The sequence below is a fragment of the Sturnira hondurensis genome, unplaced genomic scaffold (genome assembly GCF_014824575.4).
Source record: "Sturnira hondurensis isolate 20B ecotype Veracruz unplaced genomic scaffold, ASM1482457v3 Scaffold0000648, whole genome shotgun sequence".
Lineage (NCBI taxonomy): Eukaryota > Metazoa > Chordata > Mammalia > Chiroptera > Phyllostomidae > Sturnira > Sturnira hondurensis.
In genome coordinates, this window is record NW_028073279.1 from 2,774,560 (window position 1) to 2,918,738 (window position 144,179).

Sequence of the window (144,179 nt, forward strand, 5' to 3'; positions counted from 1 at the left end):
GTTCAATGTCAGTAATCCTGAAAGAGGCCCTCACTATCTCTGATTTTTAGTGTTCTCATGAATTAAATACTAACAACAACAACAATAATACTATAATCAGCAGTATTATAACACTTTTAAAGATATGTTTGTTTCCCCTCTTTCATGTGATAGAGATTTTCATGATTGAGTGATTGTAATAAGGATAGCAGACAAGGCAAAAGTAAGTTTAAACAGAGTATGCATATTCTACTTTACAGTCAGGAAGGTGTCATCTAGAGCATGGATAAGATAATAGCCAAAGAATAGATGATGTACAAAACCTCTTAGGTGTATGCTGACTAAATAAAGATAGATTTTATTAAAGTAATAAGATTAATTAAACAACAACACTATATAACAACTCAACTGGCTCTCGTAATGCCTACAAATTTTTAATTTTTGTCCCCATTGGTTAAATTCTTCTGTCCCTTTGTAACTTCTCAACTTTTGAAGCCAGTACTGATGAAATTACTAGCTCATTTTCTTTCCCTACACATGTATTGTTTTTATAAATTATAAGCTATGCAATGTTTGAGCTAATTTTCTAGCAATGTAAATTTTCTGAATTCTGTTATACCCAAAGAACAAATGCATGACGTGACACATCTGACAGTAGTCACCTAACAGCTTGGTCAAATCTGCCAGATTTTTACTATTAATTTGGCCGAACGTTATCAAATGCAACGGTCTTAGGAAAATTCAGACAAAGAGCCAAATACTCAGAGGGAGATATGAGCATATGTTTATAATACCCTCATTTCTTTGTTTCTGACCAAGCAATAGGAAATAATTTTTTGGTATTAAGTGTGGAATAATTCATATTTTAAAATTTACAGAACATTACCAATATTGAAGGTATTGGAATAATAACAAAGCCACACACACAAAAAGAACAAATTCCAACAAATTGAAGAACATTATTACATTGAGTGCAGGAGAAACTGTAACAGAATACAAAAAACTCACTAATTTGGCTCTGGCCAGTGTAGCTCAGTTGGTGGAAGCATCGTTCCATAACCAAAAGGTTGCAGGTTCAATTTCCTGTCAGAGCGCATGACTAGATTGCAGATTTGATCCCCAATCCCAGCACCTACAATCCCTGGTTCAGGTGCATGCAGGAGGCAGCCAATCTCTCATCCATATCTCTTTTTCTCTCTCCCTCCCTCTCTCTCTAAGCAATAAAAAAAAAAATGTCCTTACGAGAGGATAAAAAACAAACAACAATGATTACAAAAACCTACTGATTTGTCTGCTTTAGCCCAATAGAAAAAATTTTTAAGGTTATCTTAAATCCAAAATTTTACCTTCAAGATTTTCCAAGGAGAATAACATTCATAAGAAACTGGAGAAACTTTTTAAATATACCCATATTACCAACTGGTTAGATCAGCTTCAAAATAGTTCAGTCATTCTGGTGGTTACAACAGACACACTAGGAACTTTCATATACAGCTGAAGTATATGATATAAATTGGTCTGAGGTTTCGAGGATGTATTTTTAAATATCCATCAAAACTACAAATATGTCTGTCTGTATATATAATAATCTTATAATGATAATTAAGGTTTTGCACAAAGATTTGGCTATGAAAATGTTTATTGAAGTATTGTTTAATAAATGGAATACTGAAAATAAATGTTTATTTATTTATTTTATTTTATTATTATTTTAAATATATTTTATTGATTATACCATTACAGTTGTTCTATTCCCCCCCCTTCAATCCCCTCCACCCACACCCTCCCTCCCCCACCATTCTCCCCCCCCCCTTAGTTTATAACCACATGTCTCAAGTTATTTGGATTCTATATTTCCCCCACTATTCTCGCCCTCCCCCCTATCTATTTTCTACCTACCATCTATGCTATTTTCTGTGCCTTCTCCCCCCTTCTCCCCCTCCCACCCCCCTGTTTCTAACCCTCCATGTGTTCTTCATTTCTATGGTTCCACTCCTGATCTAGCTGTCCTCTTGGTTTGCTTTTGTTTTAGGTGTGGTTGTTAATAACTGTGTGTTTGCTGTTCTTTCACTGTTAATATTTTCATCTTTTTTTTCTTAGATAAGTCCCTTTAGCATTTCATATAATAAGGGCTTGGTGCTTATGAACTCCTTGAACTTGACCTTATCTGAGAAGCACTTTATCTGTCCTTCCATTCTAAATGAAAGTTTTGCTGGATAAAGCAATCTTGGCTGTAGGTCTTTGGATTTCATGACTTGGAATACTTCTTTCCAGCCCCTTCTTGCCTGTAAGGTCTCTTTTGAGAAATCCGCTGACAGTCTGATGGGTACTCCTTTGTAGGTGACTGTCCCCTTATCCCTTGCTGCTTCTAGGATTCTCTCCTTCATTTTAGTCTTGGCTAATGTAATTATGATGTGCCTTGGTGTGTTCCTTCTTGGGTCCAACTTCTTTGGCACTCTCTGAGCTTCCTGGATTTCCTGGAAGTCTATTTCCTTTGCCAGACTGGGGAAGTTCTCCTTTATTATTTGTTCAAATAAGTTTTCCACTCGTGGCTGTTTCTTTCCCCCTTCTGGTACCCCTATAATCCGGATGTTGGAACGTTTAAAGATGTCCTGGAGGTTCCTAAGCCTCTCCTCATTTTTTTGAATTCTCATTTCTTCATTCCTTTCTGGTTGGAGGTTTTGTTCTTCCTTCTGGTCCATTCCATTGATTTGAGTCTCAGTTTCCTTTCCATCACTATTGGTTTCCTGTGCATCTCCCTTCATTTCAATTATTTTAGCCTTCATATGTTTCTCTAATTTGTGACTGTACTCTACCAGTTCTGTGAGCATCCTGATAAATAGTGTTTTAAATTGGGCTTCTGAGAGGCTGGCAATCTGTTGGTCGCTTAGAGTTATTGGCTCTTGGACTTTGAGTTCTTCTTGTGCCATCTTTCGGGTTGTTCGTGCCTGTTCCATAGCAGGATCAGAGCCCTAAAGTGTTCACTAGAACAGGGCAACTAAGTCGCTGGGTTATGACGCTGTAGGTGGGGGCGGGGTCAAAGAGGGACTCTGGCGACCCGTCTGCCGCCTGCCGCCCTGGCCCTCACCGGTGCCGCAGTTGCTGCTGTCACCGGGCCCACGCGTTTCGTCCCACTGCAGGCAAGTGTGCCACCGCCGTCACCCTTCGCCCCCTGGGGCCTGCGTGGTCTGTCTCACTGTGCGCGAATATGCACCTGCGGTCTGCCCCGCACCCCAACTGGTTCCCCTCTGCCTGCGCACCTGGGTCGGGGGCCCTGTCCTGCCTGACCCTGCTCGCTGCTGGCTCCGCCCCTCTTACCGTCCCCATTGAACGGTTAGATGTAGTTGGACTTCCGTATAATTCAATTTTCTGTCCTTTGGTTGTGTCTTTGTTTCTTCAAACCTTTGTTGTATTCAAACTTGGTTGTGGGAGAAGGCACAGTGTTTCCACCTATGCCTCCATCTTGGCGGAAGTCCAAAAATAAATGTTCAAAATCATGCATTTGCTAACTAAATGATAGAACATTCACACAATGAAGCATTTACTAAAGAATAATTCAAATAATGTTGCTAAATCATATCGATTGACATAGGAAAGTTTTCAAAATCTGCAGTTAAATGAAAATAACAACTTACCAAAAAGTATATTAAAAGTATGGTATTTTGGATAAAAGCAGTGTATATTTAAATATTTTACATCTTAAGCAAATAATAGAAAAAGGTAATAGTAATAATAATAACAACAGTTAAGAGCAATAGCCACATTTCTTCTTTTGTCCTCAAAAACAAAATGCTGATCATCATTTTTATTGTGTAGATGAAAAAAGTTAGCCTTAGTTGATCAAGAGCAATGGAGCTCATAAATTGTTGAGCTGGTTTTAAATCCAGATTTCTGTGCCTCCCTACCACAACTATACATTACTCTATAAATCCATCAACATTTTAATAGTGAATATCTTTGGTAGCTGATTGGTATTTCTTTTCTTTTCTTTTGTGCTAATTAGTGCCACCTAATTTTGTTTAGCAGACATATATTACTTATGAGAATATAAACATTTTAAAAAGCAAAGAATAAGTATATTGGTGACTGACAAGAAAATGAACAAAGGATCAAAAGCATTATCATATGTAAATGATAATGGCGATAAATGATGTAAGGTAGAGTTATATTTAGGGGGTGTGTTTGTGTTATATCTAGAAAGAGACATAAGGCTGCCATACATACACACATACCCACATCACATTTGAAATCATTTGACACAAAACAAACCAAATAATCTCACTATGAGCACCACACATTGTAAAAACGTGAATTTTTTTAAATTTTGTATATTTATCTGAGTCTAAAATTGAGCAAACTTTTAGTTTTTCTATAGTTCTTTATGCTTAGGATAATGAAGTTTGAAAATGAATTACCAGAGCACATGATTTGTAATTATTGGGAAACTTAATTTAACATTTGTGAAAATAGTCTTGATTCAAAGGAATTGTATCTATGGTTTTGGTGACTTCTACCACCTTTACAAAAAAGATGGTGACATAGGAATACTCTTTTTAAGCTCAAGTATGCATAGTACATGTGCATACATATGTAGGCACATACCATCTCTGGCTGACGGCTTCAATGAAAAAAATCTGTGTACTTTAAGCTAAAGAAATAATCTAGTGTTTTTAGTTCATCACCTTTATTCTTCAACAGATTCTACATATGCCCTACTAGTAGGGGTTAATTTTCATTTAAAATCATAGTTTTAAAAATGAGCCAGACAAATAATCAGCTTATCTTAAAAACAAGCGATGTTTGCCTTCCCTCTGTTTATAAAAGAGTAAAATGGAGGAAACAATAATTTCCTAAAGTTAAAAAAATATATATATATATATCCTGCTCTGCTTTTAATTGGAAATTAATTTTTGATACATATTTTTTAATTTGATAGACAAAATGGCATTTTTTTCTCATCTCTTATACACAGGTCAGTAACTCTCACTACTTGGCTAAGAGGTTACTGAGAAATAGATAGTGATAACAAAAAACATACCGAGAGGATTTGTCCTGCTTCTCCTCATTCAAGCTAACAATTTGGAGCATTTATCAAGTACTCTCTGGAAGAAAATTAACTATGCAAAAGGTCCAGTAAGTAAAGAGCACAGTTTATTACAATGTCAGATAATATTTTGAGGTAGCTTCATTAATAGGTAGTATGTTACCTTCTGCTAAATATAAACACATATGACCTCATACCTGAGAGTTACCAGATTCTCTAGCTTCAATGAGCATTTAATCAAGCACCTGCTTTTTATAGAAGTTAAAATGTAATCTTTTGTCTTCTTTATGTGGCTAAACATTCAAATAAAAATGTGAGTTTTAAACACTGTACACACAGGGCAATGCACCTTTATACACATGTGTATGTATATTTAAATATATATAATATTAATAATATGTTGTATATTATATTAAGTTAAATGTTTTATATATAGTAGAATTAATCCAAAAGTGTTACTCTGACATGAGCTGATCAATGAAAATAACTTTCATAAAGTATGGCATGCGACCAAAATTCAAAACACTGACAACAGCAAACACTAGCAACTATGTGGAGTAGCGGGAACTCTCACTCATTGCTGGTGGGAATGCAAACTAGGATGTTCACTTTGGGAGACAGATTAGTGGTTCCTTGCAAAGCTAAATGAGTTAGCTTATAATCCAGCAATTGTATCTTTTGGTATTTACCCAAAGGAGTGAAAATTTATGCCACACAAAAACTTGCACATAAGTGTTTATTGCAGCTTTACTAACAATGGACCAAACTTGGGAGAAACCAAGATGTCCTTCAGTAGGTGAATGGATGAAAAAACTCATACTCCCAGCCAATGGACTATTATTCAATGTTTAAAAAAATAAGCCAACAAGCCATGAAAAGAGAAAGAGGAAACTTAAATGCACATTATGAAGTTAAATAAACCAATAATAAGGGTTAAGTACTACATGATTCCAACTATATGGCACAAGAAAAGGCAAAATGATGGAAAAAATGAAAGAACCAAAAGTTGGAGTGGAAGAGGAATAAATAAACTAGTAGGACATAGAGGACTTTTTAGGGCAGTGAAATTAATCTTTATGATACTGCAATGGTGGGTGCATGTCATTATACATTTGTTCAAACCCATAAAATGTACAACATCAAGAGTGAACTCTAATGTAAACTACAAACTTGGGGTGATACTGATGTGTCAATGTAGGCTGCTTGACTGTGAGTAAATATACCATTCTGATGTGAAATTTGATAGCAAAGGAGGCTGTGCATACATGGGGGCAGGTTATATGGCAGTTATTTGTAGTTTCTACTTGATTTTTATGTATAGTATATATGTAGCATGTATATTTTACATGTGTGTAACATGTAAAATATAGGAGCAAGGATAGTATCTCTAACAAATTATGCTGAAACAACTAAACATCCACATGCAATAAATAAATAAATCTAAACATAGACCTTACATCCTTCACAAAAGTAAATTCATGTATATTTTACATGTTACGTTACGTATACTGTATATGTTAAAAATATTTAAAGTATGAAACATGTGACTTGATTTATGTATATTCACATATGCTTGGGTAGTAAACCAATAAGTAAACATGGGGCCTAAAGTATGGAATGTTGAATGTCGATCATAGCTCTTGTGCCTCCCTAAAAAATCCCAAATTATTTCACTATGGTTATCCAGTTTCCAAAACACCACTTCAAAATCTTGACAACACAACTTTTATGAAAAGCAGATAATAAATACAGGGCCCAACAGAAGTAATGCTTGCTTGAGTGTTGTTGGCGGGGTAATAACATGGATGTAATGAATTACAGTTTTAATTTGAACATTTCACCTAAAATATCACATGGTGTGCTTGCGTGGGATTTCATTCTGTTACAGAATTACATGCTTATGATTTTGTAACAAAAGGAAAGTGTTATTTGTGCTGGACCCTGTATGTCAAAAACCCAGCCATTTTAACTCTATCACTAAACCCATTTTAGGACAATTTGCAATTTTGTTTTGTCAGAATATGATAAGCTAAATGACTCCCAGGAAGGTTACTGTTATTAAAATTAGGAAAAAAACTTATTTTTTGGTTGATACTTTTATTTTAGAGAATATAAATTTCTCATTGAGAATTTGCTTTCTAGGGAATGTTGAGGGTCTTTACATCTTTCTTTATTCTTATTTTTTAGAATGCAAAAACAAATAAAAACATTGGCTCAAAGCTTCAAGTATTGATACACAACTCTCCCCTAGGTGGAAATATACATTTTTATTTATTGTTATTTTTTATTTCTTGTTGTTCAAGTACAGTTGTATCCATTTTCCCCCCATCACTCCCCTCCTCCCCATCTTTCCCCACCTCCCACCCTCAATCCTACCCCATTTGGCTTTGTCCATGTATCCTTTATATACAAGTTCCTTAATGACCCTTCCCCTATTTTCCCCTGTTACCACCCTCCCCTTTCCCCTCTGTCAATTTGTTCATTTCAGTGTCTCTGGTTATATTTTGGTTTGTTTGATGGGTCCCTTTCATTAAACTCCCAAAGACCTACTGCAGCTGGTCATCCCTTTTTTTTCCTACCACTCAGAAAACACTCACAAGACATCTTTGCTAATGCTGACCATTCTGCTTTGTGTATTGAGCTCCTAAAGTGTGCTAATTACCCTGGCTGGAATTCAAAATCTGATCTGCTTTGCCAGGAATAAGACAAAGGTCCCTAGGATGCATGGAGAGAAAAAGTTAGTCTTCAGCTTGTTAAGCCACCATGCTGGCCACTTCATCATAGGAGTCTTTATGTCCCTAGAAGCCATGGAAGATTTATGGAACTGTTTACAAATTAAAAGAGATGCTGAATAAGCAAGAGCAATGGCTTCAACTCACGGTGAACAGTGTTCAGAAAATTAGTTGTTTACTGAACTGGGGGGTTGCAAATCCAATTGAGCACAACAAAAATACAATGGTCTATAATGGCCACATATTTACAAGAAGTATGTGTATGTTTGTTTATACATGCATTTATGTAATACATTTTAAACCTTCAAGCTAAAATCATTGTAGTGCACTAAACAATTTTTGAAATAACAGATATTCTTCCAACTGCAAGAAATATATTTTTCAAATTTCTAAATTGCTAGGTTTTAAAGTGGAAATATCATATGCCAAAAATGCTCCAAGGTGCCGGTTCAATCATTTTACAAATCTTTTATTAAATATAAGGAAATATTTTTATCCTAATCTTCTCTCTCATGCACAGGATTAAACAAGTTAATTTACCAAGTTAAAAGTTTTATTTTGTCTTTTTCCTCCAACAGCAAGTCAATAGCCAAATCCTTGTTGCAATTGTCAAAAATTTCAGATTTTAATAAACCTTGCTGCAGGTTTGCATTTACTATAATTTATGTTAACAAATTCAATTAATATTGCAAATGAGCATTTTCCTTGTTATTCCAAAGTACCTCACTAATTTGGCAAAAGGTTTGCCCACATCTGATTTATTTAATACCCTAGTAAATTTAGATAAAATTAAGAGAATTATATATTAGTGAAATGTTTAATTTAGGTCCATGAGGCTGCTGATTCAGTCTTTCCAAGAGAGCTGGCTGCTGGGGTTTGGCCAACGACTCCCATTCACTTCCCTCTTCTTTTCATTATGCTCCAGGATAAAACCTCTCTTCCATCACTCAAAGCTTGGATCTCACCGTGGTTTTCTACATGTTTTTTTCCTTCTGGGCCATTTTTACCCCATTCAGATTTTTTTACAAACAGCTTCAAATAATAATATAAAAATACTTAAGTGCCTACTAATTTGTTAGTACTAATTTATACGGATTTTAGCTGGTGTGTGGGAGGGCTATACATATAAAATAACATGATGAGAATGTATACCCAATTATCAAACCATACAATTTTGCAGGAGAGAAAATATATATGAAAGCAAGCTAATGGCCATACAACAAAGGGCCTATTCAGTTCACTGCTGGACTGTCTCATGCAGTGTGAGAGCTCTCCAAATCCTAGGAAACACTGTCATACACCTACAGCCTAGTGTAGAAGTAGATTTAAAAAACAGATTTATGATTAATGCTAATGGATTTGATATAGAATTTTTTAAACCTGTTAATAATAATCAATTTAATATCAAACTACTCTAATACAATAATTAGAACATAATAGTTTTCAGGGACTTGAAAGTTTCAGAAAGTAGGTATAAACCTACTGAGATAAAACAACACACACACATACATTGCTCCTGGACTGCAAAATTCACAACATTTTAAAAATCTGGGGTGAAGAAAAATTTCCATTGTTTTCCCTTCTCAGAATTTTTTTCATGGCTTTAATTTAAAATATTTTTAGTGTTGTAAGCCTTTCCCGTACTTTCATCATTANGCCAGTTCCCTGCAGGCCAACTCCCAGCAGGGGACGCACGAAAGGCAACCATACATTGATGTTTCTCTCCCTCTCTCCTTCCCTTCCCCTCGAAAGATAAATAAATAAAATATTAAAAAAAAAAAAAAACCACACACACATACATTGCTCCTGGACTGCAAAATTCACAACATTTTAAAAATCTGGGGTGAAGAAAAATTTCTATTGTTTTCCCTTCTCAGAATTTTTTTCATGGCTTTAATTTAAAATATTTTTAGTGTTGTAAGCCTTTCCCGTACTTTCATCATTATTTCATTTTATAATCACAGTTTTGTGAATGAGACAGAGAAATATTTCTAAATATCTCTAATTTTTTCTATAAATTAGGCAAATAAAGCAATGTCTTACTACTTAAGAAGCTTATATTCTACCACTGGGAGCTAGGGCCTGAGGTACTATAATACCGAAAGACTGAGTGGTAAAGACAGGAGGAAGAAGGAGAGACTAAAGGGAAAAACTAGGAAAGCTTGTAACACAGAAGACAATTGTCTAAAGGAAGACATGAGTGTATCAGGGAAGGGCTAGTTAGTTGTGATGATGAAAGGTACAATAGATGGAAAAAAAGAAATGTCCATTAGTTTGTAAGCAGGAACATTGCTGTTGGGCATATTATTCTTTTTAAAGGTGTGGTAGGAGAAAAAGCTAGATTAAGTGTGTTTTGAAGTGAATGAAAATTTTGAAGTGAAAACTACAAGTGTAGAATAATCAAGAAATTATGCTTTGATTCCCCACAACCTCTCCAGCACTTGTTGTTTGTTTCTTTGTTTATGATAGCCATTCTGACTGGTGTTAAGTGGTATCTCATTGTGGTTTTAATTTGCATCTCTCTGATAGCTAGTGATATTGAGCATCTTTTCATGTGTCTCTGTATCCTCTGTATGTCCTCCTTGGAGAAATGTCTGTTCAAGTCCTCTGCCTATTTTTTAATCGGGTTGCTTGTCTTCTTTGAGTGGAGTCGAATGAGTTCTTTGTATATTTTGGAGATTAAACCTTTGTCTGAGGTATCATTGGCAAATATGTTTTCCCGAACAGTTGCTTCTCTTTTTATCTTGATACTGTTTTCCTTAGCCATGCAGAAGCTTTTGATTTTGATGAGATCCCATTTGTTTATTCTTTCCTTTATATCCCTTGCTCTAGGGGATGTGTCAGTAAAAATATTGCTGCGTGGAATATCTGAGATTTTCTTGCCAATGCTCTCCTCTAGGGCTTTAATGGTTTCACGGCTTTGCAACATCATGGATGGAACTGGAAAGCATTATGCTGAGCGAAATAAGCGAGGTGGTGAAAGACAAATATCATATGATCTCACCGTTAACAGGATTCTAAACAAACCAAACAAGCAAGCAAAATACGACCAATGACACTCAAATATGGAACAGGCTGTCAGGCCCCAGAGGGGAGAGAGGAGAGAATCATAGGAGAAAAGGGAATGGACTCACATGAACAAGTATAAAGGACACATGGACAATAACTAAGGGTGGGGGTGGAAAGGGGAGGGACGCGGGGAGCATGGGGTGGGGGCGGGCAGGGTTGGGAATATAAGACAGAAACCTGTACATGAACAAGAATTAAATAAAAATTATATTAAAAAAATAAATAATAAATAAATAAATAAATAAATAAGAAATTATGCTTTGAAGATAAAAAATTTGTGAAATGATATCTGCAGTGGTCTGGTGGAACGAGAGATGCTCTATTTTGAGAGAAAACTGATGACTGAGGAATGAAGGGCTAACAGAGGTGACTTTGTCCTTGAAAGGTGAGAGGTAACAGAATCGGCCTTTGATGGGAACTGGGACATTTCTCTTTCTCTCTCTTTTTAAACAGGAATATAAGACTGTTGATGTTATAAGTTTGTGTCTGATTCTTCTTGCAAGTTATGTGTTGCATAACAATTGATCAACAAATAGTTGTTCAATGAATTACCCAGAAGCATTAAAGTATTTTATATTCACAGCATTAAATTTTTGGTGAGGAGATAACTAATGATTTGGAATTCTAACAAGAATCACTTCTCACTTTTTTATATAATAAATACATTTGAAAACTAGTGTATTTATTATTAAGTATCACATCTATTTTTGTTATTTGTCTCATTGAGGTACAAACTACATAAATACATAAATAAATAAAATGCCCCCATTTTAATTATGAATTTGAGTAAGCTTTGAAAAATAGATACAATTCTGTTATTTAGTTTATCCCTAAAATGTTGTCTTTCATACAAAAATAAATTGTGTGATTTTAAATTTATTTTCAAATTGTTCACTGTTAGTACATAAAAATGCATTTCACTTTTGTACATTAAATATGTATCCTGTAACTTTGACAATTTCACATATTAGTTCCAGTACTTTTTTGTAGATTATGTACGGTATCTGAAATATGCAATAATAACATCTTTACGTAAACACATTTTTATATCTTTCTGTTCATCTTTAAATATATTATGTTTTTCCTTAATAGCAATTGTTATTTCACCATGAATGACTTGAACATCATGTATATTTATTTTTATACATTGTAGTATTTGACTTGCTAATATTGAATTGAGGAATAATACGGACCTGATAAAATGAGTTGGGAAGCGTTCCCTTTAAAAAATTCATATTCCAAGAGAGAATGTACAGAAGTGATATTAATTATTCTTTAAATACTCGGCAAAATTCTTCAGTTACTTTCATTTTTTATAGAAACTTTAAAAGTAAATTTAAAGTTTTTAATGGTAACAGGACTGTTAAGGTTATCTATCTCATCTTGGATGAATTTTGGGAATTTGTAATTTTTAGTGTTTCCTCTAAGTTGTTGAAATTAGAGTATAAGGTCATTAATTGTATTTTCTTATTAACATTATAGGGCTTCTAGATCTGTTGTAATACTCTCTGTTTCATTCCCAATATTACTGCTCTGCATCTTCCCTTTTATTGTCTCTGTCAGTTGTGCTAGAGGTCATCAACTTACTAAAGTTTTAGAAGAATGAGCTTTTTTGTTTTGTTAATTTTGGGTAATGTTTTTCTGTTTCCAATTTTAATGATTTCTGTTCTCTTTTATTTCATCCCTTCTCCTGCTTTGGATACATTTTCATCTTATTTTTCAAGATTTTATGTAGGAATATAGATTATTGATTTGACAATATTTATCTTTTGTAATATAAATATTTAGTGCTATAAATTTTCTCTCAGCATTGCTTAAGTGACATCCCACATATTTTAAAATGCATTATATTTTGATTCAGTTCTGTATATTGTTTTATTCCAATTGAGATTTCTTCTCTGGCTCATAAAAAAACTTTTTAAAACTCCTTGTCTGCTAAAGTCTACCACCTGTATCCTTTTAATATTTATTTTTTTACCTAGTATATTTGACTGACTTTTCTCCTGGTTAATGAGTCACATTTTCCTTCTTTTTTTCACATGACTACTAAATTTTGATTGGATGCTAGATACAGTAAATTTCATATTGTTTAGTGGTATATGTGGTTCCTGTTCAGGGCAAGTATGAAAAGATTCTCAATTTAGGTTATGGCCAATGGATTTTGAAAAGAAAAGATAGAGTCAAGCTACATGTAGAAGATTAAAAAGTCAAAATTTGATTAACCAAGTAAATGGTAGTAGAATGAGGAGCAAACAAATATGGAGATAAGAACAGTGTTATCTAAAAGAATTTTGGATAGAAAGCTCCAGTGGTTCACATACTTTATTTAGGTTTACAGGTGATTGCAGGTGATGAGGGTGGTCCTCATGCACAGAGTTAGTAACAGCACTGGAGTAGAAACATTTACTAGGGTATATACAGTTGGAAAGAGAGAGGGGGAATGCAGAAATGGGGAACAGGATTATTTAAGGGCAAAAAGGAATAAGGAACAAAGAAATTGTTGAGACAGTACAGGCAGAATCAGAAGGAAAATCAGGAGTGGTGTGAGGAGCTGATGAAATAAATTTGAGGAAGTTCAGTAAACTTGAAGAGTGCAAGAGTGTTAGGGAAGAGTAACTTTCACCTTTGGAACCAGCAGTGTCTGACAATGTTAGGGTTCAGGTGAGACTGGAACTGATTTTATGGTAAAATGAAGGGAAAATGTATAAGTAGAAAGTGTAAATCTCTTTTAAAATTTTAAATTTAACTTTAAGAGGGAGTGATGACATAAAGAGATCATATTTAGACTATGTGTGGTTTCAACATGCTTTTCTATTAGAGGGGGAAGTGTGAATAAAGGATATAATTTACAGACAAAATTTTGTAAGGAAATTGGTGAAAAAAAGATATTTTCTTGTTAAGGTTCATGAAATAATTGTTTATTTCCAAATTTACATGCCTATATTTAGGAGAGACTTGTGACCCATATATATAGTGGTATTACCTTCAGCTTTAGAAGTAGTCTGAAAACCAACTATAAAATAAAAAGATAGTGTCTTGGGTACAGCACCATAATATAAACAGTCAGATCTCCCATAAATGTGGTTATTTGAGAAAAATTGCCATTTAGTCATTGAGCAAGAAGCTAGATAACAATAAAAAAAAGTGAGACATTCTGCTATCATGGCATTGACATTTAACATTTTTTAAACACTCTTCAAATAATTTAAAAAGTATTTGAAATTTTTCACACTAAAGTACTTTTATGTGATTTATTTTCTTTAGGTTCATTTTACTTTATTTTTAAAATCCTCACCCAAGGATATGTTTTTATTGACTTGAGATATAGATAGATAGATAGATAGATAGATAGATAGATAGACAGACAGACTTCTATGTGAGATTAACATTGATCAGTTGCCTCCCACATGTGCCCTGACCAAGAATCAAACCCAGCACCAAGGAATGTGCCCAGACTGGAAATCAAATCCATGACCTTTTGGAGTACAAGATGATGCTCCAACTACCTGAGCAACCAGGCCAGGACTAGGTTCTTTTTAAAATAAGTTTATTCACATAGTAAAATATTTTAAAAGGGTAAAAATGATTCTCTTCCATCCCTGTTTCCCACCCACCCACTTCTCTCCTTTCAAGCAATCAGTGCTATTGGTCTTTTTTGTACGAGTTGAGATAATATATGCTCACAAAAGAAAACTATTTACAAACACAGATGTAGGTACACACACAAACATATTACACATACGACTATACATATGCTTACATGTCTTAGCATTTAACATTATATCCAAGAAAATGTTTCATGTAAATATGTAACTAGCTTTTCCAATTTGTACCTGTTTAATGATACTTATTTGAATTATTATTAAAATTTATTTGTAGCTCCACATGAATGGACATTTAGGCTATTTCTAGCCTTAAGTTAATGTGAAGAATGATGCAAAAAAAAGCATATGTAATTGCATTGCCTAATCTTAATTTTTTCATTACTTCCAATTTTATATATATAGTTGATATCATTTTGCTTCAAGATACATACATATATATGTATATATGTTCTATTTTTGGTTAATATCACTTTGGAGATGTTATTTTTAATTTTTTCTTGTTTTAAAATTTTGTTTATTTAATTTATTTTTAGAGAGAGGGAGGGAACAAGACAGGAAGAGAAACGTTGAATGGGGATTGGTTGCCTTTCCCCTTGAACCATCCCATTCTCCCAGATGGGGATCTGGCCTGAAACCCAGGCATGTGCCCTGACTGGATATTGAATTGGCAACTTTTCAGTTTGCAGGCCAACACTCAATCCACTGAGCTGCACCAGCCAGGGCTGGAGATGGTATTTTTTTTTTCCTGCTACCTTATTCTTGCTTGCTTTTGTTTCATTTTCATCCCCCTCATTTAAAAGCTCTTTTATCTCTGTTTTGTACTTCTTTTAATAAACACATTTTATTTATTTATTTATTTATTTAGTTAGTTAGTTAGTTGTTCTTTAAAGAGTTTTAGAGAGAGGGACGGGAGAGGGAAGGAGAGACACATCGATGTGTGCTTGCCTCTCACACGCCCCTTGCCAGGGATGTGGCCTGCAACCAAGGCGAGATGCCCTGACTCGGAATCGAACTGGTAACCCTATGGTTTGCATCCAGTGCTCAATCCACTGAACCACACCAGCCAGGGCTGTTTTATTTTATTCAGTTTAATTCTTGGAAAAATATTTCGTCACCGTTGCATCAGATCTCTATAGCAACAACTTTCTGTTTTCTCATTTGTCATTTGTTTTTCCTTTCTACCATCACTGATGTTGTTTGGTTATATAGATCCACATCTGATTCCTTATTGATAATTTATATTGAATAAAGTACGTTTCTGTTACCCCACCTATATGTTAGTGGGAGTAGCCAGGCCCATACTTGAGGGAATCAGGATATTTTTCAGGTGACTGAGACGGTGTAGGTGAGTTCTTTCAGATTTTACTTCTCTTCATATAGTTTATATCCTATTTGAATATTTGTATTAAATACCTATCTTCTTTCTTTTTCTTTTCATGGTTAACTGCTTCTTGAAAATACAACTATTTTTGTACCTTTTCTCTCACTTGTACTTCCCCTAAATTTCTGAACCATAGTGGGTCTGCCTTCTGATTTCACATTTTTTACCTTATTTTTTCATTGCATAAAATAAGTTTGGATTGAACCTTCAGTGTTTGCTCCTCAACTTGAAATGAATATTATTTAGGCTCCTCTGAGCTCTCCCAGTCTGAGTATTTGCTTTTCTGAAGGTAATGTTTCAAGATAGCTCTCCCATTTTTCTCCTTAATCTTGGGCTATCATTTGACTTTCAATCCCAATCAATTTCAGACATTATACAAAATAATTCATAGTGTCTCAGTTATCCCTTGCAATGTTAGTATTTATATTTTAGAGCAGCAATTTTCAACATTTTTTATCTCATGGCACATGTAAACTAATTATTAAAATTCTGACAAATAAAATAGTTATAATTTTTATTCATTTGCACTGGACAGCTATTGTTCTGTTGGTTATTGTCATTTTTTAATTTGAAAATCTAAGGGAAAAGAAGTCAATAACCCTTACTAAATAGTCAGGTATTGCATGTTTTAAACATTCTTGTCTCACATCTGTTGAAAACTGCTCTTTCACAGAATAAGAAACCAAGTTTTAAAAAATCAGTTAACCACTGTTGCTGAAACAGAGTGGGGTTAGGTTGCCTTCCATCACCACCAAAATGCAAATTCTAAAGACAGAGACTGGTGAGAAAGGAAAACTGTTTTTACTTGAATGTTGTACGTTCTGGGACAGTGGGGACCTCCCATCTCAAAGCTCATCTCCCCTGCAAAGCCCAGACAGAACCCAGCTATGTTCAACAATACCAAACCCAAAGGCAGTGCCCAGAATTTCTACTCCATTTTAGAGTACCACTGTTTGGAATCCAAGGAGGCTAAAGACTCTCCCCTGGAAAATGGGCCACAGACAATGTTACTGAAGTCACGTGGCCCACGGCAAGGACAGACCAGTGAACCATCTGAGTCAAGTCCCAAGCAACAGCCACAAACAAGCAAGATTTATTTGTTCCCCTGGGATTACATTACTTTGGGGCGTGGGATGCACCGGGTGCTTTCTCAGAATGACCCATTAACTCCCTAAACTTGCAAATGCTTTGGGTGTGTCCACCTCCCAATCAATCCCTTTTTCCCTCTGGCTAGACTGACATTCCTGTTTGGTCCAAAACCTCCCCTCAGCTGATATTTTAACTTCTGTTTCCCACAGTACTTTCCCAACCCCACTCTGGTATGGGAACTGAGTAGGAAGGCTTTTTCTCTCTTATCTAATTATCTTGCTAGCCTTCTGTGGGCTCAGTGTAAGGACTTCCTCCTGCCTTCATTTTACCTGGGGGCAGGAAGAATTCATTCAGTTACCTGGGCAACACACCCGCCTGTGGGAGTGCCAGTGAAACTCAAAGTTCTTGCCATGGCCCTAGGCAGCTCGCAAACCCTATTGACTGGCTGCGAGCCTTGCCCTCAGTCCCTTCCCAGTAGTCTGGACAGCCTGTCTATTGGTATCACTCTCAGGGTTATACAAATCATAAATAACTCTGTCATATAGTCAAACCAAATACACGTCTGACTTTACACACCATGCTTTAGCCATAAGCAAAACTGTTAGAGAAATATCCTTATCATAAAATTAAAATTAGCTTTGAGGGGGCAATTTAACCTATATAAAAGGTAAAAACAAAGGTAATAAATATAATAATGTGGTATTTATATTAGAGAAGCATTTACAATTTTTAATCATTGTCAGCTGAGGTTATGCTAATACAGGCTACTTACTTCACAACTTACTTCAAAAGCCTTCGACATTCATGGACTGATTATACTACCCATAGCCACAGCAGCTAGGTACCATTATAAAAGACAATTTTAAAAATAATTTTATTTTTATAAAGACAAATCAACTGGCTAAATTCCTAGTTAAACAAAAAAAGTGAAAATCAGCATACCACCTTAAATGTGACCTAGAAAAAAGTTTCATAACACATCATAATAATAAATCAAAGTTCTTCAAAATCTTGCTAAAGAAATGCTACATTGAACAAAACAATTGCATTAAGGCAAGCAGTACTTTAGGAATTTGAACAAGGTCTCTTTCAAATAAAGCTGTCTTTCTCATCAAGGCCCTGAATTCCAGTGTTATCTGCTGACAAAGTAATAAAATAGGTGATTGACTTAGAGTCTGCTTCACCTAATTGAGAGTAAGAAGGGCACGTTTTTTTTTCTCCCTTATTAGTTCACACATTCAGGTTAGTTTTTGTTGTTGTTGTTATTGTTTAACAAGGATTTGTTTTGGAAGCCTAAAAGGAAATGCTTTCCATTGTAGAAAATGCCTCGAGTTGCTTTGCTGTATGTGTGATAAGGCACTATATAAATCTAAGTTGGTGCTGTTGTAAATGGGATCTATTCTCACAAAACATTATTGTATAAGCTTCCTTTTTGCTGGGGCTTCCTAGACAAGGGGGGAAAGTGGAGATTTTGCTCCTGCTTTAAAAGGAAATAATCAGTCTGCAGGTGGCTGTATAGTGGGATAAGCAAATGGGACTAAGTGTAGTACATGGTTTTCTGCACAGAATAACACCCAACAAAAATGAAACAGATAACAATCTTTTGTACAAACAGTGTTTTGAAGAGGAGCTTCGGGTTCCTAACTCCTCATTTTTATGCAGACAAATCATGGTATGCTTATAATTTGATTTTTCTCCATGGGAACTTCTTACTATCATGTGGAAGAGGAATGGTACAAAATTTTAACATTTCTATTCCTCCAAATCATTTTAACCAATTCTGAGTCTGTGTTAAAATGCAACAGGCCAAAATAAATCCACATTCTGATGCTACACCATCAACTCTATGATCAGAGCCATTTTCTTTCTTATTAAAGAGTTTGTCCAAGGATCAGAGTCAATGTATACTCTTTATTCAGCTCTAAATAAGAAATGAGTTTTAAGAGGTAGACGTAAGCTTAAAGCAGTGTTAGTCACAGAAATCCCTTATTTCAGTTTTTTCATATCCCTTTCTTTATTTAGTTGACTCTGTGCAATGGAAAAATACCTGGTATACCTCCTGAAATCTGCAAAATACGTTGCTTCAAGTTTGAGGTTTTACAATGAAATCAGGATAATCTTCAGCTCCATTTGATCTTCAAAGTTGAGTACTTTCTTGAAAACCACTGCCAGATACCACACCTTGCTGAGGGAGGAGTGAAAAATGCTGAAATTCATTTTAAAATACCCCCTGCCTGTGTTTCAGAAAAGGTATTAGCAACAATAAAGGTGTTCACTGTTGTAAGATGTTCCGCGCTTAGCTTTGGCTTCCGAGAGTGTTCCTGTCACCTACCCTGATATCAGGAGGCAGCTGAGGGGCCTCCAGGATCACCATATTGCAGGACAAAAGAGAGGGGAGGGCGGTGGAGTAATTCCAATTTCAACCCAGTGAGGCCTGGGAGCTGGTGCCAAAGATAACAGAGCAGCATCCAAGGCTGGATGGGACAGCTGTGCTGGCAGGGAGTTCCAGAGGCAGAGAGAGAAGGGAGAGAGGTGGAGAGGCAAACAAAGAAAAGGCACTCTACATCCATGCATTTCAGTGCCCCGCAGGACTCTCAGACGGAAGGAGCAAAGGAGGAGGGAAACAGAAGAGGTGGTAGAGGAAAAGGGTTGCTAATAAAGAGAGAAGAGAGGAAAAGGAAAGAAGTAGAAACAAAGGAAGGCAGGGGCACCTGGAAGAGAGTATTGTGGGAGAGTGACAGAGAACAAGGCTGAGTGACTCATTTAAAGGATTCTAAAAGCAAACAAACAAAAAAGAGCAGCAGGAAGATGGTCATGAATCTAGTTTCCTTTCTAAGCAATTGAAGATTGTGACAAGCAGCTCTGTTGCCAGAACCTCCTTTGGGGCCTTGCTAAATACATCAACTCCCAGGACAACAATTATAAACTAAAGGTGGAATCCTGCTGAAAGCGAATCAATTCTAAATTCGTCAGAGAATTTATAGGAATGTGCAGGGGAGGGATAAGGCAGAGAGTGAGGGACGTGTATATGTGTGTGCTTCTATGTTTCTGTGTTTTGTGGGTGTTTGTGTGTACGTACTCCCTTGCTTCAAAAAGTTGACTGAAACATACTACAGAAACAATCGATTATGAAAGATTAGGTTAGCTAATGGAACGCAAATACTATATAGGTTAGCTGAATTACAGCTGTGATTCTCCCCAGGCATGATTTTTACCACCCCCAGGGGATTTTCAGCAATATCTGGAAACATTTCGATTGTCATGACTGGGGAGCACCACTGGCATCTGGAGGGTGGGGGCCAGGAATTCTGCTAAACGTCCTGCAGTGCCCAGTACAACACAATGAAGAATCATGCCTCCCACACTGCTAATGTGGCACAGAGCAAGGTGAGGAAACCTGATCTGTAGTCAGCAAGACCTGTGTTCACACCGGAGTTCAGTGCTTTGCTAGCTTTGTGATCTTGCATTAGTCTACTTTTTTGTGTTTCACTTTTCTTATTTGTAAAATAATGATAGCAATATTTTCATAGAATTAAGACTTCTAAGAATTAAATGAGATGTCAGTTATTATTGAAAAAATTAGCACTACATCTGACACCAACTACTAGTATTGCATACCAGATGCTGGTATGCAATAGATATTATTTTCCTTTTATTACTTCCCAAGGATGTGGAAATGAAGTAAAATAAAGCAATTTATTTTATTTTTACTACAGTTTATTTTTTTCAGCACTGCATGGCAAGGTCTATAATTCGGACAAAGTGTCATGATTTTTATAGTACATCAGGATGCTGAAAATCCTTGCCCCCAAATACCAAATAATAGAAGTAAATATCCATGAAAATTAAATGAAAATGGAATTTTCTTATCTATATGTCCATGAATAAACTATAACATTTTTACATATTACTACATTTCTTTCCATCTATGACTGTGGAAACAAAGACCACCCAAAGGAGAACAAGCACAGGCTATCTTACCAGAACTTGCTAAAGCAAGGCAGCCAACCACAGTCCCTTGCATTCGCAGAGATTTAAAGGCAGGCAGAAAAGTGAAAAACTTTATAGTAAAAAAAACAATGAAAAGTATCAGGTATACCCTCACTGGGGGTGCTGGCATGGGGAAGCTGGAGGCAAGTTACTTAGAAATAGGACACCAGGTGTGATTGATTAGGGTGGTATATTTGACTTTCTCTAATTGTTTCTAAATTGGAAGTAGGGGTGAAAATTAGAGAACACATCAATTATTTATTGAGTCCCGACTGTTCTGAGCCCAAAGATGCAGAGGTTGTGGCTTGTCTTCTTGGGCTGGTTGCTGCAGGTTGTGAGTTAGAATTTTATTTTAATATACAGTCTGGCTCTTTTCCATTTGTATGTTCATTCATTCAAGCTTTGTGAAGATAAATACTATGTTTGCCTTATTCTATTTCCAAAGCTGAGCTGAGTAAGTTTTTTAAAAAAATAAATAAATAATAAAAGAAATGTCCAATAATAAGTAAAGAGCTTGTATTTCAGTTTCTACCCCTTGCTTTTTTACTCATTTTAGTTATTTTCAATAGAATTAATTGCAATTAAAATAGAAGAATAAAGTAAATGTAAGCCTTCTCATTTATGAATGAATCATGTGGATTCAGAAAATGCATTAATTTTATTCAATGAATATTTTAATAAAAGGACAGTTATAGACTTCTGCTCCTGGTTATGATGACGTGACAAACTAGATTTCTTCTCTTGCCTCACAGGATTAAACAATGGGAAAATATATATCCAGTAACTATATATATAATTTATATATATATATATATATATTATATTTTCCCAGTAATTATATATATATAATTACCGGACAATAGGAAACTTATCACAGTAACCCTCAGAGACGGAAAACAGAATAAGCACTGTAATTGTTCCAGCTTACTGCCTGAAAAAAAGTTTAGGCCACAGACACCGAGGGGGAATCAAAACAGGACCCAGTAATCTTCCTGAGTAAAGGAGACAGAGCTAACACAGAAGGATCCTTCAAGTCTTTAGCCGAGCACTGGTTAGTAAATGTGTTCAAGGAAACTACCTAAAGGTGGGGAAAGAGACACAAGACAGAGAACATGTCAAACTATCATCAGAACTGACATAGTAGTTAGGAATAATTTATGTTCTCACCAGAGTGGTAAGACATCACAATTCATGCAAAATAGCCTGGAATATTCAGAAAGTTTTTCTTAGTAGTTAGAAAAAAAACTCTAAAATAAAAAATTGATATATTAAACTTCATCAAAATTTGAAATTTTATTTCAAATGATACTGTTAAGAAAATAAAAAGCCTCAGACTAGAGAAAATTTTTGTAAAAAAAGTTCTATAAGGAACTTTAGAATATAAAAAAAATTTAAAAATATAATACTGAAACGACAAATATCCTTCCTCATCAATGGGCAAATGATTTGTATACTTCATCAGAGAAAAATATATGGATACCAAATGAACACATATAAAGTTGTTCATCATCATTTGTCATTAGAAAAATGCACACTATACCATAATCAGATACCAGTACTTGTTAGAAGGTCTAGAATTAAAAGGCTGCTCATCCTGTTTGCAAGAATGTGGAGAGTGGAGATCTCATATAGAACGTGAAATGCTACAGCTATTTTGGAAAACATTTTGGCATTTGCTTGAAAATTTTATTATATACCTGTATTATGACCCAGCTATTCCATAGTCTTGTAAGGGAAACAAAAGCATGTGTCCACACAAAAGCTTGTATGCAAATGTTGATGGCTTCTTTACCTGCAAATCAACTCCCATCAACACTGACAGAAAACCAACTTTGTAGTATATCCATGCAACATAAATTCTGCTCAGCAATTGAATGGACCTATCCTTGTTACATGCAGCAAAATGGATGAAACTCAAAATACATAATAGTGGTGATAAAAGTAAGATAAGCAAAAACAGCACCCATATCTATAATTCTATTATAAATTGTTTAAAAAGACAAACGAATGTATTGTGTAAAAGGCACATCAGAGGCTGTTTGGGGATGAGGTAATAGAGGTAAAGAGAAGAGTGGATTACACTAGGTCATGAAAAATCTTATAGAGAAAGATGGATATGTCCACTGTCTGGACTGTGACAATGGTTTCACAGGTGTGTACTTGTGTCGAGACTCACACAATTTTACACATTAAATATGTACAGTTTATTGTACATAAGTTGTTTTGATAAAATTTCTTTTAAAAACATGATGCTTATAAATAAAAAGAATATACAGGAGTTGAGAACACACACACACATACACACACGCACACACACGCACACTCCACAGAACCCCTCACTGTCGTAGGATGAGAGCACAAGCATGTCTATATACCAGAGGAGCTCTAATATATGCCTTTAACGATAAGCAGGGCACAACCTGGTAAAGTAATGAAAGCAATGCTTTGGTGAATGGACCATATACAAGGTCAATGGTAGAATAAACTGTAAAATATATATGGAGACCTGTAATTAGTTGGGTGTGCTAGAGCCTACATTAAAATTAAAAAAAAATTAAACCAAAGATCACATAAACTGGATCCAGATCTTGAGTGCCTATCACTTGAGCAGTAGATATTTTAGAAGATAACATTCAATTGAAGGTCTTTAGATAACAGAAAGACTAATCATATTTCTGTTTAAGAAGGGTCATGGTGGAAACCATGTGGAGTAGTAATATAGGAAGAAGACAGAAGGATTAGGATGACTTCAAGGATGTAAGCCCGATCAGAGAGAAGGAAAGTGACCTTATTTATTATGGATCTGGTAGGGCGAATATGGGGGCTAAAGAAAAGGAAGGAGGCTGGTAAAGAGGAGAAAAGTGGGATACATGAACCCCTAGAAAACACTGTATTACTTTATTTTATATTTCATAGCTTTAATGGTCTCTTTCAGTCCTTGAAGTTCCCTAAATTATTTTTAAAAATTTTAATGACCTGCATACGTGAATATTATTCCATTGGACAGCATTCTTTTTCATTTACTTTTTAAAAAATTCTAACAAAATACTACTTAGCCATAATCAGTTTTTAACTTATACTATTAACTTTTATCAATTAAACTGAGGCAAGTGTTTATGACTTTTTCAGCTCTACATTTTCAAAAAACACCCCTTTACCCAATGTAAATTGTCATTAAATATTTATTAATTATTTTGTAACCACATAGGTCAGTGATTCCCAATCTTTAAGGTCTAGTTACTTTTCTTTTTTTTTCTTTAGGAACAACCTTAGTTCTCTGAGTTCTCTTTGGCTTATAAAATCATTTTTGTACTAAGCTTTTTCATTTCTTTTCTTCTTACAATATGAGGTATTTTTGTCTGTATCCACTCAGTTACTAAAATTAACAAGTTTAGTTAGTATGTTCTGTACTCCAATAATCAGAGACTCTACTACTGAACTTATAACAAGATCCATGATGTTCAAGCTACTTCTGCACATAGTGGTTAGGTGAGTGATTAATTTACCTTGGAGAGCGGGTAATTTAAAGATGTAAGAAGAAAGTTCAATAACCATGAAGAAATAAGCCTGACAAAGAAACATAAATTTAAAATTATACATCAAGTTAAATTTGAGATTTCTAAATGTATTTTAAGAGTTAAATATATGAAGATATTGACTTTATGTAGTGATTACTTTTAGTGTGAATTGGGTTTAACTTGTAGACAATTTCTTACATAACCAATAAAATGTGAATCATCTTATTTGCATATATTTAGTATGTAATTTAAAACACAAAATTTATAAATTTAGTAAAAAAGCAATAGGTTTATATTATTTCATGTCAACTGAAATTTGCAAAGCATTAATCTCATTTGAATCGATCATCATAAGAAGTAGATACTGAAATGCAGGTGGAGTCTTTTCTGATAGCAACATCTGTCTCTGTTTTATTAAAAACAAAAGACATTTTTTATACATCAAAATTTAATTTATCACCCTCTCTCTCTCTCTCTCTCTCTATATATATATATATATATATGTCTATCATGTCATAATCCTGGACAAATTACTCAGATTGTGAAAACAGAAAGCCTTGGCCAAAGGTTACCTAGAAATTTCAGGCAAGAGTGTTTGGTTAGCCGTCAGTGCCCTGGTTTCTACTATCTCCACATTTTTGTGATCAGACTCTGTTTTCAAATGGGGAAGAGCCAATTCTTTGGCCTTATTAAGTAAGGCCTTACTCCTCCCTCTGCTTCAGACACTATAACCTTTTAGTTGCTATGTCTGGATTAATAGCTCTGTTCCAATAACAAAGTCAACATTCTCCAGGCAACTTCAATATACTAAGGAAAACATCGTCCAAGTAGTCTGTTTTCTGACCCTCATTTACACTTGCCCATCCACAGTGATGGGAAAAGTGACACAGTATAGATCTGTAAGTGACAGATTCCCAGCCAGGTCTGTTTCTCCAGCCCCAACATCACTGAGCAACGCACACCAAAGAATTTACTGATGACATCCTCTCTATATAGACACAGACCCAACTTTAAACACAATCTGTGAATATCAAAATAACTCAAATATCCTTAGAATCCATACGTGAGTAGAAAGCCCTTGGAATACAAAAAGGAATAAAGGGAAACTCTCCAAATCACACTCCCTGGTGTGTCCAGCTTGTCCAGCTAAAGAAAATGAATTCTCTTGTAATCAGTCATTGCTCCATTTATTAAAACACGTCCACAAAAACCAAAAAGATGCCAGAAAGAGATATCAAGTGAAATTCATAACAGGAGATAATCAGTGAATTGATAAGAATCAACTAGGCAATTCTGTAACATGGATATGATGGGAGATTGTAAGACAGATATAATAGAGTTAGATGACAATAAATGATTAAAGTAAACAAGCTAATATTTTCAGAATAATTTGTTTAGCAGTGTTACATAAATCTTTGAACTAGAAAAGACAAAGCAGCTTCATAATCTAATTACCTAAAAATTCTATCAACATAATTCAATCGGGTTGTGTGCATGGTATTGTTATTGAAAGCTTCTGTTGCCATGGTGGCAACATCATTAGAGAAAGTATTGTACAGAAAGAAAATATTTTGATTGAATTAAAATGGTTGCTAATATCTTAGTATGAAAAGGAAATGTCTATAAACAATACCGAGACACAAACTTTTAAGTAATTAATTGTTTGATGTTTACAATGGAGTAATACCTATTAAAATTTTATAAGAACCTAAAATGCAAAATATCAAACATTTCCGATGTTTTAGCTTAATCCTAAAGTTAATGTTCTGAAGTGTCTTGCTTCAGAATATGAGCAGTGTCTTACTATGAATATGGATTTAGAATATGGTAAATCTTTATTGAATGAATGCAAGAAAACAATGCCCATTTAAATACCAATAAATCTTAACTTTATGTTTATTTTGTTCTCATTGATATTGAGTGTTGGGTGAGACAAGAGGGAGCAGTGGGGAAAAATTGGGACAACTAAATAGACCAATAAAAAACAAACAAACAATAAGTAGTATAGACAGTAGGTAGAAAATAGACAGGGGGGAGGGCAAGAATAGTATAGGATATATAGAATCTAAAAAACTTGTGACACATGAACATAAACTAAAGGGGGAATGGTGGAGGAGGGGGTGTGCGGGATGAAGGGGAATGAAGGGGGGGAATGGGACAACTGTAATGGCATAATCAATAAAACATATTTAAAAAACAAACAAACAAGTAAATAAAAAGAATACATTTGTGCTATCAGTTTTGTTTCCATACAATCTATCAGAAGTTGAATATAAATTATTATTTGTTATAATAGTTAAATATATTAAAATGTTGCAGTAGATCATTTTTAAAATGAAAAATATGTAAGACATTTAATCAACAATGCTGGCTGGAGTGGCTCTGTTGGTTGGAGCATCATCCTGTAAATTGAAAGGTTGAGGGTTCAAGTCCTCGGTCTAGGTGCATGTGAGAGGGGCTTAATCAATGTTTCTCTCTCACTTTGATGTTTGTTTTCCCTCTCCTTCCTTCCCCCTCTCTCTAAAATCAATAAGCATATCTTTGGGTGAGGATTTAAAAAAAACAACAAAATTTAATCAACATATGATAGATATTAAGTGTTTTATTTAAGGTCTTTAGACATGCAGTCCTGAGTTAAATTTATTTTATTAACTAAAAACAAAATATTAATTAAATCTCCAAGAAGAGCTATAGGGATAGGAATTGTATAATGTTTAGATTAGTTCAATTACTCATAAACCATAAAAGCATAGTTTTTAGAAAAACTTGGTATATAAAAAATTTTAATAAAGAATGAATTATCTTAAACAACCTCAAAAGAAAATTATAAGCAAAGCTTCTATCATACATATTCTGTCCAAAGAAGAGATAATTAACATTTCTGGAGAGCAAAACTTTTGCTAAACAAATTCTAGGTATTTCATATGTGTTAAGTCTTAATTCTTGCAACAATTGTAGGCATTTGTTCCATTTTATAAGGGAGGGGAAAATGTTCTCCATATCTAACCTAAGGCAATCTGACTTCAAGTTCTGTGTAATTTCTCTAAACTGTTCTTAAGTTATTAAAGTTTATGAGGGGCAGGAGAGACATCAATGTCTAAACTTCTTTATTTTGGGCAGAGATTGTTTTTTTAGACATTTTAAACTTTTTGATGAGTAAAAACTAAAAGCTATTTTTTTGCCAATGCATTTTCTGTATAATACCTCCGTATTTCAATATTTCTGTGATGTATATTTTCAGGCATTTTAAAAAGCATTATTAAGTGGTATCACTATAATTCGGTTTGAGGCAGCGGTATTTTTTGTAGCATCTCTGGGAGACATCATGTGCTCATTAGAAGGGAAATATTCTGACATTGATACCTTTAGGCAGTTTGGTAGAGAAAGAAATGCATTTGAATGGAAGTTCCATAATATAGACAATCACAGCTGTGTTGCAGAAAGAGAAACCAGCCCTAACTCGTAATAAAAATAGATATTTGTCAGAAGCTTTAAAAATTCATGTTCATTATAAGCTACAATTTTCAGAAAACTAGAAAAATAATCTGATATAATCCAAATAAAGACTCCTATCTGTCATATAACCTTTAATTATAATATGGCAACTGTAATTTCACCTAATTAGAAAAGGTGAATCCAATTTTGAATTGCAAATTATCCTTGTTATGAAAGCTCAAAGTAAAGTATCATCAGACTGACAGACTTAGTCAGTATGGATCGAGGTGCCGTATAATGCCATATTTTTGATTAAGTGGGGAGTCAGTCCCAAAGGCTCTTACATGAAACCATTCACTGGTTTTAGTGCTAATAAATACAGCCTTACAATGAAGACTTGTAATATAATATGTGAAGGCTGGCACCCTACCCTTTTTCAATCTCCTAAATATCCATTTTCTTATTTGTACATGGGGATAAAAATACCACATTTCTATGAAGTAACAAGGATTCATTGAGGACATACAGGAAAATAAGTGGGTATTTAATGTATTTTAACTGAATTTAATTGCAATTAATTTAGGATCGTACACTTTGAGACATACATGGCTCTACCAAAAGTCTAAACAAATCTTCATTAAAAATAAAAGCTTATATCAAGTTCTAGTTTAGGATCCACAGAGACTGAACTTCTATTTGTTAGTTATATGATTTTGCTCAATAAAAAAATGAGAAAAAAGAAAGTGTTACATTTCTGACATACACAAAATGACCAAATTAATTTTGGTTGAACAAAATTGTGTGTTAAAATATGTATGTAAATAAAGTGCCAGTATTCTATTCAGAGTAGCAAGTACGGATCATTTTCAAAAAAGAATTCCCTATAAATTACATACAGAATTCTATACACTAAAGAAATAGTCCAGGCTTCAGGATTAAGTAACTCCAAAAATCTATCAAAAACTAATGTCATAAAATTAAAATTAGTTACTAAAAATAAGAGTACTGATCAAACTCTGAGTCCGTAACACATAACACAAATCAAGGTATCATAAAAAGAATATAGCAGCATTTTGTCTATAGTCTACCAACATGACAAAAACAAGGTGGGCTATTTTGTCTCTACTAGTTTAGAAATGACTTTAAACATTCTCTGTGTAAAAGCCCTTAGATTTTGATGTGCCTAAACAACACAGAGAAGTGAATCTCACTCATAGTTGTTTTATAATGTATGATGTTTTATGGTTTTGTACTTAGTGAGAATGAGTTATAAAACAAAAGAACAAGGCAGCAAGCAGAGATTGATTCCCAGTTTCCTACTGGTCATCCCAAGAGATAGAGGGCAGAACTAGAGAAAAAGTTTTCTTAAGTAGTTTTAAGTATTGGTCAGAGTCTTTCATCAGGACTCAGTTCAATGTATTATTTTTAATATAATTCCAAGAGAATTACAAAGTCCTCACCACTGATGTCAAAGGCATTTCCCAAGAAAATTTACCAGCACAGACTGTGCAAAGGAAGTTGTGCACCTTTCAATATTCAAGAAATGTTTCAACTTTTAAATTTTCTGTTTTACATGAAATTGGTCAAAGGCTGGAATTTAAACAAATAAAAAATATGTAGTTTATTTATTCTCTAGTGAGAATAGAAAGATTTTATTCAAGACGAATCTTGAGGTGCTACCAAGAGATTCATTGAGCTGTAACAGATACATAAATATTTAACAGGATCCAAATAATCAAAATAATGTTGGAATAAACAGTTCTAAACAAGAATAGAACAATAGTAGTTTTACAAATTATAGTCAACAATTTTAGCTATGTAGGGAAAGAGTTGTAATGTGCAAAGAACTACCTATGCACATGAACTGCTTCTGTTCATTTTAAGTATTTACAGTGACACTTGAAAGTACTAAGTGAAGTCATTCATTACTGAGATTTTATACCTACAACATGATAAGAGTCTAAATAAGATCCAATAGTCAATAGACAAATGAAAATTTTTACATTGGATCAAAACGAGCAAAACCTAACCTTCTCTCAAGGAGCTCCTACCTTTTGCAACATCATGGATGGAACTGGAAAGCATTATGCTGAGTGAAATAAGCCAGGTGTTGAAGGACAAATACCATATGATCTCACCTTTAACAGGAAGCTAAACAACAAAACAAACAAGCAAGGAAAACATAACCAAAGACACTGAAATAGAGAACAGGCTGACAGTGACCAGAGGGGAGAGGGGAAGGAATTTCAGGGGAAATAAGGGAGGGATTTAGAGGAACCTATATAAAGGATACATTGACAACAACTGAGAAGGGTGGAAATGGAAGGGAGGGAGGGAGCACAGTGGGTGGGATGGGATGGGAGTAATAGACAGAAAACTGTACTTGAAAAATAATTAAATAAAAAAAAATTGAAAAAAAAGAGAGAAAAAAAAAAAAACCCTAACCTTCTCTCATCAATACCAGGGCAAAAAAATTAAGTGGAAACATTAAACAATAGTTAACCTATAAATTTGTTTCATCCCATTAAAAATGGCAAAAAAATTGGCTTGATATTTCTAATTATTTGATCATTAACCAATTATTTTAGTATCATAATGATATATAAATACAATTACTCTTAAGTATTTATAGCTTGGAGTTCACAACTTTGGAGAAAATCATGCTTGTTTATAATGGTAAATAGCATGGGTATTCCCATTCTATTTCACAGGGCTAGAAAGTAGGAATCATGTCATGGTACAAACTAATAATCTCAATAATTCTATTTCAGTTCTTATTTAGTCACTATCTCATTTTAATCAACTCTTCTAAAATTACTTGCAGAAGGATTATAAAGTTCTGACAGCTATTTTGAAGAGAACTTGCAGTCAATACACAGACTGCAAAAAAGAAATTGACAGAACTTCCTTGTGAGGGCTGCAAACATTTTTTTTTTTTTACTTGAGAATGATAGGCTTTCTTTCTTTTTTTTTTTTAATATTTTATTTATTTATCTTTAGAGGGGAAGGGAAGGAGAGAGGAAGAGAAACATCAATGTATGGTTGCTTCTTGTGCATCCCCTGCTGGGAACTGGCCCCTGGCAGGAACTGGCCTGCAGCCCAGGCATGTGCCCTGACTGGGAATCGAACCTTGATCCTTTGGTTCCCAGGCCCGCGCTCAATCCACTGAGCTACACCAGCCAGGGCGATAGGCTTTCTATATTATCTATTCTTTGTTCATTTCTCTCTGCATGTATTACATAGCTTACCCTACATAAAAGAAGAATGTACTTACGGAAGCAAAGAACAGGTACATTTTGCCACCTCAGGGCTATCTTAGAGTTTTAATTTTTTTTTTAAGTCAGTGAACAGATCCTGGACTGGTTCTGTTTGACATTCCAAATTGACAGGAAAAATAATTGCATGTTTTGTTTCATCTGTCCATGATCCCATATTAAGCATAAAAAAGTGAAACAGTTAACATGATGAAAAACAGCAACACATCAGAAACATTTTCTGTATCTCTGAGGTTTGCCTTGTTACAGAAGGTTTACATGCAGAGCAGAAGCATTATCAGAGTAACTGAAGAAAGTTTTCTTTAAAAAGAGCTTTCAGCAACCATACACCTTTCTCATAGCCACAAGAACATCACCAGTCTACAAATGGGAGGTGATGAAATCAGAGAATTAGAGGATGTGAAATGAAAATATTTACGATTTCCTCTCTGCTGTGGTGATCAATCATCACGGTAAAATATTTGGCCTGAAATTTTAGCTCAAGTTTGGCAGCTAAGTTAAAGCAGTCTCTAATTTAATTTTATACCTACCTAGAATTCTTTTCAAGTAGCAGTAGTGATCTCACAAAATTCATCTTTAATGTTCAGCCAGTTTATCTCTTGCTGAGACTGAAGCAGTCATATGTAATTTCAAGGAAATAAGTTTCAGTGCAACTTATGAAAACAGCCTCTTAGTCAAAATGGTGTAATGTGACTTATCTAAGTATACTCAGCAGGTTGGGGAAAAAAACAAAAGGAGGTTATGATCTCCAGAAAAAAAATATAGCTAGAGACTATGTATCTATATCTGTATATGTATATATCGAGAGATATATACCTATGTGTATATATACACATACATTTATACATAGCTATAAATTTGACATACCAAACAACCTCACAGTTGGACTGTTTACAAAGTATTATATAATAATTGAGCAGAAAATAAAATGTTGCAAGCCTTTATCTTTATATTTTCTAAAACCCCAAATTGCTAATAGAGGCAATGAATGCCAAAGTTTTGGAATAATCCAACAAATATGAGTATAAGCAAATTTATGGGCACTACAAGGAAATTTGAGACAGTCAGGCTATATCTCAATTGCATTTTTTTTCTTCTTATCATGTATTTTCCTTAAGTCAAATCTTGTGAGTAATCTGGAGTCTGATCCAATACAATTCTGATTTCTAATGTTTAGGACATGAAAGTATGTGTGGTGTCTAGCCTGTATTTTACCCAGACTAATAAAACAAGGGCACTTAACCATGCTTACTCATATTTTCTTGTTCGTTTTTTAAAAGATTGCATCATGTGTTATATTAGAAGCAGTAATTTGAAAAATGTCAGACAATTTTTCCTTGCACTGAAATTTAACAATCAGAAGTTTGAATTACATAAAACTACTTTATTTTTCTTAGACCTTATTTTGTAACTGATTCAACTCTAAAGAAATTGAAAATAATATGAGAATTGAGTAAAGTGGAAATAAACATATATGTATTAGATTAGTCAGGGTGTAGGTAAAAGGCAGAAACCATTCCCGTTGTTTGAACAAATACAGTTTAACACAGATAATTGCTAACGGGAGATTCTAGGGATTGAGGAACTGAAATAGCAAACTAGGAACAACAATGAGGTGTCATGAGACAGCAGCTGCAGGATTCGGCACCAGACATATGGCTGGGAGAACAAAAAGAAGAGTTCAAAATTCTTCAAATTTACAGGCTTAAGGGAAGGCTTCTGTGGAGTTGAAAGTTAAATCTTTGAGAAACAGGACTCTCTGTGGTGTCTCTGAGATGAGAGAGATCATGCTTTGGGGTCTGGACGGCAGACCTCTGACAATGGTTGGTACTGATGTCCCTAGGGGGCTTCACGCCTGGTTTGGTAAGTCTCAAAGGGGAAATGTACACTGGAATCAATTGCCACTGTGAATTAATATTGGTGGGAGTTACTAATGGGAACAGAAAGCTAGTAGGAAGCACCTAATAGGGGCAAAGCCTTCTTCCCACTGTTGTATAGTCTCTTTCCAGGGCCCTTCAGTGGCCCGGCCTACGAGGAAGAACAGTTGGTGCAGAAATAAGCTTTGCCTGTCTTAGATCCAGAGTTACAAAGATGATATTAGAAAGATGAATTTGAAGCTGAGAAGGTAGAGGACATTATGACCACTTTGCCAAGATTCAATTTAGATAAAATGGGACAATTCTTTGAAAAATACAACCGTCAAAGCTTACTGAAAAACAATAAGTAACCCAAATGGCCCTTTATGTACTGAGGAAACTACACCTGTAACATAAAACTTTCCCAGAAATAAAACTCCAGAAGGAGAGGGTTTCACTGATAAATTCTACCAAATTTTTAAAAAATTTTCCTTTACAATCTTTTCCAGAAAATTAAACAGGAGGAAAAATTTTGCCCAACACATTGTATAAGGCCAGCATCATCCTTATACCAAACAAAAAGCATTCAAAAAGAAAATTGCAGGCCAAAAAATTGTCATTAATATAGAAAAAATCATTAACAAAATGTTAGCAGATCAATGACAGCAGTATATTAAAAGGATAAGACATGATAGCCAAGTAGATTTTAACCAAAGTTAGTTTAACATTCAAAAACACCTCAGTGTAATTTACCATATTTACCAACTAAAAAAGAATGACCATAGGATCATTCTCAATGGACAGAGAAAAGTCAACATTAATTCCTGCTAAAACCCCAGCAGATCATGAAAGAAAGGCATCTGATGAAAGACATCTACAAAAAGTCTTGCAGTTAACATCATTCATATTTCATGGTAAGAGATTAAATAATTTTATTCTAAAATTGGAACAAGACAACAATCCCCTTTCACACTACTTTTTAAATATTGTGCTAGAGAATCCAGCCAGTGCTATACATAAAGAAAAAGAAAATAGAAGTGACACAGTTTGAAAAGAAGATGCAAAACATTCTTTTTCACAGATAGCATTTTGTTCCATACTGAAAATTCACTGAGGTATACAAAAGTAAAAGCTATGAAAAGTAATATGTAAGTTTATCACATTGCCAGAATACGAGATATACAAAGTAAATTGCATTTCCATGTTCTAAAAATGTTTAAAATTAAATTTAACAAAGCATTATGTTACATTAGAACAAAATCAAATGAATATGGCCAAAAATTGCAAAACCTGCACCCTATAAGTTATAGAACTCCAAGAGAAATGAAAGAAGACATAAGTAAATGGACATCTATACAGTTGAGCCTTAACAAAATGTGTTTGAACAGTGTTGAGTCTACCTACAGGCAGATTCTTTTCAAATATATATTGTAGAAATTTTTGGAGATTTGTGGCAATTTGGAAAAACTTGCATATAAACCACACAGCCTAAAAATGTCAACAAAAGCTAAGAAAAAGTTAAGTAGGTCATGAATAAATAAAATATATATAGATAGTAGCCTATTTCAATATTTAATAACATAAAATATAAGCAAGTATGTGTTAATTGCCTGTATGCTATCAGAAAGTCTTGCATTCAACAGCAAGGTGGCAGTAGTTAAATTTTTGAAGTGTCAAAAGCTATAGTGAATTTTCAGCCACTCAGGGGTCAGTGTTCTGAACCCTCCACATCATTCCAGAGTCAACTGTAGCTTGTTCACAGCTACGATATGATTAAGACATCCATTCTCTCAAACTGATCTATAACTTCAATATTCTCCAAGCAAAATGCCCATAACCTCTTTTGTAGGAACTGACAAACTGATTCTAAAATTAATGGGGCAATGCCAAAAAACAAATTTAAAGAGAAAAAAGATGACTGCACAACAAAAAAGTTTAAGATTTATTTTAAATCTACATTTACCAACAGCAGGGAATTAGTATCAACATCAACAAATAGATCAAGAGAAAAATAAAAAGTTCAGAAATAGGATTATCTCACAAGCTGACATCTGATTTTTGACAAAAGGGTAAAGGTAATTCAGTGAAAAAAAATCTTTTCAACCAATGGTGTCAAAAGAACTGAATATTCATATGCTAAACAAACAAACTAAAACATTTGTTTCATTCCTCACACTATCAAGAAAAAATAATTCAAAACAAGTCTAAATATAAAACCCAGAACTATAAAACTTCAATTAAAACTTCGTTCTGACTTGTTTTAAAGCAAAAAATATCTTAGATACCACATCAAAACACATTTTTTTAAAAAGCTTGAAAAATTTGACCGCCTACAATAGTAATATTTTGCTCTTTAACGACACTATTGGGAGACTAAAATGAGTCACAGACTCAAAGAAAAATATATGCAAATTATAAATCTGGAAAAGGACTTATATCAAAAATAGGTAAAAAAGTCTTAAAATTTATTAATAAGTAAATGAGCAAACTAATTTTACAAGAATGAAACAAAATGTTTGACAAGTAACTTCACTAAACACACTTGTCTGGAGAACACATACTGACTTAAAAAAACAGTTAAAAAGAAGTATATGTGCATGATTTTGAGGACTACATATTAGGCTCAAAAAATGTGTGAGAAAAATATGAGAAGTACAAACTAGTCAAATGGAAAGTATGTAGGAATAAAAATGGTAAAGATGCTAATGTAGTTGTAATAATTTGAAAAATCACCATGATATGCAATATACAAGCTCAAAGACAGCTTTACCTAGTTTGCAAGTCATCAGAGTGTATACTATTTATATAAGATAAACATTTTATGATGATGATGGCGATTATACTGAGATTGCAGTTCACTTTCAGAAAAAAATAAAATATTCTAATGCTTTCCTTTTGAGTTTTCTGAAAGAATTCTACAACATGTTAAGATGTCTGAGAGATATCTCATGTGTAGTGGATTGTTGATTCTAAATGTTCTGAGTTAATTCTTCTCCACATAATCCGCTATGTCTTGATCAGAATTGCATTGGTGACTACTGAAACTCCAGATTTATGAGTTTCACATAAAAAATCTTCCCCTTATAGCAGGCTATTTACTTTGTTCTGTTTGATGTTCCCATTCACAAGACCTACTAGGGGGGACCCCAAAAAACAGTTTTGGAGTGTTGGCCCTTGGTAGTATAGGCTTCCTCTGCTGGGGAGTGGGGAGTGCTCTAGGAAGCCCCATCTGCATAAGTGTACCAGCTGGTGGTGTGAGATGCTGTGTTCAGCTTCAATGATTTTTTTTTGAAGACTCTTTTAATGTGTTTAATTTATGATGGGTGATTTACTTACAAGTTCACCTGTCCACACTGCACTGAGTGCTCAGTAGTATTTGACCAAAAATGGCATGACCCCCATGCCCCACCCTCTTTATTCAACCAGTCTTGCTCTCAGCAACTTTTTTTGTTTCTCTGGATGAAAAAAGCCCTCAAGGGAAACAAATGGCAGAAACACTAGTGGCTTCAAAATTGACTAGTTCAAACACGGTTTTGAGCAGTGGATAAAATTCCCCGATAGATGTATAACATAACTGCAGAGTACTTTGAAAGCGTTGAAATTTAAATATATATGAATAAATACACAATTTTTATTAATAAATTCTTGGGTTTTTAGGCCCCCCTTTGTATGTCTGCAACACACTGGATCATGTTCGACAAATATGTGCTTATTGACTAGATAAATTCTCCTCTATTTACACTTCCAGACTGTCTTTTCAAGTATTTATTTTTACAATGGGAATTGAATTTGAACAAAATTTATATTTCAGGACATTCTTGTGTGCTCTTATTGAAAGCTAGAGTTTATAGTGGAGGCATATCAGGCTCTAGGAAGAACCTGACTCTAAGGGTCTTAGAAGCTATGTTACCCCATTTTGGATGGCAAGTAAATAATCTACCCAAAGACAACCATAAGAATATGAAAGTTATGACAATAGAGACAGAGTCAAAAAAGCTTGAATATAAAATCTGTTTCCTAATCTGTTAACAATTATTGCTTGTAATTGTTTTCCCAACAAATTTTGACCCTTGTGACCACTTAATGAATACCTAAAATTTTGAAAAATTCTGGATGGTCAGAGACAATCCCAGGAATATGGTGAATTGCAATGAATTACTTAGTCTAGACAACCAACTGCCTACACTTGACGTTCTGAGCATTCTCTAGTTAAAGAGAGATGGGTTACCTGCATGATATATTTATAAATAGGTCATTATATTAGTCACCAGGGCCCCATAGATTCCAAGCTGTGTTATATCAATGCAATGTAAATTAGTTAGATTTTATATAAATGGCACAATAGAGTACTCTTTTCTTTCTGACTTCTTTCAGTTATCACAATTAATAGAAATTCATTTATGCTATTTTGTCATTCAGTGTTTTATTTCTTTTTATTGTTGAGCAGATTTCATGGATATGCCACAATTTCTTTATTAATTTATCTTTTGTTCTATTTTCTAAATTCCAGCAAATACAAAAAAACTGCTGTAAACATTGTATACACATTTTTACTTGAATATATGATTTTTTGTCTTCTGAGTTAAATACCTATGAGTAGAATGGTTGGATCATACAATAGGTTTACTTTTAGCTATATAAAAAAAAGGTCACACTCTATTTGTACAGTAATGTAAGTGGTATATTATATAAATAATTTGACCATTTACGAGGTCTGTCTAAAAGGTATATAGCCGTGTACCATGAAAAAGAGACATGTATTGAAGGAGGTACAAGAACATTGTACATAGAACAATGATGCCTCAGTCACTTTCAAAGTAGGCACCTTGGGATCTCACACAGTTCTCCCAATCACCATCAGCTGACCAGTTGCATTTTCCTGAATCTCATAGAGGGTCTAAAATCTCTTCCCTTTCAAAGGGGATTTTAGTTTTGGGAAAAGCCAGAAGTCACAGGGTGCCAACTCTGGGCTGTAGCAGGCACTGAGTCACCTGAGTGATATGGTGTTTCACCAAAACCTCTACAAGAACAGGTTGTGGGGAAGAAGCTACCAGTCACCAGTTGCCCATAGCTGCATCCTTCTGAATCATCCAAACAGTTTCCACAGAGGAAAGTTCAAACTTAACACAAAGTTTGACGCAGATTTGTTGTGTTATTGACTCAGTCATTTTGAATACGATGGCCACATGCTCACTCGAAAGCATCTACTGGCCCCACTGACTAGTATAGTGAAGTTGTCATTGTTCACTATCCAGTCCATGGTACTTTGTTTCAGCAGCTGAAACTGACTGGTGGTATATGACCCAAACTGGCAATTGGTATAGTCTGTCTTTAGTATCTTCCATTTGAAGAATTGTGTAGTAGAATCTAATTATGATTATCTTTTTAATATATTTTTAAAAGATTTTATTTATTTTTAGAGAGAGAGAAAGGGAGAAAGAGAGGAAGAGAAACATCAATGTGTGGTTGCCTCTCATGTACCGCTCCTGAGGACCTGGCTTGCAATCCAGGCATATGCCCTGACTGGGAATTGAACCTGTGACCCTCTGGTTCACAGTTTGGCACTCAATTGCCTGAGCCACACTAGCCAGATTTTAATTTTCCTTTTCTTAATAATGACTATCTTGAGCATCTTTTGATGTGCCTATTCATATATTTATTTGCTTTAAATTTGAAATGTCATATATATTCACACAAATTTTATTTTATTCCTTGTATGAAAAGAACATAGGCCCATATTATTTAAATTACATGTTTCTTCTTATACAGTGGCACTCACGCACATAAAAAAAGAAGAAACTAGTATAAATACAAGTGATGAGTTCCTTTCCTCACCCCTCCTTTATTCTCCCCAAGCCCATCACATACATGCTAGGCCATACACTTCTTCAATCACTCTGTAACCAGTCTGTCACTTTGAAAGCTCAACATTTCTCCCTTGCTTTGCAATGCTATTCACACCCTGCCTAAGTCAATCAGAGGGAATCATGCAGTCCACCATGCAGTATTCCTTACTTCTGTCAAAGAAGAAGAAGTAAAAACAACTGCACATCTTAGAAAAAACTCAAGTTAAGGTCAAAATCACTTGCACTGCCTTTTATTCAACTCCTTTTTGAACATGCAAAGCCAAGTGGGTCTGAGAGGAAGAAAAGTCTCCTGTTCACTCCCAAACTGTGTCACATTCAGGAGTGGACAAAAATATGTTTCCTTTCTTTTTATGAGCTTGTAGAAAAAGCTTTATGGGTAAGAGGTTCAACACCTCCAAATGAAAAGTTGTTTTAAAAGAACAATACTTAATATTACCTATACCCATTAAGTAAAATAATTACTGACTAAGGCAGACATCTGGTGTTGTCATTTATATGAAAAACAATTTAAAAGATTAGTTACATTCTTGTCAAGAGAACTTAACATGAAATAATGTGGATAGAGAAACACCCAAACAAAATTTTGTAAATTTGATAAAACGAAAAGTTATTATTGCTATTTTTAACCAAACCTGATTTAAATGGTTAAAATAAAAAAAATTCAAAGTAATTTTGAATAGATAGAGCCTAGACAAATCAAGCAGATCCATGTGCTATCTACTTCAGTGTAATTAGTGAGCAATTTTCTTTCAACCTTCTTGTTTCATTTGTATTGCTATAAATTTTTTATTTATATGTCCCAGAGGAAGAGCCTGCCTCCAAGTTTTGCCATCTACATTTGCCAGTCATTGCAAATTCACGGTTTGTAGCTTCTTATAATGGACCTGCAACATGACTACGTTTATGCCTTTATGACTTTAACTAGGTCATTATGGCCAGGATAAAACATTGTAAATACAGCAAAGTCCATAAAATAATGAATTTCATTTTGAATTGAATTACTTGATCTTATAATCTGTTAGATGCTAACCTTTTGTGGGGACAATGCACTGACCTGAATGCCTGATTAATGCTTTGGTTATTCTCTATAAGCAAAATCTATGATCACATATGTGGAATGTTAATTTCAAGGTCTTGCAGAATGGGGCATCCATGGAACAGATTAGTCAGTTCCGGGACTGCAACATCCACATGGGTAAAGTGCGCCCTATAAAAGGGCACCCGCATGTGTATGATGATGGTGAAATGTGTTTGTGTGTCAGGGTGGGCGTGGATAAGACTTAACTCTAGCCTGCACTCAGCTCACCAAATTTTATGAGGGTGAAAATGTTTAGAGTAAAAAATCTAATTTCCAATTTCCACAAAGTCACAGGAAGTGCTCCCCAGTTGCCGTACCTACCTCTATAATCATTGTGTTAACTAGTAAGGTTGTTTCCATTAACGTACATTAATTTAAAACTCTATATTGATCCAAACAATATTTTAGGTAATATAAACAGCTGAGATAGCCAAAGCAGGCATGGCTTTCTTCAGGATCAGTCTCACATTTATTTCAGCCCTGCAAGGTAGATAATAATAAATCTCCATTGGATTAAACTAACAGGTTGTGTGTGTGCGAGTGTATAATGTAATACTAGTAAACTTCAAACCAAAATTATATATCTTTTGTGAATTCTAGCTCTCTTCTTTGTGATACTTGTTATTCCTGTTTAACAACTTAAATGTGTCTTATCATGAATCGAGAGTTCTTTGTACCTTGAATAAATCTATACCATAAGAATTTTCAACCTATGCAATTCAACCTATTTGCCATAAATCCCCAAAACTTTGAAATGATCTATTTGGATTCCTCTCCTTGTTTTCAAAATATTGTAATTAGGATTTTCAATATTATAGTATACAGACTAAGTTTATTCATTTCTACACAAACAAATTTTACCGAGTTCCATTTGAGTAGGTTTGTGAGATACTGGGTAATGAAAATGGAATATGAAAATAGTTACTACTAGGGAAGTTTTGCTTTCACACTATGCAATATAATTGTTCATACATGTCATTCTCTTGCTATTGATATCCCAAGAAAACTTTAGTACAGAACAAAAATTCTGGAACAAACTTTTTAAAATAAAAAATACTATGTAGCTTATTCTTGGCTTATAAAAAATGTCTCAGTAAATTAATTTTACCTAAATATTAAGGGAAATATCAAAAATATATGTTCAAAATGAAATGGAATACAGATAGAAAAATAAAAAATAAAGAGCAACAATAATGGACATAAAATAACTACATTGGAGCTTACTAGAATTGGCACCTACTTTAAAAATCAATATATTAATTGTTTCTATAAAGATACTGTGCTACACGATTTTAGATGATAAATAACATACACAACTGTGGCATTTATTTGTTTTAACTGCTGTTTACACTGCCATCATCCTTCCAATTGCAAATGTTCTTTAAAGTCATTTCCTCAGCCTTCTCTTTATGAATTACTTTTAATAGGGGTTTGGTGGTTTTGCTACCCAGCCTCTATTCACTCTGTGTTCAGTCACATCACTTTAAATATTTTCTGAGAAAATATTTCTTCCCCAATCCACACCCACATGTGCTTTGAGAGGGACTCTTACCGCCCCCCCTCCGGCCACTTCATAAATAAAGTTTATAACCATCATTCATTCTAGCCATGTTTTTTGGTTTAGGGTAACCACATAGCAGTTTATTCCACTAATGCAGTAAGGATACATTTATATATTTTTAACTTGAAATATTTCACTTTAAACAAACAGTTATTCAGCAATGAGCCTATAAGTGACAACTGCATTCCCAAATTATCTGTCTTGCATACTATTCCCCCAAAACACCAACAATTTGTTAAAGATTTTATTGATTTGTTTATTTTAGAGAGATGGAGAGGGAAGGAAGAAGAGAGGAAAACATCGGTATGTGAGAGATACATTGAGAGATACACTGATACAGGGCACACGAACCATCTTATTTCTTTAAAGTGGAGAAGGAAAGAATACTGTAAGTTGATTGAATACATAGTTGTTCTGTAGTGAATTGATAATAGTAACATCCCCAATTTGTTAATACCTTGCTGTAACCTCACTGACTCTGAGCTTGGCCATGTGAAGTTCTTCAGTCAATGGGACAGTGACAAATATGATAAAAGCATACTTAAAGTGTTTGTACATTGGGGCTTACTCCCTTGCTGCACTTGGAAACCTGCCCATACGACCGTAAATGGGTCAGCCTGTTATAACAAGTCATCACAAATGTATTGGTTTAAAATGATAGAAATGTGCTATGTTATAAATTTTGGAGGTCAGAAGTCCCAAACCCAGTTTTCCTGGTCTGAAATCCGGGTGTCAGCAAGGCCACAGTCCTGTGACTCGAGGGAGAATCTGTGTCTTGATTCTCCTAACCTAGTGGTGACATCACTCCAGTCTCTGCCTCTGCACCCACATTGTCTCCACCTCTCTGGTGGGACATTTCCTTACGTCCTCAAAGATTTACGTTTCTACTTAAGGCTCACCCACATCATCCAGGACAGACTCCCCCCCGCAAGGTTTTTTTGTTCTTTGTTTTTTAACAATCACACATGTGAAATGTTTGATATATAAGATAATATTCACAGGATGCAGGGTCTAAGGTGTGGACATTGGGAGGTTTACGTTAGAGTTTACCTCAGTATCCTTCTCTCTTTATCAGCCTCAAGAAAAATACAGCTTTCATACCATTTGTATAACATTTGTTATATATTTATATGTATATGTCCACATATACATATATGTATATATGTATATATACACATATAAAATATCAATTTTATAATAATTATAAGGTTTCCTTCTATTCCTAGCCTGCAAAAAGTTGTTGTCTGAATGGACTTTGAATTTTATTAAATAATTTCCCCTTCTATTTAGACAATCACTTGATTTTTCTCTTTCAATCTATTTTTGTTCTAAATAGCATTGATTGAGTTTCTAATATTAAGCCCCCCAAGCGTTCATGGGAAAATACCAATAATACAAGATGTATTTTTATATATTTCTAGATTTCACTTGCTACTATTTTATGTTGGAGTTCTTAATTATTTTATGTGAAAGATGAGGTCATAATTTTCCTTTCTTGTAATGTTTGGGAACTTTTTTTACCAAGGTCTTGACGATCATATTTAAAGGATTGGGAAGTGTTTTCACTTTTTCTTTTGGAAGAATTTGTGAGAATTTGGCATGATTGCTTATATTTGTAAGATCATATGTAAAACCAATAGGGAGAATTTTTCTCTGTGAAAATCACTTGGGATAAGCAATACCAGTAATTGGCAAATAATTTTTAAATATTCAAAATTTTTATTACTTTTTGTTTTTATGAATCCAAATAAATTTTCAAAAAAGAATTTTTTATCTAAAATGTCAAGTTTAACAGCATATATTTATCATAAGATGGTATAATGATCCTCTGAATTATATGTATATGTATATATATATATATATATAAGCAGTTTTTGTGTTTCTTTCTTGTCAAATAACCAACTTTAGCTATATAGATTTTAAAATATGTTCTATTATTTTGATTTTACTCTCATTTTATTTTTCTAAAGATTTTATTTATTTTTAGATAGAGGGGAAAGTAGGGAGAAAGTGGGGGAGAGAAGCATTAACATGCAGTTGCCTCTCACATGCGCCCTACTGGGGACCTGGCCCACAGCCCAGGCATGTGCCCTGACTGGGAATCAAACCTGTGACATTCTGGCATGCAGAGTGACGCTCAATCCATTGGGCCACACCAGCCAGGGAAACTCTTACTTTAATTACTTAATTACTTCTATCTTCTTTGGAATAAGTCTGCATATTTTTTATCACAGTGAGCTAAAACCTTAGGTCCTTTAATTTAAACACATTTTTCTAATGCATGTATTTAAAGCTAAACATTTCCCTCAAAGCATTGGCTTCATCCTGTAAGTCCAAGGTGACATTATTTACATCATTCAGTTCAGAGTATTTTCTAATGTATATTGTGAATTGTTTTTTGCCCAGTTGTTTTGTTTTTACATCACTGATTTTAGCTTATCTTATTTGGACAATTAATCCATTCATATTTCTTATAAATACATAGTTTTTACACACCATTTTATTTGTTTAAAAAACTGTTCTATGTTTTATCTTTTTATTTGTTACATTATTTTGGATTTTCCAAATAGTTTTTAAAATTATTTTCCTTTCTCTAGCAAATATTCCACATTCTATCACTTTTAATGGTTATAATAGAGATGGAAACTTACATCCTCAATGTATTGCATCTTAGTAAAAATATTTTTAATCAGTGTTCAGATAATATCAGACATTTAGTTGACCTTATATCTATTTTTTTTCTGTCTTCTGCTATATTCATGATGTGATTTTTAAAATATTCATTCTATATGTTAAAACTCCATAAAAAATGTTATTATTTATTTATATTCAACATCTGAATTTATATCCAAATTTGTACTCTTCATCTGAAATTTCACAGTTCCTTTTAGAATCATTATCATCCTGAACTTTAAGCATTTCTCTAGTTCTGCTGTGTTAACAGTAATTTTGTGTATGTTTTAAAAATATATCTTCATTTAGTCTTCTTTTCTTAATTATTTTTATGTAAATAATTCTGTTTTGCAATTCCCCTCCTCCAGTGGCAGTTTGACACCATCCCATTCTTTAGTGCTGTTCATGACTGCTGTTGAAATGTTAAGTATAATTGTTATCACTGTTACACAAATATAACATCTCTTTCTTTTTTGACTGCTTTTAAGATACAGCTTTATCTTTGGGTTTTATCAATTTTGCTGTAAGATATGAAAATATATCTGTTCCATTTGCATTGTTTTTATTCTGCTTTTGTTTGATTAAATTTTAATAGTGAGTTGATTGATATCTTTCACCCATTTTGATATTTCATATAACAATCTTCAAATATCAATTCAGCCTCACTCTCCCTCTTCTTTTCTTCTGGAACTAAATCACACATACTAATAATTTTCAAATGTCTTTCACATGACCCTTTTATTCTTCTCTAATTTAATTTTTTCTGGATTTTAGTTGAAAATATGGAACAACATTATAAAATATAATTACCTTGAATAATGCAAATCAAATGAGAGTGAATGCCTGTAATTCCAACCTGTATTTAGAATTCCAAACTCTCACTTTTAATACACGTATTTATTTCCTATCATATTTAAGGCATTTTATTTAAATAAGGCATTATCCCTTCAAACAATTAAAATTATTAATTATTTTCTTTTAGAGATTTATAAAGTCCAGGCCAAGTCAGATTTAATGCTGACATAAAGCATACAGATAAATGTTTAGTCAGAGGGAAGATTTTAGGTCAGCAGTGAGGAAAGGGAGTCAGCAGGACTCTGTAAACCTCTGTAGATTAAGGCAAACATTTAAATGTGAGTTGCCATTATGGGATTTTAAAGTTCGAAAGTCCCCCTCGGCTGGTGTGGTTCAGTAGTTGAGTGCTGGCCTGAGAATCAGAGGGCTGTCAGTTCCATTTCCGGTATAGGGCTTATATACCTGGCTTTCATCTCAAGGCAGGTTCCCAGCAGGGGGCGCTCGAGAGGCAGCCACGCATTGATATTTCCCTCTCTTTACCTTTTCTCTCTAAAATAATAAATAAATAAAGTCAGAAAATCTTCCTACTTCTAACAAATACTGAGAATAAGAATGATATTTGTAGCAGGTTGTACTATTTTCCTACAATTAGGAAAAGACTACACCAAGGTTATTTTAGTATACATTTTTCTGACATTGACATTGAAACGATATATGCATATAATATACTCAGATGTACATACTCTGTTGCGGATACTATTGTGGATGAATTTTCCAGGCACACTGCTAAACTCTGCCCCTCTATTTGCTCCCCGTATACCAACCCATCTCACCCGTTCCAGAAATTGTCAGTCCTTTGTTCTGCAAATCTCCCTGTTTTCTCTCCCCCTCTCATAATGTATCATCAGAGCACATGTACTCTGTATGCTATATTATTCCAAACCACAAAAAACATGCAGCAATAGGTTATATTACAAATAAATATTCACTACCTTGACTTAATTTTTCCAAATAATTTCTATTTAAAATAAGAACAGATGAAGAGTTGTCTGGAGTTAAACATGGGAGAAGGTACTGTATTGTAATAATAATGGTTTTACAAATCTATATTACACTAAAATTCATAGAGTGTACACTAAATATTATTTTACTGTGCATTTATATAAAACATAAAATAAATATTTTAATCAGTAATAGCATTATGTCGGTCATTAACGTCATGTACTAGATAATAAAGAATGGAAATTGTACATGAAAATCTTATAAATAGTAAAAGAAAATTTTAAAACCCAAATGTGTTAAGAAGACTTAATGTTGCCTTTTAATCATTGGCAGTTACAGAAATTTGAGTGTTTGTACCTTTTATATTTAAAGTAATTATTTTATTACGATTGAGTCAGATCTATCTTGTTTTTGTTTTCTATTTTCTGTAGGTTGCTTCTTCCTTTTATTGGTTCTTCTGCCCATTTTGGATTAACTGATTTTTTTTTAACAAAGGACCTGTTGTAATTCCTTTGTTGGTTTATTAGCTATTATTCTGCTTTTGTTTTTGTTATTTTGACATTGCTTTAGGACTTATAATTTTACTTATATTTGTCTATTGTAAATAATAAATTACTTTATGTATTGCATAAAAACTTTACAACTTCAATTTTCTACTTCTATCTTTGAACCATTGCTATCATAAAATTTACATGTGCACATTATAAACTTCTTAAATTATTGCTATATTTTTACATTCAATATTCATGTCTCTTCTAAAGTGAATTAAGTTTTAACAAAAATATATATTTCCACATGTTGTTACTGTTTCTAGGGCTTCCCATTCATCTATGGAGATTTGGGTATCCATTTTGTCTTACTGTACTAACAGTTTAAGTAATCACTTTCATATTCCTTGTATTGCAGGACATCTGATGAGAATTCCATCTATTGCATCTGAAAAATTCTTTATTATTCCTTCAATTTTGAAAGAAGTTTTTGCCTGGTTTAGCATTCTAGGTGATATATATATATATATTTCAGTACTTTAAATGATATTCTATTTTCTTGTTACTTGCATTGTTTCCTATGAGAAAGATGCTGTCATCCTTTGGGTATAATAGTAATGTCTCTTATCTGACTTCTTTTAAGATTTCCTCTTTATAACTTGTTTTAAGCAATGTGAACATGATGTATCCCATCACAGTTTCCCCCCTTACTTCTAGTGCATTAGGGTTTTTTGTTGTTGTTTATTTATTTGTTTTTTGTTGTTGTTTAACTTTTTAGATGTGGCATTCTGAATTCTATCCAATATGAATTGTCTTCAACAATCGTTTCTTCAAATATCTTCAGTTTCTCCTTTTCCTTCTCTCCTTAAAGGGCTACAGTTGTGGATTTATCTGGCCTCTTGAAATTGCTCCACAGTTTATTGCGAGTTACTTTTCTGAAGTTTTTTTTTTTGTCTCTGTGCTTCACCTTGAATAATTTCTATTGCTTTGTTTTCATGTACATAATCTTTTCTTCTGCACTGTCAAATTGGCTGATGATGCCATCTACTATGATTTTAATCTCAAGCATTAAAATACGTATCTCTAAAACTTCCATTTCTTCATGGAAGAAATATGTGTTCCTTGTCTTCACTCATTATTGTTACGTTTCCTCTGGGACTTTAACCACAAGGAGCAGAGTCATAATAATTATTTTCTTGTCTACCAATAGTATCAGTGTCAATTCTGGGAAAGTTTTGACTGATTTTTCTCACTTTTATGTGTTTTCTTCATATTTGGTAACTTTATTAGATGTTAATCACTGTGAATTTCATTTTGGGCCTTGAATATTTTTTGTGTTCTATATTCTTCTGCTTTGTTTGGGGATGAATATATCTCAAAAATGGTTTGTTCCTTTTAAGATTTATTTTCTGAATTTTTTGGTAGGACCAAAAAGTACAGGGCTCTTTTTTTTTTTTTTTTTTGGCCAGCTTCTGGGGCACTCTAAAATTCCTCATGAACTCTGAGGTCTTCCAGTTTGGCTGGAAAGAATGAGCACTCTTTCCAGCCCTGAATTAGAATAGCTCTGTGGACACTACTCCTGTAATCATTCCAAGCAGTTCTTTTTAGACTGGAATAGTTTTTTCACATGCACTGATTGGCTGTTTGGTACTGAACTAAATATTCAAGAGGAGGCCTCAGTAGATCTCCAGAGTTCTCTCTTTGCTGTAGTTCTCTCTGGTCTGCTGCTTTGGCCTTCAACCTTGAATGACCTTAGTTTCTCTAGAATCCAGACCCATTTCCACAACTCAGGGAAACTGCTGGCTCTAATTGGGTTCCCTCTCCATTCACTGCAACTTGGAATTTTTATCCAGCCATTAAATCATGTCACCCTCATGGCCTTGTCTGTTATTTGCCTCTCTGGGACCACTGCTTCATCTCCATCCAACAGCAAACATTTGGAGTCTCCTCCTTTCACATATAGTATGGAGTTTATAGTTGTTTTAGATGGAAGAATAGAATCAGTGTATTTTACTCTATTTTAATTAAAATATACATATTAACTAGAAACTATATATATTTTCAAGTGGTAAAACTGTATTTCACTTAGAATTAGTCATATATAAAACAGTTAAAAAAGTATGTTTTCTTGGTGTGTCTTACAATCAAAGAGCTGCCAGCTCATTAGGAATACTAATGAATAGGTTAGGTTTGTGATAAGTGAATTGATTAATTAACTCTCTGCTTATGGTCATTTGTTTTCTTGATTCATTGCTGCATAATGATTTTTAAATATCCATGTATATATTAAAATATGATTGGTGTGTTTAGTACACTAAAAGCAAATAAAATCAGTAATAACAAGAATAATAGTCTGTTTTCCTTACTGATAATTAATGTAAGTTATGTTCCATAATTATTTTATTATTGTTTTCATTTTAATTAAATGAAAACTATTAATTTCAATTTCTAAATACTTGAATATCCAGTTTATGGTCTTAATTATATTAAACGGTCAGTATGATTGCTTTCAAAAAGATCACCAATCAATTCAGTCTATTTGAGTGTGTAGCCATCCATTTTCATTACTAAAACTTTAACAGGAAAGATATTAATCCTTGCTCTTACAATTTATTGACAGAACCTCAAGAATACAATTGTGTTAGCATCAACAAAACCTGGTGGTATCAATGCTTTATAGATTGGTTTTTCTACATGTAATTTTTCTGCTCTTCACCTTTATAGTCATCTTTAAAATGCATTTTTTAAACAGTTAGTCTGTATTCAAACTGTTCAAGGAACATAAGATATAAAGGAAAATTAAGACCATTATTTTGTGGCCTAGTAAGGGGAGAGAAAAATACTAGATTACTAAAAATCAATATGTCATATGTAATTATTTCTTTTCAAGCTAGTACAGTGGAGTCTATTTCATTTTCATTAATAATCAATCCACATTTACACACAATGGCCTAGGTGTTGGACAATTCTAAGTGACCGTCGCTTTGTATCTGTGATTTACGAAGGTGGATTTTCACAGTCTGGTCTTACAAAAACCGCAATTGCAGTGATAGGTTTTCTTTCTAAGGACCTTACTTGAGATGTAGTCTCACATACAAAGTGAAGTAGAAAATTGACACAATTCTCTAGACAATCAAGGTTGTTATTTAGTGTTGCATTACCCAGAAAATTGTCTTAAATCTCTATTTTACTTTTCACATGTAGGCACTGTGTTACTAGCATGGAAGTTGCACATGTGCATCTCTATGTGTGTGTGTGTGTTAAACCATTTGCTCATATGGGATGATATAAACTTTGGTAAGCCTGTCAAATGGCTCTGAAATCCCATGTGAGAGTTCAACCTTGTGTCCCATTTTAAATTCTTGTAATGTCATTACCGATGGCATACTTGATGTTGACATGTTCAGATCTTCAAATATTCAATTAAAAACCCTGACCTATTGTTTTCTGTTGAAAAGTCAAATTTAGAAAAATAGCAGATTATTAAAAAATAATAATGCTTATATACTGAAAATTTTAACGGTCTATCATTATACTAATTCTGATTCTCCATTTGAAAATTATAGTAACTGGGGTATCTAATGCTTATACATGTGAAATATTCCAAACCACACAAGTAAATAAAAAGACTGCATTATCAAACTAAAGATTAAAAATGAGAGTACTTCCTGTGGATATATTTCTCACCTTGAATCATACATGAAATAAAAATCAATGAAATAACGTGAGACAACCATGCAAGTCTTCTTTTAATGAATTGCCTTAATAAATAAATATTTATTAAAAACCTTCATTCAAATATAATATCAACACCTTCATCATGACACTTTACTCTGACTTGAAAGTTTTACTTAGTAAAGCATAAAAAATGGATGTGAAGGAAATAGAATACTAAAATATTGGTTACTATCTATAAAATTCTATTTTTTACTTTGTTTTGGAACATCTAAAAACTAGAGGAATATTTTGTGGCTTTGAATTTTTTAGGCATGCTCCAAAATATTGATTTTTCTTTATGCTTGACAAATGTAAATAAATATATACCAATATTCATAATATATTATTATCAATAATGTAAATAAATGTATCATTAATAATATTATATTGTGCATATTTAAATCTCAACTCTTGAGAGTTCTTCTTTTTTAGGAACTAAATAATAAATACCATTATTTTATATAAAAGATGTATATATGTACATATATATATTGCAATATATTTACAGGTACATATACTTTCACCACATAGTTTATTACTTGGTTTATTTTTATATTCTATTGGGAAAAATAATCTTAGATAATAGTAAAATAAGAGAAATTTAATCTCTAGATTCCTGGCCTCCATTTCAAGACATTTTTTAATTTAAAAAAGTTTTAAAGCAATAATATACAAAAAAGGAATTTCTAAATTTCTGAAATAATTGTGCAATTTGCTGTAAATACTTGTGCAATTTGCTGTAAATACTTGTCAGCAATAAAGAGATTATCTTACAAAGTGGAAAACAAAGTAAAATTGATTAAAAAACCTAAACCATATATAAATACTAAATTTATAGCTTGCCATAGAATTTCATTAATTTTAGGTGATTTTTATAGCAAAAATTTTATAGCAATATTTTTTAAATAAGATAACACATAATAGAAAAGATTTATAAAGTACCACAATAGCTAAGATTGATTTTTATTTAACATGATTTCAGATTGTGGTCTTTTAATTTATAGATTACTCTAGAAGGAATTAAAATTCAAAATCTGCAAGAGGCAGACAACAAAAGTAAAGAAACAATTAAGCCATGTAGTATAAGAATATAAGACATATAATAGGACCAGGGGCAAATGATTGAATTCAAGCTCTACTTGAAGACATTTAACTCAAGTAAACAAATAAACACTCGCAAACTTACAGAGCCCGATCGTGAACCTGGTTGATACCCACACAGTCGCAGCTGCAGTCTCTGCAACCAAAACTTCCGGAGACAGAGAAATTTAAAAAAGAAAGAGCAGGGTTGGAATATTAAAGTCAGAATTAAAAACTTGTGTTGCAACCCCACTGAATACCATAGAATAATTCAAAATAGAATTTTCCCTATGAAAATTATTCATAAATAAATAATCAAAACTTGTATATTGATTAGTTAGGAAAACAGTGAGCTCTCTGAACATATTTAATACATTACTTCATTAATAATTACTATTTTGAATATTCGCATTATTAACAAAATTTTCACTAAATAATGCAATCTTGAATGAAGATTCTCCTTGACCTGTCACAAGTGCCAAGAAAATGTACTTTTGAAATGGTTGCTTACAACCTCATATTTACTTTGTGGTTGGGATTATGAATAAGCATTGCTAGCAAAAACTTAAAGGACTAATTTTTTAAATCAAAGATTGTAAACAAAAACAATGATTGGATCTTTTTATAGGTAGCTGTGGTTATTTTTCAGAGTATTTCTCATTAATATGTTCTATCTATGGTTAAATTTAGCTATTAATTATTTAGAATCATGCTCCTAGTTCTGAGATAGCACAAAAATTTACTGTGTAGTTACAACAATGCCAAAACAGTAAAAACACAAATATATAAGTAATTAACTTGAGAGGTGCACTAAGTTTACATAATGCACTCTTTTCATTTTTGGTTATAAACCCAACATAAAATATTGTACTAAGTATCAATAATACAAAAGTTAGACAAATAGGCCAAGACATGCTCTCAAGGAGTTTCCTTCGTGTAGGAAAAGAAAACTAGGAAGGAAAGAACTGAAAGTTTAGGTGGTAATGAATGTTATAAAGAAAATAAAATTAGGTAATGTTAAAGAGGAAAGAAGTTGTTACTTTTAGACGGGTCTGTCTGAGAAAGAGATATTCATAGAGAACAGAATAAAATGAGGAAGATTAGAATGGGATTATTTGGCATGAGATTATTCTAGCCAGAAAGGTAGGTAAATACACTGATGTGTTGCATGAGTTTGAGGTACTCATACAGCAAGGAGGGCAATGAAGCTGTAGCAGAGTGAATGACAGAGAGTTAGGAAGCCTGTTCAGAGAGGTAGCTGATGGTTCACCTGCACACTCCGAGAAGCACCTTGACAACTCTGGAAAGGACTACAGAGCAACGGTGGAAGCAAAGAGATCAACTAGGAGATAGCCAGCACAATTAAAGAGAAAAATGAAGGTCTCGAACTTACTAAGTCTTGTTGTGTGGCTTAATATGTCTATCTTGGACAAGATTCTTTGAGCACTTGAGAAAAATGTACATTGTGTTGTTGTTGGGTCCAGTGCTCAATAAATATTTGCTAGGTGTGTTTGATTTATATAATGTTCACATGTTCTATTTCTTTGTTCGTCTTGTGCCTTGTTGTTGTATCCATTATTAAACACAGATCTTGAAATTCCCAACCATTTCTTCCTTTTATTCTATTTGCTTTTTATTCATGCGTTATGGGCTTTTGTTAGGAGCAAATATATTTGTATTTATTACTATAAAATACACTTTGTCTCCAGAAACATTTTGTCTTAAATTCTGTTTTATCTAATACAGCTACTGCAGTTCACATTTAGTTACTATTTGCATGAAATATCCTATTCTTTCTATTATTTTTTTTTTTGTTTTTCAATCACAGTTGACATATATCATTATATTAGTTTCAGGTGTACTTTCATTCTCTTCTGCTTTAGATATCCCATTACACATATGTTGACATGTTTAAGGATGTCCCACAGGTTTCTGATACACTGTTCATTTTTATGCAGTTTTTTCTATTTATCAGACTTGATAATATTCATTAACTACTCTTCAGTATAGAAATTTTATGTTTGTCCACTACAAATTCAACATATACTCAGAAAGAGATTTCCCAATTAAAATTTCAAAAATATTCACCTATATTTTTCAATGCAACTTTTAAGTTACATTTTTACTCTAAACATTTGGAATTTATTTGTATGTGGAATAAGGAAAGGATAAAGTTGCATGCTGTTTTCAACCAAATAATAAGCCTTCTATTATGGATTATTAAATAATCCAACCTCTTCCCTCTGTTTAATGGACAAAAAAATTGGAATGTGATAGCTAAGCATTTAAAATCTATGTATGACAACACATTGTAAGATTCATTACCATGGTAATTAATTAAAGCCTCAATTTTATATGATAAAATATAGTAAATAATACAGATAATAATGATAATTATTCAACACAATAGTACTTACATATCTTATAATGCCATTTGCATAATATAGATTATATCTAACCCTAGAAATTTTTATTAAATTATTTATTATAAATCTAATTTCCACATGATAAAACAGGTATTAAAGAAACCACTACGATTCCATAAAACCATTCTCTTCTTCCTAGGCACACAGACTGTATTTCCTAGCTTCTCTTTTAGGTAGGAATGGTCATGTGACTGCATTCTATTCTGTAGTGTGTAAGTAGGATTATTATGTACCATTGTCAAGTATGGCCTAGAAAATGTTCCCCCACGCTCTTAAGTCACATAGCTTATTGACATGGCATAGATCATGAGGACCCTGAAACTACATGTTTTAGGTGACAGATTCCACTAAATGGAGTCTCTAAAGAACTTCTGGTAGGAATGAGTTTCCCTACCACCATGTCTGGAAACTGTCCTGAATTTGTGAGCAAGAAATACACTCCTATTTCATATAACCACTAAATTCGTTGTCTGTTTTGAAACTATATAGTGGAATGGGAATGTAAAAAATTATATAAAATATGTGGTATTGTCTTACTATTAGGAAGAAGACACCAAAGAAAAAGAAATTACAGGCTAGATCTGGAGACCTATTTTATTTTATTTTTTAAAATATTTTTTATTTATTTGTCTTTAGAGGGGAAGGGAAGGAGAGAAGGAGAGAAATATCAATGTATGGTTGCTTCTCATGTGTCCCCTGCTGGGAACTGGCCTGCAACCCAGGCATGTGCCCGGACTGGGAATCGAACCATGATCGTGTAGTTCACAGGCCCGCACTCAATCCACTGAGCTACACCAGCCAGGGTTGGAGACCTATTTTATGCAATGTCAAGGTATTTTGTAAAACTGCTACCTGCAAAATACATAAATAAACAAATGTCAGTCAATGTACCTACAGCTCTAGGAAAAATAGCTGGGAAATTCAATCTGCTCGTAAGTACAGATACTCTATTGCTTTTGACATGGCATTACAAGATAGAGATGATGAGTTCAGGGAAACAATTATTCATTGATAAAGCTAAGATTATGCCTATAAAAATGTTGGAGAAAACAATTGATTTTGGACCCTAAAGAGTATAAGATAAAGCTGAAAAAGTCTCTAAACAACAAAATCCCATAAGACTTTTTAAGACACATAGATTTGTGGTAAACATAAAATAAAGAATTTATATTCCCAGTTAAAACTAATTTTTTTCATGATCTCATGATGGTTACCATTAAGTACAAAGCATGAGAAAGTAATGGGGTCAAAAAATGCTAAAAATAAAGAAGCTTAAAAGCTACGTCTAGGTGAGAACTTTGGGTATAGTTTCCAGTACCTGGAACTGACTACTAAGAAATATAACAGCAGTCTATCGTGATTTTTAAGGGAAAGTATATTCCCAAGGAAATAAGAAGGCATCCAGAGTAAATGCCTTTAATTGTTTCAGCTGTAAATAAACTTTTGGCTTCCTAGGTTGTACCAGCAGGAAGAAGAGAACGAAAGTAGACTAGCCTTTAAGCAAATTAGATTTCCAACATTCACTGCAGAAATGAGCATGGGGACTAATAGACAAGGAGTAGGTCCCAGAGGGCAAACTTGGAGCCAACTGAGAACACCCAGGCTTTCTTTGGAAAAACATTCAGTTTCTAATCAAAGAATTTCCTACATCGCCAGGGTAGGATTCTTCACAATGCCTCCCTGCAGGATACGGTCACGGTTTTCTCCATTCCTGCAATTTCAGAGCTTTTCTTTTCCCACTTTTCCAATTCAACAGGTTTTGTATGGATATCTTTTTTCCATTTGACTGTTGTACATATTGAGTTTGAAAGTATGGATGACTTGTCTGTTGAGTTTACTGGTTTTAAGACCAGAAATAACCACACCCTCGCTTAACAAGAAAACGATACACAAAAATTCTGCTCATTGAGCTGGATGTTGTTCTTTGCTTCCATGGAAGTTTGCTGCAGTCATTTAAATGATATCCAGTCACTGGATTATAAGCAGAAGTGATGCGTGCCACATACAAGCTTAGATTACAAACATTTCCTTATATGCTTGTTTTTCCTGCTGGCTTCCTGAGACAGTGATCTCCAGAAGCAACCCTGAAGTGAGGACAAAATAATTAATGAGTTCTGTAAGTTTTTATATGCCTTGAAATAGTCATTTACATTACCAAATTTACAATTTTTATTAACACTTAGGAAATTTTTTATTTATTTATCTTTAGAGGGGAAGAGAAGGAGAGAAATATCAATGTATGGTTGCCTCTCGTGAGTCCCCCACTGGGGACTGGCCTGCAACCCAGGCATGTTCCCTGACTGGGAATCGAACCGCGATCATGTGGTTTGCAGGCCCACACTCAATCCACTGAGCTACACCAGCCAGGGCACATTTAGGAAATTTTATTGTATATTATGAGCTGAATCCTTCAGCATGGAGGACTATTTACTTGGAAAAATGTTTTTGTTGTTTGTTTTGGTATGTGTATATTTTAATTCTATTTGAGGAAGAAATGCTGTATTATGTGCCTATACATTTGGGCTTGTCATTATCTTGGCTACAACTGTTTCCTTTTGGAAAACCCACACTAAACCATTGCACTGTTTCGCTCAATATTTATAACTCTAAAAGACTTCCTGTGACTAGCAGCATGGGTCTTAATTATCATCATGAATATTTTTCTTTCCATGGCTTTAAGATACGAGAAATCAGTAGTTAACATATTAAAACTGTAAGAAAAAGTTCTGAAAGGCACACTCAAGTTGACTTATGTCATTCTTTTCAATTCATCTCAGCATCCTTCTGACCGTGAAGTTTTTCAGGAGAAGATAAATTTTCAAATCTAATACATCCTACTTTTGGATAGTTTCTTTTACATTGTTATTTTACTTCTCTGTCACAGTAGAGATGCAAGCTCCCCTCCAAAACACAATCCTGCACATAGATGAAAAAACTATTTATGTGGTTATCCTTAAGAAATTTCGCTATGTGAAAAGACTAGATAAGGTAAGCAAAATGTATAGAAAAGTGAAGGCATTAACCCTTCTGTGGTATGCATGGTTACTTTTTTAGTGGTCTATACTTCTTTATTTCTTTTCTTTCCAATCCTTTCCTGCTGTCATTGTGCCGAGTAAGACTGACAAATATTGGCTGAGAATATTGCCAGGTAGATAAATATCCTAATATCTGCCTATTAGAAGGCACAGAATAACAGAGAGAAAATGGCTTTTTAATGGCACAATGCAATATAAATCCAACACATTGGAAGTTAAAACTGATAGCCTCTCACTTCCTTGGGTAGTGTCATTGTTCAGGAATTTTTCCTCAGAAGAACTAAAGTCACCACCATAAGTAATGTTTTAATGCAATCAAGGAAACCAGATATATACATTTTAGTCATTCATAAAATTCATATTATAGTCATATCACATAAAATATTAATATATTTAGCATAACAAATTATATCAAGTTTCAGCAAAGGCCTCTTTTGTGTGCATTAGAAATATTCTCTTTGATGACATTCAAAGCATTTTATGACCAAATAAATTTCTCTTATATGACTGTGACACACATAAGCTAACTTTTCCTCCCATTTAATCCAGATGTGTGAGTTTTTCCCAAATGCCTTAATTCTAACAAGGCATTTACAAAATGCTTTAATACTGATTAGGCTGAATTTGTTAAAGGTCAGACTCCCCTTACCCACTTATCTCACAAGATTATTAATGGACCTGAATATTTTTTAAACCCAGATAATAAATTGTACCAAGAGTGTGCTACAAATCTTGATTTTTTTAAATAAATTGAACTTATTATTTTTGAACACTTTCTCAAAAGCAATACTTTAGGCTAGAAAATTGGATTTATGAGGATAAGTTCTTCCCAGAAAATTATATAACTTTAAAAGAAAAAGGAGAACGAGATTAATTGGTGCTATACACCCCTCACTCCTAAATCCATCAAGAAATACCCAAAATTCCCCAGATGATTTTTAAATTAATGAATTACCATTAGGACACGAATGAGTGGCTGCACTTTTATGTGATATTTCATTTAAATGGAAAACCACATTTCTGATTTAATCCGATCAGTACTTCCTTCTGATTGTAACCATTCTGGTGGAAACTAAATTAAAATTGAAACTAAACTTTTGAAATTCATGTTTCTTGTTCAATACAGTATGAGAGTATTGGAAAAGATGAAACGTATGATGATCTAAAGAGACAAAAAAAGATGTAAAAAGAAAAAGGAAGAGCAGGGAAGAATTAGAGGAAGGGTTAAGGTTCGTAAGTACTGTGCGTATTCTCTACCCTACGTATTGTACTTAGTGTTTTTCCGTAAGCAATTTCAATCAATTCTAACCACCTGAGGCAGGCATGAGTTATCAATACTGTTTTATAAATGGCAGTACTCAGACTAATGGTAATAGAACAGAAGACCTCTTTTGCAAGAACATGAAGGCATTACTGCTGGCAGAAGTCAGTCGGACAATCATGAAACCAGGATAAGTAGAATACACATGCATTAAATATTTATTTTAAATGAAAACATAGGGTATTCTACTGATTTTAATTTCTTCAAGTTCTATCTCACAAAAAACAACTAGAACACAATGTCATGATTCTTAGTTAATGTGCTAAAGTAGGAAATTGTGAGGCATTCAAAATTCAGAATCCTTGCTTTTCATCATTTGTCTCAAATCTTTTTTCTGTTCTTGCTCATATCTAATTCACATTTGCAGACACCTTTTTTGATGCTTTCCAAAGCATTAAATTACTTTTATAAAAATAGCATTATTTCAAAGAAATAATAAACACATTTACACTAACTTTAAATAGATTATCCAATTACATGGCATAAGAATATTTGGAAAATTTTTAAAAAGACCCTTGACTTTCTTGTAGCCGGGCTTGTGGCAGGAAGGTGAGTGTTTTTGAGAAAAATCTAATATTCTCAAGTATTCAGCATGCAAGAGGCAGGAGTAAATGGAGAAGGACAGTGGAAGTTCATTATGAGAGCTTCTATTGTAATAAAAATAATGGTTATCCATTTACTTACCTAATGAGTGTTAAGTCCTTTAATGTATTCCCTCTATGATAGTCACAACCCTGTGGGACAAGTGTATGACACACACTCAAAAGATGTAGAGACGGAAGCAAAATAGCCTCTCCAGACTGCTGCCGGGCATACAATGGTTTTGTAATTGCGCAAAGACACAAAGATAGAAAATCGACATAGGGTAGGATTGAACCACATATCAATTTGATTCTCAAAACTCTGCAGTACAAACAAGCAAGGAGACTAAGGTGGTTTTCAGTAAATGGGAAATCCTCAGTGAGACGGCCATGACGTCTACATCTCTGATTCCCTAGTGCAGGGCGCGTAATTGATTTCTGGTGCGAGGTGAAATCCATTTCCTTATTTCCACCAAGGCCGCGCTTTCCCCCGCGTTGCTCACACCCCATGACTAAACAGGATACTAGAGAAACCACAGCAGGCTCCTTGCTGGGAGACGTAGGACTCACAAAATGGAGAACTTTGACCGTACAACTACTTTTTTCAGTTTCTCCCAACACGCCGAGAGCTGTACTGCAGTCTCTCACTGTCCACCTTCCTGCCTTCCCTCTCTTCTTCACCGGATCACACATTTTTGTAGAATCATCATTTCCCAGGCTCCTTCAGCTGCCTCCCCATTTTTCTGTAGTAATATCTTCCAGTCAATCTTTTGCGTGCGTAATTTCTTTTTAGTTTTTGTTTTTTGAAAAATCCAGGCTGATACATTGAATAACCCTTACAGCTAGGGAGGAGGAGAAGACTTCTGTTAGGATATCCCAAGGTAACTACCTGCCTGTGCTCAGTACAGCCTTCCTTAGGATGAACACCCCTAAGCTCTAATGCACTCATACAAGTCAATCCATGTAAGGACTAGCATGTAATACATGCTTACTCTCACCATGATTCTAATCAAGTCTGCATCACATTGACCCAATTATTCTAGTCTGTTTTACTGTATCTTGTTTTTGTGTACCTGACTTTTAAAAGTTGAATTCAATGTGCTGGGCCTATTTTATAAAATGGATATGAGAGTTAGATAAAATGATAGATAGTATGCTCTTTGAAAGTGTTTAAAAGCAACCATATAAATACTAGTTCACCTGAGTGTCTTTACTACAGTACATATAGACGCATTCAATGTCTCAGTTCTTCATTAAAGTAAATATACTCTCCTGGATTAAAATATCACGGGGGAAATATAGATGCTTTTTTAAGTGGCAACATAAGTGAAGAAAAGAATGGTAATATAAGTCCCATTTATACAGTTTGGAATTACATAAACTGCCATCCAAAATATGAAGCATATCTAGTCTTAAAAATGCATATTGTGAGAAGAGGGCAGCGTGTTGTTAAACAGCGGGAGAATTAAAGTCACATGTTTTCGTCGAAGGACTTCATTTAGCAATTTAGGTACGTGATTTCTCTGGACCTCCCTTTCCTCATAAAATGTTTTAATCATAAAATTTACTTTGTGGGTTTTTATAATGCTTGAATAACAGAACCTATCTAGAGTGCTAAAAATGGTGCTTACCCTATCATTAGTACTTCATATTATTTCCAAACTTTTGCTCAGGTTAAAGAATGAGAAAAATGGAATGAATCTCAGTTACATGTGGTGTAGTAAGGATGATAATAGCTGGCATGCAATACGCATCTTCTTTATGCTGTATAAGAGATGTTTTCTACATGCTGTTCATTTAATTGAACAAAAAGTCTATATGAATCACATTATGAGCTTGTTTTGCAGATAAATATCTGAGTGTCATAATAGTGAAGTCCAGGGTCAACTGACAAGTGAACGCTGAAGGGGAAGTAAAATTAAAACCTGGTGTGGCTGATTTTGAAGCCCATATTCATAACCTTAAGCAGGGGTGTCCAACCCGCAGCCAGCAGGTCGCATGTGGCCCAGGATGGCTATGAATACAGCCCAACACAAAATAGTAAATTTACTTAAAACATTATGAGATTTTTTTTTGTGATTACATGTTGCAATATATTTAGTGTGTGGGCCAAGAAAATTCTTCTTCTTCCAGTATGGCCCAGAGATACCCAAAGGTTGGACATCCCTGCAACAGTATATCTCCTACAGAAGACTGAGGCAGGCTTATGGAAAGCTGTAGAGGATGTCCTAATTCTGCTATTATTGTGAGTTCTGAAGAGAAAGTAAAATCGGAGCATGCTATCCCAACAGGAGCTTTTACAAACTGCTCTCCAGTGTCCCCGCTGGAGAGCTAGCGCTCCCTACAGAGCAGGCTTCCTTTCTGTCCATCAGCCCATAGTTATCACAGATCAACATTTTGATTTCTTCGCAGCCCAGTGACTTGGGATAGTTGGACGTCTGATATTTCAGCCTCAGGCTCCAAGGGCAAATGTTCTGAGAACCATGAAATAAAGCTGCTAGTCTCTCCTGTCCTGGTCCAGAAAATTAGCACAATACTACTTCTACTATATTTAATGGTTAAAACAGTTCCAGAGCCAGCCAAAATTCCAGGAGAGGGGAACATAGACCCAACCTCTCTGTGAGTGGAATTCCAGGAGGAATGTCTAAAAACTTGTGGGCATTGTTAGTCTGCTAATAGTATTGAGTACTATTCCATAGGTATTTTGTTTATGTTGCATATATGTGAATACATGTTTGATTAGGTTTATATGTTTCTTTTGAAAAGTAAAGTTCAAAAAATTTTGATAGCCACTGAACTTCCATTTTTATATCAATTGTATTGAGTACTCCTCAATTTTACTTTATCCCCAAAATATACAACTTTAGTTACTGTATTTGATTTGTATTCCTTTTCCAAAACAAGCAAATAAAAGTATTATATAGATCCAAACTGTGTATACAGCATTCATTTATATTTATTTAAATTTTCTAAATGAGAAATAATGCAATAATTGTTATTCTAAGTGCACTTATTTCATATTTCTAAATTCTTTTCAAATATTATCTAATACTTATACACTAGAGAGAATAAATATTGTAGATTATATTTTTCTCTTACTAATGTGGGAAGTAAAGGGTACATGGCTAGAATATAAAAACACAAAATGATATATATGAAATAATAAATCAGTGTCATTTGTGAAGTAATTACTCTAATAAGTAATTTACTTGCAGATCTCTTTTATGTAGATGTTAATTACACCCATTTTGCATGGAAACATAAAGCTTGAGAAATAAAACATCCAACCCCAATCACTCAACTGACTGGTAGACATGAAATTCAACACAACTATTTATTATGCCAATGACACGGCCATAAACAGTATGCTATGCTATAGTCTAAAGGTTTTTTTGAATTTCAGATTAGCAAATTATTTTTCCATCTGGACTTTTTATAAGATGGCATGTAAAATGCTGGAGATGTTACTAAAAATTTAATTCTGTAGTTTGCGTGTGGAAAGTGTTAGTAAAGCATCAGCAGGATCACTGCAGTGCCTCACAGTGCTACAGGGAAACCCCTCACGCCAAGGGAACACTGAGAGCGTTCACTTAGTCACCTCTCTGCAGATTAAAATATATATATGTTACCAATTTTTTAAATATTTATGGAAAAATGCCGTAAATTTTGGTACTTCACTTCACTATCAGATGATTCTAGAAATGTATTTTATACCTAAATTATTTTACTTTATTTTCATAGTTTTTATGGTAAATTGAGCAAGAGGAAAGCATTAGTCAATCTCTAAGTAGTATTCTTTTGTATATAATGTTAATAAATTGCTATTAATAAGAAATAACTTTGACCCAAAACTCCTTAAGGGAAGTTTAGTGTGTAATATAAAAGGCAATAAATATATATATATATATATATTAACAGATACATAAACAAATATTTTTGCAAAGTAGCTAATATCTATATTTTTCACACTGTAAATATTTAGAACAAGAACCTGTAACAATAACCTTGTGTAGCATATAAGTGGGGAGTATACCAATTTAATAAAAGATAGCTTAGCCCTGGCTGATGTGGCTAAGTGGATTGAGGGCCGGCCTGCAAACCAAAGGGTCGCCCGTTCCATTCCTAGTCTAGGGCACATGCCTGGGTTGCAGGCCAAGTCCCCACTTGGGGGCACTTGATAGGCAACCGCACATTGATTTTTCTCTCTCTCTTTCTCCTTCCCCTCTCTCTAAAAATAAATAATTTTTAAATGAAGAAATAAATAAAAGATGGCTTAAAAGTTATTTGACAAGGAATTGAAGTGTATAATCTGTCTCCACCTATTAAAATGGGTTCATTCTGGCATTAATTTTTTTACTGATGTGTAGAAGTTACTACAAAGAATGGCTTAAAACAATCACACGTATTATCTCCTACTTTTCAAACATCAGGAATCCAATTAGCTGGTTCTTCAGCAGAGTCTGAGCAGACTGAAGCCAACATGTCAGCCAGGGATTTAACTCTCACTTCAGGCTCAGGATCTTCTAAATGTACTGGTTGTCAGCATAATTCATTCCCATGCACTTGCTTTCTTGTTATCTATTAGATAATGGTTGATTCATACAGGCCACCCACATTTTCTTCCACTTGGCTCCTGTAGGCAGTTTGCAGCGTGACTATTGTTCTCATTCAGGTCAGCTGGAGTGAGCCCGTCTTCCTGTGTCTCTCCAGTCTACTGAGTCATACAGTGTTTGTAATATGGGAATGGGAATGACTATCACCACATTCACAAGTTTCCCCCTACTCAAGGGTGTCAGATTCCACAAGGGGTATTAGGAGGAAGCAGAAATATTGGGGGCCATGTCAGAATTCTGTTTACTACAATCCTGCATTATTATATAATATATAAGTTAAAGAGAAATATTTTGTGCAATTTTGTGTTATGATTTAACATTTATTAACCTGCTTATAATATGAATGTGCTGCATAATATGCACTCTGCGTACAAAGTCAAGTAAAATGTGATTTGTATTCTTCCTAAAGCATGCACTCAAGTGAAGAAGATGACCGAATTAACTATTAACCTCATAAGTGATATGGCTGAGGTCATAATGGAGACTTATACAATTTGGACAGGGGGGTGAGAAAGTAATAAATTGGTATTCGAAGTTTTTTAAAGAACATGTAGGAACTTGCTGCATGAGTAAGTGAATTAGAAAAGTTCTAGGAAGAGAAAAATTATGTAAGGAGAAAGATAAATGCTATATGAAATGTTCAACAAGTACAAATAGTTTGATATATCTTGAGGTGACAGCGCCCATCATATGAACATAGACTCGGCTACGATCTCAATGCTAACAGCATACATAGGGATTTAGTTAGAACTAGGACAAACTACATTAAGTTAATTAGAAGTAGACCACTGCCGTCAGAGTTGTAGTGCAGCTGATGTTGGTGGCTAAAGTCAGCATGTTGTGCAGTAAACAACTTTAATGTTTCTTAGAACATTTTTTTAATTTCTTTAAAGTTCATTTGTAAGGCATAAGGTATATGTTACTCCAAACATTGACTATATAATTTTTATATTATATGGTAATTTACTGGAGAGAAATGTCACGCATTAAAATAACATGTAAAAGAACTTAGATAAATAGTTGCATAAATATGATGCTATAGACATTGATGTTAATGAAAACAATGTCTAATATTCACAGTAAAGTGCAATATCTCCCCCCAAATAAGCAAACTAATTAATTAAAATATATTTAACATCTTTTACTACATTGACATCAGGAAACTGCCATTATTTCCAAAAGAGAAGATGACTTTGAATATCTTCTATTGTCATAACGATCCCTTCTATCACTTTTCTATTTTAAACAAATCTTCATCTATTTTACTTTTAGTGGTTTTGGGCCCTCTAAAATTACATAACTTATATTTAGGTAGTGTGATATTCAGAGCAGAAGTTTCTGGGCATAAGTGTCTTTGATATCAGAAAGACAAATTACAAGGCATGTGTCTTCTTTATTTCATAGTTAAGGTGAGGCAGTATATCACTGTGGTTAAAAGCTGGAATTCCAGAGGCAGGCTGCTTGACTTTGAATTCCTTCTTTGTTTCTTATTAGCTAAGTAACCTTGGGGTAATTACTTAATCTCTCAGTTAAATTGAGATAATAACTCACAAGCTGTTTGTAAGTATTAAATTAGTTAATGTATGTAAAGCACTTGGAACTGTGCCTGGCTCAACAGGTTTTAGCTCTTTGTTACCGGTGGACTGTGGGTTGTATTGAGATAGCCACATCAAAACGAAGAACTGAGAGCTGCTAGCCGTCATTTGGGTGGGAACTCCCCCGTCAACCTCTGCTAACGTTTTATTCAGAGTCATATCTAGTTCTGAACATGGCTGTTCCCTGTGGAGCAGAAGCCTCAAATTACGGGGTCAAAAGTGAACTAGCCCCTGCTGTATCAGATATGGCACATTATACTGGGGCTCAAAAGTGGCAATGGCCACTGTGAGAACTGGTCTTGGGACTGGTAACTTAATGAGTATTGGCAAAAGGTGCGGATTTTTTAAATTTTTATTTATTTATTTATTTTAACTGTTTTTCCAGTATAGTTTTCTGTCTTTTACTTCCATCCCAGCCCAGCTCCCCAGCCCTTCCCGCCTCCCTCCCATTTCCATCCCCAACTAGCTTTTGTCCATGTTTCTTTTATACTTGTTCTTATAGACCCTTCCCCTTTTCCCCTGAAATTCCCCTCCCTCTCCTTCTGGTCACATTTATTTAAATATCTTAGGTATAGTCATTTACTTTTATCAAGTGTCTTTGTTGGTGTTGGGGGAGGGGGTGGGGTAATAGATTTTATGTGATATTGCTAACAACAAGTGAACTGAGTTAGATTAAGCAGTGAAGAAAACAAAAATTACAGGGAATAAAATAAAATGGATGGAAATTGCTGCATTTTATTCATATCCATGTGGACAAATAAACAAACGGATTCAATGGAAGGTAACCTCACAGGGTGATCTGATCATAAATTCTGGACTAGGCAGGTCCTAGTGGGCAGTCCTGCCCCTGCATCTAACTTTTCAGTAAAAGGCTTATCTTTGCCTTAAACAAGCTCTGTCCATTATTTCTGTGCATCTAGATTAATATACCTTTGGCATGTTTCCATTAGAGACCCCTCCTGTTACTGCCTGACCACCCTTTCAGATCCTCTTTCTAACGCACGCAAGAGGTGACCCAGTTTCCACCTTGCTCTCTCCCACCTTCGCATTATCGTCTTTATTGTCCCCTCATTCATCTCAAAGGCATAAAAGAAACTGCAAATTGTCATTCTGGAAAGCATTTAACCCATTCTGTTCAAATCTTGCTTTTCGTTGTATTCTCTGGCTCACAAAAATTTTTATAAAAATTCTCTACAGGTTTGACCATCCTTACATCGACATCAGGTCAAATTCAGATCCATAGTGTATAGGCCCCTTGGGCCAGTCACAATGACAAAAGACACTATCAGAGCTTTTCACCTTACTTTTGGTCAGTGCTGTGTGCCTGCTAAGTGTGCACAATTGCTTCACACACGGAGTTGCCCTGTATGACATATTTCAGCCCATCCCTCTCATTGAAATGTGTAATAGCTTTAAAAGGGACAAGTACAGAAGTGTTCTTTGTGGCAGTAAAATGTGGCCTTGAGCCTCACAGGTTGCCCTGCCTCCTAAAAACTATCCTTTGTTTTACAAGCTTATGATAGGGGACAATCCAGTGCTTTCTGAGTAACAGACAATATTTCACAAGACTGTGACACCTTTTCTTGCCTCTGCATAAGTCTTCCAAAGCAATTAAATTTTTGAAATGGTAGCTTTAAAAAAAAGGAAATAAATAGTATTAAAATACCATTGAAGAGGATTAGAGTGAACTGTATCTCCTTTTTTTCATATTTATGTTCAGAATTTTAATGGCACTTGACTCTGAAATCATTCCAGTAAAGCGGAAAATTAATATTTTAATATGTCTACCATTCCAGCAAGTAGAAATAAGTAAAATGGAATAAGTAATAGAGAAGGAAATGTTTCAATATTAACTATGTTTATGAATATTTATCACCTCTACCCATCAGATATCTGCTTTTCAGTATACCCATTCACTTCTATATACAGTAAATCATTGCAGAACACACACAAGCAATTGTTTCACACTTTGTAAAAAACAGGTGACAATTTCCTTTTAATATTTTGATTAAATTTTGTCATAATTTTTTACTGAGTGAATCCAAAATAGTGAAGCAGAACTAATATAAAAACATTATCCAATTGGTTTTTCATGGAATACTATTCTTATTGGTTTTTCTTCATTTAGATGGGGTTGGCAGAGAAAAAGGAGGAAATAAAATGTCATAAAATGTCTTTGCTACTATCTGCAAATCTGTTTTGCTTCAGGGTCAAATGTTGTAGAAATTTGACCCATATGGCTCTGTTTTGTTTATTATGTGTATTTATTTATTTGTGGAAGGAGCAGACAGACCAAGTGATTCATTAAATCAAAAAGCAATATAAAAGCAAAAACAAATTATTACTGTTAAATGAATCTTTACAGTATACAAATGGAATTAGAATTTTTTGATCCATGTGCAGTTATTTATGCCATCAGCAGAAGAGTTGCCTGAATGTGGAATAAACATATATCCACGATATCAGTGACCAAATGCTCATTCTTATACAACGTACATGAAATGCTTCTAAACATTATAAATAAAGACCTCATTGCTACAGATTTTTGACAGGCAACTTTTAGTTATCTTTTCTTCCTTGGCAACAACTTCACCCCAAGGAGAGTTTCCATAGTTAAAACCTGAAAGTGACCAAGCCCTGTCTCCAGGAGGACAACTAAATGCTTCATTAAAACATAATAGATCAGGTTAAAGGGGGTAGAGGAATCGGGGTTTATTCTCCACCAGGTGACTCTAGTAAAACATCGGATATATAAAATAATTTATATATTGTACATAGAGCTATTTCTGCTATGAACTACACATTAAAGAAATATTAGCCTATTATGATAGTTATATCATTATCACTATATTTATCACTACATACATACATATGTATAATATAGGCACAATATACATATGTAGTTAAAGACAAAATATCTGTAATTTTAATCTTTAAAAATAAAAGGCATTACAATTCTTATATTTGATGTTAATGCCAGCACTTAATTTTTTTGTTGTTGTTGAAAAGGGAACATTTCTTTTATTCATTATGAGTGCAGAAAACTGGGCCAAGATACTGTAGATTAGAAGGTAATCTGTCAACATACTCAAATATGAGAACATTTTATCAATATTCCTTTAAAAAGCAGATTTGCCTTTTATGTCCATAAAATATTCCCTGTTTAAAGGGTAATCTCTAAATTACTATGTTCTAAAAAGTGTTTTGTTTGCAAAAGGCACCACAGCCAGAAATGACCTCAATTAATGCTAGTTTTGAATCTCATAGAAATAATACAATTAAAAAAAAAGAAACAGAAACTTAGAGACTTAATAACTACTTAGAAAGAAATTAATTCACAGTTGAAAGTGTGAGATGTCTTTTAAAATGAAGACTTTTAGAGATTAATTTATTTGTATTTTTATTTTTTTCTGAAAATGTATTTATTTATTTATCCCTTTTTTTGGTAGGGGGAGGGTAATAACAATTGTTTAAATTGGTACATCCATAAAATGAGATACATACAACTGTTAATTTATTTTTTTAAATTTACTTCTTATTCAAGTACAGTTTCCTGTTTTATATTTAGAAATAAATACAGGAAGCGGTGAGTGATACTGAAAGATCACAATTATACATTTCAGTATGAAGATCATAATTTTACATTCACAGTATTTTTCTTCCATTTGAAAAAATATGGAAGAAAAGGAATTATCCTTGTGCTATATAAATAATATTCTGTGAGTCGGTATAAAATTCCCATTGGTTCAAAAAGTTTTCTATCTCACATAAGCTGGACAGAAATAAAGATGAGTTTGAAAGTTTGATGGCAATTCATGTTTCTAGAGGTCATGAAAGCAGCAAGTTTAAGGTACGTGATGTGGTTTGAAATAATTATTAATGAATTGTGAGAGTGAAAAAGTAACTTTTCTAAATTAATTGGAAATGTTATATATGCAATTTTAAATGCTTATGTATTTAAGTTAAATATTATAAATATATATTTAAATTACTAAATGTATTTATTTAAATATATTTCTGTTTATGGAAAACAGTTGGTAGCTAGCGTGGGGGCATTAGAGGGTGGAGGGATGGAGCAAAAGGAAAGAGGCCTCATGGACGTGAACAACAGTGTGGCAATTGCTGGGGGTTGGCGGATATAAGGGGACTAAATAGTCATGGAAAATAAAAAGTAAGTCGGGCTAAGAAATGTAGACTCTATTTTTCAGGCAACAGTTTCTGAATCTGAGTTTGTCCATAATTTTCAAAATATCTATGGAGCTCCTTAAAATAAAACAAAATATATATGGTTATATCTCCTTGCTACATACAATTTATGTCTGGTTGATTAATCACGATTAGAAATCAGGTTATCTTATATATGAGCACATTAAGTACCTTAAAGCATATATAACTGAAGTTTGACATCGATGAAAACATTTTACAGAAATGTCCTCCAATTCTCTGGTATCTTCATCACAGGCAAACATTCCTCCCTAAAGGAAGACCCTTCCTTGGTGCTTTCACTATTTGGATGGATAAGTAGACTCTAGACCTCATTTAATTTTACACCTTCAAAAAACAGTGAATATATAACGCCCTTCCAATATGAAAGAGGGGTTCTAGGAATTCAGGGAAAGGAATAGAGAATGGCCCAAATACGAATCATTTTTCCCTGCTGCTCCATAGCTATTCACACTAAACCATATACATGCTATTCTTCTCATACTACCAGAGTATACACATGAATGACAGATCACATGTACACTGTGTAAAGGTATTTTCTGGCCATAGTGATTTCATACACTTATGTAATACTACGTATGTTTACTACATGAGCTGAAAGCTTTCCAATTTGATTATTCCTCTTTTTGGTAGCCAGGAAACTAGACTCTCAGAAAGGGCTGTTAGAACATGACCATTCTTCCTGACCTATGCTATTGGAGAATGACATGCAGGAATAAGAACAGGGTTTTTAAAGATAGGGAGACCTGAATTAGAATCTTATCTCTATCAATTCTCAATGTAACAATGGGTGAAGTATTTAACTTGTTTTATAAAATAATCCGATAACACCAACCACACACAATTGTGCTGGGAACCTGAGTTAATAAACAAGTATTTATTAAACACCTAATTTGTGTTAGCGACTGTGCCTGATACGAGTAAAATACAGCTATGGGGGAGGTGGAAAGAGTGAGGGAGAGGAGAAAAGAAGAAAGTAAATGCGGTACTTACTCATGCAGAGTTTGCAGTCTATTAGGATGGGCAAAGTTTAAACAATTGACAGCATAAAATGTGATAATGTGAAAAGCACTTCTATTAGGGAACATCCCTACATTTCTAAAGGCATTGTTTAGAGAACAGTCTTAGATTGGGTTCCGTGAAAGGAGGCAAGGACATGCCATCTATCTGGGACATGATCCCTGCAGCTACATGCAGGGAAGTGGGAAAGTGAGACAGCAAAGCAATAAAAGCCAATAGAAGTTGTGAATTAATGAGTGAATTACTGCAATGAGTAACTGCAGCTCTGGCCCATTGAGGAGCCTTGGAAAACCACGTAAAACCTGAAGTAGAATCACTACACAAGGCAGTTAGACAACAGGTATGTTAATGGGCTTTGTCCATTTCCAGGTTACACCTGGCTTACAGCTGGCCGAGCAACTTCCTTAATATCATCTGGTAGAAAAGAAAGGAAGGTGCCTGAGTATTTTTTCAGAATGCAGGAAACTGTCATTCACCGCCTTGGGGAACTCAGGTGGGCAAAGGGCTCTCAAGTCGAATTTCAATCGTATCTGTTTCAAGATATTGTTGTGTTACTTTTTCCACCAAAATCCAGTGCATCACTCCTTTGCCTTAGCAGCCCTAGTCATCAAACATACATCATTTATAATAGTTTGCTCTGATTCTACACCCAGCTAAAACGAAATTTGTTAAGTGCTTTAGGTGCAGCTTCCAGCTCAGTTGGCCACACAGAGGAGTTTAGGGACAATATAAGCTGTTATTTTCTCATTCATGCAGCTTTTGCCCGGCCCTAAACTAGTTCCACCAATCCTACAAGACATTGAACTAGTCTCCTTCTGTTCAGCTGTCATGTCCATTAGGTTCCTCAGAGGTCTGCTGTTAGCCCACGCCACATAGAGCTCTCCTATCTTCTCTTAGTCTCCAAAGACAAGCAAGGCAGTTATTTATATCTTTAAGGAACTACTGATCACTCGAAGAATTGTAAAAAAGATTTTAAAAACATCCACCTAATAGCAAACATTTACAAAGTCCTTCAGTTTCACAATGTAAAAAAGCCATGGATTTTGAGTCAAATATATTGTTTTATTTATTTTTAAAATTTCTTTTATTCCTACTTTCTCTAAGTATTTTATTTTAGAATATTGACTTATCCCATGTAGGCTCAGCAAAATCAGCGAGACTCCAGTAACATATCGCTGGTAAAATAAGGATGCTATCAATTTTCTCATAATGATATAGTAAAGAATAATGAAACAATGTATTTAAATGCCCACTACAATGACAAGAATGACGCCTACCTAGGACGCATTCAATAACAGAGACTATTATCATTGTTAACAGCAATTATTTAAAAAATAAAAATGCTATTGACAAATCCTACCAAAAATTATAGATCAGTTAGATAATAAAAACTATTATAATGTCCATCAAAAATAATAGTTACTTTTACAATTTATTTACAACTCCTTACTGCATTTCTTCAATTTATTATGCTTTAACTCCATAGGGTTGGTAGAAAGAAAATAGTTTTATGTACTGCATCATAAGAAATTTAAACAAAAAAAAATGGTCTCTATCTCAATTTCAGTGGAGGTAGGAATGCTAAAGAAATGTCAACAAATGTATATCTTAAATCCGCCCACAAGGAAGTGCATTTTATTGCACAACTACTACTATTACTTATTAGTCCTTTGTTTTAATATGCTATCACTATTGTATATTACTACTTTGAACTTTTAAACACACATTTTATATCATGACTTTTAATTTTGAACATTTAAAGCATATTCTGGAGAGTATATACAAGTGTGACTAAGACCAAGAAAAAACAGGAATTAATATCTAAGTCCTTCTACAAGAGAAGCAAATCCATTACATTTTTTAAACCAACATCTCACTCTCCTTTAGAATGTTTAAAACTCTCTGGTTCCCCTTCAAATACATACAGGTGCACTTATCCTCCCTTTAAGATAAACCAATAGTAGTGTATTATTTTTGTTAGTCACCATAATTATGATGATGATGTATATTAATTTTTCCCAGTTAGATAGGTATGATTCCCTAAAATGTGCCAATTTTATTTACTTCTCGTTTATATCCACATACAAAAGAGAAATATTAGAAATTGTACATGTTTCTTAAAATTCAGTCATATTCTTTACATTGATTCATGGAGAGTGAATATTGAAAACCATGGTCTCCTCCTTGTTTTTTTCCAACTTATCAGGTTTACTTATAAGAACTTAGTTGAAATGGTGTGCTTCTTGTGCTTCCAAATGTGTTTAGAAGTTTTCTAAAGGTCATCATTCACTAGTGCAATAGTCCAGAAGATTAGTACCTTACTTACGAGGGCCATTTTTTTCTTATACAAAATCCTGCAGGTTGCACGGCAGAACAGTATAACTAGAAAGAGGAAAATGATTGATGATTAAGGAAAACATTACCTACAGGCTGACAGAACCAGAGAATAAGGCTTTACACTAAATTGGAGTGAAAAATGCCTTACCACTAAGAAAAGATAGCCAGAAGCTTACCTCACATAGCAAATAGAAAAGAGATCTAAGTTATTTGGAAATAAAAGAATAGATTCACGATATTCTATCACTGATGTGTTAAGAACCTATAACCGAAAGATACTTTTACATGTTGTGAGGATTTAATGATAAATAAGAAACTACCTTACTTTAATAAGCTTGTTCTGTAGGAGAGATCACAAATATACAAAGTCTGTCCAGAAAGTATCCAACCATGTCCTATGAAAAATAGAGACATTTATTGAAGAAAATCCAAGATACAAGAAACATTGTACACAGGACAATAATGCCTCAGTCCCCTTCAAAGTAGACACCTTGGGACTTCACACAGGTCTCCCAATCACATCAGCTTCCCCATCATATTTTCCTGAATCTCATGATAATCTGCAATCTCTTCCTTTTCAACTGTAAATTTAGTTTTTTGGGGAAAATCCACAAGTTTTGGGGCACCAGACCTGGGCTATAGGGCACCTATGTCACCTGGGTGATTTGATGTTTCACCAAAATTTCTGCATGAGATACAATGCATGAGTGCATGCGTTGTTGTGATGAAGCTTCCAGTCACCAGCTGCCTGTACCTTCTGAATCATTCAAATAGTTTCTGTGGAGGAATGTTCAAGCTCAATACAAAATTTGATGCATATGCGTTGCTCTACTCGCTCAGTCATTTTGAATGGGATAACTACACAGAACATATCACTCAACAGGGTCTACTGCCCCCCACTGACTAGTACAGTGAAGTCATCACTATTCACTCATATGCATTCCATCTACTCTTCTTTGATGCCAGGTTACATTGGTGTTGTACAAATCATTCCCATTATATAAACAATGGCTGGACTTTTACCAAACAGATCCTGTGTACATATATCACTATAGATTTTCAGGAAAAAGTAGAAAGCTCCCCATTTTTTGACACTTAGTTAAGCAGAATTTGTCAGTCTTGCATAAAATACGTAAATAATATTTGTAATTTCTTATATTTACTTTTCCTATTAAATAATGAATGAGTAAAATGAGAATGTATTATTATTTTACTGGCTCTTTTGAAGTCTAATAGTTCTTTATTTTCATCTCCTGTATGTTTTCATATGTCTAATTGCTTGATCACTATGCATCTTACAATGGATAGTGAAATGTGCCTAATATTTTTGTGTGTCTTTATTTCCTTCTTCAAATCTATCTTATATATACCAGGTAGTAAAGTCATTTAGGGCATAATTGTGATCTGATTATTTTTAAAGCATAATTTGTTATATATTCCTAACTTTTAGTTCTTAGTGACAACAATATTGGTGAACAAAATACCAAAAAAAACCTCTACCTGCATGGAATGAAAGTGTTAGTAGAAAAGACTAATTACAAACAAAATATAATTAATATATAATAACCGGTACATTCTTCATAATATTAATTATTTGGTAAGTAACATACAATTTATATATGATATATGACCCACTATCAGGTTTATAAAGTGATAATGCTTTGAAGAAAAAAATGTGACAAAATAAGAGATTTCAAGGTGACTAGATTGAGAGTGCAGGGGACTATTTTGTATAGAGAGGCAATGTTTGAATAAGCTCAGAATGAAATTAAATAATGAGCCATACAGATTATTGGGGCAAGAGTGTTCCCAACCAAATGACCAGCTGGCTCAAAGGACCTGGGTTAGGCATGTACTTAGCATACTGAGAGAACAATAAGAAGAGAGGTAAAGTCCAAGAAGTAGAGGGGTACAGACAGTATGGGAAATACTCAGGATTTTATTTTTTAAGTGTAATGAAAAGCAGAGGACTGTATTCTTTAAAGGTAATGAAAAGCTTTTTGAGAGTTTTGGGCAGAGACATGATACGATACAATTTATGATTGAAAGGGTTCATTGTCTATTGTAGTAGGAAAAAGTGTGCACGTGGAGAACAAGTTCACAAGGCTATTGCTATATACATCAGGCCACATGACATTGGCTTAGCTTTTTCTGCATTTTGCTTTGTTTTGTTTCTAAATAAAGAAAGTTCTTGGAGTGTAAGACATATGGCATGTATTTATTTTTCTAATGCATAGAAGAGGGCATTCTATAATGTAGGCACTCAAAAAATGCCTCATATGTGAATACAATAGTGATGACTTGACTAGAAATTTGGTCTGAGAAATGAAGAAACCTGAAGACAACAACTTTCTTGAAATATTTGTGTTTTATTATGTTTTATAATATAATAGTACCTCAACAATACAGTAAGTAAACTTTAATTGCAGTGTATATATGGAAGGATAACTTTTCTCAATAAATTACACCATGTCGATCATGAAAGTTCTTACAAGTGAAGATATTACTTCACTTACCTGAAGATATTACCCGAAGATAATACACTTTAGTACGTCACTTAATACTAAGAGTAATAACCAAAGCCAAATGTTTTCTTGATATAGAATAATTAATATGCACCATATTTGAACTGATATTTTTTCGTGAGGACCTATTGTAACAAGGTATGTTACAAGTAGCCTCAGAGATAAAGATGAGTTCTAATACTATCTCTGACGGGGTGCCTTCAACAAAACTTTGAGTTTTCTGACTTACAGGTTGGAAGCAACATTTTGTTTGTGCTACCTCAATCAGAAGGTTATTATGAGAAACCAATATGGTGAAATAATTAAAAGCAAGGTGATAATTTCAATTTACTATAAATTTGTAAAATATTATTATGCCCACAAATTTTCTAAAATTAGTTACCATGGTACATGTAATGGTGATTTATTTCAGTTTTACCTTCTACGAATACATTATTGTCCTACATATTGGACCACCAACTGTATGTATCTGGAGATTTCATAAATATTCTACTCACTTTATTCTTATATCCAATGACTCCCAAACCTGACCCTACATCAGCATCATCTGAAGAGCTCTTTCATACCTAGGTCCCACCCCTAGAGATTCTGAATTAGTAGTTCTGGATAAAGTCTGAGAATTTCCACAATGGTGCCAATGTTCTGAGAACCACACTTTGAGAACTACTGATTATGAAGATAATAAGCATTTAATAGAATTAAGGGAAAACACTTATTTTCTTGTATTGAACTGAACATTCTTTCAGTCAAGCTGTGCACAGAATCTCTTTGGAACTATATAAAAACCAAGAAAATAAACATTTCAAATGGGAAGGAACCCAAACTAATCCCAAACATCTCTGAACATTTTGATGACTGATGTACTGTTATATGGAAACTCTCCTGAATGAGCCAAAAGACGTGAATCTAAATTTAATGTGGCAGAGGAAAATCTGTCTCTTATTAGAGTTGAAAGTCAAAATTACACATCTATTATTCATTATATTAAAATCACTCGGGTGAAAAATTGTAGGTGCAGTTTCAAGCACTATTGTATGATTATTGTATGATTACTATTGTATGTATTATTTCTTTATTCAGAAAAGTCAAAATCTTTTGCATGCAACTATATATTTGATAATGACATTCTTTACATATTAGATGTGACCAAAGAATAAATTAATCATTTTTAAAGTAGATGAAGAATCTATTGAGAATAGAAGAAGTATTCTACCAAAATTTTTTCAGAGAAGTTTTGCAGTCACCATAAGGACAAAAAATAAAAGTGACAAAGATATACACATCATCCTTTATGGTCCCTCTTCTCAACTTTAAAAAATAAAATTTACTTAGTGGAGTGCAAGTTAAAGCTGAACCAGTGTCTATTTCTAAAACTTCTATTCAAATGATCTATGCCTTCATCTTCCTCTTTGTTGTGTATTATATTGCTGTGAGTATTAGTGACAGCCTTCTTTTTAGTATATAAGCATGATACGGTCCTTTATTGTTTTCAGGTGGGTTTTCACATATTTATATACAAAGGAAACAAAACTATTTTTAACACCTACTCCTGAGGTAGACTCAAAAAATAAGTAAAGACCAGTGATATTTTATTTTCTCTAGCACACAAATATGTTTATAGAACTTATGAGCTTTTGCCTCTATAAATACGGATGCTGCATTCCAAAGAAAACTTGGCTGTTTTTACCCCTCCATAGATAATAGTGTTTCCCAAGTTCATTTAATTTTTTTATTATGATACAATTAATTTGACAGTGTACCAAGTTCAAGGCTTTAACAAATGAATAGAGAAAAATACAAAATAGGAGAGCAAGATGCAGAAAATTCAATTTTGTTGCTAAATAGGGAAAATTGAGTTAAATACTGGTATGAAAAGTTCTACCCCTTCTATGTTTGTCTGTCTATTTGGGAATGTGGGTATTTAGCTTTTATCTTGAATCTAGGTCACAAGACATATTAATAGATGATGCAATTTTAGATAGAATGCTATTACTGCTCGAAACACATGTATCTCTTTCTTTTGGGTACATTGGTGTAACCTGGATGCTAGGATTTCTGAATGCACATAAAACCAGTGGTATTTCAGAACTTTCACAACAGTTCTTTAGCTAACTTACTAAAAGGAATGTAAGGAAAAAATATCCTTTTATGAAGAAATTCTCAATATTATGCTCTTCTGGAAATTCTGCATAATAATGAAAAAGTGCTTGCATATGCTAGTCTCTTTCTTTTAGCATGATTTGCTTCAGTGGAGTTGTCATATTAACTCAGGCCTCCTCTGAGAGTCTCCCCCTCAACTGCCAACATTAGTGTTTCCATTCTGGGCATGTCAGTTCTGGGCATGTAGTTCAGTTTCATTTTGTGGCCACAGGTGAAATATATAACACCCTGATGCCGGAAGAGGAAGAAGGTTCTGGTGAAGCTTGAACAATCACAATTCCATAGAGGCCAGAATGACTATTCTCAGTGCTACTTACTCAGAGTTAGTTTTCCACAGAGGAAAAACCATGTGTCAGCAGTGCTTCGGAGCGGTTGTATCTGCTTCTGAATGCTTCACAGACTGCAGCTCTGAATTCATCTATAAAGATGTACTCACCTACAATAAAAACAAGTTCTATGTTTTAAAACTAAAGTAACATTTCCTTGATAAATTCCTAACCATCTACACACTATTGTTTTAAGAAACAACCAGTAAAGGGTAAGGGGGGGGCCAAATATGTGGTGATAGACAATGATTTGAATTTGGGTGATGAAAACACGATGCAATATGCAGATTATATATCATAGGAGTGTACATTTGAAATCTGTATGATCTTACTAACCAATGTCACCCCAACGTTTAATTTAAAAAGAAACAATCAACCAAATGTAGTACATTTGTTAACCCAGACTCTTTTTAAAGTGTTTAAGAATTTACATGCAAAGAAAAATTTGTGGGGAGAATGTGCCAATAGTTTAGCCTGTCCTATCCAGGAAGTTCTATTGTTTTATGAATTGCTGTAAAAAGTGTCAATATACTGTATAATTTCAAATGCTTATCCTGGCATCTAAAAATCTGTCCATATTTTCAGGACTGCCAGTCAAGATGGCTGTGTAGGCAGATGTGGCTCACCTTATACACAACCACAACAAAATTACAACTAAAATTTAGAATAACCATCATTCAGAACTGACAGAAATTGAGTTTAGTGGAAGTCTGACAATTATGGAATTAAAGAAAACACATCCATCCAGACTGGTAAGAGGGGCACAGATGCGGAATGGGCTGGTCCCACATTCATGTGTGGTGGATAAAAATTTGGGAGGAATTTCTTGGTAGCACCAAAGAGGCAGCTTAAGGGACACCTGTGGCATGCAGGGGGAGGCTCAAGTGTCTGGCATCAAGGCAAGCAAAGTCCATGGTCCCTTTTCTGGGCACAGAGCCAGGAGACTGATGCAGTATCTAAGATTCTGTTAACCTGGCTAACATTGTTTGACCTGCCTTGGAGAACCCCAGGGACTCTGCCACACCCAACTTGCCAGCCCTGCCAAGCTGCTTTTCCATATGAATGGTTGGTCTTGGTTCATGCTTCACAACTTCCTAAATTCTCTCAGACAAGCAGCAGCTAGACTCAGCAAGCCTCAGGCCCAGCACTAGGAGTAGCCAACCTAAATTAACAGCTTAATTTTGCCTGGGAATCTCCAAGCCCAGAAACAGTAGCAACTGTCTCAGATTGCTTTGTAATTCAGGCAAGGTGGCCCCAGGCACAACACAGCAGGGGCTAATCTTGGCCTGCACTACCTGGGAAACCCCAAAGCTAGCACACCCAGGGGCCAGCTATAGCACCTAGGAGCACCACCACACTGCTGATGCACAGCTAATCCTGGACGGAGGGAAAATTTTGTTGGTAAGTGGTCACAGGCCATCCTTGAAGCTGACTGGACAAGAAGAGAGTGTACGTAGCCCACACAAAGAATATACCTCGAGTACCCAGCGCAGTGATATATGAGGCTGTGCCACTGGATCCTACAGGACACTTACTACATACATTAGGCTACAGTACCAAGACATGGAGTCAAAGCAACTCTACCTAATACATAGAAACAGAGTGAGGCTGCCAAAATGAGGAGACAAAGAAACATGGACCAAATGAAAGCACAGATTAAAACTCCAGAAAAAGCACTAAACAAAATGGAGATAAGCAATCTATCAGATGGAGAGTTCAAAATGCTGGTTACAAAGATGCTCAGGGAACTTAGTGAGGACCTTAACAACATACAAAAGATCCAGTCAGAAATAAATGGTATACTAATTGAAATAAAGAACAATTTACAGGGAAACAACAGAGTGGATGAAGCTGAGGACCAAATCAGTAATTTGGAACATAAGGAAACAAATAACCCATCAGAACAAGAAGGAAAGAAATTTTTTAAAAATGAGGATAGTGTAAGCAGCCTATGGGACAACTTTAAGCAATCTAACAGTCACTTCATGATGGTGCCAGAAGGAGAAAGAAAGAATAAAAAACTGGAACTCTATTGAAAAAAATAATGAAATAAAACTTCCCTAATTTGGTGAAGGAAATAGACATGCAAGTCCAGGAAGCACAGAGTCTCAAACAAGATGGATGCAAAGAGGCCCACCCCAAGACACATTATAGTTAAAGTGTCAAAAATTAAAGATAAAGAGATGGGAGGGGTGGTGTGGAAGAATGGGTGAGAGTTGAGGGGATTAAGAAGTACAAATAGGTAGTTACAGAATAGCCATAGGGATGAAAAGCACAGTATAGGAAAGAGAGTAGCCAAAGAACTGACAAGCCTGACCTGCGGACATGAACAAAGGTGGGGGGATTACCTGAGGGAGTGAGAGTTGCTGGGTGGAGGGAAAAAAAAGGAGGAAAAATCAGGAAAACTAATAGCATAATCAATAAAATATAATTTTAAAAAATTTTAAATTCTGTTTTCATTAGAAAATAGAAACTTTTATTGAGCCAGGCTCCCTTTGGTAAATCCTGGGTTTATAGACCAAGACTCTTGGCCATTAGCCATGTGTCTGTCACTCTTCCCTCAGAGAAAGAACAAGCTTCATAAATTGTCACTAGAGTTCCTGCTTCATTGAAATCCTAAAATGGTTTTATTCCAAAAAGATTTTTTACAAGATACATCAATGAAGATTATAAAAGCACAGACACTAGGACACTCTTGTGTCTCTTTTGCTCTGTCTTGAAGTGTTATGCTCACTCACTACTTCATAATAATTCTGTTAGAGAATAGGTGGTGAGTTTCTCAGAACCCCGGCTAAACAAAATGTGTTTTGTTTTTATGCCATTCCTGTATCAACTGTTCAATTTTAAGCCAAAACAATCAAACAATAATTGAACAAGCTGTGACTCTGAATCTTAAAAATGGGAAAATTTTTCCTTGTTTTCCCACCAAAAGCAGGGGAGGTGTGGGGTGGAGTATGGGACACAGGGCATTCAGTGTGCATGTATTGAGTCATTAGACTCCTCTCCTATTCAGATTTCTAAAATAAATGAAAGAAATCTCCATGGTGGTAGACATTGAAAAAACTGGGAATTATATTTAAATGTTGCTTAGTAAAATTTCAAGATACATAACAGCATCTTGAACATTTTTTAAATAAAAAAATGACTGTCATTTGAGGTTTAGTTTTACACTTGTTCTTTCATAGAAAAAAATTAACATAGAATCCAGTAAAGATTAGGGTCCATTGTAGTCACTCGTGCTATGTAACAAATCACTTGCAGAAGAGTGTCTAAAAATATGAAGCATCATTTATTTTGCTCTAGACTTGGAAATAACTGGCCCAGCAGTTATTGCTTAGGTTCTCTCATGGGGTGATCCTCAAGCTACTTTACTTGCATGTTTGGCACCTGATATAGGAAGATTCTAACACATGACACTGGAAAAGCGAAGGCTTCTCTGGAACCTGCCCCCACCTCCCTCTCTCTCTCTTTTTGACTGTCTCTCTCTCTCTCTTTCTGTCTCTCACTTTTTCTGTCTGTCTGTCTGTCTGTCTCTTTCTCTCTGTGGATTTGTATGTGTGTGTGTTATTTCCAAATAAAGCTTAATTGTAACTGGGATTCTTCCATAAAGAGTGAAGAAACACAGAACTAAAGAGCTACTAGAAAACCTGCATGGCCTTTGCTAACATGGCCTCAGAAAACATGCAGTGTCATTTCTACCACATTCTGTCCAATTAGGTTGTTTCAGATGCAGGCCCATTTTCAAGGAGAGGAAACATTGATTCCACTTTCTGAAGGGAAAAGTGTATCAGAATTTACAGACACTTGAACACCATATGAATCAAAAAGGAAATTTAAGATGTCTTGAGACCAATAAAAGGGAATACACCATACCAAAACCTACAAAATGAAACAAAAGTAGTTCTAAGAGGGACGTTTATAGCAACAAATGCATACATCCAGAAAATTTAAAAAAAAAATTCAAATAAACAACTTAATTTTGTACCTTGAGGAAATAGAAAAAACTAACTAAACTTAAAGTTACCAATAATAATAATAATAATAACAGAAATAAAAGAAATAGAGAAAATCTAACAATACAAAAGATTAACAAAACCAAGAGTCAGTTGGTCCTTTAAAAAGATAAAATAGACAACCATTCCTTAGACTAAGCAAAAATAGAGAACCCAAATAAGTTAATTAACAAATGATAGAAGAGATATTAAAATTGACATCACAGAAATAAAAATAATCATAGAAAACTACTATAAACCAAAAATTTGGAAAAACTAGAAGAAATGAATAAATTTCTAGGAACATACAACCTACTCAAATTGAATCAAGAACTAGAAATATGAACAGGCCAATTACAAGTAAGGAGACTGAATCAACAATCAAAAAGCTCCCAATGAAGTAAAATGCAGGACCACATAGTTTCTCTGAATTCTACAAAACATGTAAAGATGAATTAATGCCAATAATTTTCAAACACTACTAAGAAATCATAGTAGAAGGCATACTCCCAAACACATTTTAAGAGGCCAGCATTACCCAGATCCCAGAGCCAGACAAGGACAGTACTAGAGAAGAAATCTACGGCCAATATCTTTTATGAATGTAGATGTAAAAATTTTCAACAAAATGCTAGCAAACTGAAATCAATAGTACATTAAGAGGATCATATACAATGATCAAGTGGGATTTACTTCTAGGCCATTAGGATAGTTCAATATATACAAATCAATAATTGTGATAGAACATATTAATAGTATGAAAGATCAAAATCACATCATTATTACAATAGAGTCAAAACTTTGGACAAATTTAACATCCTTGATTATTAAAAATATCTCAACAACTTGGGTATAGAAGGAACATAACTCAAAATAATGTAGGACATATATGACAAGTCTACAGCAAACATACTCAGTTGTGAAAGGTTGAAAGTTTCTAAGGAATAAAACAATGGTGCTGAATCTCATCACTCTTATTCAACGTAGTCCTAGAAATCCTAGCCATAAAAATCAGGCAAGAAAAAGAAATAAAAGCCATCTGAATCAGAAAGGAAGAAGTATAATGGTCTCTGTTTTCAAAAGACATGATCTTATATATAAAAAATCCTAAAGACTCTACAAATAACCATTGAACTAATAAACAAATTCAGTAAAGTTGTAGGATACTAAATCAACATTCAAAAATTAGTTGCATTTCTATACACTAATAATGAGTTATCTAAAAAGGAAAAAGTAGCCTTTTACATTGAATTTATTAGTATGACATCGGTTAATAAAATTATATAGTTTTTCTAACAAATGGTGCTATAACAACTGGACATTCAAATGTAAAAAAAAAATTAGACACAGATCACATACCCTTCTTAAAAGTTAACACAAATTGGATCACAGACACAACTGTAAAATTGTAAAATGACTAAACAAATGACCTTTAGTTCAAGAGTGACTTTTTAAGTATAACACCAAATCTATGAAAAGAAGAATTGATCTGGTCTCTTAAAATTAAAATTTTCTGCCCAATGAAAGATGCTGTCAAGATAATGCAAAGACAGGACAGGGACTGGGAGACAATATTTGCAAAGGACATATCTGAAAAAGTACTTATATCAAAATATACAAAAACTTTTTCACTCAGCAATAAACAAACAAATTAAAATTGGGCAAAAGATCTGAACTCATACTTTACCAAAATTGATATACGGATGGTAAATAAGCATATGAAAGTATGCTCCAAAGTATGGTATCAGGCAATTCAAAACATAACAGCAGTGAGATACTACTACACACCTATTAGAATGATAAAAATTGAGAACACTGACAACGCCAAATGCTGATGAGGAGGGGAAGCAACAGAAACTCTCATTTATTGGTTGTAATTCAAATGCTACAACCACTTGGAAAGACAATTTGGCAGTTTCTTACAAAATTAAATATATGTGTACCATAAAATCCAGGAATAACACTCCTTGGTATTGACCCAAAGGTATAAAAACTTATACCCACAGAAAAATTATGACTTTTATAGCAGCTTTGGGCATAATGATCAAAACTTGCAAAGCCACATGATATGGAACATCCAGGGAATGGAATATTAAAATAAAAACAAACAAAAACCTTAACAACCCATTAAATAACATGGAGGAAACTTAAATGCGTATTGCTAAATAAAGAAAGCTAATCTGAAAAGACTACACACTGTATGATTCCAACTACATGACATTCTAGAAAAAAGAAATCTGTAGATAAAGTGAAAATATCAGTGGTTGGCAAGGGTTAAGAACAGGGGGAGATAAATAGGTAGAACATAAATGATTTTTAGGGCAATGAAACTTCTCTGTGTGATTCTGTAATGGTGAAGACATACCATTACATATTTGTCCAAACTCTTAGAATTTATAACACAAACCATGAACTATAATGTAAACTATGAACTTTGAGTAATAATGATATGTCAATGTAGGTTTATCAATTGTAACAGATATACCACCCTGGTGGGGGAATGGTGATAACTGGGAACACTACACATATGGGAGGCAAAACGTTTTATGGGAAATCTCTGCACCTCATGCTTAATTTTCACAGCAAAAAATGTGCCAATATATAGTCCATTGAAACAATAATAATAGTTTTAAATAATTTTTAATTATAATGCATGTTAAAATTAATTCATACATTTTTGTTAGGGTTTACTATATAAGTTTTCACTTTACTCTTCTTGCATACTTTATCAATTATTACATGTTATGGAAATTTATTTTTAAATATACCAAAACCAGACATCATTGTTTTAAAAAGACTTATTAGTCTATCAAAAATTATGTTATGAATTTTGTAGGATAGACCACACGTAAGGCACAAAACAAATCTCAGTTGACTTAACAAGATTGAAATAATATCAAATGGCTTTAACCACACAGCTATGAAACTAGACATCATATTATGAACACTATTATTATTTTGCCAACAAAATGGACAACCTGGATGAAATGGGTAAATTCCTAGAAACATATAACCTCCCAAAACTAAATCAGGATGAATCAGAGAATCTACATAGGCAGATTACACACAGTGTAATTGAAGGAATAATAAAAAATCTTCCAAAAACAAAAGCTTTGGAACAGATGGCTTTAGAGGTGAATTTTACCAAACATTTGGAGAAAGATTAATCCTTCTCCTCAAACTATTGCAAAAATCCAAGAAGAAAAAAGCCTCCCAAGCATATTTTGTGAGGCCAGCATTATCCTAATTCCAAAAGTAGAGGAAGACACAACAAGAGAAGGAAATTATAGGCCAATATTCCTGATGAACACAGATGCTAATATCTTCAACAAAATGTTAGCAAACTGAATACAGCAATGTATCAAACAAATCATACACCATGATCAAGTGAGATTCATTCCAGAAATGCAATGGTGGTACAACATTTGCTAAAGCACTAACTGTGATTCACCATGTAAACAAAACAAAGGATAAAAAACCATATTCATATCAATAGATGCAGAAAAAGCACTTGATAAAATCCAACACCCATTCATGATAAAAACTCTCAGCAAAGTGAAATTAGAAGGAACACATCTAAATATAATAAAGGCCACATTTGACAAACCCACTGCCAGCATCATACACAACAGGGAAAAATTATGAGTGTTCCCCTTAAGATCGGGAACAAGACAGGAAGATCCAGTTTCATTTCTCTTATTCAACATAGTACTGAAAGTCCTAGCCACAGCATTCAGACAACAACAAGAAATATACAGCATCCAAACTGGAAAGGAAGAAGTGAAACTGTCTTTATTTTCAGATAACATGATACTGTACATAGAAAACTTTAAAGATTCCACCAAGAAACTACTAGAACTGATAAATGAATTCAGCAAAGTAGCAGGATTCAAAATTAATATCCAGAAATCAGTTGCATTTTTATATGCCAATAACAAACTAGCAGAAATAAAAATTAAGAAAACAATCCCATTCCCAACTGCTTCAAAAGAATAAAATGCCTGGGAATACAGCTGACCAAGGATGTAAAAGATTTGTACTCAGAAAATTATAAGACACTGAAGAAGGAAATTGAAGAAGATACAAATAAGTGGAAGCACATACCAGATCCATGGAAGAATTAACATCATTAAAATGCCCATACTATTCAAAGCAATCTATAGATTCAACACAATTTCTATCAAGATTTCAATGATACAATTCACAGTACTAGAACAAATATTTCAGAAATTTATATGGAACCACAAGAGGCCCTGCATAGCAACAGCAGTCCTGAGAAAGAAGAACAAAGTTGGATGAACCAGGCTACCTAATATCAAACTATACTATAAGGCCATAGCAATCAAAACAACATGGTACTGGCATAAAAAACAGAGACACAGATCAATGGAATAGAATAGAGAGCCAGAAATAAACCCTCACCTCCATAGTCAATTAATATTCCACAGAGGAATCAAGCACATACAGTGGGCTGAAGATTGTTTATTAAATAAATGGTGTTGGAAAAACTTGACAGGCATAGGCAGAGAAATGAAACTAGATCACCTTCTTACACCACACACAATAATAAATTCAAAAGGGATTAAAGACTTAATGTTAGACCTGAAACCACAAACATCACAGAATAAAACATAGGCAGCAAATCTTGGAAATTTCTCATAACAATATTTTATAGTATACATCATCCCAGGCAAAGGAAACAAAAGAAAAATATAAATGGGAGTACATCAAACTAAAAAGTTTTGCACAGCAAAGAAAAACATCAACAAAATAAAAAGAAAACTCACAGAATGTGAGAACCTATTCACTGATACATCTGATGAGGTTAATATCCAAATAGTATTGAAAAATAATAAAGGAGAACTTCCCCAATCTGGCAAAGGAAATAGACATCCAGGAAGTCCAGGAAGCTCAGAGAGTCCCAAAGAAGGTGGACCCAAAGAACACCAAGGCACATCATAATTACATTGCCCAAGATTAAAATGGAGAGAATTTTAAAAGCAGCAAGAGATAAGGGGGCAGTCACCTACAAAAGAGTTCCTGTTAGACTGTCAGCTGATTTCTCAAAAGAGGCCTCACAGGCGAGAAGGGGCTGGAAAGAATTATTCATGAAAGGCAAAGATGTACATCCAAGATTGCTCTATCCAGCAAAGCTTTTATTTAGAATGGGAGGGCAGATAAAGTGCTTCTCAGATAAGGTCAAGCTCAAGGAGTTCATCATCACCAAGCCCTTATTATATGAAATGTTAAAGGAACTTATCTAAGAAAAAGGAGTTAAAAAATACAAACAGTGAAAGGACAGCAAACTCACAACCACACCTTAAACAAAAACAAAGTGGACAGCTAAAACAGGAGCGGAGCCACCGAAATGAAGATCCCAGGGAGGGTTAGCAACAGGGAAGTGCGAGGAGGAGAGAGGGGGAAAAAGTACAGAGAATAAGTAGCATAGACAGTGGGGAGAAAATCGACAGGGGGGAGGGCAAGAGTAGTGTGGGAAATGTAGAAACTAAAGAACTTATAACACATGGACATGAACTAAAGGGGGAGAATGTGGGTGGGAGGGGGTGTGCAGGGTGGAGGGGAATGAAGAGGGCAAAATGGGACAACTGTAATGGCGTAATCAATAAAACATATTATAAAAAATTAAATAAAAATGACCAACATTCTTGTAAAAAAAATACTACTTGCAGAAATCCTTTCAGACTAGTTGAGACAAGAAAGCTGTATATGGGCTAACACCTGGGGAGTTCAGCAGCCTCATGTTTCATGCATGGATACAGACAGTGGTCAACCAATGTTTTTAAAAGACTCTCTTGAACATTATTTCTTGTATCTTGCCTTGTCTTGGGCCCCTGTAAGAAAACATAGACCAGGTTTTTCAAACAATAGACTTATATTTTTTCAATTCTGGAGGCTGGGAAGGCTCGTATCAAAATAACAGCTGATTTTGTTTCTGGAGACGGCTCCCTTCTAGTATTTCAGATGGTTGCCTCCTTGCTGTGGCCTCTATGGGGGAGAGAGGAAGCTCAGTGTCCCTTCCTATTTTTATAAGGACACTAATCTCATCACGGAATCTCTAAACTCATGACATCATGTGAACCTAGTCACCTCCCAAAGGCCCTAGCTTTTGGATCAGGACTTTAACATCTGAATTTGAGAGAGGGAATGTGAACATTCAGTCCATAACATTTGTCTTTGTCTTTTTACCTTAAATCCATATTGTAGACAGGTCTCCTTAATGTGGCAGGAATGCCTTGTATTGTCCTCCACATATATCTTTACAACTTCTAAACTGCCCTATAGTGATGAAACTGGCATATTGTCAAGTAGCATAAATGTAAACTAGGGTTAATTAAAAAAAATAGGGAGTACTCAACCCCCTGAGCTGTCATTATTCTACAGAGAAGTGTGCTGAGGCCAAGTGTGTTGGAGAATTAAAATGGGCTCCGGCCTGAGGATCCCATCCTCCTCAATCACTCTGTACATTTACAAGAAAGGAAGACAGGACACACCTAGTTGAAGATATTAACAATGGGGAGTTACCTGTCAAGCAGAGCCTCTTAAACTGAGGCACTCTTTTCTCATTGTTCCCTGTGGGCTTCTGGACTGCTTCCTGTTTCCATAGGCAACACACCAACACTACTTTCTTTTTCTAAATTTATCTCTTAATTACAGTTGACATGAAATATTATATGAGTTTCATATATACAACATAGTGATTTGACACGGGCAATCACCCTGATATTAAGTGATTCAATTTAATACATATAAATATGGTGGTATTTTCATTTAATTTACTCCAGTCATTGTTTCAGCTTATTGTGCATAACATTTTGTTATCTTGCATCCCCAAAGTATATTGGGCAGATTACAGAATGCCTGGTTACTTTCAAATCTATGTGACTTTCATCTTTAACCCCATCTTTACTTGAGCCATTTTTCCCTCCTCAGATGTCTGAAAATATTATTACTCTTCCACACTCAGTGGTGAAAGAAAGGGACATGTCTGTCTCTGAGAACATCCTCCCCATGACTTTTCTGAATTACGTGTTCTGCAGTGGGCTGAGACTCATCTGAAGCAGAAGGAAAGTTACATGCATTTCTTTATGAACGGATTATGTCATAGAAGTCTTTCTTGGTTGGTTTGACAGCTTTCCTGACCACACAGATATTCTGTGTGTGGTAAGTGTGCCAATGGTCTGGAACACATGTGTATGTTCTTCTGGAGGTGCTGTGGTTCTCCCCAGTGCACAGTCTCCTGATTTGCAAGATCCAGCTCAGCCTTGGATACCCCATCATGCCTGCTGCTGTGGTATTTCTTACAGTAGGGCAATTTGCTCATGATACTTCCAACACATTGTTCCAATACAGTTACTTGTTTCCCTTGAATGAAAGGAAATTTAGACATTCATATGGAGTGAACACAATTTGTGTCACTGTTTTTTTCTTCTGGTATCCAAATAAAGAAGAATTGGCTATATAATTCGATATCATGATAAGATATTTGGTGATTAATTTGGCTGGACCACAGTGCCCAGATATATGGTCAATCATTACTCTAGATCTTTCTGTGAATTTTTTGTAAGACTTACACTTAAACTGGGTGTCCTTCACAATGTAGGTAGGCCTCATCAATTATTTAAAGGCTTAAATAGAGTGTAAGACTGGCATCTCCTGAGAAGAAATTATTCTGAAGCAGATGCCCTTTGGACATGAAGCGTTCATGAACTTTTCCAAGCCAAATTACCTGTCTTGCAGATTTTTTCCATGCTAGCATCCAAAATGTGAACCAATTTTATGAATGCATATTTATTTTGTACACTTATTTTATCCAATTACACAAATTCATATATATCTATATATAACACACATTTGTATATTCTATATATTTGTATATATTATATAGTATAATATACATTATATAATATGTAGCACATAGTATAAATATATAATGTATAACTTATATTAATAGTATATACATGTAGTACATGCAGTTTATATATTATATATTTATATATAACATATAATATATAACATGTATATAATATGTATAATATATTAATAGTATATATACTTAATATTTTTCTGGGAGCCCTAAGACAAAAATATTGGGAAATTATTACTACTCTCCTATAAGACTACAATAACAGTAAAAGAAATACGGGGGTAAAATGTTAGTCCTTGTGGTCTGCAATAGGAAATATATCAGTCTTCTTGTGTCCTTGAGACTGGCCCCACGGCCTTCTTTCTTTCCTTTTCTCCTGCTCAGGACAGATCAGTGAATTTGGAGCATGTTCAACAGAGGAATGAATGTCGACTGTTGTGTCTGTTAGAAACCTTTAATTTCTATCTCTAATACTTGAGATACCTCCTCACTTAACTTAGAGATGAGTGCACATGAACAGGGCATTCCCAGGGCGTATCTGCCTCGCATACACGCCTACAGACCACCACCAGGTTAAACACGGATGTACTGAGGAGGTTCCAGCAGACAACATAGCTGTTTCTGCCTCTTTCTAATAAACCCTAAACATGTTATTTGCTCCCAACTGTTTTCAGTTTTCATTGGAAAGTGGGGTGCTTTGCATTTCTTTAAGCCCAGTTATGGCGATTTAGGCAATAAGAAAGTTCCATCCCACCATCCCACTCAAGAATGCTTTTTCTGTCTCGAGGCCTTGTAGAGAGTAATCTGATTTAATTCTACTTTCTTAGCATAATGATGAAATCTTCTGCTGCCTGTTCTTCTCCACTGGGATACTCCAGCTCTCACAATGGCTACCTGAATTCCTGCCAGTGAAAACATCATGCTTTTCCTCATTGTGAAAGTAGAGCCAGAACATGTGGGTAGCCACCTGGCTCGAGTGTTGGTTTGGACTTTGAAACAAGAGCAAATGTTAGCAGAATTATTGGCTTCTGTGTGTTTCTGGGGGAAACTCAAACTGTATAATTTCTTTTTTTGCTATGGGGGAAGCCACTAGGAAACAGGAGGATTGGAATTGACTGACGTAAGCCACAAGGGAAAGTAGAGACCATGTACAAATTTCAGAAATGCACACTCCTCCTAGATTTTTATTAGCATATTTCTACCTTTAGGTAACACAGATCTGTAGCCCTTGATTTACAACTATTAGAGGGCGGGGTCTACTCAGTATGTTTCCTAATGTCTTTAACCAATGTATATATAGTTTGCTTAAGAAAATTATATAGCAGCATAGCTTGATAACTTCTTCTGATCCTTTATTTTATAACCAAATATAAATTTAAAAGCATTGAGAAAATTTTGAAATAGCGAAAATGATTCTATTTTCTCTTGCTTGGCAAATTGGTAGTGTGGAACTCATATGAAAACTTCAAAATTATACCCCATAAGAAGTTAGTTCAGTTATGGAAGTTGTGAGTTATATAAAATTTAGTTAAATTGGCATAATTGTGTAAAACAAATTAAATTCTTTGTAGCGTTTTTCTGAAATAGAAATGCATACATTTCTTCATTAAAAAGTAGAAGTGCATTTGGAATCATGGTCCTTACATGTCAAATGACATCAAACAAGATACATTAATGGAGAAGAGTTTGACAGTAGTTGAAATAACTGGCCACGACTACTCACCCCCCCTGTTCATGTTGTGAGTGTGGTGGAAATGAAGAACTGCTCTCAAAACTCATTTCTTTTAAAATACATACTTTTCTCTGAAACAAATACACAGAGAAAAATGATGTCATTCTAAGCATCTGGAGTCATAAATTATGAGGATTGTCCTCACTTTGATGCCCCAACTTTCCCTTATCACCCCACTGCTTTGAAAAGAACCTATGTTAGAATTCTGTTAATCTATATTTTGTTAATATAATCAGATTGGGCAATTGTATAACATGTCCTAACACAAAGTAGGGAACTAAAAAAATAGCTGTTATCAAAAGGGAAAATATCTGGTTAATGGTTAAATTCTGTGAACTTTTCTAAGGTGCACACAGTAAATGATGCTGTGTTTTAACAGCAAACCTAAATGTGTATTCAAACATAGATGCTGAATCATCATATATCGCTTATTGTTTGAAAAGGTAAAGTTTAGGATAAATTAAATAATTTTTTTAAACAGAATAAATTTGAAAATATGAGGACTTAAAAATTTGACAAATAAACACAAATAAAAGATGGTCTATAAGTTATATTATTTTAGTAGATGAGAAAAAACAACCTTAAAAAATTCAACAATTCTATGCCTATTAAACACATTAACAAGTAAAATGGTGGTACAATACTTGAGTGTAAACAACTTTCATTAAAATTCTTAGAAAGCCTGAATTCCCCAAAAGTAAATGGAAACAAACATAGAAGCACCCAGAGGTATTTGTGGTAATTCACTCTAATTAATGTTTTGCATAATGCTCTAAAAGGGTCAGAATACTTTCCTTTTTAATACAGGAGTGGTGAAAAGTGCACAAATTTAGGAATCAGAATCCTGACCTTAATCTTTGACTTTTGTCAATTTAGGAAAGTGCCATGTAGTTCCTTGAAGACACAGGTCATTGCTTCGGAACGAATGAAATAATATATGTAATTGTGTTTTGTGTGTTTTAAAATGCAATACAGAATTAAGTTGAATATAGAATTTTTTTTCTGCAGAGCCCTAGCTCATCCACAGGGACTAATTAGAATATAGGAGGGACCAATGAGGGGGAGGTATGCAAATATTAGGATATGAGTTATATTAGAAAAACAAATATACCATGTGTTTTTACAATGGAAACATTAGAGAAAATGTAGATTTTATATTTTCATAAGAAGACATGAACTCAAAACTCTGAACATTATGAATTTACTATACATATAGTTATATTCTAATTCTTTTAAAAATGTTTGTTTATACAGTAATATTCATTTAGTCTGATAACAAGTTAACCAACATATTTTAATGTATTCTACATAAATGATAGTTTCATACAGGTAAACATTTAACTTCAGCAATTAAAAAATGCTAAATATCGATCTGATAATTCCATGGACATATTAATTTATTTATCTAGTATTACAAACTTTTTAATGTTATATATAATGTTAGAAATCTGGACAGTGATTCTGAGCTATCTGGAGCTGTAATGAGAAGGAGAAATGTGTTTAGCAGAATACGAGGTGTGGGCTTCTCCCGTGAGAGGAGCTGTGACAAAGAGACGGGGACCGCCTTTGAGCGGACTATGTTTTACAGGCACAGTCATTTTTCAGACTGGATTTTGGTATTCGTGCAGAGGAGGTGGTTGAATAAGCAGTGTGACAGGTCAGGTGAATACACAGAGCAACACTGTATTGAGTGACTGCACAGGAAAGAGAAATGAAGATTTTAGCACATTGTGTAGCAGCCTACTTCACTGAGCGATGATGAAAAATGAACTTATAAAAGTTGACAGAGCTTATGCAGTGAGAAATAGACATCATATATACAAGAAATCTATGAAAATTTTATATATAGTTCTTAAAGGATTTTGAATTTAGATTTATAAATCATTATTTGTTTGAGAAGCCAGAGAGTTAAAAAAGGCCCTTAAGTAGCTCACATCATATTCAACATTATATATAAAATACCATGGCACACTACTTAATTGTAGAAGTTATATACACACACACATATGGATATATATATATACACATATATATCTTTTCTGTGGTGAACTCTGTTGAAAAATGTTTCATTATTGTATTTGTCTACTCCTACAGGGTATTCAATATAAATACTGAGTTTGGCATCCAATATTTATGTCTAAGTTTAAAAATCTCACTTAGTATTTATTTGATATAAAATGCATTTTACTAAAACGATACATTTTTTGCAATTTTTGTTTTATCTAGAAGTTGTAAATTTCCAATAACTTAATTTTGAACCTTCATAGCTAAGTTTTTCTTTCTACAAAAAACAATGTTTCATGCATTTAGATATGTTTAGATATATTTACTGTGAATCATGATTAAAATTCCAACATAAACACAAATATTTTTATTTTAGTTATAGCACAATTTAAAAAATCTATTCTATTTTTCCATTGGCATTTAGGCCCCTTATACCACCCACCCTCTCCCGTAATCACCACACTGCTGTCCATGCCCATGAGTCCTTTTTCCTTTTTGCTCAATCCCTTCACCCCCTACCTCCCTACATTTAGCTAACATCCTGCTCTCTATGAACCTGTTTTTATTTTCCTTGTTAGTTCAGTTTGTTCATTAGATTTCACATATGGCTAAAATCATACAGCATTTGTCTTCTTCTGACTGGCTTATTTCACTTAGCATAATGTTCTCCAGGCCCATCCATGCTGTCACAAAGGGTAAAATTTTCTTCTTTTTTATGACCAAGTAGTATTCTATTGTGTAAATGTCCCATAATTGTTTTATCTACTCATCTACTGATGGACACTTGAGCTGCTTTCATAGCTTAGTGATTGTAAATGACGCTGCAAGGAACATAAAGGTGCTTACATTCTTTTGAATTAGTGTTTTGGATTCCTTCAGATATATTCCAAGAAGTGGGATCACGGGGTCAATGGCAGATCTACTTTTAATTTTTTTGAGTTATCTCCGTACTGCTTTCCACAGTGGCTGCACCAGTCTGCATTCCCACCAACAGTGGATGAGTGTTTCCCCTTCTCCACCAACAATTGCTGCTTGTTGACTTATTGATGACAGCCACTCTGACAGGTGTGAGATGGTATCTCATTGTACTTTGCATTTGCATTTCTCTGATGATTAGTGACATTGAGCATCTTTTCATATATCTATTGGCCATCTGTATGTCCTCTTTGAAGAAGTGTCTATTCAGGCCCTTTGCCCATTTTTTAATTGTTTTTTTGTGTGTGTGTGTTCAGTTTTGTCTGTTCTTCTGTTTGAGCCATAATGTTTTGGTCTGCTTGTGCCTGTTAAGTATGAGGTGCAGAGCCTTAGGTGTTCACCTGGGTGGAGCAACCGGTGGATGGGTTATGATGCTGTATGGAGGGAGGGGTCGAAGAGGGAACAATGGTGCTTGCTCCCCTCTCTCTCAAATTTCAGTCCCCTCTGCTACTTCCCACAAGCAAATTGAGCCCTTCTGGTGGTGGTTCCCGGGTGGGTGGGCTTGTGTACATTCTAGGACCCTGTGGGTCTCTCCAACAAATTCTCCTGTGAGGTTGAGAATCTCTCCCAGCACCTCAGCCCCCACAAGTGTTTTCAATCTGTGCTTTCAGGCTTTATTTCTCAGTGCTGGGGCCCTGGGTTGTGTGGTCTCTCTCTCCCTGTTTTTGCCTGGTTTATCTGTGCGTAAATGTGTGACCACGGTCAGCCGACTGCCTTGTGTGCTCTGCTCATTTCCTCCCCGCACCCAGGGTCTGCTAGCCCCATACCATCTGCACTCCTGGGTCTGGCAGCCACTGCTTTTTCCTGCCTCGACCCCTCTATGCTGGCCGCCGACTCCATCCCTCTTACCAGTCTGGTTGAATGGTTGTTGACCTACTGTACAGTTCAATTTTTGAACTGTTCTGGTTGTGTTTTTGTTTCTAAATCTTTGTTGTCCTTAATTTTGGTTGTGTGAGGAGGCACAGTATTTCCACCTACACCTCCATCTTGGCCAGAAATCTCTGCAAAAAGTATTGATCAATACATTGAATGTAAAGCTAAGGACATTATAATTATTTTTCAAAGAAAGGGTAGTTCTAAATAAAATAATGATGTCATTTGTAAAATGTTTCACTGCCCAAACTATGAGGAGCCTCAGAAACTCTTTCTCCTACACATATGGCTCATTGGAAAATAAATAAAGATCTAAAATGCAATAGTCATTCATTTTCAAAACTCTGTTTATTTTTTTTACAATAGTCCAAATTGAGAGAAGACTTAATTATTGGATTTAAAGGGAAACAGTGAGTGATAAACTGCTTCAACTCAATCCAGCATTTAGGACAGCCCTCTAAAGAGATATATTGCCATGTAATAGGACAAACTTTAATTTAGTGAATCAAATTTGCTGTAGTGGTGAGACTGCAAACCCTGGATTCCACTTGATTCCTGAATTTTCCTAGTCATGCAGCTGCAACATTGTTATTTAGAAGAGGATAAAGTTTGGGCCAAACAGAACCAGGTAGCTAAGTCTTCAAAATTCCACAATCACTTCCCAGCTTTTCAGAGAACAGTATGCACTCATGCCTTACCTAGTTGGAAGTGAATGTTTCCCTAGAAGCAATATAAGCCATGTCCTCACACAGATCTTACAAATAATCAGTCTCATGGTATTGCTCTACTAATTGCAAAATGCACAATAAAATAAATAGCCAAGACATCAGCTGAAGCAACTTTTCTCCTTCCAGATAACAGCCTCTTTTACCTTTAGTCATATACCTAGAAATACAGCAAATCTAGATCAACCCAGCCATCTACCTTGTAATTGTAGACAAGCATCTGAAAACAAACTATAACTATATATATATATATATATATATATATATATATATATACATATATAGTCAATTGTTACCAACATCCTCAACTCAACAAAACTCTAAAAACCACTTAGAAATTTTTAATTATTTCTATACTAATTTTGCTTTTCTATTATCCACAAATACTATCTCACATCTCCAGGTTCCTCAAATTTCTAATATCTCTAGTAACTGTTATTCTCAGATTTTGGCTTTGCCTCCTACTTTAGAAAAATTAAAAACCAAAAGATAGGGACTGTTTAATCTCACCAAAACCAAACACACCAATGTAATTGTATTTATCATCTTCTCTTTCCCCAGTCCCATTATAGTGATGAAATTACCTCACTCCTAGCAGAAGTTGTCTCTGTATCCTCACTGAAACAAATGAGTTCTTACCACTCTTCTTACAAACTTATACAACAAAGTACTAAGAGTAGCAAAAAGAAAATCCTCTAAAGCCACAACCTTCCTCAGTTATGGCCTATCTCGACTCCATTTTTAAAACAACTTTCAATAGAATTTTCTAACACAGTGTCATTTTTGTCTAATCTCTTACCAGCCATTTAATCAATTTCCCTAGGTTTCAAATTATGTTTTCTTAGAAATAAACTTCAATGGAAAAATTGAAAGCCATTTGCATGTTTTTCCCAGTCTCATTGTTTTTCTAGTCTTCTCAGAGGCATCCGTTATCCTCACGTGTTTGTGGGTCACTTCCTGCCCACCTGCTTTATAGCTGCACTACACACCCTACATACACACAACCATATTGTTTTTTAGAAGTCATTAAAGTTTTTATTTATTGTATATCATTATAAATTTTTTGTACAAATTGAAATCTCATTTTGTTTGATTGTTTGTTTATTTGTTTGTTTGTTTTGAGATCGATCCATGTGGGAGAGTCCCAGGACTCAGTCTCCATGGACTCCTTCCTTACATATTGTCGGCCAGTATCTTGGCTTTTAAATGCTGCTCATATTCTAAAAATTTGCAAATTCACATTTCTATTTCTGATGCTTCCCTGGACTCTACATTGATATATACAATTGTGTACTTGACATCTGCCTTTAAGTGTGGAATAAGCTTCTCAAACTTAAATTCAAATCTAAATTTTTAATGACCTTTTAAATCTATTTGTCCCCTCACTGTTTCCTATTTTGTAAATGCTAACTCCATTCTTCCATTTATTCAGTTCAAACATCATAGAATCATGGTGATTGTTTTTCTTAAACACTGCATTGTATTTGTATTAACTGCCTTCTCATTTTCAGGAGTAGGTGTCCTCCACAGGGCTCTTCCTAGTCTCAAGACTTAGCCTTCCATCCTCCAGCTTCAAGACTTTTAGGGAACAAAGTCGTCTTTTCAACCTGTGCTTGGTCACACCATGTCCTTGCATCCAGCAGCAACATCTTCCCCTTCCCCTCAGGCTACCTAGTGCCTTTCTCCAAGCTCTAGGCACACAACTGGCTTCTTTTCCAGTCATTTTCTGGACTCAAAAACTTTACACAGATTTCCAGAAAGACGTAACTGCTTTTTCCTACATTCCTACACACTTCCCTGTAATTGTAAACCTGCATATATATCAGCTTAAATATTATTCCAAAGAAAGGTTTTTTTTGTGCCCTTATCCTCAATCAGTATTCATGTTATATTTTCTCAAAACACCCTGTACTTTTTTCTTATATAACTTTTAATATTCTGGCAGTTCCATGCATATAGATAGTCACAAGTGGGTACAGTTTGATTAATCATAGTTCTTGGTTCATGACACACTTATAAATTTTGTCCACATGTAACTGTCTTCCTTGTGTATATACCTATTTATAATACAAAAAATCCACAAATCCAATACTAAAGTAAATCCTTATTTTTAAGAATAAATTATTTTATAATATCTTACCTTTATTTATAAATTCCTTTCCCAATTGTTTCTCAAATTTCCCTCTAGAAATAACTAGTCTCCTAAACCATGTTTTTATTCTATTTTTTAAATTTCTACATTTAGTTTTAGTTTTTAATTTTTTAGTTATTTAATTATTGTTCAAGTACAATTTTCTGTCTTTTATTCCCAGCCCAGCCCACACCCCCCAGTGCTGTCCACCTCCCTCCCATTTCTACCCACCTTAGTTGTTGTCTATGTGTCCTTTATACTAGTTCTTGTAAATCCTTCTCCTCTTCAGTTTTAATTCAATTAAATTTTAATAGAACTCAACTTTTTATTTTTCAATGTTGTATTGTCCAAATACGTCCATACTACAGTTTGTAGTATAGTTCATTCATTTTAAATTGGTAATAATAGTTTGTGTTTTTTACTTGGGCATTGTCTTTCTTTTTAATGTTTTTGTACTTTTAAATTACAGTTAACATTCTATATTATTTTGTATTATTTTCAGGTGTACAACATAGTGGCCAGACAATCCTGTTTAGATAAGTATTGGGGTTGTTCCCAGTTTTTCATTCTTGCCAACAAAGATACCATGAAGATACCTATAACAAGTGTTCTAGTCCACGTGTGTGTTGGGTAGAATTTTGTCTTCTGTGACCTTTGCCCCTAGGTGATACTCCCACCGCACGATTATGCTGTGTTACTGGCAAAGGGTTTATGCAGATATAGTCAATGTTACTAATCAGCTGAATTTAAGTTAGAAAGAATATTCTGTGTTATGTGGGTGTGACTAGTACAATCACATGCACCATTCAAAGCAGGGATCTTTCTTTGGCTGGTAGCAGAAGTCAAATATTTGAAGCACAAGGAGGATGCTGGTGTTGGCTTGGAGATGAAGTGGCAAGAAAGTTGGGACTTAACCACACCACTCCAAATGGGCTTGAAATGGAATCTTAATCAAAGCTTCCAGAGAAAGGCTCGGCATGACAGTATTTTGATTTTGGTCTCAAAAGGCTCTTAGAAAGGATTCCATTGAGCCAGGTTATGCCTAAACCTGTGTGGCACAAAACTGTGAGATAGGACTTCCGCCAAGATGGAGGCATAGGTGGAAACACTGTGCCTTCTCCCACAACCAAGTTTGAATAAAACAAAGGTTTGGAGAAACAAAGACACAACTAAAGGACAGAAAATTGAATTATATGGAAGTCCGACTACATCTAACCCTTTGATGGGGACGGTAAGAGGGGCGGAGCCAGCAGCGAGCAGGGTCCGGCAGGACATGGCCCCGACCCAGGCGCGCAGGCAGACGGGAACCAGTTGGGGTGCGGGGCAGACCGCGGGCACATATTCGTGCACAGTGAGACGGACCGCGCAGGCCCCAGGGGGCGAGGGCTGACGGCGGTGGCACACTCGTGAGCAGTGGGACGAAACGTGTGGGCCAGGTGACGGCAGCAACTGCGGCACCGGTAAGGGCCCTGGCGGCAGGTGGCGGACAGGACGCCATAGTCCCTCTTTGACCCCGCCCCCACATACAGTGTCACAACCCAGCGACTTAGTTGCCCTGTTCTAGTGAACATTTTAGGGCTCTGATCCTGCTATGGAACAGGCACGAACAACCCGAAAGATGGCACAAGAAGAACTCAAAGTCCAAGAGCCAATAACTCTAAGTGACCGAGAAATTGCCAGCCTCTCAGAAGCACAATTCAGGACACTATTTATCAGGATGCTCACAGAACTGGTAGATTATAGTCACAAATTAGAGGAACAAAGTCACAAATTAGAGGAATATATGAAGGCTAAACTAATTGAAATGAAGGGAGATGCACAGGAAACCAATAGTGATGGAAAGGAAACGGGGACTCAAATCAATGGAATGGACCAGAAGGAAGAACAAAACATCCCACCAGAAAGGAATGAAGAAATGAGAATTCAAAAAAATGAGGAGAGGCTTAGGAACCTCCAGGACATCTTTAAACGTTCCAACATCCGAATTATAGGGGTACCAGAAGGGGGAAAGAAACAGCCACGAGTGGAAAACGTATTTGAACAAATAATAAAGGAGAACTTCCCCAGTCTGGCAAAGGAAATAGACTTCCAGGAAATCCAGGAAGCTCAGAGAGTGCCAAAGAAGTTGGACCCAAGAAGGAACACACCAAGGCACATCATAATTACATTAGCCAAGACCAAAATGAAGGAGAGAATCCTAGAAGCATCAAGGGATAAGGGGACAGTCACCTACAAAGGAGTACCCATCAGACTGTCAGCGGATTTCTCAAAAGAGACCTTACAGGCAAGAAGGGGCTGGAAAGAAGTATTCCAAGTCATGAAATCCAAAGACCTACAGCCAAGATTGCTTTATCCAGCAAAACTTTCATTTAGAATGGAAGGACAGATAAAGTGCTTCTCAGATAAGGTCAAGTTCAAGGAGTTCATCATCACCAAGCCCTTATTATATGAAATGCTAAAGGGACTTATATAAGAAAAAGAAGATGAAAAATATGAACAGTGAAAGGACAGCAAACACACAGTTATTAACAACCACACCTAAAACAAAAGCAAACCAAGAGGACAGCTAGATCAGGAGTGGAACCATAGAAATGAAGAACACATGGAGGGTTAGAAACAGGGGGGTGGGAGGGGGAGAAGGGGGGAGAAGGCACAGAAAATAGCATAGATGGTAGGTAGAAAATAGATAGGGGGGAGGGCGAGAATAGTGGGGGAAATATAGAATCCAAAGAACTTGAGACACGTGGTTATAAACTAAGGGGGGCAGAATGGTGGGGGAGGGAGTGTGCGGGTGGAAGGGATTGAAGGGGGGGAATAGAACAACTGTAATGGTATAATCAATAAAATATATTTAAAAAAAAGAAAAAAAACTGTGAGATACTATATGAGTGTTTTAAGTTACTAACTTCGTGATACTACCTTAAGGGAATAATAAGAAAACTCATACAATATGTTTAAGGGTTTTTCTTGCAATGTAATCACTCCGTAAGTTACAGAGTGTACATCTACAATGGTCATTAGTAAACTCTTAGTGTCTAATATAGTGCCTGGTTCATTTTGAAAATTGAATACATATCAACAAATTAAATCAATAAACAGAAAACTGAAGCCTATACATGTTTAAAAACTGAAGAGGCAAATAGGATATGAAATAGGAAGGCAAATTAGATAAGTATAAAATAATAAAATATACTAGAATACAGTAATGCAAGAAACTAATAGCTAATATTTATTAAAATGTAACATGAAACAAAAATTATAAGAATTATCTACAGCACCAAGGTTATAAAAGTTTATATTTAAAAATTTTATTGCAAACACATTTGTTAACATTCAAACCACATTTTCACAAAGGAATGGTATTACAAGGTGCCAATACATTTTCAACATCACCTAAAAACACCAACGTAATCCAGAACCCAATTCTTCATTTCCATGCGTGGGACAAAGGAAATAATTTTTAAGCCATTTTAGTAGAAAAAAATATGTAACAGCAGATGGCTGGTGTATGCTTGGAGAGTGAAGATGGAAAATGAAAAATGAATGACTATATTTGAAACAATCAGAAATTATTGCATTTTGTAAGAGAAATTATTGTAATAAAATGATAGTTTTGTCCAACAATATTGTATAGTTTATGGAGTGGACGAGAGAGTAAAAGCAAGGGCACTATTAAGTTTTTTTCATTTAATTCAACCATGAGTGAAGTAAGAGTACATTTATGTTGTGACATTTCAAACGAAGATATCTCAAAGATCATCTGCCTAGAGCTTGATCATGAATCAGATATAAAGATTGAAGAGTGGAGATGTTAAGCCTTTTATGAATATTCATCAGAGGTTAAGGTTAGATAGAAGACTTAGAATATTTTTTACCCTAAACTTATAATTTCCTAAAAAGACCAGGTCATTCCCTGTTGTGTTCCACACAAAGTAATCTAGACAGCTTGATTTTATGCAAAAACAATTTCACTGATTGTCTAAACACTTTTAATTTTTTCCATTATTTTCTCATTTTATAGTCTCTAGATTTTTATTTGAGCGATATAATTCCAGACTGGGTTCAGAATTTGTTTTATTGAGTGTATTTTCTGTGCTGGTACACAATTATTCTGATAAACTGATCAAGCTTCATTAGTTTTGCCTTCATTTGATTAGGAAACTCATATTCCAATTCGATGGTGGGCACATAGTTTACGTTAACAAGAACATGCTTTTTGCTGCATGTTCAATGGATGTATTATCTAAATCCACAATTCCCCTAGGCTGCTTTGTTAGATTAAGACAACATTGTATTATTGGCTATACTATGATCAAACTAATATTTAACTGCATAATTATTTTGTTTCAGCATGCTATCTAATACTAAAAAGTTATTTTTTTATCTTTCTCTGCTTTATATATTTGGTGTTTAAGTGGGTTTTTTAATCAGCTTTTATCCACTATTAATACAATGAAGTATCACTGGATATTGCACATTTACATATGAGAATCTACAACTTCATATTTTGTCATATGTACATCATAATTAAAAATAATCTCTGATTCCTTCATCCTTGTTATTCTTATTATGTATTCCTTAATCATTTTGTTCTTAAGGAATTTTGGTACTTTAAAACAGAATTTTCATACACTATGGTTTCAATTATATGTATATATATATTACAGTAGAGAAAAAATTAAAAGCAGATGCTGTCATGTTTTAAATTCACTGCTTTCTATCCTTCCAATTCTAATAGCATCAAATTGATTAAAAATGTGTTTTAATAAGGATGGCCTATCAAACTATTCTTTAGCAGAATAGATATACTTATGACCTCAGAAACTAGTACTGGCTTACAGAAGCCCAATTCTAAAGGTTAAAAAATCTGGTCATTGTAGTAATATATTATTGAATTTAAATTCCATAGTAAGTGTACATTGACTATATTATATAATGTATAAACATACATATTTACATATATATTATACTCCACTATATTCATAAAACCTAACTAACACTGAGCCTATATTTTATACACATATGTGTAATGAATATACTGCTGATTGCTTTCAAGGATCCTAACACAAAATAGTCATTACCTAAGGTAAGTGTAAGCTTACTATTTTTCTGCAATGGTACCATAAAACCTGAAGGATGCATTTTGAAAAACACAGATTAAAGCAAAGGTAAACTACATTGACAATCTTAGCAATTAGGACTGTTGAAAACTGTTGCTGCCATATTTAAGTGCTAAGTTGTTGGAATTTAAAAGTATTTGCAATAACACCCTCAAAAGAGTAGCAGGCAAATTGCTCTTAGATATTATATGACTTCAATATAGCTTTTAAAATGACATTAATTCCAGTCTGGCTGGGTGGCTCTTTTGGTTGGAGTATGACCCCAATATGCCGAGCCAAGGTTGCTGTTTGGATCCCTGGTCAGAGCACATACAAGAATCAATGAATGAATGCATAAATGAGCAGAACAACAAATCCATGTTTCTCTCTCTTCTCTTTTTCTCTCTCTCTCCCCCTTCCCTTCTCTCACTCTAAAACAATCAATTAAAAATAATATTCATCTGAAAAAATGAATCTTGAACCTTAATAGAAACAATATGATAGAAAATTCATTAGAAATTGATTATGGGATGAGGTAAAAGATAATAGAGTTAAACTTCTAGAAATGATTGCAAGACAATATCTTGCTGACATTGAGATTGGTACACATTTCTTAAACAGTACACAAAAAGAATCACTGATCATAAAAGATTGACAGATTTTATTTTATTAGAAATGAATACTTCTGTTTATTAAAATATATTTTAAGAGATTTAAAAAGCAAATCCCCCCAAAAGGAGAAAATGTTTGTCATACACACACCCACAGAACTCCTATTCAATAAATCCTATTGGTTAATAGAAAACAGCAAATTTCTTAAAGAAATGAGTGAAAAACTTGAGGAACCTTTTCACAAGAGCATATCCAAAGAGCCAATAAGCATATTAAAAATAATTAATGTTGTAAATCATCAGGAAAATGCACACTATAACCACAATGAGATATGGCTACATATCTACTGAATGGTACAACTTAAAGACACACACAAATTTTGGGCACTTAAATGGGTCAACACTGGTCTTATACACTGCTGGTGGTGGAGTAAATTGGCACACATTTGTAAAACTGTTGGCAGTAGTTTCATAAGTAAATATTTGAATAGCTTATGACTAAGCAACTCATGTTCAACATAGACATGTACAAGAACACTCATTAAGCACAAATCACAACACCTAAAAATTGAAAATAACCACCATCAATAGTAAAACAAAATTATGCTATATAGTAGAAAAGGCAATATTTCAAGCAGTTATATACATAAATATTATAGACTCACACTGAGCCAAAAAACCTCAGACACAAAATAACATACGCCACCTCATTTCATGTGCAAAAAACACAGAATCATTTGAAACTAATCTGTAGTGAGAGAGGTCAGAACAGTGGCTCCCTCTGGGGATGCGTAATTACTGGGAGCAGAAGCATGGGCAGCTTCTGCAGTGCTTATAACGATCTCTACCATGAACTGGGCACTGACTACCCTGGTGTGTTCACTTTGTAAAAAATTACCGACCTGTAAACTTAAGATCTGTGACTTTATTGTGTGGATTTTGCAGTTCAATAAAAAGTTTGCCAAAATAATTACATAATATGAAACATCAGTGCAAATACCTACAATCACTTCTCTTAACTAGATCAAACAACATTGTAGGTGGGTGGTGCAACATTCACTCTAATAATTAGTGTCCAAATTATTATATTAACTAAGATTAATGCTGTATTTTGAAGTAGTCAGTTTCAGTCTATTAATCCAACAATGTGTAAAACTTCACCTTCTTACTTTTCCCTTCTTAGTTATAATAAGATTGATAATCTCAATGAATCAATTCCCTTTCAATTTTCCATAAAAAAGGAATTTTAATGAAGCTCCAAATAGTCTTAATATTTGAGTTGATTTATTTTTAATATAACAAAAATTTATTAACTACCATGCCACTATTTTGCACTTACCTTTGTTGTATGTTAAGCTTACATGTCTCTCTATAGCTGGTGATAATAATAATAATAATAACAACAACAACAATAATAATAATAATAATAATAATAAATGCATTTATAGAGAGTTTACTATGGGCCATAAACTATGGTGAATGCTTTATCCAATTATCTCATCTGAAAATCATGACACTCTATAAAGCAATTCAACTCTGTCTTATTTTTACATAAGGAAACTGAGTCTTGAAGAAGAAGACCTTTGCCCAGGAAGATACATCTGCCAGCTGCCGGTACTTGGGTTCAAACCGGAGCTGTCACTGTGGAAGCTCAGGCGCATGAGTAATTAGCTGAGTGCGAAGGAACTAGTCCTTGGAGTGTCAGCCTTATTGAATTCCAGAGATGGCAGCAGTTAGAGATCAATTGTAGCATCCTGATGCTGTCTTTACATAGCTTTCTCCTTATTTACTTAAGTGGTCTCAATTTGTTTCTTATGCATTTAAGTGCTCAATTATGTTAATGGTGTTCCCAGGTGATTTGCTCTTCCCTCTTCTGCTTTTCATTCAAGTGATCCCAGGGGCTTCCCTTATTGAAATAGGGGCTAAACTTTTCACCCTGATGACTTTATCACACTAAGCTTTTGGCGGCTGTATTCACTGATACTGCTTTTCATTGTAACAAACGTTAGATATGGGTGCCTTCACTTTTTTGAAAGTGTAATGGTTCCTTTGCAGAACGCTTAGTAAGTGATGCATCTGGTTAAAGAGAGGTATTGCTATTGTCATGGACACATATTGATGGTCTTCACTTTGCCTCTACAGATGTTGCTGTAATGTCCAACCTACTTATACCTTTTGAGCAACATATATCATTAGTTTTTAGAAAAACTGTATTGGCATTTAAGAAGCGTTTAGTTTCTAAGGTCTCAAAATGAGATTTAGCTATGGTTTGCGTCCTATAGTTTAGACTGATAATGTTTGACTGAATTACAAAATATTTAACATGCTGAAAGGTATTGTATGCTACAGAGTTCGTGTCAGACTTGGCTGTTTTGACTGTTCGCTTGCTTACATGTCAGGCATGTGCCATCCACTCAGTGATGATACCACTCGACTTTTTATATAGGTGTAGCGCTGAGACTGGAAATGTAGATGCCAAACCCGAAAAGAGCAAAGAAACCTCTCTCTCATTGCAACCAAAACTGCGAACATGGAGTACCACCAGCTACAAAAATTGAAATATATTACAGGTTTGATTATATTTCAAACATTTTGTCCCACTCACTATGCCCACTGCCATCCCACATCAATGGCCAAAAAGACACTGGGCATCTTTTTTTAAAACTAGAGGCAGTCAGATTCACTCTGCTTTTATAGTTAGAACATAACATCCTCATAAACAAAAACTACACATTTGTAATCTCTCCATTATTTCAAGTTTGGTTTAGGTTAGTTTCATTGCGGATGATATTAACAATAATGTGCCTTAATTAACCCAGTGGGTACATAATATGCCCTCCCATGAGGCCATGTATAGTGATTGCAGCTACCTCTTGATGTACACCTGTGATATCTCATTCCTTCATGCCTTCAAGAACTGCCATTTCTCATTTGGCTGAATATCAGAGTATCTCACACTTTAAGCTGTTACCCAGTCCAGCAGTCCACACGAAGGAGTACCCCAATAGTTAAGTTTTTGAGAATATCAGGTGAATTAGCACCAGAGTCCGGGCAGCGAAGCAAGCACTTTGTACGAAGGGTCTCTTGACAGAGATTTAGCCTCTAGTTTAGGCTTTGAATAGTAAAGGATCGGTGAGAGTTGGGCAGAAAAGAAGTGTGAAATATATATATTACTTCAACTATTAAATGGCAAGCAGACACTGAGGCAGATCACACAGACAATGAATGACAGGAGGCACAGGAATCACGACTGGAAGGACCAAGTCCTAAGTGGGGCAGAGGACTAGGGTGGCAGGCAAAAGGCAGAAGCTATTATCAGGATGGGGCAGCACCAGTAGAGAATCAAATCACAATGAGGGTACCTCAAAATTATTCCGTAAGTGCTGGCATAGATCTTTGAATGACCCTCAGATACAACTCAGAAGAGGCAGAGTAGCAGGGCAGGGCTGAATCTAAGTGCTAAGGCCAAGTGATTCCTGCTCTCGAAAAATGGATTCAGAGACTGGGAAAAAGACAGTGCTGAAACGGGGGAAGATAATTATTTTTATTTCTTCCCCCCCCAACATTTTATTTTCCAAAGTTATATACACTCCAGAAAGAAAAATCTCAGACTTAGAATAAGATAAAACTTAGAAACTGTGGATTCATTTTATCTTTGATATCAATTTCATGTGTTAACTAGATGAAAGGATGCTGTGCTGTCTTTTACCTATTTGTAACAAGGTGAAGCCAGGAGGGGCCCCCCAAAATAATTTGGAATGGGGTCCAGAGCTCAGGGTGTCCAGGAAATATTAAGATGTCCTCACCTTCCCCCAGGTGTCAGTTGGGTAAGGGACAAGTGGAGCAGGGCCATTGAGAGCTGTTTTGCCTAGCAACAGTTTCACAGCTAACCTGGAATGGTCATTAACATATCTACAACCTTTAACTGGTTTCATAGATATGTTAAATAGCTGTGGCCATACTTTGAGCCAGGGAGAAGGGAGTGGCTTCTACCCAGGATGTAACTGGGGGCTGGTCCCCTGAGTTACAGTGCCTGCGTGGGAGCTTGGAGTTGATTGGCTCCACACCACGGGGCCACACCTGCCCAGACTCACTATGGCAGCCCAGTAAAGCTGGGAGGGTATGGGAGTCCTGGCAGGTGTAACTGATTGTAGGAGGAGTTGTAAATGGGGCTGTAAAGGAGGACTGGCTCCGGGATTTAAACGCAGATGCGGCAGCCATTGGAAAGAGCCATGCTGTTTTGGGCAGTCAGGACCCCCTCTTGCCCAGGTGAAAGAGAGCCATGCAGCTTTGCCAGAATGGAGATCCCTGCAGCCAGGTGAAGCAGAAAGACACTTTTGGCAGAGTGCAGACCCCTGAAGCTTTGGTAGAAGAGGCCCACGCGGCTTTGGGATGCTCCCTTGGGCCTCATAGCCTGGGAAGCAGGAGAGGTTTTGCCTGGAATAAGGGTGTAAGAACTCTTTGCCAGTAAGTCATGAGAAGGTGGTGCATGACTTTGGATTAATTGGAGATCCTGCCTGGACAGTGACACAGATGACGGTGCCAGTGGCCTGGAAACACGGACGTGTGCTCTTTTCCTGATTTACAGTACCCAAAATTAGGGCAGGAGGAGAAGGAAGCTCTGTGGGTGTCTGTGGTTATCCTAAAGGACTTTGATATATTAATGGGGACATCGGGTCACTGCTTTCAGTCTGTATAGCTTTGAATAAACCTTTCCTTTCCTTTTCATAAATCTCTGGCATTGAGGGATGTCTTTCCTCTGGCGGCAGACAGATGAGCCCAGTAGGTATTAGTATACCGTCCTTGGGAGGGGCCCCTGTTGTTCTGTATCAGTTTTGGGCATCCCTGGGTGGGCCAAACATTGCCCTCCCTTGAACTTCTGTTTTGTAACATATTGACATATTTACCCAGGTCTGATTTTAAAGTCAAGGTGAATTCAAGTCAGGGCTTATGACCAACATCTTTAACATTTCTCCACTGTATTTGCCTTCCGTCCTGAAATCCTGATGGTGCGTCTTATTTGTATATCAACCATCATGCGGCCATTTGCTATGTCAAGAGTGATGGCAATCTCCAACTGAAAAAACTGGGTATTTTAAGATCTTCCATAATACCTGGGGGCTAGAAAATCTACATTCTAATGATTTTGCTCTAAGATCTACTTAACAGGCGCGCCCTACAAAATTTCACTTCATAGCATTTTCAAATTTTTAGTGAAAATCTAAACGTACTTTCTTAATGTAATAAGTACTAAAATACTTGAGATGCTAATTTCATGAAATGTTTCATCTTTCATGTCTGCAACACTGCAGCGATTGATTAATTACTTTGATTAATTTGTAATATTTAATTATATCAATAACCATAATCTAATTCTTGCTTTATTATTTCTATTCATTAAACAAGCTCTGACAATAATTTAACAGGCATAACATGCCATATTTCTGTTATAAGTTTCATTAAGTGACAGACCTGTACCTCCCAGTTCCACTACATGAAACAAACAAGAGTGTGGCCTTACATAGCAATGTCAAAACCATAGGTGTTCATGAGCAGCACACTTAAACTCAATGTCACATTCAATTAATTTCTAAATTACACCAAATTGTTTGAAAAGAATAGACATTTAATGTTTTTACCCTAATTAAAAATGTACATTATCCAGTACCTATACTGAATGTATTGTTGTTGTTGTCTACATCAGCAATTTATAAAAATGAGTTGTTAGCAGAAATGTAATACATACCACAAATGAGACTATTATAAATCTTATTTAAGTTTTATATCAAATTAGTAAATACTAAAATTCTAAATCAAGGCATGCACCACATTAAATAAGCACGTGATTCTGAATAAAGAGTAAATGTACATCTATCAAAGCAGTGGTCTTTTTGAAAGGGATTGCAAGCAATGGGAACTTCCCCAAGAGTGTTTTAAGCACCCCTGGTGTGATACACACTGAAGCCAGGGCAGAAAGATGTGTTTAAAGAAACTAGAAGCAAAGTTGACTGCCTTCAGTTCAGTTGCCTAGCAGTAAAATAGTCAAACAAGGGGAAAAGTATGTGCAGCATTCCTAGGCTAAAACCCCTTTATTTTTTTTCTACTGTAAAAGGTTCTAACTATAAGACTTGAGAAGAACTCAGTTGCAATTTTTGTGAAACTTATTTTTCCTTTTTTGTATAATTTTATTCAAATGACCTTCTTTTACCCTCTAGACATGACCATAGACACTTTACCAGCTACATTGTAGTTACCAGCTGTGGGTAATTTATTTTTGTAGTAAAAGTGAATTGCTTATTAAGAGCCTTGCTGACCTTGAACCCCTGTTTTGTGAGCAAATTTTCCTGATGGCAATTGTAAATAAACCATTCCATTCCTTAACTATTGGTAATCAAGAATTCTGACTGATTGAATTCACTTATTATTTGATTTTTCTGAATGTAAGTAATTCAAGGATATAGATTTGCAATGGCACACAACTGCTGTATCCACAGTTTCTCAGTTGATAGCACAACTGGTTTATATTTTATGTCATGCAGACATACACTTTTGAGTTAATATTTTAAACAAATTCTGCAAATAAAATAGTGATAAACTCTAAGCCAGTTCCACTTTTTTAAAAAAGTGACAAATTTTCATAGTTAAAAGCGGTTTCTACTAGCCATATTTGTGAGGATGAAGCAGGGGCATTAGTATTCAGGAATGTTATTATTAAAAGTTTCAGTATTCAAAATTATGTCTCAGTCATAAATAGGTTACCGCCCAAGTTAGTCATCTGGCTCACACTCATGGTAAGAGTCACATCTGTCCCTACGGAGTTCTCAAAGGTTGACATTTTCAGAAACCTTTGGAAAGAAAGAGAGTCTTAGAAAGCAAACATGGCTGAGCCTTTTGTTCTGAAACTTTACAGAGCATGAGATTGTCCTGGAGAGTTTGAAATAGGCAAGTCTTGATCCCACCCCCAGGAGTTTCTTTGTCAGTAAATCTAGAATGGAGCCCGATAATCTGCATTTCTAACAAGTTTCCCAAGGGACATCACACTGCTATGCTGGAACACACTTTGAGAACCACTGGCTCAAGCAAATCGAGTTACACTCTATTCTAAAACCTACAGTATAACAGAAAAAATAGATTTTTAAAAATTAGCAATTTATAATCCACAAAGAGATGAAAGGTATAGATAGGATAATTTGGGGGCCAGACAATCCTTGGTATGGGTAATACTGATGCAATTACTTCTTTTTCTTGATGCCAGCAATCCTGGGATGACCTGCTTTTTTCCTGGGATGACCTGCTTTTCTTCAAGTGGTGACGGGCGGTAATATACACTGCTACAAGTTAACAGAAATCGCCCTTATTATACAATCCCTATTTTAAACTAATATTTTTGAAAGGCAAATTTCTTCTAAACTGTTTACATAGATTACAATGTTGTTGTTTTTTACTAGAAAAAAAAAATCAACTTTAAATGTATCAAGTGGGGTATTTTTAAGCCAAGAAAAAGTTATATAACTGCAAGCATGGTCAGATGGGCAAATCTGCCTCAAAATATCTGTTTGGAATCAGCAGGATTTTTAACTGCATGGCTATAATTATTTCATTGATTTGACAAGGTTCCCACAGCTATGTACCTTGGTTCCTGCATTGACTTCTCAACAATCACAGCGAGCTACTGAACACCTGTCAGATTTGGGCAGGGAAGACCTTGCTGAATTATAGGAAATAACATGCATTATACAGTTCCCTATGAAGTCAAATTTCAGTGTTGGGTAGTGTGTGTTAAGTTTCCTCCCTCTTTCATATTTTTCCATCTCTCCTCACGTCTTTTAATATCCTTCTTCCTCCTTTCCCAAAAGGGAGATGAACAGATACTGTAATCCCGACCCTCCACCAGACAGTCTCTCCAAGTCTCTGCCTTTTCCAGGTTGCTGCTTCCTTTCATCACCCTGCTCTCATCTTTGCCTTTCCCAGTGACCAGCAGCTGTCTCTGACAAACATAGCGGTTTATTGTACTTTCGTGATTGGGCAGTCAACCAACAGAGGCGCTTAAAACTCTACTTTGATATTTATCTCTCAGTACATCTACTTTTAAGTATTTCCCAAGGGGCAGTTGAGTCCCAAAGTGGTGAAAATGTATCTTTATGTGCATTAATATCTTTTCAGGGTACACATGTGTGTGCACACTCACACAGCTGTGTGTATGTAGCCATCAAATCGTTATTCACATTGTTAGCTAAGTTGCTGATTTTTTTCTTATATTTAGTGTCTTCTAAATAAGTAAGATAACTTTATTAAAATGTTTTACATAATGAATAAATTGGATATCTTGTTATTTGCATCTATTTTAATTTTATTCTTTATGCTAAAGGATTGGCATTTGATTTCAAGAACAGTAATAGATGTAACAGAAACAGAAGGTTGCAAAGATAAGTGTTCTTTGCTCAGGTATGGAGAAAGTTGTGGAAAAGTCTTTTGAAAAGACATGAGGCAAGTCTACAGTTTGCTGTGCAAGGGGCTGGGAATTCTGGCTACTCTTTTGTCCCTTTCTAGTCTATTTCAGTATGAAACACATGTGCAAGACTCAGAGTTTTCTGATCTGATTATCTCATGGATTACATGTGGAATTCAAGGGGAGGTGTGTGGTTCCCCCTCCAACGCAGTTAGTGGTACAGCAGTTTCTCCTCTCTGTACTCTGATTTCAGAGGAAAGGTATAGATGTGTGTGTATGTACACTGACAGGTCCTGAGTTGAGTGGCTGAGAAACAGATATAATTTATTTAACAGGGAACTTCATTCTTAGACTTCCTGGTGACCTTCATTTTATTATAGGGGTGTTACAGGTAATCTGGGTCTTTCCATGTAAGGGTATTCTTGAAGAAAAAATTATGCTCTTATTTTAGCTGGCCCTGAATTTATGTAATATCTATATATCATTAACATTATCATATTTTGTCTTACAGCCATATATTTACATAGAATAATACAGCTTTCTCTTGGTGTGAATTTTACTTTGGTTACTTTAATAGATGGGTTTTTTGACAGCTTTCAGCTTTAAATATTTTATTCCATTTTTTTCATTATTTTTCTTAAATTATTTTGGAAAAGTTGACACTTTTTCATTTCTTGTTCTCTTAAAAGTATTATATCTAATTAGGCAAATTACTTTAATTTGCTTTGTTTATTTTAAGGTTCAAAAAACCCTAAATGTAAGGATCCCTTGTAAATCTTGGTTTATAATAGGGTAAACTAAGCAGTAAAGTGATTTGCCTAAGATCCATAGTTAACAATTTAACACTGTCACCCTAACCTTAGTAATTTCCTCATCATAGTAAATGCTTAATTAGTAGTTGTTGAATTAATAATGCTATAGTCTGCTCACGTCAAAGGTTTTCTAATTCCAAGTTGTGTACAATTTGTTCTTTTTATTTATTGACTCATTAATTTTATTCAATATGTATTAAATAGGCCTCCAGAAACTACTCAAGATATAAATCAAAGCTTCCAACACAAAAATCAACTGTACAGAGTGGTAGTTGAGCCCATATAACCATATGCTATCATTTAAAATGGTCATGTTAAAAGAGATGAGCAGAGGGGAAAAGTTATGATTTAATTGAGTGAGGATGAAGAGAAGTCATCAAATTAAGAGCAAATCATGAATGTGGAGACATTGCAAAGGGGAAAACAAATTATGTTGGGTTGACCAAAAAGTTCATTCTTTTTTGCCATAAGATGGCTCTAGTAGCGCTTAGTTGTCTTTAACTTCATTTGAAGTAATTTTGTTAGATTGTATTGTGACAGCTGTCATATCAGCATGCATTAAAAAAAACTTATCAAAATTGGAAAACTTTTGTGTTTCTGTTGCATTCACCAACCATGAGAACAAATGTCGGAGACTTTCAGGGTTCCAAAGAAGTTATTTTATTGGCCAAGTTTAACCTGCGCAGGGGCGAACTCTCCAAAGTGTCCGGAGACACGGTGCCCACAAGGGCTGCAAATGAGAGTCTCGCCAAACGCTTACAGGCTTAGGGTTTTATGGAGGCGCGCAAGCAAGCTGGATACAGAAGCAGATGTGGCGGTTAGCGATTGGCTCAGGGGCATAATAGGGTTATTGATTATTGGTGAGGTAACTTGTGCACTGGCTCGTGCTCCTTTACTTGATTGGTCAGTTGAGCTCGTGCACAGGGGCAAAATTTCCCTCCCTAGTGACTGTCCAGATGGCTATCTGCTTGACTAACCTTGTTGCTCTTACACCACATCCTGGAACACACCCCGCTCTTCGGGTGTGTCCCGGAGCCTCTTTGCGTTAGTTAGTAAAACACCTTTTGCTTCCTTACAGCTATGTTCTGGCTAGTTCCCCTTTGCCCTCAACATTTCCATTTTAGTATTGAAGGTGGAAGAAAATAAGCAAATTTTTGGTGTATTATACTTTATTATTTCAAGAAATGTAAAACACAACTGAAACACACACACACAAAAGATTCATGTTGTATGTAGAGAAGGTGCTGTGACTGATCAAAGGTGTCAACAGTGGCATAAAAGCAGATAAGAAGCCCAGAAAATTTTTCACTGAGAAGGTAGCCAGTGATAAGAACACACACTAGACTGTGGGCACCATAGAGAACATTAGAAAAGTTTGATAGCTAATTAATGGCAAAAATAGAGATCGGTAACTTAATGGAAATTGCTATTGTTAATTTTGTTTCTTTTTTTAAATTTATTTTTGAGGGAAGACTCTTATAAGCCAAGAAAATATAGATTGCTTATTGCATTCATTGTAATTGAATCAATTCTTCATAAAATCAGATAGATTATAAGGCAAATTGGAATCTTTAGTTGTTTGATGAGATTTATTTATAGTAGAATATGGCAAACAAACTTTAACATATGATCTCAATAGTGGCAGGAATAATAAAAAAGTATTATAAATAAATTTGTGTATTTCAGATGCAGAATGAGAATTTAACAAAAATGTCAGAGTTAAATAGAAAAATGCAAAAGAAATTATAGCATAAACTGAATGTCCCTAATATATAATGAGTACCATTAAATAATTAAAATTTAAAAACCCTTTTGAAATAGATAAATGGCCCTGGCTGTTGTGGCTCAATGAATTGAGTGCTGGCCAGTGAACCAAAGGGTTGCCGGTTCTATTACCAGTCAGGGCACAAGCCTGGATTGCAGGCCAGGTCCCAGTAGGGGATACATGAGAGGCAACCAGACATTGATGTTTCTCTCCCTTTCTTTGTCTTTCCCTTCCCTTCTCTTTATAAATAAATAGATAAAATCTTAATAAAATAAATGCATAAATAACAGATAATTTTAAAGTATTAAAATATGAAGATATTTAGCCTCATTCACAATCATTGATATATAAAATAATATGAGACTGATACAGGGTGCAGCCAAGGGGGGGGTCCAGAAAAGATTTGGAATGGTGTCCAGAACTCAAAGTGTACAGAAATATTGGAGGAAATATTAAGATGTCCTCATCTCCCCACCCCCCCAGGTGTCAGTTGGGGGAAGGGACAAATGGAGTAGGGCCATTGAGAGCTGTTTTGCATAGCAACAGTTTTGCAGCTAACCTCTGGAATGGTCATTTAACATATCTATAACCTTTAACTGGTTTCATAGATATGTTAAATAGCGGTGGCCAAGTTTTGGGCCAGGGAGAAGTGAGTGGCTGCTACCCAGGAGGGAATTGGGGGCTGCTTCTCTGAGAGAGGGCCTGAAGGAGAGCCATGTGGCTTTAGCAGAGTGAGGACCCCCTCTTGGCCATGTGAAAGGGAAGACCATGCAGCTTTGCCAGAATGGAGATCCCTGTGGCCAGGTGAAGAAGAAAGACGCACTTTTGGTGAAGTGTGGCTTTGATAGAAGAGGCCCGCGCGGCTTTGGGGTGCTCCCTTTAGCTGAGTGGCCTGGAAACCAGGAGAGACTTTGACTGGAACTTGGTACAAAGAACTCTTGCCAGTGAAAGGTGCCGCATGACTTTGGATTAATTGGAGATCCTGCCTGGACAGGCAGGCGACACAGCTCACAGTGCCAGTGACCTGGAAAACGGACGTGTGCTCTTTTCCTGATTTACGGTATCCAGAGTTGGGACAGTGGGAGAAGGGAGCGCTGTGTGTGTGTGTGTGTGTGTGTGTGTGTGTGTGTAGGTGTATACCCTTAAAGATTTTGATATTTTAATGAAGGCACTAGGCCTGAATAGCATTAAATAAACATTTTGTTTCCTTTTCACAAATCTCTGGCATTGAGAGATGTCTTTCCAATTGGCAGCGGACAGAAGAGCCCTATAGATATTAGTGTATCGTCCTTGGGAGGGGCCTCTGTTTTCTGAAGCAGTTTTTGGCATCCCTCGGTGGGCCAAGTATTGCCGCCCTCCTTGGACCCTTGTTCGGTAACAAGACTACTTACTTTTTATAATTAAAATATTAATAAGACTTAATTTTAAATGATTTAATTTTCTTTCCAATTATTTTGTAGAAGACGTTTGTCATTCCTTTATGAATAATGAACAAATTTAAAATGTTTTTCTACACATTCTTACAATAAGCACTCTCCAAAATAATAGGAAAGAAAATGTATATAATTTTTTTGCAGGGAAGTTTAACAATATGCACCAGAAACAATAAAATATAAGTAATTGTTTTTGGTAATAATTTTCTTCATCTATATTGCTCTCTAAAAAGAAGTCTGCAAAACGTTTTATGCACGGTGTTCAACACCGTTTTATTTATAAAAATAAGTTTAAGTAAAATATGGAATGTTCACATTTTTGGATATGTTCACTATACTTGACATATGTTTTTATATTTTGAATGCCCATTATAAGCATAGATCAATTTATAAAGAAGACATAGGTTTATATTTATTGACATGGACCACATGTCAAAAAATAGGATCACAGTATATTGTTTTACGGAATAAAAATTATATTCAAAGCAATATTTACAATATATTTCATTTTTGTAAAGGCCATGGTGATACAGGGTGCAGCGGGGTGGGGGGGGCAAAAAAAGATTTGGAATGGGGTCCAGAGCTCAGGGTGTGCAGGAAATATTATTAAGATGTCCTCACCCCACCCTACCCCCCCTCCACCTCCACCAGGTGTCAGTTGGGGAAAGAGACAAATGGAGCAGGGCCATTGAGAGCTGTTTTGCATAGCAACAATTTTGCAGCTAACCTCTGGAATGGTCATTTAACATATCTATAACCTTTAACTGGTTTCATAGATATGTTAAATAGCTGTGGCCAAGCTTTGGGCCAGGGAGAAGGGAGTGGCTTCTACCCAGGATGTAACTGGGGGTTGATGCTCTGAGACAGTGCCTGTGAGAGAGCCATGTGGCTTTAGCAGAATGAGGACCCCTCTTGGCCAGGTGAGGGGGAGAGCCACGCTGTTTTGGAAAGATGTAGACCCCTGTAGCCATTAGGAGAGAGAGCCACGTGGTTTCAACAGAGTTAAGACCCCCTATTGCTCAGGTGAAAAGGGAAAACCATGCAGCTTTGCCAGAATAGAGATCCCTGCGGCCAGGTGAAGAAGAAAGACGCGCACTTTTGGTGGAGTGCGGCTTTGGTAGAAGAGGCCCACGTGGCTTTGGGGCGCTCCCTTTGGCTGAGTAGCCTGGAAAACAGGAGAGATTTTGGCTGGAACTTGGTACAAAGAACTCTTGCCAGTGGAAGGTGCTGCATGACTTTGGATTAATTGGAGATCCTGCCTGGACAGTGACACAGCTGACGGTGCCAGTGGCCTGAAAAACAAATGTGTGCTCTTTTCCTGACTTACGGTACCCAGAGTTGGGACAGTGGGAGAAGGGAGCGCTGTGTGTGTGTGTGTGTGTATGTAGTTGTATACCCTAAAGGACTTTGCTATTTTAATGAAGGCATTAGGCCTGAATAGCATTAAATAAACATTTTGTTTCCTTTTCAAAAATCTCTGGCATTGAGAGATGTCTTTCCAATTGGTGGCGGACAGAAGAGCCCAGTAGATATTAATATACTGTCCTTGGGAGGGGCCCCTGTTTTCTGTAGCAGTTTTTGGCATCCCTTGGTGGGCCAAGTGTTGCCCCCTCCCTTGGACACTTGTTCAGTAACAATGGATGCTAGAAAATACATTTGGAAGCACATACCACAAAGCATTAGGAATGATTTTTTTTAGAGTGGTATTATTCTAAGCACATTTTTCTATACTCACCTATTTGTTGTGAACTTTTATTAATTATAATTTTTCAATAACTAAGAAAAAGCAAACTTGCTTTTGTTTGGGAGAAATGAAAGAATTAAACTCCCCATTAGTTTCATAATGCTTTCATCAGTATCTTTTTTATCTCTTTTCTATGATCAAAACCAGAAAGTATGATTACCTCTGTAATTTATACAGAAAAATCAGCATCCATTGAAACAGCTGGGTTGAAATTTGTATGCAGAGGAATGGTCATGTGACCCTACCATCTCACCTTTGTTAAAGGATGAGTTCATTTATGGGATTGAGTTCTGATTGCTTGAAATATGTTGGTTAATATTATTGTAATTAATTATTTTCAACAGAGTTATGAATAGGTAAGAAAAATTCTGACCCAGTATTGATTTACTTTAAGGTTTATAATTTTTACATTTGCCTGAAATTATTTTGATCAAATTCATAGAAAATTATTTTTGAAAATTATTCTTACACAGTGATGTGTTGCTAACGAGAGGGCTATGTTCAGAGAAATGTGTCCTTAGGTGGTTTCATCACTGGGCTATCACAGAATGCACTTACACTAAGTAGACGACACAACCTACTATCCACCTGGGGTATATGCTGTAGCCTGTAGCTTCTAGGCATCAAACCTGTACATCATGTGTCTGTACTGAATGCTGTATAACCTAGAAGTATGTATTTGTATGTGTAAACATACGAAAGATTCTGTAAAAATGTGGTATAAAAGATTAAAAAATGGTACATCTGTGTAGGGCAGTTGTTATGAATAACTTGCAGGTCTGCAACTGGCAACACGGAGGCCTGGCAGTTGCTCTGAATGAGTCCGTGAGTGAGAAGTGAGTGAATGGGAAGGCCTAGATCATCACTGGACACGGCCGCAAACTTCATAAACACTGTTGCACAAGCTGCTCCTTCTAACAGAGTCCTAAGTAGAACATCGGGGCTGTCAGTGCTGCTACACGGGCAGGGTTGTGGGCTAGATTCATCGCAAATATGAGGAGGAACTGGCTGGGTAACGTGTCGACCACCGTGGGGGTGATTGTCTGGAGCGGGTAAAATACGGCCCGAGGATCGGTAGGAATAAGAAATGAAGGAGAGATAAAGGAACATGGGGATTGTTGTGGCAAAGTCATTTTAACTATTGCATGCTGGAGCAGTAGTAAGATTAAGCAACTTTGTGGTATTCATTTTTTTAAAGGGTTTTTAACATGGAAGGAGAGTGTTGTTACTGAGGACACCGTATTTTGACTCTGAAAAGTTGATTTTGGCCCCATTGACCCTATCTGGTACAAAGGGTTCTTTCTGCCATTGAACTGATAGGAAAAATAAAATTATCTAAGTTTCATATTATTGCAATTGGAAAATATCTCCAAAGTACCAGAACGGCCTGGTCCCGCACGACCACAGAAAGCTTTTACTAAGGTGGCAATGACAGTTACTACCTGTTAAGGTGGTTCCTGCAAACGTGTGTCCCTATAAAGGATCTTAGGTCCTCAACCAAGAATTCATCGCCATGTCCTAAAAACCACCAAGGTAGGTCTGGGAGGGCTCTCTCACTCCTGAGTTTGTAGTGCAGGGAGACAGGCTCCTCTGTGCTGACACAGGTCAGGGGTGACTGACTGGGATGTAATCTGTGCACTCAGAATCAGGGTGCTGTGAGTGAGAGGGATCTATTTCTGAGGCCCCATAGATATTGCTCCAAGCAGAGAGGAAAAAAAAAATTCCTCTTGAATCACATAGCCTTCCATTTTTTACAGAAAATTCGGCTCCATCATAGTGTTAAGGAGCCACTATTATATACATAGTCCATCATTGGTAACACATCATTATGTGGCACATCGCTGTACAGTAATGGTCAATAAACTGTTACATTTTGTCTAGAATTATGTAAAATGTTATGTTAACATTTCACAATTAATGGCCTTTCAGCAGTCTTATTATGAGTAGCTCTAAAGCAAGCTGTCATAATAAAATAGGGATCACTGGAAAATCACTTAAAAACATTATTATTTAGAAGGTTTATAACAAGACATCTCTCATACATTAGATGACTTTCAAAATGATGAGCTGCATTGTTAGTAGCTAACGATAGGAGGAAATATTTCTCTTCCTAAATTTATATTTTATTGAGATTTCCACACAACCCTATACACGGTAGGATGATTAAGGGTTGAAGTTACATGTTCGGTCTCTCCATTGATACCCATTTACTCACAATTTTCCAAGAAAGAATCACTGATCCAAGCCTAGTAGACTTTGGGCCACATTTCTCATGAGCAAAACCAGGATTTTCTAGTGCCCTATTGTGACATGTTGCTTCCTGTATCACTCTGCCCAGGACTCATTATAATGAGTCAAATGCCTGGGCTTCTAATAACTGTTCCTAAGCTGTTTAGGCTCCAAGGAGCATGTGAGTATACAGACCTCAAGGTTTAGTTTGAGGCAGTAGAAGATCCAATACCGTCTCACTTTTACCCAAGAGCTCTGCTTTTAGAGTGCTGCTCGTTAAGTCCTGTGTTCTCTCCTTGAAGTCATTAGATATCACTCTTCCATCTCTCTCCGTCCTTGTTAGATCACCAATATAGGAAAGACGTTTCCACTGTAGAAATAGTCATTACCAAGGTATTTTCATTGTTTACTTACCTTTCAGTAGATAACAGATCTTCTTTGCTCCTTCATCATCACTTTCTATTCTCTTTAATTTACTTTATTACTTTTTTAATAGAATTTGTCATACCTGACTAAAAAATGCTATATCTACCAAGATTGAATTGTTTGTTAAATTAAAAATAAATCAAATGAATTAGAAGGGATATTGACTCATCATTTACAGCTAAGGTAGTTTGTTCCATGTTTGTTCTCTGACTTACCTGTAAGCTCTATCTGTAGACCTCTGGAAGTTTCTGAAGTATGGACTCCAAGGACCATACAGAGGATAATAAGCAAAAGACTGCAGGCTTCAATTAGGTGTTGGCTTTTTTTTTAAAAGATTTTATTTATTTATTTTTAGAGGGGAAGAGAAGGAGAGAGGGAGACAAATATCAATGTATGGTTGCCTCTCATGCGTCCCCTGCTGGGAACCGGCTCGCAACCCGAGCATGTGCCCTGACTGGGAATCGAACCACGATACTCTGGTTTGCAGTCCGCGCTCAATCCACTGAGCCACACCAGCCAGGGCTAGGTGCTGGCTTTTTAACAGAAATGTTTCCTTTATAGAGAATGTTAGGGAAGAGAGATTGAGGTGACTAGCCTAGACAGTAGGTGCTTTTGTTTCAGATGCCATAGACTTCACATCTCTTATCTTCCTGTCTCTATGTATTTCAAAGGGGGATGCCAAAACACATATATTCATTCCAAAAGGCAAAATAGAAAAGAATTATCCCTTTATCAAGGAAATACAGTTTTATAGTGAAGAAGACTAGAAGATAAACTCCCTACTATATTTAGTCAAAAAGACAAGAAACCAATATGAAAACAAATAGGTATTGTAAGAATAGCTCAGTTGGCTTAAAGAAAGCATGAAGATGGCAAAGGGTAGCGGAACATGAGAAATCCATATCTGAATGTCCAGGGAAGCCATAGTGTCTCAAATGCCATGGCTTTCTAAGAATGTAACAGCATGTTGTAAAAATGAACATCTTAATTGTAGACTTATTTCCCAATAGGTACATGTTGAAAGGAGTGTTCTATAGACATTGCACGAGCTGGAAGGGATCCTGATAGGGTGAAGACTTTCTTAAAGATTCTTTTTCTCTTTCTCATATAATGCTGATTGTCCCTGATGTGTACAAGCAATACTGACCTAGCTTGGAAATATAATCTGTGTGAAATAGGCAATTGTATTTAGAACAATAGTTGCAGATGTTAAAAAATATTATGATTTGTAAATGTTGTTTGAATGAAGAACTTTCTGTGATGTCTTATTTGCACCCTACTTCTGAAAATTAGAAAACATGAGTAATTTAAGGTTGAAGTAATTCAAATTTGGAAATTGTTAAGGAAACGCTTGCCAATCAATGAGAAAACAATCTAAGATTGATTTCTAGTCTGGTCTGGGTGGAGGGGGGGATTCACACTTGAACTAGCGAGAGAATAAACATTAGGCCAGATTATATACTTATTCATTCAGTAATTCACTTTCTCAAAAACATGTCCAGGACTAACAGAGAAGAATGAAACTGGCTCTTAAAGCATATAATCAAGATTTGTACCTGTGACCTATGGGTATAGAACTTCACTGTGAGGAAAATGTCTTTACTGGTCTTCCAAAGAAGGAATTGTTAATGGATAATAAGAGCCAGACACAAAGTCTAATGAATGTGTCAAGTAGCAATTGGACACATTCATATCCACAGACATCTACCGAAATTACTGTTGACCTGAAAAGAACAGCAGCCTGGGGAGGATTATTATTTTTTATGGCTGCTGTAACAAATTACCACAAATGGGGTGGCTTACAACAACACAAATTTATGATCTTTCTTTTCTATAGCTCAGGAATCCAAAAGGAGTCTTGCCCTACTAAAATAAAGGTGTTAGAAAGGCTACATTTCTAGGCTCTGGAGGAGAATCCATCTCCTTTCCTTTCCAGACTCTAGACTCTGCCTGCATTCCTTGGTTCATGCTCTCCTTCTGCCATCTTCAAAGCAAGAATGGCTGGTTCAGCCTTTATTGAATTCATTCTGGCACATTTTGTGCTCACATTTTTCTGACTCCCTCTTATGACTACATTAGACTCACCTGGATAAAACAGGATTAATTCCCAAAAGTCAACAGCTAACTAATGATCTTAATTTCATCTGCAATCCTAATTCTGCTTTGTCATATAACATAATATAATCACAGGTTCTAGGGGTCATAATTGTAGTGACCACAGAAAATTGGTTCTTACTGGGATTGGGGGGGGTGGGTCAAGTGGATTTGTATGCTTACCAGTAAGACCAAGAAGAGATGCTCCTTCTTGTTTGGGTGAGGATATAATGCCGTTAGGGGAGGAGTGAGCTGAGCAGCACCCCAGTGACTCCGGCAGGCTGGGAAAAATAATCAGTATTGAGTTGTGCTGTAATAAATTACTATGTAAATGACCTTTTGATATGCTGAATTGGCCAGGGAATAAGGAATTATATAGGTTTCTATAGTTTTTAGACTAATAGATTCTTACCCTTGATCTCAGTACTTAAAAAAAATAATATAGTAAAAAGACAAAAATGGGGAAAAAGCAAATAACAATGCTACAAAACAAACTACTTCTAAAAAGGCAAAAATGCTAAAATGTTCTGGAGCATTTAGAGGGTAAGGTTGTATTTCAATGGTGGAATCAGCATTATTAAGAAGGATTTTTAAGTGGGTAATTCTAAGTAACTTTGTTGCATCATTTGGATTAGTTCAATCAAGGATTGGGAGTCAGTATATTTTACTGGAAAGAGTAGAGACTTTGGAATCTTGAGAAAAACTTGAGAACTGAAACCTCAGTAAATTAGTCTAGTTTTACCTAATTTCTAGCAACTTTTAACCTCTCCAAGTGTCAATTCACTTTATATAAAATCAGAAAAATAACACCTATTCCAGGGCTATTTTGAGATGATATTAAAGATACAGTATTTAAAGCATCTAGCCTGCTTCTTGCCACAAAAGAGATTTCCCACTGAGAAGTAACTATTATTTTAAGCTGCAGTCTGAACCCAGTTGCACTGGTTTTTCGTCACACACTTTGGAAATGTGTATGTCTTCCACAAACACTCTTTATTATCTTCTTTTCTAATTTTCACTTTTTTAGATTACATATGCCTGGCATCTTGACTGAAAATATAATATTTTTAAATCAGAGCATGGTTTTAGGCATAAAATCTCAGTGAATACCAGATTCCTTTGAGCAGCATGTTGATTTAAGGTTATATTGTGTTTATATGTTCAAGAAACAATTATTCAACATAAAAGCAAAATTATTATTCTATTTGTGACGTTGGAATATTTACCAGTGCAATAATATTAAATGCATTAGGTTATTACCTGTCTATGAAAGGATTCTGAAATGTAAAATTATAAGCATTTAAATGAGAAGAAAGTAAAAGTGAATGGTAACACAGAATTCAAATTGGCACCATGGGCACATGCTGAGCGAGCTTCAGTAGGTACTTCTTGTATCCTCTGACGCGGACACTGGCTTGCAGTGTCCAGAGTTATGTGTGAGATAAGATACATTCACATGGACTATCGAGTCCTGTGGGGGATAAAGAATGGCATGGCTACTCCTTCAAGTGGGGAGCGCCTTGGAACAGCCTGGCAACATTCTCAAGGGGAGAGCTCCCTGACCCTTACTCGGACAGGCTTTTATTGGGTTCAGTTAGAACAGGAATACAGGTAAAGTTCATTAATCATTATCAAGCAGTAAGGATCAAACGATAGCTAGTATACAAAGAACTCTGAGGGCCTATTCCGAGTCAGGGTCTATTAGCTAAAGGGCTGCAAAACTTTGGAAACAAACTCATTTCCTGCTTGGACCTTTATCATTTAATTGAGAACATTCTTAGCAAAGCAGGCTTCACAGGAGTTTACCTATTCTTTCTTAGGCCTGATAACCCAAGGAGCTCGCCCTTTGCAGCACAAGGCTGTACCGCCCTCTGTCGTTGTTTCAGGCTTAAATCAGGCAGGAGAAGTAAGGCAGCCAAGAGATTAGGAGACTTCTTGCAGACAGAATGAGGACTCAGGCTATGTCAGAGTCAAGGGGCAAGGGTCCATCACCCCCTTTTGCTGTTGCCCCCCAAGTCCCTCCCTGGGGCCTCCACATAATCATGCCTGTCTTAGGTTGCCCCCCCCTTGGGGAATCTTACCCATCATTGGATAACCAACCAAGCATTGAGGGCCAGTTATGGATGAAGTAAAAGGAGCAGAATTGGTGCTCCTGCCAGGGAGATAAGCTTTGTCTCCTTAGTGGCTTATGGCCCAAAGGTCGCTCACTCAGCCTTAACCATGGTGGGGGGTGGGGGGGCGGGTTACAGCTCCTGAAACCAGGCAGGGAGTTTCCCAAACAATCCTCCTTGCCACTGGTAAAGCCTGAAACACCTAAAGGACTAAAAAAATAAGACTGTGGAATTAAAACCAGCGTTTCCGTCATGTTCATTAGCTTTTCTTACTCTGTTGGCATTAACAGATGTTTAAAAAGCAGTTATAGGTATTGTGACTAAACTGAGTCAAATTTGATACTTGTATTTAACTATTGGACTTTATACTCTTGTTCGCAGTTTGTCTGATTCTAAATCATTGTTAACCTTTTACCAGTTTTTCAGCCTATGCATTTCATTAGTGTATGTGAAATCCTATGTGGAATTAAACTAATCCCCTAAACAAATTGACTTTTGAATATTTATTAAGATAAAGCTTAATTTCCATATTGTCTCTGTTAAAAAAGAGATTAGCAAAATTAATAATATTTTATGCTTTTTATGCATCTTTTATGTTCAGATAAGACAGTACATTTCCTATAACCATGAGGATTCTGTCTCTGACACAAGGAATCAGGAAATACAATTGAATGGTTTGGTGAGCACCATTAATAGGTGGTAGTGTTACCTCTACAACTCCCATAGTCCTCTTTGACACACTCATGTGTAATCTCTATATATATTTCTCTCAGCTCTTCAAGATTCAAATAAAATTACATGCACAAATAATCTCTTCGTGCAATGTAGTGTAATTTATGTAGGTTTTGGACATTTTATAAGTTTACTTTCTAGTCATGCTTTTTGTCCTTAGTTGCTTTTGAATACAGGGCTTTCCAACATTTTTCCCTCACCCACTTGGTTACCTCCCTGTGCATGGCTCTGATCTATGGAGTGGCTAATTTGTGGAGTAGGGCAACAGGTGGCCTGTTCAAGTTACAGCTTTTGAGTGATCCAGTGAGGAAGAGGACAAGACAAACAACTGCATTGAGACTTCGATTGGGAGAAACCAGTTCAGACAAGAAAGCTATCTGCAAAACAGATGTTTAACAGGTGTCTAAAAAGTTCTTTCCATTAAGAGAGAGTTTGTTTTTATTTGTGGCATGCAAGGTAAAATGTATATAATTATGTATTATCAAGCCGTATCATGTTTCAAAACAACTAAGTCTTCACAGTACCATTCATTCACTTATTCACTCAATTATTCATTCACTGACTATGTACATTTGTGGTTGTTACTGTTCTAGCACCTGGGGATGCCACACAGTCTTACACAAAACAAATGTGCCTGCATCAGGGAAGCTCTCATTCTAGTGGGAGAAGCAGAAAATAAGCAAAGACAATAGAAGTAATAACTAAGGTTGTAAGGAAAATAACACTGGATAAGAGGGTAGATTTTGTGGCTGACACTTTAGGTAGAGTGGTCAGGGAAGTTCATTGTCTTTTGTATACAACTGAGAAGAAATGTCTAAATTTAATCGTGTCTATTTTCCAATGACTACTAATATAATTTCTGTTAATGATTCTTAGGAATTTTTGAAACTTGCTAATGTTACTCCTTTTATTATGTATTAGCTTACTGGGGACACTTAGCATTCTTCATAAGATTATGTGGACTATCTTATACAAAGTACATTCTTCTATCTTCCCAGTGCTCCGTAGAGTTGGCAATTCAGCAGCAAACAGTGGAGAAGACAGAAGGGACAGTGTTCCTGGGAGGAAATAGGTGGAAAGGTAAAAAAAAACTTTGGACTAATTTGGCAAGGATTTTCAATCAAGGAAAAAGACCTGTTTGGGGGGAGTATCTTGTATCTTTCCATGCACGCACTGCCTCTGCCTTTCTGAAACTCTCTCACATTATGAGAAATCCCCATCAGTGGAGCAGGACTGTGCACTGTGGGCTTTCAATGTCTTGGAGATGTGTGATCGAGGAGAAAGAGCATTTTTGTCAGGAGCACTGAGTCAGGATGTGTTCCGATAATTCCACATTGGAGCCTGGGAACCATATTCCAATAGAGATACCATTATTAAAGATACTTAGAGGCTGTGGTAATAATATGTGTCAACTCATTTATTTTCATAATTTCATATATTCTTAATATAAATGTTTTTTGCTAGATATGTGTTCTCTTTGGATCCCCAAAAGTTAAAAAAACAATAGTGAAGACTAACTTGGCAAACAATTTTAAACCACTATATACACAATATTATTTACATGGTGAGAAGAAGCATCTGATTCCAAACAAATGATTTAGGAATGTACCCAGAGAATCCAACCTATTTGTGAATTTGGAAACTGCTTTAGAATGAGTGTTCTGAATAGAATTATTCTCAGCACTGTAAAGAATGTTTAGAAATATAATTACACATAAAGCTCACACAAATACAATATCATTTTGTACAAAGCAGAAACAAGAAAATGACTGATTCCCCCAAAACAAGTTAAACATGACAGACTATCAAAAGCTACTTCCTTACTTTTTTTCTTTTTAAAATTTGTTTAAAACTGTAATATCAGGGATAAAATATTTTATAAAAATGGTAATATCATGAGTTAGTTTGTAGAATGGAAATTAATTTACAGACATTACCAAATGAACGTCATGAATGGTAAAGCTCTTTCTGGAAAAGGTTATTTGTAATGACCAAATTCGTCACTGTTTGGAATCTTGTAAAGGTCACAATGGAAGGTTTTCACTCGTTTTAAATAAAATTCTGTATTTTAAAAATAAATATGCTTTCCTTCCATTTCATAGAAATATCAGTGCTGTTTGTACAATAATTTACTTTTTGAGCTTCTGACATTTACCCAGCTGACTGTCTTTGGAGAACAATCTCTTGACTGAGAAGCACTCAAGGTAGAAAAACTGTCAATTAACAAATTACCGTTTGATGCATTGCAACTCGAAGGAATTCTTCAAATTTAAGTGACCTTGTTAATGATTTTTGTGTCTACTATCTCTAATTTAAATTTTAAGCAGAGCCTTTGTATGAGTGCTGAGAAATTTGACTAACAATGATATCATCAAAACAGAGGAATGGCTTAATTAAAATAATAATTGCGTTATCATCATCAAGAGTTTCTAAGTTCATAAAATGTTAAATCAGATTTAAAATATTTTGAAAGCCTCAGTTTTATAGGCTTATTATTTTTTCACCTTGACGGTGAAAGTAATTAAAATCATGACTTAGAATAGTATGATTACATATATTTATATATATAATTTGAATGAATAATAAACTGATATTATTTTTAATGATGTAAAAGACTGAATACATAATTTAGTAAAGCTTAGTTTTACATTTATTATGAAAATATTTTAATACATATACTACATCAACAAGGTAAATTACCTAAAAGTAAGTACTTTCTAAGAGTAATTCAAAGTAATAGTTCAAAGAAAAATGAAGCTAATGAGCATAAACTGATTACCAAAGATGAATGTTTTCTTTTCCCTTGTAATTGACAATACTCTAAATTATGTATTTATGAATGGATGATATAATACAGAAATCCAATTTATGCATTTAGTATCATGTATACTCATATATACCAATCTTTTATTGTAACATGAACTTGTACCTCCAGTGTACTTTTTTGAAAATAGCATATGTTTCATACTCAAGATCATAAATTTTGATAAAAAATTCATTTCAGTGTAAGCTCAGGAATGAATGTTTCATAAATATTTTTATATTCACACAGTAATCCTCTCCAAAAGGGGGAAAATTTAATTATGGTTAAAAGTTAGTTAAATGGGTTGCTTGGATTAAATAAAAAAATAATTTAGTCTTACAATGTGTATCATTTAAGATTTCTATGTTATATCTAGGGTATAGGGTAAAGTAAAATATTGTTCAATATGTTTTCTTTTATTACAGAGCTAATATAAATGTAATGTTGTTCTGGATGTCTATGTCCAAGAAAATAAATATAGCATAAATCTTTTGCACATAATTCATGCTAATGTCATAGAGATGTTTATGAAAAGATATTTATAATATATATTGAATACTATTTATGTCATTTGTCAATACCACTTCTGCCTACTTCAATACCACCTACCACCTGCTTAACTCTTTGCTGTTCATCTCTTGCAATCTTGTTTAGAAACTGTACATTATTGGAAGCTACCTTTAAACCCCCAAATGTGTGTGTGTGTGTGTGTGTGTGTGTGTGTGTGTATAAAAGGACTTATAGGAAATACAGAAAAATGCATATATACATCTACATATGTGTGTTTGTGTATCCTAGAGAGCTCAAGTAATTTTTCCTTTTGAAGTCTTACATCCAATGGATGAAGGCATTATGGTCAGATTTCATATAGTCAATTAAATGTTTCACTTCAACTCTATGCCATTCCACAAAAATAACATGTTAATTTAGAACTTATTTCAACTGTGACTTTACAAATCATGGCTGTTTTTCATAGTATATGAAGACACACTCATTTATATGCCTTTATTAATATATTAATTCAAAAATGTCATGTTAGGTGGTAAACTCAGGCTACAGTTTCTAATAGGCCAACGGTTCTGTCCTCTAATACGTCATAATCTCACTGAGGTAAGGAAGTCAATAGGCAATTTAAATACAATGAAAGAAGTGTTATAAAAAAGGTAAAGTTGGGGGCCCTGGCTGGTGTGGCTCAGTGGATTGAGCGCGGGCCTGCGAACCAGAGGATCGCGGTTCGATTCCCAGTCAGGGCACATGCCTGGGTTGCAGGCCAGTTCCCTGCAGGCCAACTCCCAGGAGGGGATGCACAAAAGGCAACCATACATTGATGTTTCTCTCCCTCTCTCCTTCCCCTCTAAAGATAAATAAATAAAATAAAATCTTAAAAAAAAAAGGTAAAGTTGGGGGGATGGCAGAGATGCAGTTCTGGGGGTTAAAGGAGGCTTCCAGAACGGATGACTCCTAAACCAGAGCATGAGGAATTAGCAGGAATGGGATAAGCAGACTGGGTTAAAGTAGAAGTGCTACAGGCAGGTGACATAAATAGTTTAAAAAAAAAAAAAAAAGACAAGTCAAATACAAAGAAACATGTTATTCCCTCATTTACAATTCTCTCTTTTTGAACATTTATTTATTTATTTTATTATTTTTTATATATTTTATTGATTATACCATTACGGTTGTTCTATTCCCTCCCTTCATTCCCCTCCACCCTGCACACCCCTCCCCCACCATTCCCCCCTTTAGTTTATGACCACGTGTCTCAAGTTCTTTGGATTCTATATTTCCCCTACTATTCTTGACCTCCCCCTATCTATTTTCTACCTACCATCTATGCTATTTTCTGTACCTTCTCCCCCCTTCTCCTCCTCCCACTCCCCTGTTGCTAACCCTCCATGTGATCTCCATTTCTATGGTTCCACTCCTGATCTAGCTGTCCTCTTAGTTTGCTTTTGTTTTAGGTGTGGTTGTTAATAACTGAGTTTGCTGTCCTTTCACTGTTCATATTTTTTATCTTCTTTTTCTTAGATAAGTCCCTTTAACATTTCATATAATAAGGGCTTGGTGATGATGAACTCCTTGAATTTGACCTTAGCTGAGAAGCACTTTATCTGCCCTTCCATTCTAAATGAAAGCCTTGCTGGATGTTTACAGAACTGGTTGATTATAGTCACAAATTAGAGGAACATCTGAAGGCTAAACTAATTGAAATGAAGGGAAATGCACAGGAAACCAATAGTGATGAAAAGGAAACTGGGTCTCAAATCAATGGAATGAACCAGAGGGAAGAACAAAACATCCAACTACAATTCTCTTATTTTCAAAGTATTTCTTACTGATAGCTGACCAAGTCCAACATTTTCATCTAAACATGGTGATGGGCTTGAGACAATGCTTTCCATGTCTGGACTGCAATGATTTCTTCAAACTCGTGCATTGGCTTGTTTATTTCTCTTTGGCCAAGTAAAAGTTTTAATAGCAGATTTGGTGTTGGCTTCCTAATTCCAGTAAAGGAGTTCTAAACTACCATGAACTACTATGACAAACAATTCAGAGTATTATTTAAATAACACAAATTCTCAAAATCAACATGTTGCTTTTTAATAGTATTACATTGTGGTGCCATTGAGAGTGGCAAGTTAAATCTTAGACTCTCCCTTTCTCTAGACCTAACTCCGTACGTGGCATCCTCCTTCAGAGCACGAGAGTATCTAAGTCAGATTCCTGCAATGTGCTGTGGTGTTATAATAAAAACGGTGTCATCTTTCATCAGTTTGTTCTTCCTTGTTATTTCTTGGAACTTTTGCTAGCAGATAAAGCATCCTCACTACAATGCTCATCAAACAGATTTCAGCACTGCCTGTGTTAATAAAAATCATGAAGCATTCTTTTAGGAGGGAACTGCTCATCCACTGTGAGTGTTGTGGTAAGTGGCACAGAGCCATGGTCTCCAGGAACACAGCCAGACTTTTTAACACACATTAGTATCATGGAGTCACCTTTATTTCAACAGCTGTCCAATTCATAGACTTATTCGCCTGTGTTTCTTCGTAGCATACCTAGCCACACAGTATTCAGTCACATTGATTCGGATTCTTTTGTATCCTTGAATGGATGGGAGAACCTGAAAAAGTGGTCTGCTCAGTAACCTGTCCTTGTCACCCAAAAATGAGCCAAGAGGAAGCAAGTCCCCAAAGTTCCAGTTAAAACATCTTCTACAATGTACTTTACAAGCATTAACATTTTATTATAATTTGATTTTTAAGTGAACGTTCACATGATTTTTGTAAAATGTACCAGCTAAAAGGGTTACTCTGACCACTTTCACCAAAATCCGTATCTTGAATTACATCAAGAAGTCCCTTTAAAAATCTGTGTATTACCTAATGGTGGTTGCACGCTAAAAATAATACTATCCTTTTGCTCTTTGTCAGTCTGGCTGATGTTCCAGACCGCACTGACCATGTAATGCTGGAATATAGATCCTTTCTGTTCTGGCTTACCCCAAATTATATACAGATGCTCTGCACATCTTCCTCAACCCAGGGAGAAGCAGACAAGAACTTCAGGAATGTATCATGTTGTCGCTTCCCAATGATACTTTTTCTCCCCTGAAAAACTTTTTTTCTGGTCTTGGGGTGGATAGGGGAAAAGTTGAAAAATACTGGCTGTGACTGGCATTCAATTACATACCAGGTAACCTGAATCATTTGGGAACTTAAAATAATATTTTGAAATAGGTAAACTGCCTGTGTCTATTCTCTTAAGAGCAGTGCTAATCATATCTGTAACTTTTAGAGAATTCTTTTGGGTTGAAATAAATCAAATGTTTCTCTCTCTCCAGTCACTGATGGGAAATTGACTATACTGAACCACATGCGATGCCCACAGCATTTTCCCCAGCAGGTTTACTTTGAGTAACAAGATCATCCCTCCTTGCACGCTGCACACCATTTTGCACGTGCTCTGGTAATAACACCACTGTTATTCTGGAGACAAATCCTCATTCTGTGTTGTCCTGATAGAAAGCTAGTGTTTGATAGTTCTTCCATGGACAGAGCAGCTGCCAGCACCTTCTGTGACAAAAGCTGACTTACTGAAACTATTAAGAGATGTACGTCACTCGCATGTATTACTTGTAGGCTTGGAATGTGACCAGGAAAGTGTCTCATTTGCATCTGGAGTAAGTCATTCTTAGTCTGGACAACATAAAGACATTTTTGTCCACACCAAACACCTGAGTCAACCTCCAGCATCCTTCCTAAAATTCTCATGAAGGTTGAAAATTATTTTTAGACTAATTCTTTTGTCTTTGTAATCTTTACACGGCCGGATGAGGAAGATGATATCAACGAGGTGGATGGGTAAAACCTGATCCTTGAAAGTAATTATCCCGATGAATAAATGTCTACTGTTTACCTATGTGTGGACAAAAATGGGTCCGATATTTTAAATCTAATCAAAAGTAACCTCACAGGGCGTTCTGATAATGAACTCCTAATTTATTATAGTGGGTAGTCACATCTCATGCAGCTTCTTTACTCAAAGGTTTATCTTTGCCTTAATCAAGCCCTGCCATTGTTTTTTATGCATGTAGACTAACACACCTTTGAAGTACTTCCTTTTTAGATCCTTCAGAAGCATAACCACCCTCGAGATAGAACATAATCTTTTTAACTATCCTGTAGCCCAATCCCCACCTTGTTTTTCCCCATTTTATAATCTTCTTAATTCTGAATGTTCAACAGAACGGCAAACTGTCATTCTCTGGCGCATTGGAGATCTTGCTTCCCGGCATGTTGTCATTTTGGCTCAAATAAAATCTTATAAAATTTTTCTGTAGGTTTGGACATTACATCAGCATGTGGACGATGAGCTCCTTAAAACTGGTGGTCATGTGTCTTTAATCTCTGTGTCTGCAGCTCCAAGCTAAGAAACTGGAACATCACACTAGATATGTAAATACTTGGCAAATAAATGCAGTATGCCAGAGGCCAGCAGATATTCATTTAAAGAAGATTTAGTCTACAAAGTTCATATAGTTTTGCCCCAAGGCAGACAAGTAAACCGATGCTTAAAGTTGTAAAGTGTGTCACTGAGGTTTATTGCCAAGTGCTCTGGGCTCTAAAAGAAACTGGGGCATTCAAGATCAGTATTCTGGAAGAAGTGACATTTACACTGAGAATATTCAGTTTAATTTGGAAATCATTTTGAAAAATAAGGAATTAGGTGAGGAAAGGGAAAGACTTTAGCATGGAGTACAAACAGAATATTTGGATGATCAGAGAAAGAAAATGAAAACACATGAACAATTTGGGAAATAGTATGCCATTGCATGTGGCTGGGGGGAGAGAGAGAGAGTGTGTGTGTGTGTGTGTTTCTATAAATGGCTTTACCTAAAGTTGGAAGGATAGACACATCTAACCAGATAATGAAGGACCAGGGTTCTTCACTAAAGACAGCAGGCTTAATTCTGAATTGCTAAGGGAAAAGCAAAGAACCTGAACGAAGAAAAAGACCAAGTCCGATTAACATTTAGAAAAACCACTCTGGCTACAGAAAAGAGTGGAGCTTTGATGTAGCCAGGCTGGAGGCGTCAAGCCCAGTCAGGAGATCAGTGTTCCTTTATAATAATGTAAGGGATAAAGTGGTTTTTGCTCATTTTCATTTTTAATTGTTTAATATAATTTCAGTGATGTTTTCAATAAAATATTTATTATAAAACCAACCTGGCATTTTTCTTTGTATTTCCTGGAACCCCATCCTGTGATAATAAGTTCCTTTTTAATTAGTGAAATCGACACTCATTTTTGTTTTAAAGAAAGGCAATGCGATAGTTAAAATTTTAATTGGAAGTGGTGATTAATATAGTGTGTAATTTGATATTAGATAGACTAAAATAGGGAAAATTTGTGACCTTAACCAGAGCCCTGCCATACTTCTGAATTTTCTTCCAAAACAAATGTAAAACCATTTCTTTCAAATTTCTCCCATCAGTGACTTTAATTAGTGATTAGTGGTTATTGCTTGTGGTTTCTGCTTCTCCTCTATTAATAAAAGGTCACAAATTAATGATTACTTTTAAATGTGCTAAAATAAATCATCCTTAGTAAATAGATTTTTGTTACTATTTTATACATGCTGCTCTCAAAAACAAGATGGGGGCAAACTGGGAAAAAATAAATAATGTTACATTGAGCTTTTACAACCATTTTCCCCTGAAAGTGAAAAAATTTATTTGTAAAAGCCAAACTCCAAAGGTATGAAAATACTAGCTTTTCTACTCCAAAAATTGGGGGTTTAATAAAATATAAAATGTAGATGATTAGCCAATTCAGGTCAGTCTGAAAGGGACAACAAAGTGACATTTTGATTTACACAGAACCTGCTATCACCAACCTTAATCAGATGTTCTAATTTATGAGTTGAAGAACAATATTTTCTATTCTTTAATCCAAAAGAAAACCAGTTGTCATAACTTTGTTCAAATGCCCCAGAAAACTATGAAATCAACCATGAACAGAGTTGAACATAAATATGTTGTCCTAAGTTATGGATTCTACTGTATTTTTTATTTTCTTCAAATATAATTCAATAATGAGTGATGCATATAAACATGTATATAAATTACTTAATGTAATTGAACCATTTGTAAAACTCTTACTATGGGCAAAGTAGTGCAATGTGAGGAGCTCATCATGTCATTTATTCATTCACCAAACATTTGTTGAGCTATTACCCAGGATGTGTTCTAGATAATGGGGAGTTATTTCCAAGAAAAGAAAAACTTGTAACTGCACTTGGGATAGAAGAAAATATTATTCAAATAATCTCAATACAAAAATAAATAGACTCTGAAAGAAAGACATTCCACTCATATATGGGGGTTATTCTAGTAAGAAAGATCAAGGTAATCTTCTTTGAGGACATTGTACTTTTAGTTTTGGGAGGTAACATTGGTTAGTACAATGATATAGGTTTCATGTACACAATTCTATAATACATTATCTGTTTATTGCATATGCGTCTATAACACAAAGTCAAATATCCTTCCATCACCATGTGTGTGGCCCTTTTATCCTTTGCTGATTCCTTTCCCCCAACTTTTTCCTCTAGTAACCACCATACTGGCATCTGTGCCTATGAGCTTTTATTGTTTGCTTGTCTTATTCCCTCATTTATTGATTTCAGTTTTATATCCCGCATATGAATGAAATTGTATGGTTCTTGACTTTCTGTCTTTTTTGCTCCACAAGATATTCTCAAGATCTATTCATATCGTCACAAGTAGTGGTATTTCACCTTTTCTGATGACTGAGTAGTATTCCATCGTGCAGCCATACCATGTCTTTACCCAATCATCTATGGAAGGACTCTTCCGTTGTTTTCATGGCTTGACCATTGTGAAGAATGCTGCCAAGAACATAAGAGTACATATAACTTGGCAAATAAATGTTTTAAAAATTTTCAGAAGGCAGTTGTACTTTAGTTGACATCTGATATTGACAACCAAAGTCCTTGAGTTGGACTTAAGTTAAAGAAGCAGGGAAGACATCTAACGAAAAAGAAATGGAGTGTACAAATATCTTATAGTTAGGAGGAATCATGATGAAAGAAAATCACTATAATCAAAAGGGGGATGGTGTTGGAAAGGAAGTCAGCTCAGGCTGGGAAAATCTCAATGGGAAAATACTGAAAAATTATAAACATGAGCAGGAGAATTTTGGGGAGAGACCCTCAAAAGATGATATCAATTTTTTGTTTTGAGAATATCTCCCTAATTACCACGTGGAAAACCAAGTTAGTAAGACTCACAGTAATAGGTCTAGCTCAGGGGTGAATCTGAGGTAGAGATGAATATTGGTGGTGATTAAATCCCCAACGGTGGTTGAGATTACCTAGCAAGAGAATATCAAGTGATGCAGGAGAAAGTTTTGGATGGAGTCTAGAGGAACTCTAAATGTATGGGGCGGGAAGAAGGTAACGAGACTACAAAAGGGAGAAGGAAGGAGTAGCCAGCCAGAGGGTTACAAGGAAACTAGAAAGTCAGGTCATGAAAATGAAGGAAGGGAGAGTGTTTTAAGACAGTGCGTAATTGCATCAAATGCTACAAAATTGTTACATAAGATAAGTATTTTAAAATATCCATTATTTTTATCAACCTGCAGTCATTGCTGCTGATGATAAAACTTATTTCATGGAATGATGATGATGAAAGGTCTGCTACCGTGAGTTGAAAGGTGCACAGGAGACCTTAGGCGTGAGCCACTAACTGGCTACAAAGGAGAGAAGAGAGATGCACCTATAACTGGAAAGGAAGGAAGGGGGAGAATGAAGTTTGGTTTTGCCTTTTATTTGTTTGTTTAACTAATTAAATACATACGAGGATGTTGAGGATCTCTGGAACAACTAGAAGAAAAAAATGAATATGTGAAAGAAAAGATAGGCTTGTCAGAGAAGAATAAAACATCTATGAATAGGGGAGTAGATGAGATCTGCACACAGGTGAGAAGATGTTCTGCAGACAGAAGTGTTCAGAACAACTCTTCTGGTAGAAGGGGATGTCTGCAAATGCAGATCAGAGAGACTCTATTTGATGGCTTCTAATTTTTTTCTCCTTAAAGTAGATGAGCCCAGGAAAAATGTATTATTTATTCATTGAAGATTGGGTTTAAAATAAAAGCAAAATTTTCTTAGGGGGTATAAATCATATGAAGACTGACATGAAGTTCAAACTAATGAACAGGTAGAGTTGAAAAGACTGAGACAAAGTAGAGGGGTCAGCAAAAGGAAGGAAGCAATGATTAGATTGCAGAATAGCTTCGGTGAGAGTCCTTGAATAAGTGCTCTGAAAGGAGAAGGGCAACAAGGAGCCTACAGTCTGTCTGTAAACAGAAAATTGTTTCAAGAGATAAAGCGATACTTGCAGAGTTCAAAGAGGGAAAATATGTCTGCATAGAAGTCAGTGCAGCATTTATGGAGTTGGAGAAGTGTACTTGTGGTGCTTTAATAGCTAGTAACAGTGCTTGAGGTAAGGATTAGGGTGAATTGTTAGGGGTGGGGGAAATTCCTACCAAGGGAAGCCCATGAATTAAAAAACAGTAATGACTTTTTTAATAGAATGATAATCAATTAAATTTAGCTAAATCAGAAAACTTGTGAAGAGAGCAGTGAAATAAAGTTTGGAAAGAAAGCTTGGGATGCAGATTGGGTAGGGTTTTTAAGAAAGTTAGAAAGTAAATATAAATATTACACTCTGAAATCTTCTATGGTAAAAAGTCAGAAGAGGAAGAGGTTTCCAAAAAATATGTGAACAACAGTAGACCAAAACTAGAGTGTATTTAGCCAGATATTTTCTGGATTAAAAAAGGCCATCTGTGGGTCTGCCAATGAAAAAATGATCAAGTGCCACAATAAAAATATCAGCATAGCTACACTTTGCTTCATTAAACACTGATTACTGCTAACAAGTGAACCAAAATATTGGCCTTTCCAAATGTCATACTGTACAAAATTTCTGAGGCAAAATCTGAAATTTGATCTTTAATGCAAAATCAGATATGTAAAAGGCATCTGCTGGTTTTAGTGTTTTGTCACAGGGACAGAATGAGGGGCTGCTTTTGAAACAGAAAACTGACATTTACAAAGTACTTTTAACAGTGGACGTTATCGAAGTCCTGGATGAAATTGGTGATTTTATTTTTCTTTTAACATCCAGAGGATGTTGGAAATACTAAATGCAAAAGAGGCTGAAAGTAACTCCAAGGTCTTTCAGATTTTGTCCTTAAAGCTGGACATAAGGAGAAAGAAATGCAAGTTGCAAATCAAAGCAGGAAACTTCGCTACTTTTGTTTCTCTGGCAAAATGCTTCTGGGAAAAGAAATTGAAACCAAGATAAAAATGAGTCCTTGATAATTCTAAATTGACTGTTTCTGACAGGATACAGAAGATGAATTGGCAGAGTAAATGTAAGCCATGATCTTTTTTTCCTCCCCTACATACCCAAAGAATGCCATTTTATCTCAGGTTTGGAAAGACATTGAAGGTCATGTCATATGATGATAATTGAGAGTGAATCTATCTATGTTCTATCCTCTTTCATCTAAAAGAATTCCCTTTAAATAGGCTTTTAAACATGACCATGCTGTAACATCTTTACAAAGGAACCCATTTTCATTTTATGATCAATGTATTATTTATACAGATATTCCACTATACACTAAAGTGTAGAAATTTACTTTTGTAACATTTTCAGAACTCATTACCAAATTTATCTTTGCACTGTTTTTGAAAAAATATGTACATATTAAATTAACATATATTATAAACTAAACCGTAAACCTGCTTTAAAAAGACATTTCTTTCTAGAGGTATAAATTATCATTTACTTAGAAAAAGTGCTCAGTTCAAATGATCCTTATGCATGTAATATAAAAGGATTTGAGGTGCCTTATATTTACAGTGTTTTATTAGTCATTAGCTGTGTCACAGTATACACATGAGCATATATCAACTCTTTAAAATTTATTTGTAAAATTTAATTTCAATATTTCAAAAATATTCTAGAGTTTATACATTTAGCAAATTCAATATGGCTACACTTTCAAATTAAATTATTCGGTTCAGTTTCACCATAACATACATGAAGAAAAAAATATATTCACTAATATTAAGTTCAAAATTTGGTGATGCTTTTAAAATGACAGCTTTAAAATGATCATTGCAGATGAATACTCAATGACAATTGTAATCTAATAATTGCACAAACAAAGTCAATTAAATAAATACTTGAGATCATTTTATTCCTTTGAACAACATACAAATGTAATATATTGAAAGTCAAACTCGGAGTTTAATGAAGGAAGTCATTTAGATGTAAACAGGAGCTTAATTTTCATGCCTCGGGATCTAAGCAGTAGTCTATCATGCAAAGCCAAGGAAACTGAAAATCACATAGCTGTCAGTGGCCTGGAGGAACTAGAATAGTACAGAAACTTGACAAAGAACCCTGTCGCCCAGAGTTGCCAGCAGAAAAAACTGAAATCCACCTGATCTTACAGTACTATCACACTTTTCAAACACGTCCTCGTGTTGACCAGTTATCTCTGACAGGTATGAGGAGAAATACCGTAAAATCTCATTAACAATTTCACAGATACACAACTATTCAGGAAATGATAAATAATCTGAACTCATTTACCCACTGGGCATGTCTACATCTGAATAGGCCAATCAAAGAATTACGTTTACATCCTCAGCATATGGAAGTTCCTGTCAGAATAAAGCAATTACTACTCTATATTTTTTAAAAGCCTGCCTTCGGCTACAAAAAATAGTATAAGTTGATGGAGAAAGAGGCATTAAAAAACAAACATACTGAGATTTCTTTGAAAATTTATTTAATTTACAACAAAATGTTGAAAGCAATTATCTACTTTGCATTTTAGATATTCTGAAAAAAATGCAGTCATTTAAAAAGTCATGAACATATGAAATCTTTGCTTTTATATTCCATTCTTGTTTCTTTTCTTGGATTTTAGAGTCAAATTGCTTTGTAAAATCCAGCTTAAATTTGAATGCCAAAGAAGACCCCTTTTGAACAGCAAAAGGGAATTGGGGAAGGAAAATTTAATGCATCAAATTGTGGAAGAAACATATAACACTGAAAGATTAAGATCATAAGGCACACATAAATTATATAAGTCACTAATGCATAGTGTGGTCTTATGTGTATGCATATATTTTTTTCTTAAAACATCTTAGAAGATAAATGTATACAACACACACATCCATATACTTATTGTACTTTAAGAAGTGAGATGTCAATAAAGGTTTTTATTAAAATATAAATTTATTCTATACTATGATTAAGATCTTCTAACTTTCAACCTTACTTGACCACTCAGAGAATGAATGCTAGAAAGTCTCAGAACTTTTAGTTATTAGAGGTAGAGATAGAGAGATGAACATTGAGGGAGAAAAATCATCTGTTTCTTATTTTATTATGTACTGTTGTTCACTTCTGCGGAATGCCACTGAGATGTTTGAAGTGGAGATGGTGAAATGTCCTTTAACACTGAAATGTAGAGAAGGCTGTTGACAATTTTGAGGCAAGATATATTAGGTCCTATGATGGGTAGAGAGTTTAAGTGGAGAGATTTACTTAGAGGGAGATGAAGATGAGAGTTAAGGGAGGATTTGTCTTTTGATTGGAATACCTTAATTTACATATGTTTAAATGATGATTGAACTGATAGAAATAAAGATACTAATGATATTAGACATAATAGAGGGATGGAAGAAGGAAAGTCTTGGAGAGTTGGGCTAATGCTACAAATGAAGGAGATGGGACACAACGTCTGTAGTACAGGACAGAAGAAAAAATCATAGGATAACAGGTGGAAGGTTGAGGGGGATATTTTGTATTTGATGGTTTCAATTTTCTAAATGGTGTACAAAGGCAAGACATCAGCTTAGAATGAAAGGAGAAGGTCCAAAGCATTTGAGGAAGGAGAGTTTGATGTTTCTTCCCTGCTTTCGTAACCAAAGGAAAGTGTGCGTGGCTGGCTGGCAGTTATCATACCTCTTCCTACCTCTCTAACCTCAGCTTCTTCCCAGGACCGCAAAGCTCCAGCCACGCTGATTTTCCTTCTGTATTTTCTTTCTGTCTTTGTATAGGACATGATTTTCTCCAATTCAAGCCTTCAGAAAACTGATCTTTCCCCCCCAAAATATTCTACCAAACTCCACAATTCAAGTCTCGGCAAAAAACGGCTCCCCACCAGGGAGGAACTGTAGAATGTTTATAAAGCTCCCCCAACCTGGGCTTTCTATATCATTACCCTATTTTATTACTTTTGTCATGTTATGCCTGACAGAAAAATAAGTGTTCAGTACATATTTGCTTAGTGAATAAATAAGCCTTTAGCACAATCTTCTCTTTCTTGAATGTTTATTTCTTTATTCAGTTTTTGTCTTTTTAGACCCCAATGGAATATAAGCCACATAAAAACAAAACACTTTTTGAATATTTTATTCATAACTCTAGCAACTAGAACAGTTCCTGGTACATAGAAGACTACCAATGCATATCTGTTGAATAAATGAACAAAACTTGGAAGAATGCTGGTCCATTCTACAGTGGTTTTGCTAAATTTAAAGTGAGACCAATCAGTTTAAAATAATCACATGTTTTCTCCAAGATGATATTGTTTTCCAGTGTGTGAGTCATCCAAATATGGGAAATTACAACAGGAGTGAGACAGAGAAGGAGGCAAGTGAGCTCAGGATATCCATAGTGAATTCCTTGTAGTGATGGGGATAGAGGCGTCAAGAGAAAAGCAGCTGGTAGAAAGTGAGAAGCAGCTGTGATTAATCCTAGTGGCAAGGTCAAAGCAATCAAAGAATTGTGTAGTTAAAAGTGCTTAAAGAATGACTCAAGGGAATAGGAAAATGTGGTTGGAAAGGGGAATATTTAAAATAGATAATTCAGAAGTGGCACAGTTTCTGCTAATGGTAAAGTCAGAGCGTAGCTTGAATCATCGGAAGTGAATGGCTGAAATGGAGTAAAGAAACATTTATTGGAGGTAAAGAAGTACCAGGATCAAGAATTTAAATACTTGGATATTTCACTTACCTAAATATTAAAGTCATGAGAATGAAAAGAATAAGGGTGCAGAGAATGACTATAATTCATACATTAAATTTTCAGTTAATGTAAAGAATGGATAAGAGGTCAAGATAAAAGGTAAAAAAGAGAGAGTAGGTAAATGAGATGAATTACATGAGTTTCAAAGCAATAAGATTTGTGCTTCGTTATTATTTTGATTTTTACATCTGTTTGCTTCAAAAAGCAGAAGTTGCGATCATGAGCAAGCAGGACAAATAACTTGTCTCATTAACTTACAGGAGATAGGAAGTTAGAACAAAAATACAAATAAAAGACAGTCTCTACAGAAAGAACAGCAATACAAATGGCAAAAAGGGGGCAGATGAAGATGACGCGTGAGAGGAGAGGGTGTGGGCAACATTGCTGAGAAAGGAAACAGCGTGAGGACTAGGTTTTGAACAAAGACTGCCATCACTTACTCTGGGGGGGAGATAAACTAATTTGCTTTATTTACAAAAGCACTGAACACAAAAGAGGAACTTGGTGTCTATCAGTATTCGTATATCCTTAAACTTAGAAATTACAGGTCAAGAACAGAGGAATAATAGACATTTCTGAATGAAAGCGGATTTCTCTGTTCTTGTTTGCAGTTTATCTATGTCCCACTCAAAGCAAAGAATATTAACGCCAGGCACACAGCCAGGCATCTATAAGTACATGTTCAATGAATAAATATCATTTAACATTTTCTGCTATTTCTTGGTTATTTATTCCTTTACTTTCAAATACCACTGGAGGGGAAAAATGCACATTTTCCCAACTAGTCCCAAAATATTGTTTTTCAGCTATTTTCATACACCAATAACTCCTTATCATGTAACAGATGCTGTTTCTGCTTTGTGATATATCTGCCTAATTCTGCTAAAATTGCTATCCATCATCAATTCTAGCAGCCCCATGGCATCTTGTGACATTTAAAGATCAATTACTACTGGAGTCAATTATGAAAAGCTTGGTTTTGATGGACCTATAATTGATATTGGTATTTTCTATTTTCAGAACTTACTCAGAATACCCATGCTCACATTTTTCAGTCACAATTTATAGACCAGTCTAGATGTAGTCTCAGAAAACTGTTTAAATAACTATTTTCAAAGAATATTTTTTATGATTTGGAAAAATCTGAAAATTGAGAACTATGGATTTTTCTTTTGTTGAGTATAAGTAGAAAAGGACCTACTCAGTCCCTTCCTGATACTTTATTATTAAAACTCTTCCTCATTGAAATAAGCTCTGAGGATGACAATCTACATCATTATTCAATACTATTCCGTGTCTCTCAGAAAAATGGACTAGTGGACTTTCGAGTTCATAGAATGATTCTCTGAATTATATTTGTTGTACGAAAGTCAATTAAACCCAAAGTATAATCATTCATAGGCCTTGTCATGGTATGACATCCTAGTCTATGTTAAGAATTAAACAGCATTTTTTTATATTTAGAGTATTCACACTTACTAAATGCAGACTTTCTGTTGTTTTGATTTAGAAGCAATATGGCATAGTGAAAAACAGAAGTAGGGAGGTTTGAGTACTGGATACATGATTTTATTTTGGGATATCAAATATTGTTAAACTGCCAAGCATTATCTTAAAAGTGTATATCTACACAATTGCGTGCATCTACATTGTGTGCAGTAACACAGTGTAGAACAATGCAGACATGGCTCCTGCCAGGAGGAATTTACAGTTTGTGAAAGGATAAAAATGAATAACAAAGAAAGAAAATATCAATTGTAACATAATAAACAACGTGGGCACAGGTTAGAGAGGCCAGCCATAATCTAAGCTTCCCAGTTTTCATTTCAGATAAGCAATGGATATTTTTTTAGTGTAAGTATGTGCCAAATATTGTATGGGAGATATACAAAATAGGCTACATCAGGCAATTTTAGTACATCTGGAAAATAAACCCAAGCTAAACTTCTTGCGTAAGGAAGCCTTCGCTGAGGATATGCCATCCGAGTAGAGAAGAAAATAGCCAAGAGATGCACGAGAGTTGTAGGTAGAGAGGGCAACACGACCAAAGACTGGAAGGTAAGGAAGAGCAGTGCGCACTTGGAGGATTACGGTGAGCCGGCAGGAGTGCAAGGAAAAGGGAGAGAAAAGAGATCGAACAGGAAGATAGGGCTCTATCATGCACACACTAGTAACTATGGTAAGGGCATTTTTCATGTGTTCACATTCAACTTTTAAAATTCATTTTCTTAAAATTTACTTGGTTTATTACAGTGTGAAGTTTAGGTTGAATTTGGGAGGGTAAGAGAAAATGTTGGAGTCTTTATATAAGAGACATGGGAAATGATGATTACATAAATAGGGGAGGTAGCAGTAATGTAAGCATAGAAAAAGCAATTAAAGAGAGAGGTGAGCAAATTCAGGATCCATTTAAGAGTTATCAATAAAATTTCGTACTTGATAATATGAAGGAAATAAAGTAGAACGAAGAGTTAGGGATAACACCTAAATTTTTCATTTTTCATCTAAG